The 144,179-nt window shown below is 36.9% G+C and overlaps 5 protein-coding genes and 1 long non-coding RNA gene across 20 annotated transcripts; 4 read left to right on the top strand and 2 right to left on the bottom strand.

The window, feature by feature from the left end:
• The first annotated feature begins 3,167 nt into the window (after positions 1–3,167).
• On the top strand, positions 3,168–9,984 carry LOC114284145 (5-methyltetrahydropteroyltriglutamate--homocysteine methyltransferase). 2 transcript variants are annotated; one of them, XM_028227038.2, is made up of 12 exons: positions 3,168–3,476; positions 5,087–5,440; positions 5,533–5,620; positions 6,470–6,597; positions 6,695–7,086; positions 7,279–7,442; positions 7,548–7,628; positions 8,149–8,315; positions 8,402–8,507; positions 8,637–8,887; positions 8,977–9,178; positions 9,288–9,984. In XM_028227038.2, the coding sequence occupies exons 2-12, from the start codon at positions 5,091–5,093 to the stop codon at positions 9,654–9,656; spliced, it is 2,298 nt and encodes a 765-aa protein (XP_028082839.2). In that variant the 5' UTR covers positions 3,168–3,476; positions 5,087–5,090; the 3' UTR covers positions 9,657–9,984. The 2 variants fall into 2 exon arrangements, with proteins under 2 accessions (XP_028082839.2, XP_082755108.1); XM_082898982.1 differs by having other exon boundaries at positions 3,303–3,728.
• Positions 9,985–45,531: 35,547 nt separating this feature from the next.
• Positions 45,532–55,018, top strand: LOC114284144 (uncharacterized). Of its 4 annotated transcripts, none has more exons than XM_028227036.2 (6): positions 45,532–46,192; positions 47,743–47,865; positions 50,917–51,152; positions 51,261–51,480; positions 53,103–53,321; positions 54,331–55,018. In XM_028227036.2, exons 1-6 carry the CDS (start codon positions 45,862–45,864, stop codon positions 54,732–54,734), a joined length of 1,533 nt encoding a protein of 510 aa, XP_028082837.2. In that variant the 5' UTR covers positions 45,532–45,861; the 3' UTR covers positions 54,735–55,018. The 4 variants fall into 4 exon arrangements, with proteins under 4 accessions (XP_028082837.2, XP_028082836.2, XP_082755110.1 ...); XM_028227035.2 differs by having other exon boundaries at positions 45,580–46,192; positions 47,743–47,874; XM_082898984.1 differs by having other exon boundaries at positions 45,622–46,192; positions 50,917–51,143.
• Positions 55,019–57,391: 2,373 nt separating this feature from the next.
• LOC114284142 (uncharacterized) lies at positions 57,392–69,870 on the bottom strand. Of its 5 annotated transcripts, XM_082898986.1 has the most exons (15): positions 69,731–69,866; positions 67,046–67,184; positions 66,821–66,855; positions 66,620–66,720; positions 65,293–66,484; positions 65,120–65,187; positions 63,281–63,363; positions 61,947–62,046; positions 61,345–61,430; positions 60,030–60,112; positions 59,541–59,668; positions 59,348–59,449; positions 58,352–58,645; positions 58,131–58,253; positions 57,392–57,939 (listed from the first exon to the last, which is right to left on the bottom strand). In XM_082898986.1, the coding sequence occupies exons 3-15, from the start codon at positions 66,822–66,824 to the stop codon at positions 57,556–57,558; spliced, it is 2,748 nt and encodes a 915-aa protein (XP_082755112.1). In that variant the 5' UTR covers positions 66,825–66,855; positions 67,046–67,184; positions 69,731–69,866; the 3' UTR covers positions 57,392–57,555. The 5 variants fall into 5 exon arrangements, with proteins under 5 accessions (XP_082755112.1, XP_082755111.1, XP_082755114.1 ...); XM_082898985.1 differs by lacking the exon at positions 67,046–67,184 and having other exon boundaries at positions 69,731–69,869; XM_082898988.1 differs by lacking the exons at positions 67,046–67,184; positions 69,731–69,866 and adding an exon at positions 69,255–69,375.
• Positions 69,809–85,944, top strand: LOC145804576 (uncharacterized). The gene is made up of 2 exons (XR_014346577.1): positions 69,809–69,947; positions 85,634–85,944. It is a non-coding gene; the product is annotated as an uncharacterized LOC145804576 (long non-coding RNA).
• A 3,356-nt stretch (positions 85,945–89,300) lies between these two features.
• LOC145804577 (uncharacterized) lies at positions 89,301–97,800 on the top strand. 7 transcript variants are annotated; one of them, XM_082898991.1, is made up of 5 exons: positions 89,415–89,669; positions 92,467–92,533; positions 95,238–95,409; positions 97,455–97,523; positions 97,615–97,800. In XM_082898991.1, exons 3-5 carry the CDS (start codon positions 95,247–95,249, stop codon positions 97,698–97,700), a joined length of 318 nt encoding a protein of 105 aa, XP_082755117.1. In that variant the 5' UTR covers positions 89,415–89,669; positions 92,467–92,533; positions 95,238–95,246; the 3' UTR covers positions 97,701–97,800. The 7 variants fall into 7 exon arrangements, 4 of the variants coding, with proteins under 4 accessions (XP_082755117.1, XP_082755118.1, XP_082755116.1 ...); XM_082898992.1 differs by having other exon boundaries at positions 95,247–95,409; XR_014346579.1 differs by lacking the exon at positions 92,467–92,533 and having other exon boundaries at positions 89,301–89,669; positions 97,478–97,523.
• A 2,456-nt stretch (positions 97,801–100,256) lies between these two features.
• LOC114284153 (blue copper protein 1b-like) lies at positions 100,257–100,900 on the bottom strand. Its single transcript, XM_028227042.2, has 2 exons — positions 100,744–100,900; positions 100,257–100,396 (listed from the first exon to the last, which is right to left on the bottom strand). Exons 1-2 carry the CDS (start codon positions 100,898–100,900, stop codon positions 100,257–100,259), a joined length of 297 nt encoding a protein of 98 aa, XP_028082843.2.
• Between the last annotated feature and the right edge of the window lie 43,279 nt (positions 100,901–144,179).

Here is a 144,179-nt window from a genome sequence, read left to right on the forward strand (position 1 = left end):
TCAAATTTAAACTTAATTTGTTTTTATCTATATCTTGTATTTACAGAATCCACTCTTACTCTTAGTTTTCAGTTGAACTTTTTTTTCTTCTAAAATTTATTTAATTAAATATAGTAAGATCACTAAATATATTATTTCAATACCCATCTAAATTAATATCATAACATTTAATTGCTAATTTTTAGCATGTTCAACATTATTTACTATTTTTTGTTAATTACCCGTGCATAGCACGGGTTACCACTAGTTATATACTACAAAAATGTGGTCGAGGCTTACAGCCTTACAGGGTTCCAAAGTCTCATTTTAAACTTTCATGCAAAATTGAAATTCATTCTCTTACATGATATTCTCTGAAGTCTCTCTTCCACCTTCTTCTAATTTTTAATTGATTAATGCTTGAGACTTTCAAAATGGGTGATCCCCATGACCCCCAATTGGTGACAACTCATAATGTATATTTTTTCCCCCTCTCTCTTTCTCTCACGAATATATGAGAGTCATGGGGGTTTGTATCACTTCTGTTTTTAATTATAGAATAATAAATCACAAAACAAAAAACTATAAATAATAAAGATAAATTATACTAACCTCTCCTGAAATTTAGTGAAAATACAAGTCTCATTATTTTGATATAATTACACTAACTTCCCTTTTAGTAAAACTAAATAGACCAAACTAATACTGGAAATGTGAAGACACATGAATAAATAAGAAAAAAATATACATTTCAGTATAAAAGAGATAACAACATAATTTTTCTATTGATTTGAGTAACAAATTAATACTAAAAATGGGACTAAGCATTATATAAATTAAAATCTTAAAGGAGCTCAATATAATTATGTCAAAATAGTGGAGTGTTGTGTTTCTTCAAACCTCAGAAAAAAATTGGTGTAATTTATCTAAAATTAAAAAAAAATAAATTAAATTTATCAAATATATTTTTGTTTATGACTCATTTCATATTATGACTTCCTGTGCATCGCACAAGTCAACGCCAGCTTTTCCATATAATGCGAGGTCTTTGTTAATGACTTCTCACTAATTATTTATTTACCATATAAAAGTAGTAATTATATAAAAAATTATATATGTAATTGATAAGGATTTGAGGCTTAGCCCGAAAGGATTTGCCCAAGTCTGAGCTCAATCTCAAGCTGGACTTTTGCCTGAACTTTTTGCCCAAGTCTAAGCCCGAATGTAAGTTTAATAATTAAGGCTTGCTCAAATTCAAACACAAAAAAATTATCTTTGGTTATCTTAAATTAATGTATTTTACTTTTTGACAATAAAAAGAAAAAATATCTTAAAAAATAAAATCACAAACCATAAAAATGTACATATATGTATATGTAGTTTGAGTTATGTATATTAAATAACAGAATATATTACATTGCAATATGATTTAATCTAAACGGTGATAAAATAATATGCATCTTACAATATTGATGTTTATTATATATAATTTATATATATTAATAATAGAATTCGAGTTATTCGAATTACTCAAGTCATGAAAAATCTTGTCCAAACCTTATCTAATTTAATTTGGACTAGTAAGTAAATTTTAACCCAAGCCCAAACCAAATTTATACCGCCCAAGTCTAAAATAATTTTAAATTAATTTTGGATTGTTCAGATTGAATTTGTTCAAGTTAAACCCCCTAATAACATGATTGAATAGAGACATATAGAAAAGTAAAGAAAAAAATTGACTTTATGACATTTTAACTTTTTAGTAGGTTGCCAAAACAACCCTTAACTTTAAATAGAACTTTTATTATCATATATAATTTTCCCTATATAAAGAATAGTAATACTATATATTTGAAAATTTTACTCAAATTTTTACCATAAAATATTAATATAATTCAAACTCATTTTATACATAATTCCCACAATACACTAATCAAATGTGAACTACACAATTCTATTTTCTTATGATAAGTGAAGTTTTTTAATGGGTAAATTGCAAATACACCTATTGATATTTACTTAAAATACGTATTATTTTTTGTGATTTTAGAAATTACAAGTACTCCTTTGCAATTTTTTTATGTAATAGAATTAATAGAAAAAGAAAACTTCCTAACATCATTAAGAAAAGTTAATCGAGTAGATGATTTATTAATAAAAAAATAGTCATTTTTATACAATTAAAAACTTAAAGTGATGAGATGTAATTTTTAAAATTATAAAAAGTAATCTTTATTTTAAAAAAAAATTCAAATATAATAGTTATAATTTATCAATTTTTAATTAAGAATGACGATTATGGATTACACTTCAACTAGGGTGTAAATTTGGCCCATGAACTCGTGTCCCACTTGAAGCCGCCTGGGAACAGGGTAGGCCTGGCTCAATTAAGCCCGACCAGGCTCGAGCCCAACTTGAGATCCTAGGCCTGGGTCGTGTGTTCTGGAGCCCAACCTAACTTGGTTCGAGACTTGGTGTCATTTTTAGTGGAAAAAAAATAAAATTTTGGTTAAAAAAATAAATAAATGGTCAGGCCCAAGCCCAGGCCCACTAGCTCGCTCGAGACCTGAACGCTCCCTAAGCCTGGTTTTTTGGCATGTGGGTCAGTCCAGTCCGAATTTTAACAAGAGCCCACGCAGCTCAATATGGGCCAGACCAAACTTACATCCTGAACCTCAACCGCCAAGTAACCAAGTAGAACCACATGGATCTCTTTTACTTAATTATTTAGTGATTTGTGGCCTCTTTGATTGGAAAATAATAACATGAGATTAGACTGTTAATTCTATTAAATCTATATTTTGTTTTTTAATAACACCAATTACATTCGATTTAATAATAGGTAAGATTTTTAATCCTACAATATTGCAATATATTTAATACTAAAAGAGGGTAAATATTAACAACCTTACACATAATCATATAAAATTGTTAATCCAATCACTAATACTCTAACTAATCAAAATAGGGCATCAGAGCATTACTCTACTCTATTTTGTTGAGAAATTATTCAATTCTTTAAGTGGTGTTTTAAATGATTAGTTATTAATCTAAATCATAAAATCTACCACTTTCAATTATCAATGCGTAAATGAAATAGAGTATTACCTCCAAAGACATTGAATAATTTTTCCATTTTCTCTCTAAAAATATATATACATATATATATATTTTGATAAATCTCATTATTTCAACCAATAAAAACCAACTTACTTTACCTTAACACTACCAAATAATTTTCCCTCAAAATTGCAGAGATAAACCAAATCACACTTCTACTAAAGGCGCGTAGCTAACAAACATTTTCCGAGAAACCAAACACAATGGGAAAATGAAATTCCAAGATCCACCCCCACCCACTCACCCACCACTTCTCTCCTTTCAGTCTATAAATAACTTCCCAAACTCGTCTCTACCTCCTCGTGTCTCTCTCTCTCTCTCTCACTCACCAAGAACCAGTCGCAGATTTCTCTCTCTTCCGGTTCTACCTCCTAAAGGTGAGCTCTCTCCTTCACGTCTCTCCGCACTCTCCGTCACTCACACCCCACATTTCTCGCTCAATTGTTCTATTAGTATCCCCAACTCTACTTTATTACAATCCAAATTCCCAATTCTTTCTCTTTCAGTCAATCTTCAATACCCATATTGTTTGTAGCTTCTTTTTTTTTTGCATGAATCTTTTCAACCCGGAATTGTATTTTCACTTTTAGATCTACCAGTGTCCTTGCTTGTCTGTTTCATTTCATTTGGTAATAGTTTTTGATCAGTTTTTTGGGCTTTTCAGACCTGTTTTAGTTTTACATATCCATGTATAGATACATATGTGATAGATCAAGTGTGTTATGATGTTGGAACATGTAGATCTGGTTTTGAATCTTGTATTTGTAATAGATCTGATATAAAGTAGCTACTGAGAATTATGGGTTCGGGAAAAAAAACTGTCTGCATTAGGTGCTCTGTGCACTTGCTCTGTTTTTTGTTCTAGATCTGCATTCCTTATTTGTAGATCTAGTCTATAGTTATTTGATTCCATTTGACTTGTGCTTTTAATTCTGTCTCATTATTGTCTATCAATTGCTAAGCCTTGATTAATGTGCTCTAACACTTTTTTTTTTTTTTCTTTTTTTCTTTTTTTTTTTTTTACATTAAGAGCTCGTTTGGGAAGAAAAAACCGCTGACTTTTTGGCTAAAATACCCAAAAAAAAAACAAAATAAATTTTGTTGTCTAATAAGACAAAACATCATATTCAATTCATAGTCATTACATTTTTTTCTCTCACAAAAGTTAAAAAAATAAAAAAAAAACTCATCCCAAACGAGACTTTTTAACCCTAGATTAAAATAGCCAAAAAAAATAAAAAGTCAAACTCACATCTCAAACTAACCCTAAAGTAATCTTTTTTTTACTTCATGTTTGCTCAGGTTTGTTTATGCTTTGGAAACACAATAATATGTCTATTTTTTCTTTGATCTAAAGGCTAGTAAGGTTGATGTTGCAAATTTGCATGATTCATGTGCTAAGGAGTTTTTAAATAAATGAAGCTATAATATTGTTGTACAAGTGAAATTGAATGGAAAAAAAAAGGATCTTGGATCATGACGTATGGCATTGATTTCAATATTTTTTTTCACCTTTTTGTTTCTGTTATTTTGCATATAAATTAGATAATCTATATCATCAAATTGGGTTATGAATCTGGTGGTATTTGGTTATGACCTATAGTTTGTTTATCAACCTTATAGTGTTTGGTTATAAGTTATAACTCATACATTGCTTATGAACCAAATCAACATCTCAGATTCAATTTTTTAGATCCAACGATTACAAGTGTGAGTGCATATGGTATGCACTATTTTGGGAGATATGTACAGTAGTCTTTCCCATGAAATACATAACCTAATTTTTTCTATTTGTCTGTATTTGTTCCTTAGTGGGATCAGTCATTTTTCTTAGTATATTGAGTGTAGACTAATGAATTGGGAGTTCGCGATGGGTGTTGGGAGCCCCACCATTTATGCACGTGTGTTATATGTATACATTAGAATTTGGGTCAATTTGTATGCTGGCAATTAAAATTGTTTGATTTGTTGAATCTTGATGAACCAGAAAAATGGCCTCCCACATCGTTGGATATCCTCGCATGGGCCCCAAGAGAGAGCTCAAGTTTGCATTGGAATCTTTCTGGGATAAGAAGAGCAGTGCTGAGGATTTGAAAAAGGTCGCAGCCGATCTGAGGTCTTCCATCTGGAAGCAGATGGCCAGTGCTGGCATCAAGTATATTCCTAGCAACACATTCTCTTACTATGATCAGGTGCTTGATACAACCGCGATGCTTGGCGCTGTTCCCCCTAGATATGGTTGGACAGGTGGTGAGATTGGGTTTGACACTTACTTCTCCATGGCTAGAGGAAATGCCTCTGTACCTGCTATGGAGATGACCAAGTGGTTCGACACCAACTAGTAAGTAATGAATCAATCTTGATTACCAAAATATGTTGTTTCGGTGATTTTGACTTTTATGCTGATGAATTGTTGTTGATGTGTTGATCCAGCCATTTCATTGTCCCTGAGTTGGGACCTGAGATCAAGTTCTCATATGCTTCCCACAAGGCTGTTGATGAATATAAGGAGGCTAAGGCGGTATGTTTATTGGAATGCTTTCCATCCTATAATTGTCCATTTTTGGTATTATTAATTCAGCATTTGGTAACTTGAATTGGAAATGAGTTGTGAAGAGAAGTGGTATTAGGTTAAAGAGAAGTTTGTAAAAGACATGCATATATTTGACTTAAAGACTTGGCTTTTATTAATTAAGTTTGAAGGGTTTATTCATCCACTCATTTATCCAACTCGATCATCCAACAAAAAAGAAGGAAAAAAAAGAGAAAGAAAAACATAAACTATCATATTCCAATCATTCAAAGGATATTTAGGAAAATTTCGTATCAGTATTTAAACTAATTTTTGTGAGCTTCACATCTATTATTCCATACCCTTTTCTTTTTTTCTTTTTCCTTTTTAAAATTTCTTATTGCATTCCATTGATCTATACCTTACTATCTTTCATGCCTAGACGTACAATCAATGTACTTATCAACAAGAATGTTCCAGAAATCAGATTTTGATTTTGTTTTGCTATCCCTATCCATACATTGCCAAACTATCACCTGAAACTCAACAGAGTGTTTGACAATCTTCTCGCTGAATTGTGAATACTCCTCTCAATTCCAAATAAAATATTTCTTTCATTAGATTTTTTGGTATTTCACATATTCAAATGAGTAATAAACCCGACAGAACTTAAATGCCTCAAAGACGTCCCAACAATTTCAAAATCCATTCATTGTCTTCGTTAATATATTAGCACATTAAATTTTAGCATCTGCTAAATATAACATTTTGTCTTTTTTTCTAATTGGAATCTACATGGGTAATATAACCTTTGAATTGTTACTAATTGTCACATGTTTACTCTCTTGTTTCATGCAGCTTGGAGTAGATACCGTTCCAGTCCTTGTTGGCCCTGTGTCCTATTTGTTGCTCTCAAAACCTGCAAAGGGTGTCGAGAAATCATTTTCTCTTCTCTCCCTCTTAGACAAAATCCTTCCAATCTATAAGTAGGGAATTGAACTACTTTATCAATATCGTTATTCAGTTTTTGCATAATCCTGTGACTCTTCCAATATGCTATTATAATGAGAAAATCTCCTGCAGGGAAGTTGTTGCCGAGCTAAAGGCCGCTGGTGCATCATGGATTCAGTTTGATGAGCCCACCCTTGTGAAGGACCTTGAATCTCACCAATTGCAAGCATTCACTGCTGCCTACTCTGAGCTAGAATCAACTTTGTCAGGCCTGAATGTTATTGTCGAGACTTACTTTGCTGATGTTCCAGCTGAGGCATTTAAAACCCTCACCAGCCTGAAGTGTGTCACTGGTTTTGGTTTTGATCTGGTTCGCGGAGCACAAACTCTTGATTTGATTACAAGTGGATTCCCATCAGGAAAATACCTCTTTGCTGGAGTGGTTGATGGAAGAAACATATGGGCCAATGATCTTGCTGCATCTCTGAGCCTGCTGCAGACTCTTGAGGGCATCGTGGGTAAAGGTATCATTGTCTACCCATTTCATTGCATGGCAATAATGTTGAATGCCTGCAGACAGTCAAGAAAATTATCATGAATTGGTGTATTTGTGCGGTCCATGTAAATAATGAATATGAACCACATTGATGTTTGAGTAAAATTCTGGGTAAATATTATGGGTATGTAGTATTGATAATTATAATTCTTCCATGCAGACAAGCTTGTTGTTTCCACCTCTTGCTCGCTTCTCCACACTGCTGTTGATTTAGTTAATGAGACTAAGTTCGACAAAGAGCTGAAATCATGGTTGGCATTTGCTGCTCAAAAAGTCGTTGAAGTCAATTCATTGGCAAAGGCATTGGCTGGTCACAAGGATGAGGTATAATTATTTTTATTTTTTATTATTTGCTTTAGCATATGTAAAATGAGCTTTTATTCGAGTTTTTATGCTTTCTAATGATATACCATATGGTTTCAATTTCAGGCATTCTTCTCTGAAAATGCTGCTGCTCAGGCTTCAAGAAAGTCCTCCCCACGGGTGACCAATGAGGCTGTTCAGAAAGCCGTAAGTGATGGGACTCAATTTCAATTCTTTATTCTTTTACACTCCGTTTGGATGGAGTGATTTGGTGAGAAATGATAAGAAATGAAGAGAAAGAGAACTCTTTCTCATGTTTGGTTTACAAGTTAGGTGAGAAATGGTGAGAAAGATAACTCTCTTATTTTTTTGGTTTCATATCTCACCAAAAGTGGTGAGATTTGGTGAGAAACAAATGATTGGTTGTGTATTTTTTTTATAATACTGAGATTGTCTATTAAAATGAGAACTTAAGGCTTGGCTTGGCTTGGCTTGGCTTGGTTTGGTTTGGTTTGGTTTGGTTATGTTATTGTCCATTAAAATTCAAAGAAAGAAAAACACAAGAAAGTATTGGTATATCACATACTTTGTTTTACTAATCATCCAAACAAGACAGTGAGAACAGAGTCATTTCTTTTCTCACTCCTCAATCCAAACAGAGTGTTAAATTGTAGCTCTGCAGACACCATTTTGTACTTACGAAGACCGTTTACTTTTTTTCTATCAGGCTGCTGCTTTGAGAGGATCTGATCACCGCCGTGCAACGAATGTTAGTGCCAGACTCGATGCTCAGCAGAAGAAGCTTAACCTCCCCATTCTGCCAACCACCACCATTGGCTCTTTCCCTCAAACAATCGAACTCAGAAGAGTGCGCCGTGAATACAAGGCTAAGAAGTAAGGATTCTGATGATTTGTCATTCGTTCCTCCATGTTCTGCCCGTTTCTCTGCCCTGTATTCTGATAATGTTTTCTTCATCTAGGATCTCCGAGGAAGAGTATGTTAAGGCTATTAAGGAGGAAATTAATAAAGTTGTGAAGCTCCAGGAAGAGCTTGATATTGATGTCTTGGTCCATGGAGAGCCTGAGGTAAAGTTTTGATTTTGACAACCCTTTGCTTCAGAAGATTTGACGAACATGTGTATATTTAGATCCATGTGTTTCTGTAAGTGCAAAAGAGGGATTTCTGACTAGTTATGGATTTGTTTTTCTCTTCAGAGGAATGATATGGTTGAGTACTTTGGAGAGCAGTTGTCTGGTTTTGCCTTCTCTGCCAATGGGTGGGTGCAATCCTATGGATCTCGTTGTGTGAAGCCACCAATCATCTTTGGTGATGTGAGCCGCCCCAAGGCAATGACCGTTTTCTGGTCCTCTATGGCTCAAAGCATGACTGCTCGCCCAATGAAGGGAATGCTTACTGGTCCCGTGACCATCCTCAACTGGTCGTTTGTCCGTAATGACCAGCCCAGGTATTAAAATAATAATAATAATAAAGTTATTTTATTGATTGGTTGACATTAGAAACGTATAATAATGTGATTTGTTTTCGTGTTCCCAGATTTGAAACTTGCTATCAGATTGCTTTGGCCATCAAGGATGAAGTAGAGGATCTTGAGAAAGCCGGCATCAATGTTATCCAAATTGATGAAGCTGCTCTTAGGGAGGGTTTGCCTCTTAGGAAGTCTGAGCAAGCTTTCTACTTGGACTGGGCCGTTCACTCTTTCAGGATCACTAACTGTGGCGTCACTGACACCACCCAGGTTCTGCCATCCCTCCTTTCATTCACAGTTCCCTCTTCTTGAACACTTTCTTGACTTCCTTTGTATTGTGTTTTTTGCTGACAAACTCATCATTTTTTTTTGTCTGTAGATCCACACCCACATGTGCTACTCCAACTTCAACGACATCATTCACTCCATCATCGACATGGATGCTGATGTCATCACCATTGAGAACTCTCGGTCTGACGAGAAGCTCCTCTCGGTCTTCCGCGAGGGAGTGAAGTATGGTGCTGGAATTGGCCCTGGTGTCTACGACATTCACTCTCCTAGAATACCATCAACCGAAGAGATTGCTGATAGAATCAACAAGATGCTTCAAGTGCTCGAGACCAACATCTTGTGGGTTAACCCCGACTGTGGGCTCAAGACTCGCAAATACCACGAAGTTAAGCCGGCCCTCCTAAACATGGTTGCTGCTGCCAAGCAAATCCGCACCCAGCTTGCTAGCGCCAAGTGAGCAGTCCAAGAGAACCAATTGCCAAGGAGCTCAGTTCTATCCTATCCATTATTAAACTGCGAAGGAAAAATCTTCATTGTTGATTTAATAATTGTGGCTTTTGATGTGATGAAATATGTTTAGTGTAGTTTTTGCCCCATGGGGATGTTTTCTTTTCTTGTTTTCTGGCCTTTTGATGATTTGAATATTCTGTATTTTTTATTTTATTTTTGTGTTTTTTTGCCTTCAATTTATTTGAAAGGCATCAAATCGATTAGTTTACCTCCATGAATGGAGTTGAAGAAATTTTATTACTACATATGTGCAATCAATCTGTGTCTTTTGTCAATTGTCATCTGATTGATATTATTTTTGAACATATTGTTTATGTTCTCATTTCTGACTATTTTTTATTTCTGACTAGTTTGGCAAATGGGTTATGGAGGTAATTAATTATTCAATGAAAAATGATCTGTTGCTCGAAATTGTTGGCTCGAGATTGGTCTGAATATTCAAAACGATGTCGTTTTGGATATTTTTTTTCTTTTTCCCCTTTTCTTTGTTTCTCTGTGCGTTCAAATACAGAGAGAAGAAAAAAAGGGGAGAGAGAGAGGAAGAGGGAAGAAAAGGAAGATCGGCGGTGATGGCAGTCGGTGATTGGCAGTGATGGCGGTCGGTGATATTGAGGATGAAAGGGATTTTTTTGTTTTTAGATGAAGATGATGATGTTGATATTGAGGATGAAAGGGATTTTTTTTTTTTTAGATGAAGATGATGATGTTCAAAATCTAAAGATGAAGGGGAAAAAAAAAAAATTTTGATGAAGATGATGATGTTGATCTTGATCTGTAGACCCAGATTTTGTTGATGTTGATGAACAAAAAAAAATTTGTTGATGTTGATCAACAAATTTTTTTTTTTTTTTGTTGATGTTGATGAACCCAGCAGCGCAGCTCCTCCTGCTTCTTCTCCTCTTCTTTTTTTTCTTCTTTATCATCAAAACGCAAAGAAAGAGAGAAAGAAAGAAAAAAAAAATATCAAAAAGACGTTGTTTTAGTGTTGAGCCACACTCTTTCGAGTTACGAATCAGAACTGTTATTCAATTGCTTATCGTGTTTTGTGATTTTTCATTTATAAAGTATTATGGCAATATCACTTAATAGTTTGGGTATTTAATAATTCTTTAAACATCAATTACAGCAGCTGAGATTTGGGCTATATGAGACGAACTGCAATTAGCAACAAATCTGAAATAAATCCACCCACATAGTGGAATAAAAATAAATAAAAGAGACTAAAAAAGAAAAAACAGAAATTAGGTGATTCGATAAAAATGTTTACAATTTATAAAAGACTATAGTTCATATTTTTTCCCACAATTATCAGTCTATGTAAATTTATTTTATACATAGATCCACCAATATCAAATCAATTCTCATCTCACAATCACATCCAGATAAATTTTTGGGACACTTTGTAGTCAAATAAACTACTGCATATATATATATATATATATATATAAACGGTTAGTACACATAGGGCATGTTTGATTGGATGGGTTAAAGCATGAGATTGAGATTATTAATCCGTGGATCCAATTATTGTTTTAACATTTTGGTTTAGGATTATTAATCCAATAGATAATTAATCCAACAAATTTATAGGATTATTAGTAATAGAATAAAGATGAGATTATTAATCTAATGGATAATTTATCCTATTAAATCTAATTGGATAGTGAATACCACACTAATTTGATAGGATTATTAATACCTGTGTTGTGAATCAAACATGGCCATAATATTTGTGCAATTCAAATAAATAAAAACAAAATAAAATATTTATTATATATTGGGTGTCACTCATATGGTAAGAATCTTCTTTTTTAAACTTAAGATTCAAGGTTTGAGTCCTACTCCTCATATTTATCTAATTCTTTTTTTTTTAAAATAAAAAAATGAAAGACACATGGCGTAAGCAGAAATAAAACAATTACAGAAAATCATCTCACAAAACAAGTCAAGCTCGAGCTATTCATAAATAATTTGAATGATTTTGCAGTCTTATGCATTTTAAACATTTTGTTATTCATATTTTAAGACAGTCAAGTATATTTCCTCTCTAAGAAACCCATTCCCTCTCTAAAAAAATCTTGCTGCTCTCTCTTTCTTCGCTCTTTAGCGGGAGTGAGGATGGTGCTTTTAACCTTCCTCTCTCCTCCATTTCTTTTCTTGCGACTTCTATCACCATACAAGCTACTACTACTCATCTCTTATCTCTATTATCAGTTTTCCATCGAGAAAACTTTTAGATCTATACTCAAATCTGATTCATAATCGAGATTTAATATTGTTAAAATGCATTGTTATACGCTACGTGACCAACATAGATCCAGAATGTTTTATTCGTAATGTTGAGGTGAGATTAGGGTACCAAAACTACCGGTTGCAACAATGAATGGATCATGAAAGTGATTGGTTTTGTTTGTTTGATAGTAATAGTTTTGTGTTTGTTTTTGTTTTTGTTTTTATTTTTTTGTGTTACAATAATATTTTTTTATGTAGAGGTTCCCTTCTTTCATATAGGTTTTCTCCTCCCTGTGTGGAGGTTTGTTTTTCTTCCTACGTGGAGACTCATATCCTTCCTGTATGGAATTTATACTCCGATGTATTTTATTGAATAACTTATTGTCGGATGCGCAATATATTCAAACACACTCTATAACACCAAAAATGAAGTTTTACATATTTAAAAAAAAATAAATTAGTGAAATATTTAAAAACAATTCATAATTATTTGTCAAATATGTGAATTATTTATAAAATATTGTTCGACTATACCAGTTACAATTGCTTCTGGAGAAATAAATTTGTTTTAAGTTGAAATTGATCAAGTTTTACAATTCAATTTCATACGTCAGAAAAAAGTGTGAATAAATTAATAATATCAACAATAAAAAATGTTCAAAATTTATTTTAATAATTATGATTTACATCAATCTTAATGACTATGGTTCATATCAACTATAAAGTTATATGAAATTACTCAAGAAATATAATATTATAATTATTGTTAAAAAACAAATTAAAATTGATTCACTTATTGATAAAATAATTTTAAATTGAATTTATCACTTGTGTATTTGGTAACGTTTACGTTTTCAGTTTATATTTACAAAAATTTTATAAACTGATTTTTGTTTATTTTTAGAAAAACATAAACTACAAACGCGTTTGGTAATTGACAAAATGTGTAAAAAAATTTAAAAATATAAAAAAAAAAAGTGAGAAATGACAAGTGGTGGCAATTGGCGGCGAAAGACGATGGTGGAAAGTGGTGATGGTGGGTGGTGGGTAGCTGGTGGTGGGTGGGTGGTGGTGGCGGGTGGGTGGGTGACGGTGGCGGGTGGTAGCGAGTGGGTGGTGGTGGTGGTGGTGACAAGTGGGTGGCAGTGGTGGCAGGGGGGTAGCGGATGGCGGGTGGTGGTGGCGGGTAGGTGACGAGTGGTGGTGGTGGTGGTGGTGGTAGTGGGTGGGTGACGGTGGCGGGTGGTAGGGAGTAGGTGGTGGTGGCGGGTGGTGGGTGGTGGCGGATGACGGGTGGCGGGTGATGGGTGGTGGCGGATGACAGGTGGCGGGTAGGTGGTGATGGTGGGTGGGTGGTGGCGGGTGGGTGGGTCGTGATGGTGGGTAGGTGGGTGACGGTGGCGGGTGGTTGGTGGTAGCGAGTGAGTGGTGGTGGTGGTGGTGGTGGTGGCGGGTGGTGGTGGGTAGGTGGCGAGTGGTGGTGGTGGTGGTGGTGGTGGTGGTGGTGGGTGGGTGGGTGGGTGACGGTGGCAGGTGGTAGGTGGTAGCGAGTTGGTGGTGGTGGTGGGTGGTGGTGGCGGTGGCAAGTAGGTGGCGGGTGGTGGTGGCCGGCGGTGGATGGCAGTGGCTGGGTGGTGGGTGGTGGATGGCAGGTGGGTGGTGGTGGTGGTGGCAGAGGACGGTGGTAGAAAATAGTGGTGGGTGGTAGAAAATAGTGGTGGGTGGTGGCTAGTGTTGGGTGGTAAAAAGAAAAAAACTGAAAACTCAAAATGGAAACACATTTTTTGTGTTTTCATTTTTTAGCCAAATTTATAAACTGAGACCACTGATTTATAAATCAAAAATTTTACCAAACAAGTTTTTATTTGAGTTTTCTAAATTTTTGTAAATATAAACAGAAAACTGAAAACGTAAGTGTTACCAAACAGCACCTTGATATTTTAAATGATTTTCATGGGTGAAAAGTAGTGATTTTAGTATTTATATATACAATAATTTTTGTGTAGGTACAAGTAAAAAAAAAAGTTTTGAAATCACTCTATTTGGTTTCAGTTTTCAAAATTCACTTTTTAAAAAATTTTACTTTTTCGTTTTTTATTTTTTTTTCACTACATTATTTTAATATTTCAAGCAATTTTTTTAAAATTTTTAGACACACCTAACATAAATACACTTAAAAAGTATAATATTTGTGAAAAGAATCGTTTAAAAATTCACTAAATACCAAAAATATATAAAAATATGAAAATTCAGTACATTTTTTTAATATTTTTGTGTATTTATTAATTTTTAAAATATTTTATTATTTAGATATATCTAAATAAGGTGTATGTAAAAAAATTATAAAAAAATTTGTTTAAAATTTAAAAAATATTTACTAAAAATAAAAAAATATGAAAAATAAAAAACTCAATTTTCAAAAAATTAAATTTAGAAAACTAAAATTAAACACATTAATTGTTATTTTACAAATATATAAATATTTTAATGTCAGCCCTGCCCAATATAGAGACTATAAAATTTGTCAGGATGTTAAATAAGTTATTAACCCTTTTACAGCACTAGCTCCTGTGTCTATGAGAACACTAAGACTATATGATTTTTAACTTATAGAATTAAATATTTTCAATACATATGTGTATCTTCTTTTTCTTTGGTTAGGAGAAAAAATAATATCATCATTTTTTATTTAAAATGATACATATATGCAGACTGAATATGTTCAGAATGTCATCTTGTTCTTGGAAAAATAAGAATCTGAACATTTATTGAAGTAATAGATTCTTGATTAGAATTATTACTCGATTCACTAATGCTTAAATTTGAAAATGATTTGTTAGGAAAATCTTTTTCAAATATAGAAATTGATCTTTTAATTTTTGAAACTGTATTTTGAATATATAAATTTTTTCCTGACGTTTGTATTTGCATTTGTGTAGGATTTTTTTGTTTTAGAAGATTCTCCTTGTTTCATTAGGTCATGGATTAACTATTGTCGAGGGACTTCTAAATCACTTCAATTCATTAGACACAGTTGGATTACCATGTCAAATGGTCTAGGTTCAAAGATTTCAACGATTTTATTATCGTTTGATCTTGTTTTTGTTTCAGGAAATTTGGTTAATTCGTGAATTATTTTCCAACGAATAGCCAAATCATGAGAATTCGATTTCATTCCTAATCCTTGTATTTTAATTCTTATTCTGACTGTGTGTTCAAGATTAGGATCATTTATAGAAATAAAGAAATTTGGTCTAATATTAAACCAAACTACTCCATCAACCAAATTAGATTGGATTCCTCTAATAATTGCTTTCATTAGGTCGAAAAATCTTTTGTTAAAGATTGCTGCCAAAATAAGAGTATCTATTCTTTGGCGGTAATAAGGCTGTTATGGTTACCTGTATTAATTCAATATGAATATATTAAATTTTAGGATATTTCTTTTTCCATCTTGTAACATTTTCCTTATCAAAAAAAAGGAATATCAATATTTCCTTCTTCTGATCATTTTGCTTGAGTGTTACTACTGTATTGTTCAAACACTCTTGCTGAAACAAGTTGAATTTTGAAAGTTGGTAAATTTCTAGTACAACAACTTCTTGCATTTTTTCAAATTTTGCTAATTTTTTGTCAATAAAAGTTTTTTCTTCTCTAATTACATCTCCAAGTCAAATTGCTTGTAATTCTTCTTGCGATATACTATTTGCTTCTTGAGATATTTCTTGACTATCTGTGTTAGTCATCATAAAGATTAGTTCGTCGTCTGAACTTTCTTCATCACTAAAAATTTCATACAAGATTTCTTCTTCATCAGAAATTTCTTCACCATATATTATTTCAAAATCTTGTTCTTCAAGAATTTTGATCATTTTCTTTGCGCTTTTTTCCCTTTTTGGGCATTCGGGTGCATAGTGACCCTCTTCGTTACAAATATAACATTTACAAGTTTTATTTTTTGAAACACTTATTGGTTTCTTTTTTCGAATATACTTTTTATTTTTTGAAAAATTTTTGTTCTTTTTCCAAGGTTTCTATTTATATTTTTTGCGTTTTTTAAAAAATCATTTTTGCTTGGAAAATGTATTACAACCAATTTTTCAATTTTCTTTCAAAATTTTATCACAACATTTTTGATCATATTGTGAGTTGGAAATTTGATTTTTTATTTATTTTTTTGCCTTTGCTTCTAAACGCTAATTTGCTATTAGGCTTAGAACATAATTAATGCAAAAATCAAGATTATCATATTATTCTTTCCCCATTTTTTTGAGAAAATCAGGATATATTTTAATACATAATTCATCTCATGGATTAGGGAGTTTATGAAAAAAAATGATCTAACTAGGGTTGATTTGCTGGTGGATCAATAAAATAATAATATTTTTTAAAAGTTTGAACATAGTCTTGAAAAAGACAAATATTACATAATTCTAATTTAGTCAAAATATAATTTGCATATGCTTACAAATTAGTATCTCCTGCAAAGTCATATAAATTTTCTTTTATGATTTTTGCAAATTCAGCTAATATTGTATCAAATGTAAGAAAATTTGCCAACAAAATTGTTTTTTGACTTTTTTCAATTTCAAAATTTTCCCACTATCTTAACCATTGCAACACATATCCCTAAAGAGTTGCTGTAATATAATCAAGGAATTTTTCCTTTGACCAACTATTTTTATAATTGATAATAATGATGGACAATGATTGTGCCCAATCATCAATTACTTGTAGTGGATCCTTAAATAGAACATGAGACAACTCTAAATAAGTACCATTTTAAGCTATTGGATACTTATAGTTATTATATTTTTTTAGATATTATTGGCTTAGGTATAGGATTGGAGGTACTTCCAGTGTTAGTATCATTTTTAACTTCATTTGTTTGAATAAAATCAAAATTTTCTCCATTTCCCCTTGCGCCAAAAAATTTGGGATCAATTGACTCTTCTGTCTTTATTTTCCCTTTATTTATCTCTGGTAAAATATCTTGATCAAATATTTCTTCAGATGAGAATGATTGGCTATCATCATCATTAATTGGCATATTAATATCATAATTAAAGTGTTGTAAAATGGTTAATAACTTAGTTAACATGGCATTCCATTTACATAATTTCTGGTAAAGTTATTAAGTAGCTCATTAAATTTGTCAGGATGTTAAATAAGTCATTAATTATTAAAAATATTATGAATCCACCTTTATAAATGTATAATTTATTTCAAATATATTTATTTGGTGAAAATTAAATTGATGAAATATGTGATTGATTATTAAAATAAATTTAAACTATTGATTTATTTTTTTAAATAAATTTTGAGTTCATATGTCTAGATTTGTAATATTATTATGAAATTATAGCTTATTACTATTTATAAAAAGAAGGGGAAAAGAGTGTGAAAAGGAAAAAAAAGTGAAAGTGACAGATTCAGATGTATTTTATACAATTTATGCGAATCTTACTTTTGTCCAACACACGTCTTAACACATTATTTATCTTAACACATTATTCAACAAGCATCCATTCACCCACTCATGAAAATTGGATCATGTATAACTTTTTTTGCCAGTTAAAAGTTAATAAGAAAAAAAAATGTTAAATTATATGTCTGTTTTTGTCTCTCGATAGTCTACTATTTAAAAATAAAATTATATAAGTTATTTTTGTTTTATAAATTTTGAACAAAAATTATATCAAATATTTTGATACAATTTTTCTTCATAAAGGTGGAGATGGCAGTCAATTGGGAATTTTCAAGTTTTATGCACAAATTTTTAGGACTCGTTTGGGGGCTTAATTATTTTAGATTTTTTTGGCAAGAGGTTAAAAGTTTATTTTTTGGCTTTTATTCTCTTTTGAGTCATATCACCTTTTTATTATTTTTACATATTTTTTTAAAAAAATTCACAAAAAAAATATATTTTTTATTATTTGATGAGATGAAAAAAATTGTGTTTGGGATGATTTGTAGATTTTTTTTTTGTAATTGAATAGATAATTGTGGGAGACAAAAATAATTGATTAATGTGTATTATTTGATATTTTATTTTATTAACTATTTTAATATTTTTTATCTTATTAATTATTTTAACCAAAAAATAAGTGATTAATTTTCAAACTCAACTATTTCAATATTAAAACTTTATATTTTATTTTAACGCTCACAACGTTGGCCTATATACCTATATACTTGACATTACCTTACTTCCAAATTTTTTTAAGAAAAAATTACAAAAAAAAAAATCTTAGAATTTGATCCTTGTATCAAAAGAAATCCTGATTTTTTTAATTTTGTCAATTTAAACTTAAATTTTTTAGTCTGTTTTCAATCTAAGCCAATAGTCTATTTTTATTAAGTAAAACTGTCGAAAAAATATATTTTAGTCATTAAACAAAATAAAACATATATTTTTACATTTTTGGTACACTTACATTGATGTTAATGATTAAAATATAATTTTTCGGTCAATTTTACGTAACAAAAATAAACAAATATTTTAGACTCAAAATGAATGAAAAAATTTAGATTTAAACTAATAAAATTAAAAATTCATTTTATTACAAGACTCTAACCTTGAATATTTATTATTGTTTTTTTTTTTATTACAATCAAATTTGGCTAAATATAATCTTCTCGAGAATTTAGACATCTCTAAATTAAGAAGAGGAAATTACACCACAATAAAATTCAAAAAAAAAAAAAAAAGCATACATACATACATATCTATAAAAAAAAATTAATTTAAAATATTAATTATTTATCATCATCCTAAACTTTTGCTTCGGGAAGTTTCTCTATCCTATTCAGAGAGTTTCGTTTTTCCCTTCTAGAGAAAGGGGTAGCTGTTGTACTCTTGTGTTTTTTGGGGTTTCTCAGGTGGTTTTGTAGTGTGTTGTTTGGGTGATTGTTTTTGTTGTTCATTGTAGGGTAGTTGTGGTGTAAATTGTGCTCCCCTAGTTGTTTTTTTTCGCTTGGGTGTTTTTGGGAGGCTTTTGGTCAGGAACAGTGATTAGGTACGTTTGTGCTGTCGGGTCTTTTGTGGCAAGGCGGGATCTACTCTGGGGTTTCCTTTTTTGGATGGCGGGGATAGAAGAGGGACTAGCAAGAGAAGGTAGCTGGACTAAAAGTAGCGAAACAAGAGTAGGTAGTAAATTTTCAGAAAAGTGCAGAAGGGTTTTTTCTCTTAGTTCTTATATTCCTCAATCTCAACATCATTCACGAAGTGGGGTTCACATGAAGATGTCAGAGGCAATATAGGGAGTGAGAGCGAATGGTTATAAGAATTGCTTGGTTGGTTATGTTCATGACATTCAGGAAATCAATGTATATATCATGCAGTTGTATCTGGATGATCTTTGGTATTTGGATGGGTTTATGCATGTTGTTGGTCGAAGTAAGAATTTATTTATTTTCTTGTTTGAGCACGAACATGATATGCATCGAGTGGTGGCCAATGGTCCTTATGCAGTGGAAGGGACTTTATATTAATTATAGATTATTGGAAGCCTGATTTAGTCCTTGAGAAGTTGGTGATTCAACGAGCTGCTATTTGGGTTCGTTTCTTGGTTTGCCTCTGGAATGTTATACACAGGAGACGGGCCACTGTTTCGGAGCCATTGGAGATGTGATCAAAGTGGATTTGGATGCATTATTTCCTCGGAATATTCGATATTTGCGACTAAAAGTTTGGATTTCCTTAGAGGCACCATTGATCACTGGTTTTTTAAAAGTTTCGCGGTGACAGTCATCATTGGATTGAATGTCAGTATGAAAGGCTCTGTTGTGTGTGTAGAAATTGTGGTCAAATTGGACATACGAATGGCCAATGTGCAGTTACGTTTCAGGAAGGCAAAGTTATGATCAATACTCAACTTGCAGATATGGCGCAAAAATTAGGCACTACTGTTATTCAACAAGAAGGTTACAAGATGTATACATCGCACATTCAGGTTAATGCTTATCGCCCTGAACGCCAATCTACTCGACTTCCTAGTCGGGTTAACCACCATACTATTCTTGAAGTTGGTGATCCGCCGAAGGGTGGTTCGGTACATATGGAAACTCAACGTCATGATGCTTTTGTGCATGAATGGGAACAACAATGGGATCAAGGGTTACAGTAGCTGTTAGAATAATGTATAGAGAGGTAGAATAGATTATATTTATTCATATGGTTAGGGGCTCCTTATATAGGAGACGATTTACAAATTGTAATGATGAAAATCTAAAGCACTAATATTGCACTATACATAAAGTCTAAACCACTAACATAAAGCTAAAGCACTAACATTACACTATACATAAAGTCTAAACCACTAACATAAAGCTAACACACTAACAGCCCTCCTCAAACTCAAGGAGGATAGGAACTAACCAACTTGAGTTTGGAGAGAGTAATAAAACAGGAAAATAAGCGGACAAATAAAATTAAAAATGAGATAGGAGACACTGTATGGTCTAGACACTGTATTGTCGGACCTTTGTAGAAGACAGTTTATGGGGTCATGTCGGACCGGTGTAGAAGACAGTTTATGGGGTCATGTCGGACCGTTGTAGAAGCTGACCGGAATCAATGTCGGGACAGTTTACGGGGTCATGTCGGACCGTTGTAGAAAATTGTGGTGGTGCACCAAGGGGGTGACTTAAGGAGTGCGCCATGGGCAACTTATACATGATACTGTGTATAACCCCCCCCTCAAACTCAAATAGGTGTGAAGATAGAAACCTATTTGAGGTTGAAACAAAGGGATTGATAAAGCTGACCGGTGTAGAAGACACTGTATGAGTGTGTAGATAGGCTGCCCAAAAGATATACATGGATATAGATATCGAGCCCTCAAAAATCGTGCCCTCAAAAGGTGTGCCCAATTTTTCAAAAGGCGCGCCATCAAAAGGCGTGCCCAATCCATAAAAAGGTGTGCCATCAAAACGTGCCCAGTTTGTCGTCGAGCGCCGAGCGGCGCGTGTCTGCCTTGGCTATAAGACGAAGGCTGAGGCGAAGACAAACAACTTGCGAAGAAAAACTTCTGAAAAAAAAAAGTCTGCGTTTGCGGAGAGAGAAACTCTGTAACACTCTGTAACACTCGGTTGCCTAGAACATGGCCTCGTCTTCCCGTTCAACTACCCAGAATATGGCCTCTTCGTCCCGTGGTCTGCTCACTCTCTTTCCCGACCTCAACGAGTCAACAAGAGAGATAACTGGTACGGTGGCCAGTGAAGCTCAACCAAGCGCCTCTGGTTTTGCTCCGTTGAACTTTCCGATGCGGTCGGTGGAGCAAAAAATGGCGGTGCAAACTGATATTGAGGCAAATCAGTATACTTTGAAGTCATGTGTGGAGACCATGACGGCGGTCACAAACCTGTCGCACCGGCTGCAGAGTAGGACAAATGAGGTGCAGCAGTTAAACGCCCAACTGGCTCTGCTCCAGCGCATGTATAAGGATGCGCGAGCAGAGATAAGTGTGCTAAAGGCGGAAAATAAGGAACTGAAGCGGAAGGCCACCGTTATGTTCCGATTTGGAGGTCCACCATATGCTGCAGTGGAGGAGCAGGGAGTAGTGATCATGCCCAGTGGAGTGGGAAACACGGAGGCAACACCGGCAAGGGCCGCCCAGGACGGAGGCAAGAAGAAAAGACCTGCGGCAGAGTAGAGAAGAAAAATCCCACTGTGTGTGTGGTTGTTTTGTTGTTTTTGTTTGTTTGTTTTTTTTTTTTTTTTTTTTTTTTTTTTGATGTAAAATGGTGATCGGGGTGAGCCCCGATATGAATAAAATGAGTTTGGTGTGCAGTCCGTCTGCGGCTAAAAAAAAAAAATGGAGAGTGTTTGGTTTGGAAGGGTAATCAAAATATATTTGTGGGTGTGTGTAAGGGTGGATTAAAAGGGGCAAAGAGCACATGGAGTCTGAGTGTGTGCATAATAAAAATAATAAAAGGAATGAGTGGCGAGAGAGTGTTATGTTTAAAGAAAAGAAGAATGGTGGAATAATAAAATTATTATTATTATTATTATTTTATTTTATTTTATTTTTTTAAATAATAATAATAATAATAATAATAATATATTAATGGAAAGCATGTGCGTTGTCGGTGGGAAAGTGAAAAAATGAGAGAGAGAAAGTAACATCAATCAGAATGATCATGTGGAAGTTCTGAAGAAATCGGTGTGGGATGTGGTGGAGAACCAGCATGTTCTGATGAATTTTCAGTATCCAAGTTATGATTTTTGTTGCTTGCAGATTCAGATTTCCTTACCCAGTCAGGAACCTTAGATGGTTTAGAGGGAGATGTTTCTGTTTGTTGTGCGATTTGATGAGCTTCAAGTTCTCCGAGAAAATCGAGAACCGTAGCTTCATTTCTTCGGGAGTCTCGTAGCTCTTTCCATACCTGTGGGCGAATCAAGCAAAGGAGAGGGCGTGACGACAGTGGCCGATGACTTTGAGAACGGAGGTCTCGAAGTCGCGAAGAAGAGCGTCCGATACGACTGTCCTGATCGGATTCTCGTCGGAAAAAGTGGTCGCCGATGATGCGCCAGCGACGACGGCGATGAGGAGTAGGATGAGGGAGTTGGCCAAGATAGTTAACTTCTGTCAACCACTCCTTGTGGCCTTGAAAACCCGCAGGTTTAAGCTTCTTGACAGCAACAACCATACCAGATCCAGGCTTTGCTGCAGCAAGTGTATGTTCATCGATCCATCCTTTAAAAACATAACCAAAGCCTCCTTCACCTTCAGATCGCGGAGTAGCAAGACTTTCAGTGCTGTTTTCATTGCAAGATGGTACTGTCAGGGTGGAACGAGCTGAAGAATTACTGGTTTTGCTGCTAATTTTTGAGGTCCCATTGATAAGGGAGCGCTGAGAAGCATCAACTTTAGCAGAAGAATCTAAGCAGTTCCCCATCTGGGTGCTCCAACCTCCAAAGATGTGAGAGAGAGAGAGAGATATCAAGCATCTCTTGTGTATATGAGCTGGTTTGTGGTCTGTGTGGAGGATGGGTCTGGAAAAGCTTGGTCTTCGTTGGCAGCCATTGTGAAGGCAGAGAAGAGCTTAATTATGGAAGAAGGTATGTGTAAAAAAAAAAAACAAGCAGACTAGGTTGAGGTCCGGCGGGCGTTGCGCTTTGTGCCTAATTACATGGCTGCAACTGTGTCTGCCAAGGCTCGGATTCGATCGCAGAGTGCGCCGAGGCAGAGAGCATTGACACCAGAGAGAGAGAAACTGAGTTCGGCGAAGAAACGCCTTTCGTTCCCTGTTCCAGGAGAGGCATACACCAATGGAGTTGGGACTAGTGATAGTGATGTTTCATTTGAGTGTAATAACTTGAGGAGTCCAAGTTGGGAGAGCATTTACAGAGAACAGTTTGGGATGGTGCAGAGGCCTAATATGTGCTTTGGTGATGAGGCTTCTTCACCTTCAACTAGTGGTGGTGTTAGGAGGTGGTTGAAATGATGCACTTTTAACTGATTGAATGAATCTTCTATGTGCTTTGGAGGTTTGTATCAGAGTGGCGCAGCATAAGCATGGTTGGGTTCCGGCGGGCGGTGAAGGCAAGGTTGCCGCCCACCGGAAGGTGAAGATCACCAAGAGCTAACCTATAGCTCTGATACCATGTTAGAATAATGTATAGAGAGGTAGAATAGATTATATTTATTCATATGGTTAGGGGCTCCTTATATAGGAGACGATTTACAAATTGTAATGATGAAAATCTAAAGCACTAATATTGCACTATACATAAAGTCTAAACCACTAACATAAAGCTAAAGCACTAACATTACACTATACATAAAGTCTAAACCACTAACATAAAGCTAACACACTAACAGTAGCTTTCTCTAAATGTCGATGATCAAGTTCATGGGCCCGAGATGCAGCATGTTCACTTCAATGTCCTAGCCGAAGATCATCTTCTGGAGGTAGCAGCTTTGCACTTTCAGGCCGAGTCAACTCGGGCTATTGATTCACTACTTGATGAGCCGGTGAACTTAGTAGTTGAGTTGGAATCAATGTGAGTAAATGGGTTGATGGTCTTCAGTTGTTGGGTATAAATGTCGGACGACTATTGATAGACGTCGATTACTCTGAAATGACGAGGCAACCGAGTGAAGGACCTTGGTCTACAGAGATGATAATGGAGCTTATGGACCAAAGATTTCATGATTTTATGGACCTGGATTGGATACTATTATTTAGTCCATCAAATGAAACAGATTGGGACGCAAGCTTAATATTCCTTATGGCGAAAGAGGGTTGGGCCAAAGGGTTTTATCTATTGCTGGGCCCTTAGTGGGGTAGCCTAGTCAACAAGATGACCTTTTTGGGGAGGTTTCTAGATCTAAAGAGTAAGGCTTATTAGACTGTTTCTTTAAGGAAAAGTTGTTTGTGGATCAGTCAGTTGGGCCTCCTCTTAAACGACGGTCGATAAGGTTGAATCAAGAGGCTATTGTTGCATATTACTCTGAAGGTGTGATTGAGCTTGAATGAGGGTTTGGAGGAGAAAGGGCTTCGGTGATTGTTAATTGGTTAGGACGGCGATGAAGACGGATTCAACATCATTTGGTCCTTTCAAACATAGATTTTGTTCTTGGGTTGGAGCAACAGCGGAGAAACGTTCATTTGGGTAATAAATATAACCAGAATATGGAGCAAGTCCAGGTTCGATGAAGGGGTAATCGGCCGAAGAAGATTCGCGACATGCATGAATGCCGCTAAAAGAGGATGTATGCTGAAAGATTTAGGGCCATTACCGAAGTTGGGGAATGCTCCACTCGTCGCCGGAAATGCAAATTTAGACCATTAACAAATAGGACACGCCTCACCATGGGTAGTTTTGAGTCGAGTTATGATTCTGGGCAGAATTCTTCGGTTAGTCCAGGGATGTTCCCAATCCTCCAAATTGGCAAGCTATGCACCGGTTTTTTATGGATATAGAGGCAGCAAGAATGGAGGAATTGGTCTTGTCCTCACCATCTCATGGTTTGCAAACGGTTTGTCAAGAGGTTGTCTCACAACAACCTCCTCAAGGGCTATGAGAATTTTTAGCTGGAACTATAGGGGTTTAGGTCATCCTCTTACAGTTCAAACAACTAGGCAATTGATCCATCAATAGAGGCCAAATCAAGTTTTCTTTAGTGAAACTGAAAAGTCAATCCAACAACTATAGCTCTTGGGTGTCATGGGGTTTCAAAAATGGTTTTGGGGTGGATTGTAATGGTCGAGGTGGTGGATTGTAGGCTGCGTGAGATGATACTCAGGATATTACATGCGTTGCATTCGCAAACAAATACTTGCAACTACGAGTGTTTGATACGATTTTGGGATCTTGGTTGTTATTTCTAGTTTATGGCTAGCCAGTGCTTGCGAAAAGAGAAGTTTTTTGGACGGAACTCAAAAGACAACTTTGGGGTTGTGATTGTCCTTATGTTCTCATTGGGGATTTTAACCTTCCTCTCCCATCCGTTTCTTTTCTTGCTGCTTCTATCACCATGCTAGCCACTACTACTCATTTTATTTCTATTATTAGCTTGCCACCAAGGAAACCTTTAGATCTATACTCAAATATGATTCATGATCGAGATTTGATGTTGTTATACGCTAGGTGACCAACTCAGATTCGGAATGTTTTATTTGAAATGTTGAGGTGGGATCAAGGTACCAAAACTACTGGTTGCGACGATGAACGGATCATGAAAGTGATTGGTTTTGTTTGTTTGGTAGTAATCGTTTTGTTTTTGTTTTTGTTTTTGTTTTTCGGTGTTACAATAATATTTCTCTATGTAGTATGTTGTTTGGGTGATTGTTTTTGTTGTTCATTGTCGCGTGGTTGTGGTGTAAATTGTGTTCCCCTGGTTGTTTTTTTTGTTTGGGTGTTTTTGGGAGGCTTTTGGTCGGGAACAGTGATTAGGTAGGTTTGTGCTGTCGGATCTTTTGTGGCAAGGCGGGATTTACTCTGGGGTTTCCTTTTTTGGATGGCGGGGGTAGAAGAGGGGCTAGCAAGAGAATGTAGCTGGACTAAAAGTAGTGATACAAGAGTAGGTAGTGAATTTTCAGAAGAGCGCAAGGGGCTTTTTTTCTCCTTGTTCTTATCATTCACAAAGTGGGGTTCGCATGGAGATGTTAGAGGCAATATGGGAAGTGGGAGCGAATGGTTATAAGAATTGCTTGCTTGGTTATGTTCATGACATTAGGGAAATCAATGTATATATCATGCAGTCATATTTGGATGATCGTTGGCACTTGGATGGGTTTATGCATGTTGTTGGTCGAAGTAAGAATTTATTTATTTTCTTGTTTGAGCATGAACATGATATGCATTGAGTGGTGGCCAATGGTCCTTATGTAGTGGAAGGGACTTTATTAATTATAGATTATTAGAAGCCTAATTTGGTCCTTAAGAAGTTGGTGATTCAACGAGCTGCTGTTTGGGTTCGTTTTCTTGGTTTGCCTGTGGAATGTTATACACAAGAGGCAAGCCACTGTTTGGGTAAAGCCATTGGAGATGTGATCAAAGTGGATTTGGATGCATTATTTCCTCGGAATATTTGATATTTGCAGCTGAAAGTTTGGATTTCCTTAGAGGCACCATTGATCAGTGGTTTTTTTTTTTTTTGAAGTTTCGTAATGGCAGTCATCATTGGATTGAATGTCAGTATGAAAGGCTATGTCGTGTGTGTCGAAATTGTAGTCAAATTGGACATACAAATGGCCAATGTGCAGTTACGTTTCAGGAAGGCAAAGTTATGATCGATACTCATCTTGCAGATATAGCGCAAAAATTAGGCACTATTGTTCTTCAACAAGAAGGTTACAAGATGTATACATCGTGCATTCGGGTCACTGCCCATTGCCTTGAACGCTGATCTACTCGAATTTCTCGTCGAGTTAACCAGCATGCTATTCTTGAAGTTGGTGATCCGCTGGAGGGTGGTTCGGTACATATGGAAACTCCACGTCATGATGTTTTTGTGCAGGAATGGGAACAACAATGGGATCAAGGGTTACAACAGCTTTCTCTAATGCCGATGATCAAGTTCATAGGTCGGAAATGTAACATGTTCACTTCAGTGTCCTAGCCGAAATTCATTTTTTGGAGGTAGCAGCTTTGCACTCTCTGGTCGAGTCGACTTGGGCTATTGATTCACTACCTGATAAGCCGGTGAACTTAGTAGTTGAGTTGGAATCAATGTGGAGTAAATGGGTTGATAGTCTTCAGTCGTTGAGTATGAATGTCAGATGACTATTGATAGACATCGATCACTCTAAAATGACGAGGCAGCCGCGTGAAGGACCTTGGTCTGCAGAGATGATAATGGAGCTTATGGGCCAAAGATTTCATGATTTTATGGACTTTGATACTATTATTCAGTCCATCAAAAGAAATGGATTGGGACGCAAGCTTAATATTCCTTATGGTGAAAGAGGGTTGGACCAAAGGGTTTTATCTATTGCTGGGCCCTTAGTGGGGCAGCCTAGTTAACAAGATGACCTTTTTGGGGAGGTTTCTAAATCTAAAGAGCAAGGCTTATTAGACTGTTTCTTTAAGGAGAATTTGTTTATGGATCAGTCAGTTGGGTCTCTTCTTAAACGACGGTCGATGGGGTTGAATTGAGAAGCCATTGTTGCTTATTACTCTGAAGTAGGGGTGGGCAACAGTTTATCTGAACCGCTCAAACCGCCCAATTCGCATATAAATGGGCAGTTTTGCAAACATAATGCGGACGGATGCGGTTTGAAATATGACAAATTTGCGGGTTGCAAGCGGGTTGTGGGTTAAACCCGCAACCCGCAAAAATTGCTCGCAATTTAATTATTATTATTATTATTTTTTTATTTACCAACTTTGTAACTTTAACAGGAGCACTATTATATTCTTTATGACACTAGGATCCTTATTTTTAAGTATTTCTCAATTTTCTTAATGCCGTAGAATTATCAAGTCTTAAACTTGGTTTTTTATATGATTTTCATTAGTGACTCATCCACTTTTTCCTAATAAAATTTTCCTTCTGGTGGTCGATAGAGCTTTTAGTTTGATTATTGATTACTGAACTGGTAATTCTAATTGAGTATAACCGTTAATGCGTTGATATACATTTTTTTCATGGCAAAAATGCTGGTGTAGGGTCTCTTTGTTTTGGGTACTTTCATTTAATACATTGATATTCAATGTTTATTTGTAAACTCATCAGAAAATTGTTGTCAAATGATCACAAATATATAAAATGGATCTGATGCCTAAATTCGATGGGAAAAAAAAGCTCAAAAATTAATTTTTAAAGAAAAAAGTGTAAACTGCAAACCGCCCGCAACCGCCCGTACATCTGCAAACCCTATCCGCACAAATCGCAAACCGCACTACGAGCGATTGCCGGTTGACTTTTTCCCAAATCGCATAGATGCGAGCGGGTCAAAATCGAACCGCAAACCGCACAAAACCGATCCACAAGCACCCCTACTTTGAAGGTGTGATTGAGCTTAAAGGAGGGTTTGGAAGAAAAGGGTTTCGGTGATTGTTAATTAGGTAGGACGGCGATGAAGACGGATTCAACATCATCTTGTCTTTTCAACCACAAATTCTGTTCTTGGGTTGAAACAACAACGGAGAAACGTTCATTTGGGTAATGAATATAACCAGAATAGGGAGCAAGTCCAGGTTCGATGGAAGGGTGATCGACCGAAGAAGATCTGCAACATATATGGACGCCGCCAAAAAATGATGTATGTTGAAAGAGTTAGGGCCATTGCTGAAGTTGGGAATGCTCCACTCGTCGCCAGAAATGCAAATTTAGATCATTAACAAAGAGGGCACGCCTCACTATGGGTGGTTCCGAGTCGGGTTACGTTTCCGGGCAGAGTTCTTCGGATAGTCCAAGGATGTTCCCAATCCTCCAAATTGGCAAGCTATGTACCAGTTTTTTATGAATATAAAGGCAGCAAGAATGGAGGAATTGGTCTTGTCTTCACCATCTCATGATTTGCAAAGGGTTTGTCAAAAGGTTGTCCTACAACAACCTCCTCAAGGGCTATGAGAATTTTTAGCTGGAACTATAGAGGTTTGGGTCATCTCCTTACAGTTCAAACAACTAGGCAATTGATCCATCAATAGAGGCCAAATCTAGTTTTCTTTAGTGAAACTAAAAAGTTAGTCCAACAGCTTTAGTTCTTGGGTGTGTCATGGGGTTTCAAAAATGGTTTTGGGGTGGATTGTAATGGTCGAGGTGGTGGATTGTGGGCTGCGTGGGATGATACTCAGGATATTACATGCGTTGCATTCGCGAACAAATACTTGCAACTACGAGTGTCTGATACGATTTTGGGATCTTGGATATTATTTCTGGTTTATGGCCAGCTGATGCTTGCGAAAAGAGAAGTTTTTTGGATAGAACTCGAAAGACAACTTTGGGGTTGTGATTGTCCTTATGTTTTCATTGGGGATTTTAACCTTCCTCTCTCATCTATTTCTTTTCCTACAGCTTCTATCACTGTGCTAGGCACTACTACTCATTTTATCTCTATTATAAGTTTGTCACCGGGGAAACTTTTAGATCTATACTCAAATCTGATTCATGATCAAGCTTTGATGTTGTTAAAACGGGTTGTCATATGCTAGGTGGCCAACTCAGATCCAGAATGTTTTATTTGTAATGTCGAGGTGGGATTAAAGTACCTAAACTACTAGTTGAGACGATGAACAAATCATGAAAGTGATTGGTTTTGTTTGTTTTGGTAGTAATCGTTTTGTTTTTGTTTTTGTTTTTATTTTTCTGTGTTACAATAATATTTCTCTATGTAGAGATTTCCTCATTTCATATAGGTTTTCTGGAGGTTTGTTTTTTCTCCCTACGTGGAGACTTGTATCCTCCCTGTATGAAGCTTCTCTTTATCCCTCTTGGAATTTATTTTATATTCCGATGTGTTTTATTAAATAATTTATTGTCGGATGTGCAATATATTCAAACACACACTATAACACTAAAAATGAAGTTTTACATATTTAAAAAAAATTAAATTGGTGAAATATTTAAAAGTAATTCATAATTATTTGTCAAATGTATGAATTATTTGTAAAATATTGTTTGATTATATCGGCTACAATTACTTATGGACAAATAAATTTGTTTTAAGTTGAAATTGCCCAAGTTTTACAATTCAATTTCATACTTCAAAAAAATGTGTGAAAAAATTAATAATATCAATAATATAAAATGTTCAAAATTTATTTTAATAATTATAATTTTCATCAATCTCAATGCCTACGGTTAATGTCAATTATTAAATTACATGAAATTAATGTCAGTTATTAAATTACATAGAATTACTCAGGAAATATAATATTATAATTATTATAAAAAATAAATTAAAATTGATTCACTTATTAATACAATAATTTAAAATTGAATTTATCACTTGATATTTTAAATGATTTTCATGACTGAAAAAAATGGTAATATTAGTATTTATATATACAATAATTTTTGTGTAGGTACAAGTGAAAAAAAGTTTTTGGGCAAATTACCAACATCGTCTTGAGATTTGACTAAAATATAAATTTCTCATGAGATTTGAAAAATTACAAATTAATCCCTGGAGGTTATATTTGCATAATACATTAGGGAGCAATTTATTTTGCAAATATAAATCTCAAGGGCGGGATGTAATTTCTCAAACCTCAAGAGAGTCTGTATTTTAGTCAAACCTCGAGAAGTGTTAATAATTTGTCCAAAGTTATGAAAATTATTATTATTTATAAATTAGCAATGATTCATAACTCTAAATTTAAAATTTTAACAATAACACTAATAAACAACATACAAAAAAAAAAAAAAAAAAAAAAACATATATTAAATTATCCATGAATGAAGCTGGCTGCCACACATAAGTAGAGTTTCCATTAAAACGCTACTTTCAATGCTCTCAACATTTATGTTTACAAATATATAATTATTTTACAGCGCTGCTTGAGGGCCCTAAATTTCGGGGCTCGAATGCCCCGAAATTCCACTTTTGGTAAAAAAAAAAAAAAAAAAAAAGGAAAAAAGAAAGAAAAAAAGAAAACAGTTTCCAAAAATGGAAATTAGGGGCATTAAGGGCAAATTTTTTAGAGCCACCAATCATTTTCCATTATTTTAAGGTCAACCCTACCGAATACAGAGACTGTAACTCATTAAATTTGTCAGGCTGTTAAATAAGCATTAATTATCAAAAATATTATGAACCCACCTCCATAAATGCATAATTTATTTGGAATATATTTATATGGTTGAGATTAAATTGATAAGATTTATTAGTAAAATGAATTTAAATTATTAATTTATTTTTTAAAATAAATTATGAGTTTATAAGTCTAAATTTATAATAGGGGTATTTTTTTTAAGGTCCATGATATTATGATTTTATAGTATAAAGGACATCAAAATTTTTATGATGTCTAAGGTCTCTCAACATCAATCCAGATAAAATTGGTCCAGAGAAAATTCAAGTCAGAGAAAATTGGTCCAAGAATTTCTCTGGACTTTTTAGATAAATTTTGAAAATTTCTCTGAACTTCCCTAAACTTCTCACTGTAAATTTCTCTGCTCTTTTTTTTTTTTAACATAAGAATTTCCCTACTTCAACTCACTTCCTTGCTATACACTGCACCTGAGATGGTCTACAAGACAGCTAGAGCCATGGGGCTATATTCCAACGTCAATGTGCTTTACAATCTGAGCTGGTTTTTCCCCATTGATTATGGTTTCTTCTACCTTGTTTAGCTGCATTTTTGCGAGGTGAATCGGTAGATGAAAAATGTAAACCAGAGGGTGTTTGACATATTCATCAACAATGAAACAGCCGAAGTTAAAGCTGATGTTATTGCTTGGAGCAACGGATACGCAGTTCCAGTGTACCGAGACTATATTGTTTTGGTTCCAAAAGTAAACAATGGGGAGAAGCAAGACCTGTGGCTAGAGCTACACCCAAACACGAAAACAAAATTTCAGTACTATAACGTCATTTTAAATGGAGCTGAAATCTTCGAATTAAGCAACTATGATGGAAACCTTGCTGGGCCTAATCCCCCAAAAAAGATTGTGGCTAGTTTGCCACCAAAGAAACATAACCCAAAATCATCAAAGAAGATTACCTTAATTATGGTTGGATGTATTCTTGGCGGGCTGCTAGTTTTTCTTATTTTCTCTTTCCTTCTTTATATGAACAGACCAGTTGGTGAATGATCCGAGCAGCTAACATGCCGACGAAGCAATATCACCCTTCTCTCCAGAGAAATTCAAAATTTCTCTGGCTGCATGGTTAGAAAAGAAGGTAAACTTAATCAATATTAAAGTTGCATCACAAGTTAGAACTGAAATTTCTCTGGGTTGGTCCAGAGAAATTCTCTAGTTTTAGCTCAGCATTAACATGATCTGGATCAGCAGTTGGTTGGTCAATTTTACTTATGACTAGGATTATTGTCAGGTTAGATTCAAAAGCAAGATAAAAGTTATCAATAGTTCACTCCATTGAGTGAATAAACAACAATAGCAACATATATATATATATATATATATTAAAAGCTAGCTCTAAGCTCCAATGCAAAACCACACCAAGAGGACTTCGGGGTAGCAACGTAGATGTAACAAACTATCTTGAATCACTACTTAAACATAAAATTCATTGGAACATGAAAACTTGATTTTTTGTGTTCCATAAGAGCATGCATCAAATGAAAAACTTGCATGGCTGCCCAATCAGGATAAACATGAATGTTAGTCTGATCCTTTGAATTTTCTCTAGGTTGAATCTAGAGAAAATTCAAATTTCTCTGGGTTAAATCCAGAGAAATTTGAGAAATTCTTGGGGCATGAGCTCCAAGACAGACCATAGCCTTGTAGCTTCGGTAGAATTGGATCCCAATTTGGATGTTGAAGCTTCGTTGCAGTCTGCCAAGTACTTTCCAGAAACGTTTTCAAGCCTCGGATGCGTCGCAACGTAGCAAGTCGTCTCAGCAGCCTGAACAAAAATTCAAATTCATTAACACACTTGCACCTACTATAAATACTTACAATAAGATATATAAATTAAGTGTATATCATCAAAAATTTCAGTGAGTTGTTAATAAACACTACCTGAGGAATTGTCTTCAAGAACTTGGAAGCCAAGAAGAATACAAAATCTGTATATTTTATCGCTTCAATTTTACAACCTCAAGACTCAACTAGATGCGTTATATATATATATATATATATATGCATGAATCTCAGGTTTAGAGAATAGTAGCGACCTGTTATAAGGCCGGGTCGCGGATCCGGGCGGCGCGGAGGTCTGCGACGGTGGCAGAGCGGAGGGAGGAGTCGGATATTTGGGATGGCAGTCAATCGGGAATTTTCAAGTTTTATGCACAAATTTTCAGGACTTGTTTGGAAACTTGATTATTTTAATTGTTTTTTTTATTATTTTATGAGATGAAAAAAATTTATATTTGGGATGATTTGTAGATTTTTTTTTTATAGTTGAATAGATGATTGTGGGAGAAAAAATAATTGATTGATGTATATTATTTGACATTTTATCTTATTAACTATTATAATATTTTTTTGTCTTTATTAACTATTTTAATCAAAAAGTAAGTGATTAATTTTCAAACTCTACTATTTTGGTATAAAAAATGTTAGAAACCCCAAAAGTTTTACCAAATATTTGACTAAATGTCTCAGATGAATGTGGGTCTCTCACTCGTGTGGGATCCTGTGGAACCCAACCCATGTGAAATATTTAGTTAAATATTTGGTAGAATTTTTAATATCCCTAACATAACTCTTTTAGTATTATAACTTTATATTTTATTTTAACGCTAAACAATGTTGACTTATATACCTATATATTTGACATTACCCTACTTCCAAATTTTTTAAAGAAAAAATTACAAAAAAAGAAAAAATCTTCGAATTTGAGCCTTGTATCAAAATAAATCCTGACATTTTAATTTTATTAATTTAAACTCTAATTTTTTTAGTATGTTTTTAATCTAAGCCATTCGTCTATTTTTATTAAGTAAAACTGTCAAAAAAATATATTTAGTCATTAAACATAATAAAACAACTATTTTTACATTTTTGATATACCTACATTGATGTTAATGACTAAAATATATTTTTCCTGTTAGTTTTACTTAACAAAAATAAACAAATATTTTAGACAAAAAATAAATAAAAAAGTAAGATTTAAATTAATAAAATTAAAATTTTATTTTATTACAAGACTCAAACCTTGAATATTTCTTTAAATTTTTTTTATTACAATAAAATTTGACTAAATACAATTGGGTCCGGAATTTAGACATCTCTAAATTAAAAAGAGGTAATTACACCACAATAAAATTCCAAAAATATATATATATATATATATATATCCATAAAAAAATTATAATTATAACTATTAATTATTTATAAAACTTCTCACTAATTTATAATTATTTTTTCAATAAAAAAGTGATTGTAATTTAAACAAACATTTTTAATGGAACTCTCACATAGATATATTATTATAAGAGTGTTATTTAGGTAGCGTTTGATAACATTGGTTTATGTTTACAAAAATTTTGTAAACTGTTTTTGTTTATTTTTAGAAAAACATAAACTACAAACGCGTTTGGTTTGAACAAAATGTTTGAAAAATTTTTAAAACATAAACTAAAAAATATGTTTGTCCATGCCTAAAATATTTATATTTATTTTTTATTATTTATGATAATGGGATCATACACATTATAATTGAAAAAAAAAATTGATTAAAAAAATGTAATTGGAAAAAAAATTTCAAAAAAAAATTAATTAAAAAAAAATAATTGAAATTTTTTTTGTTATTCTAAAAACCAACGTAACCTCATTTTTTAAGTCTACGTTTTTTTTCTCAAATTTACAAACTGAGATAACCATTTATAAATTAAAAAAATTATCAAACAAGTTTTTATGACTGTTTTAAAAATTTTTGTAAATATAAACTGAAAATAAATAGTTACCAAACAGTCCCAAAATCAAAAGTTAGATTTAATTTTCAAGCTTAATAATGTGACAATTAATTAAGATATTAAGAGATTGTTTGACATGATTTATATTAGCACACTTTTGTATCTTTTTATCTTTTTTTTGTTCACATCACCCTACATATTAATACACTTTCTTATCTTTTTTGGGTTACATCACCCTAACTTCTTTTTTTTTGCACATTTTATTTAAATCATCCCTAACACTCTCATATTTTTCTTATTACCAACCAATTATATCACTTACAAATTATTAGATTTATAAAATAAGTCTAAAATGTGGTCGTTTATATCATCTTCTTTATGAGAAGTTATTGATTGGTCTTGGAGGCTCCAGTTATTGATATCTTTTTTTCTTTTTCTTTTTTTTTTAAAAAAAAATATTTTTATATATACATCTCTTTTTAAGAAATAATGGAACATTTATCTTTCAATAAATAGCATGGAGCAATCCGTCAAGACCAACCAATAACTTCTCCTTCTATGGTATGACATTATCACTTTAGTAATTGGTGTATCAACATATGACATTTTCACTTAAAATTATGATTTCATTCATTATATAAATTACAAATATTTAAAATTTTTAAAATTATGACACATCTGTTAGTACACTAATTGGTATACCAATTGATGCATATAGTTTATTGTAATGAGTAATGTTAGGAACCCCAAATATTTTACTAATATTTTTACTAAACGTCTGTCACGACCCAAACCCGGCCCTAAGGGTTTAGCACCGTAACCGGCCAGTAATCCGAGATTACCGAAGGCCTGCAGAACAGAAGAACAGTAAAACAGAGTACAGGGCCTGACGGAAGCCAAAACAGTAAATAAACAATGTCCAATGAGCTGTGACAGTCTGTATGCAAAAAGACTTTTCATACATATATACATAAACAGTACAGAACAGTATGCACAGTATATACAATTATTCAGACTATGGACTCCATCCCTTACATAGCAGTACAGTAAACGTTCAGTCTATACAATCCATTCGGTTATTACAAAACAGTAAGACAATACAGAAGGGGGAATCCTAAAACACCCCTAAGCCTTAGCATGATAGGCTCGGAACCTCGCAGTGAGGCACATAGGCTGGCTTGACAAAACTGGAGTAACCCTGACGCTCTTAGCCGCGGTCTGGTGCCTGAACACCTACATATATATATGAGCAGTGAGCTAAAGCTCAATGAATAACATAATGCGTAAAGAGGTTAAGAATGAATGTCCTTACAGTAATGAAAACAGTCAATTTAAACAGTATTTCAGTCGTTCAATCAGTACAGTCATATGTGGTACACCCATTAGCATAACAGTAGGTCTTAAAAGACCGAACAGTAATGATGGCCATCAGTCAGTAAACAGTAGTGGTTCCAACAAGGGAACCGACAGAGATCTCTGTAACAGTAACAGTAAACACTAGGTGCTAAGGATGCCACAATACAGTTCAGAATATAGGACATACATTCATTCAGTTAACAGTAATCAGTTCAGAAAACAGTACAGTTCAGCGGTTCAGAAGAGAATCATTTGCGAACATATCTTTACACAAACGTTACTCACAGAGTTCTGGGCTACAGTATGCTAGAGCGTGTCTCCCCAGTCGCCAACCCTACACAGTTAACAGATTGAACACACTAAGCTACACAGCCGGGAAAGATAGTAACTTAACCCCTAATGCCTCGGTGTGTTCTACATCTATATCCTCAGTAAGATGCCTTAAACTAGGCCTAAAAATGCCTAGAATGGGATGAGGATGCAAAGATGTACTCAAAAAGCAGTTTCAGAAGTTTCAGAAAAACAGAGTCCCGCTCGAGCGCAGGTTTACCCGCTCGAGCGGACATGCAACAAAGGTACACGCTCGAGCGTCAACTTTCCCGCTCGAGCGTACTGTAAAAGTACTGGATGGGTGAAATCTCCGCTCGACGGACGCTCGACGCCCGCTCGATCGTGAGACACATGCCTCCGCTTGAGCTCCTAATACTCCGCTGGAGCGGACTGTAAAACAGTGCAGAGAAAATATTGGATGCTCGGATTCCACGCTCGAGCGTCACTAGTCCCCGCTCGAGCGGAAGTGCAAAATCTGGAAAACCCAGATTGCACCTCCAAGCCAAAAACCAAGTTTTAACAACTCAAAACTCGACCTCTTGGGCTGAATTTCCAGAAAACAATTGTAAACACATAGTTAAACATGATTCAAAACTTAACATTGAGAAATCAAAGCCCAAGGGTGTTTAATTCAAACTCAATTTCAAACCATTTTCAAGAACAGGATGAACATGCAAACATGCATGAATTTTAAACAACTCAAAGCTCAATTTGATGCTCTAAGGAGCCGATTGATCCAAAAACAAGATGAAAACATGGACCATTACAAAATCATGGACATGCATGTAACAATTTGCCATGAACTCAACTTAAAATCCAACAATACTAACATGCATGCAAGGATTGAGCTTCAATTCAACAACAATGAACCAAAACATGACTTAGTTCTACAATGAAGCATGAATCATGCAAGAACTAGCTCAATTCATAAACAAGAGGGCAATTACTCTACCTTAGGTCTTGTATTCAAGATTTAGGAGCTCAAATAGCAATCTACACTTCAATTCTTCAAGCAATTCTACCAATGAACTCAAGATCCACTCAATTCTCTCTCACTCTCTATCTCTCTTGGTCGACTATGGCAAGGAGAAAGGCTGAGCAATGTTTTGATCTAAGTGTATAAGTGTATACAAGGCTCAAATGTGTGTGAGATAGTGGCCACTAAGTGTGGCAAAAGTGTAAATAAGCCTAACACTTGCAATTCATTGATATTTAATCTAATTTAATCATACCTAATCAGTTTTCAGATAATACACCATAAAATCACATAAATTACGATGATCATAAAATATCAATCAATTCCCGGTTCGGCCGCCGATAAGGCCTCCAATTAGCAGTTTGAATATAAAACATGAACAGATCAAATAAATAATCAAACAGATAGAATACAAATTAACATACATACTCAGTCAATTCAGTTCTAGTTTTCAATTAGTCAGTTCAGTATTTTAATCAGTTTAATTATCAGTCATAATCAGTTCAGTTTGACGGTAATCAATGTTTTATCGGTAAGCAGTGATGAGGGTTATTACAACGTCTTACATAAGTGTGGGACCTACATGATGTGAGTCCTACACCCATGTGAGACATTTAATAAAAGGAGATTTCTCTCCAGTTCACATGGTGGATTAGAGCATACTATTGGGCCCGTGAGGGTCTATCATAGATCCCGTTTTAATAATTTAAACCGTTTAATAACGCTGTTTGGGAAGCAAAGATCGAGGCTAATATAGTCTCATTTGCAAAATAAGCCAAAAAGCTCCAATATTCAACCTTTTTCATTAAAAAATATATATATATATATAGGTGCAGCTGCCGGCAGTGTAGGCATAGCCTACTCTGTCAGCTAGACAGCTTGTTACATCAATGGGTAAATTACGATTTTACCCTTTACATCAATTTTAAAAAAAATATTTTTAGGGACAAATTTGTCATTTTAACTTCAAACATCATTTCAACACATTTTTCAATACAACAACTCAAATAAAATCCATCTCATCTTCCCAAACACAAAAACTAAAATAGCCTACTAAAATAGCCAAATAACCTACTAGCCATTTCCCAAACGAGGCCAATGTGTAAAGTTCGTCAAATACTTTATGCTTACAAAAAATACATTGATCGAATATTGGTAGCCCTTTGATTAAAATACATTTTTGTTAATGGTAAATATGATTTTAAAAATAAATTATTAATAAAAATATGTTATGATCAAAGGGCTACCGATATCCGATCAACGTGATTTTTTGCAGGCATAAAGTACTCGACGAACTTTACATATTGAATGGTTCGAATTATCGAAACAGGACTTATGATGAACCCTACAAATCCAACAATACACTCTAGTCCACTATATAAACTAGAGAGAAACCTCTCCCTTTAATAAAAATATTGGTAAAACATTTACATCCCTACAATTTTCCTATGAGTAATGCTACAGATTCCAAATGTTTTGTACCAATATTTTTACCAAATATTTCACATGAGTGTAGGATCCACATGTGACTCAATTTTTTTAAATTTTTAGACACACCTAACATATATATACTTAAAAAGTATAATTTTTGTGATTTTTTTAAAATTAATTAAAAATATAAAAAAATATGAAAATTCAATATATATTTTCATATTTTTATATATTTATTAATTTTTAAAATATTTTATTTTTTAAATACATTTAACTATAGTGAATCTAAAAAATAAAAAAAAAATACTTAAAATTTTAAAAATATTTACCGAAAATAAAAAATATAATTTAAAAAAATTAAATTCAAAAAATTGAAACCATAATGTCTGACTAGACTAGACTTGATCATCCCTAATGGATTTTTCTATGATATGTGAAGGTGATTTTCATGTATTATACATAAATAAATCTGGACCATTAGATCTAAAAGTAAAATAAAAATTAAAAAATCTAGGTAGTTTCGTAAAAAAACAAGGTAATCTTCATTGGTTTTGAAACCAAAAAGTGGTTTTCAACTTATCACAATAACCAAGTACACTTACTTTTTGATATGATTATACTTACTATTTTTAATAACTATACTTACCATTCAATTATTAATAAAATACATTTAACCTGCTATTCAGGTAACAGGTAAACTTAAAAAATTAAGTTATAATAAATTTTCAAAACCTCTAAAATAAACATAAAATTTATAAAATAGAATTTAAGAAAAAAAATACAAAATAAATGTGAATTTTATACATTTTATTATAATTTATTACATTTTTATGAAATATGATTCTTGTTTATTTATTTATCTACTTAATGGCAATAAATGAAACCTAGTTTCCTTTTCATTTACCACACTTGAAAATAATAAATGTAATTAATGAAGAAATATAATTAATAAAATATAGGAAAATTTAAAATTTATTTGAGGATTCCATGAATAGAATTTTATGTTTATTTTTAAAAAATTTAAATATTTGAAGATTTGAAGATAAGATTGCTATTGATTTGAAACTCCTTAGGTTAGAATCTATGTCTCGATAGTCTCTTAGGGATGGCAATTTGAACCCGGCTTGACGGGGACCCAACCTCCCGACCCCGATTAGAATGGTTTTTCTCTGAAAAATACCCGTAGGAACGGGAATGGTATTCAAAATTAAATCCTCAATTAATTTTGGACCGGAAACGGTGATAAGTTTCCCTTCCCCGGCCTCGGCCTCGGCCCCGGCCCCGCCCGCCCTGCAATTTCCCCTAAACTTCCCTGTATGTATATATATGTGTCTATATTATATTATATCTATCTATTTTATATTATTATATGTGTTTAGGCTTGCTATTTAGGTTATATTATATTATATTATATTATATATCTATCCGAGCTCTCTTTCTCTCTCTCTCACTCTCGTTCTTGTAACAATTCAGATTTTTAATTATTCTGTAAAATTTATATTTATATTATTTAATCACAGTTCGAAAAATATATAATTTATTATATATTATTATGCGTAATTTTGTAAAATAATATAATTATTAAAAAGTTATGGATCAAAATGTAAATAATAATAATATAGATAATAATATTAATAATAATAATGAGTGTGATTGTAAAATAAATAATTAATTTTACTGTTGGTATATGATAAAGTGTAATTTAATTAAAAATTCAATTATTTATATAATTATATTAAAAATTTGGATCAAAATGTAATTATCTTAAATATTTATATAAGATAAATATTCTCATTTCATAATAAGCAAATCCGGTGAAGATAAGAAGCAGATGCGCGAGATGATTCGGCTAGACATGTGTTGGCCAGAGATTGAGTTTTTCTTCTTATAAATAGGGAGAGTTGATCAACTTGTGAAGGAAGGAAAGAAAGAAGAAAAGAAAAGAAAGAAAGAAAAGAGAGGAAGAAGAAAAAAAATAGTGGAAGTTGAGAGGGTCTTTGATGGTGGAAAGAAAGAGTAAGGTATTAAAGTTAAGGTGAGTTATATTATACCTTGAGTCACTAAAATGTATTTTACTTATGTTTTAACTTATCAAAATCTATTTTATAGAAGTTATGTTTTATTAGTATATTAATAAAAGTTATGTTTTCTAAAGGTTTCAGTTAGGTGGATTATTTTCTAAATCCTATTTGCTTAAAAGGAAATCCATAGATATGTTTGTTTTACTTTTAAAGAATATTTGGTTATGACCTTATATATAATTATGTTTTGTAAGTACCACCACAGGAGTCTCATGCCTTGGGGGACTTAAATAACCATTGGCTTCTGTTTAGTTACTTTGTGGCCCTTTGATTCATTGACCTCTGTTCTGTGCGGAGCTAAGTGCTACACTATTGTGGGAGCCGCCTCTAGAATCCGTACGAGCCACCTCTTGAATCCGTACCTCTGTCCTGTGTGGAACTAAGTGCTACACTATTGTGAGAGCCACCTTTAGAATCCGTACGAGCCACCTCTTGAATCCGTATATCTGTTCTGACTGTCACACCTGTGACCTCTATTCTGTTCTGTTCTGTACCATGGTTATGGTTATTCACTTACATAATTTATGTATTTCAGTTTCTGCTACTTAAATGATCTGTTTATCAAATTACCGTGATAATGGTTATTTATTTACATAATCTCAGTTTTGCTACTTAAAGGATTATTTGTTCCGACTAAGTCATCTTAAATGTTTTGGCTACATAACTATCCATGGTTATTTCATGTCCCTTATACTCTTGATATAATATTTCTCACTCTGCCATGTGCTTATAGTTGTTTACCAATTTTCAGGAAACATGTAATTCAGAAATAGCTTTTGGAAAGTCTTGGACATGGGGCTACGGAATAGACACACACAACACTTTTATGATATTTTTACATGTAAATATCGACCTTTTTTGTCAATATAATTTTGTAGTAAAAATAGAAGCTCCAATGATTATTTTGGTACCCTCATTTAAATTTTTCTTCCGCTCGTGTTTATTAATTTGTTTAAGAATTGGTCGTAGGTAACTTTAATTACTAGCCATCACGATGCTTAACCCTTGGGTACGGGGAGCGGGTCGTGACAGTTCTCCTCTATGTACTTACTCTCTGAAATTGTCTCCCCTCTCTCTCATCTCTTCACTCGCTCATCCTACCGCTCTGAAACTATCTCCTCTCTCTCATCTCGTCGCTGATCGCACCATCCATCTCCACCGTGATGTCTTCGACTTCGTCTTTTCTCTCAGCTGCCGGAGCTGCTCAACCACACACCACCACCACCGGCCGTGAGATCAGATCTGATTTGATCTGATCCATGTGTGCAAGACCCAGATCCATCACCACCACCACCACCACCGCCGCCCTACCTCATCTCTCTCTGATCTGATCCGTGTTTTTTTGTTTTTAAGTTGATGATGATAATGATGAAACATTTAAAAAAAAAAATTTGTTCATTATACACATACTGATTTAATTTTTGTTTATCAAACATAATTTTTTTTAATCTGTTTTTATTATACATATATTTGTTGTTCTACATATTTGATCTATTTCACTATACACCAATTTAATTTGTTTGCATTATACACATCTGTTTTCAAACTTCATATTTAATCTGATTTATGCATATATGATGATGATGATGATGATGAACATATATGATATTGTTGCTGTTGATGAATATATAAGATCTGTTGTTGTTGAATATGGATGTGTTTGTTATTATTATTTTTTTTTGGCCAGGAATTTTCGGGATCGGGGACGGGGGCGGTGATACGCTTCCCGTCGGGGATCAGGGCCGGGGCCGAGGAAATTTCTACCATCAGGGAGGGGGAGTATGATCCCTGGCCCCGCCCCGTTGCCATTCCTAGTCTCTATCTTTTTTTTTTTACTTTAACTTTCCATAATATTTTGAATTTATAAATTTTAATGTTTTGTTGGAACAACATTTCACTTAGATGGTGTTTGGGAAGTGAGTTTTTATGTAGATTTTAGTAGATGTAGGTTTTTATGAGATAAAAAATTTTTGGTGTTTGGGAAGATAGTTGGGTTTTTATGTGGTTGGATGTGATGTTTGTGAGAGAAAAAGTGAAATGATTATGGGGTTGGATGTGATATTTTGTTTGGATGTGTTTTTTTTGGTTTTGTAAAACTTTTGTCTTTTAGTGGAAAAAATGAGAAAAAAATTTGGGAACTTGCTTCCCAAACACCACCTAGTTAAAAGAAAAATTATGAGATTTAAGTAGTAAGAAAAAAAAAAAAATCAACTTTGATGAAATAGTAAGTGTAGTCTTAAGTTTAGTTTAAATGATTGATTAATCAAGTCTACTAAAATAGTAAGTAGAGTCCCATTAAGTAGTAAGTATTGTTTAAGTGATGAGTCAAGTTTGATAAAGTAGCAAGTAGAGTCTAAGTGAGTAATAAGTGTTGTTTAAGTGATAAGTCAAGTTTAATAAAGTAGTAAGTAGAGTCTCATTGAGTAATAAATGTTATTTAAATGAGTGATAAGTCAAGTCTGATAAAGTAATAAGTAGAGTCTCATTGAGTAGTAAGTGTGGTTCAAATGAGTGGTAGTAAGTCTGATAAAGTAGTACGTACGGTTTAAATGAGTGGTTTCCAACTTACTACAACAACTAAACACACTTACTACTTGATATGGTTGCACTTACTATTCCACATAATTACACTTACCATTCAAACATCAAGAAAATGCAACTAACCTCTAAAATAAATATAAAATTTATAAAATAGAATGCAAAAAAAAAAGAAGTACAAAATAAATATGAAATTTATAAATTTTATTATAATTTTTTACATTTTATGGAATATGATTTTTTTATTTACCTACTTAATGGCAATGAATGGCAATAAACGAAATGTAGTATCTTTTTCATCTATCACAATAAATGCAATTAATGAGAAATATGATTAACAAAATATAGGAAAATTTCAAATTCATTTGAGGATTCCATAAACAAAATTTGATGCTCATTTCTAAAACTTTTAAAGGTTTTAAGATAAAATTATTGTTGATTTGAAACTCTTTTTTTTTTTATTCAAAAAAAAAAAAATTCAATAAAAAGAAGAAAAGTACAAAGAGCATCACAGAACACAGTCACAATCCCAATTAGGCTGGCATCCCTATTGTTAGCAGCCGGTGCAAGATTTTGAGTTGGACATTCGACATCAAAATATGTGTTGGGTTTAAATAGACATATTCTAAACATCAAGATGTGGCCATGAGTTGTTCACCATGAAAATAGACAAAGAGACAGAGGGAAGAGGAGAGAGCAGAAGAGAGGGAAGGAAAGAGAAAGGCACTATGGCCCCGTTTGTTTTGGGTTATAGCAAGGGGATTAGAATTACTAGTACCTTGGGATTAGTACATGGGGTGTTTGTTTTGAGAGATAGCCTTGGGACTATTAATACCTTGGGACTAACTAATACCTTGGTATTACTAATACCTTGTTTGTTTTGAGAGATATGGAGGGTATTACTAATACCTTGGTATTACTAATACCCTTGGGGAGGGGATTCATAGTGAGGAGGTAGAGATGATATTAGAAAAATAGTGAGGGGATTAAAAATTTTTTTATTTTTTTTTATTTTTTATATATTGGAAATTTTTTTAAAAATATAATTTTTAATTTTTTATATATTTTATTTGTTTTATTATTTTATATAAAAATAATTTAACAATTCCTCACTACTAATCCCTTCACTATCAAATCCCCTCACTACTAATCCCCTCACTATCAATCCCCTCACTAACAATCCCCTCATTATTAATCCCCTCACTATCAATCCCCTCCATTCTATCTCTGAAAACAAACGACCCTCACTATCAATCCCCTCACTAACAATCCCCTCATTATCCCCTCACTATCAATCCCCTCCATTCTATCTCTGAAAACAAACGACCCTCACTAACAATCCCCTCACTATTAATCCCCTCACTATCAATCCCCTCCATTCCATCTCTGGAAACAAACGGGGCCTATGAGTTTTGTTGTTTATCGGTAAACAAATCTTTTAAGTGGACAGCCGAGATCAAAAAGAAAGATCCAATGGCTCATATTAAGGGGTGATTTGAGATGATTTAAATAAGTGTATTTTTTTACTTTTTATGAAATATGAGTTGGGTTTAAAATGATGTGATAGAAAAGTAATGTGACTTATATAGGATGATATGACTTAAATAAGATCAAAACTCTTTGACTTTTTAATTTTTTTAGAAATGCCAAACAAAACATAACCTAATTTATGTATGGTGCATGAACAAAAACAACAATGATTTAGACCACTAAAAAATATACTACTAATAGCACTAATGTATTGAGAATGATAAAAAAAAGAAAAAAAAAAGAAAATAAGACATAGAAAGTGAACGGAGTCCACTGTCATATCATTAGCACTCCATTTAATATTTCTTTTTTAGTATTCATAAGCATTTTTCTAAAAAAAATACTTTAAAATATTAAAAATGAAGCATTAATGAATTGGCTCCCTCGTGATCTAATGAGTGCCTCTGTTATTTTTTTTTTAATTTATTTTTTAATATTTCCATCTCATGAGAGCTATTAATGCTCTATTATGAGAGCACTCAATCACTTTCCGTACATGAATACCATTTGCGTACTGTAGTTGGACCCATCTCTGACACCTCTCTTTCCCTCTATCTAAATTCATTTGCGTAATAACATTATACAGTCCTCTCCGATCGTACCTTTCCTAACATATCCTATCCGACCTCACTTCCCTTCCTTCTCTCCCCTCAAAAAACCCTAACCCCCATTGCTTTCTCTCTCTCTCTATCTACACATTCACACGCATACCACTCCATTGAAAGCAGCCATGTACAAATCGAAGCTTCAATTCTTGTGTCAACAGAAGTCATGGGATTTACCAGACTACTCCGTCACCAAAGATGGACCCGATCACATCCCTCGTTTCAAGGCCACAGTCATCGTCAATGGCGTCCCTTTTGAGACCGATGATCAGAGCCGAACTGCCAAAGATGCTCAGAACAAAGTCGCTAAACTCGCTCTCGATCAGTTATCTGCTCCGCCTCCGCCACCGCCTCCGTCCCGGTTTTTGAACCCTAATCTGAGCCTTAATCTGAGTCTCAATTCTCCGCAACCCTCTCTCATTGCAGAGGCTCAACTTCCAGCTTCGTCTTCTTCTGGTATAGAAAGCCATCCCATAATGTCTGTTTTTTTTATGCTTATATATATATATATATATATATATTTAATCTTCTTTATGCTTATATTTAATGTTCTTGTAAGTTATTTTGTAAGTTATTGCTTTGATGTGGAGTAGATTTTAATCAAATTTGGTCAAAAGCTCGATATGATATAAATGCGAATGTTGGGGATTAAGGGAAGGATTTGGTTCATCATTGATTTGGTGAAAAATTGACTCTTGCCTGATTTAATGCAGAAATGGTTGCACGTTTTTAGATATTTTTTCGTTGAATTTGAATTTGATGAAGGATTGGAGATGCTCGTATATAAATATTTCATTTTTTTTGTTTTTGCCCTTTTAAAATTCTGTGTTGCTAGTGAAACTGTATCTCTAGAAATAAATACAGAAAAATAAAAATAAAAGTACAGCCAAATAGGCAAACTCTTTTTCTCGAAAGGAAAAATAAAAAAGAAAGACAAGTGACTGAAAAGAAGATGCACTGTTTTTGTTTCAATGTCTAAAATATTTTCGAGGAGTATATTATATATATTTATGAAACTGGTCATGTATCTTGAATTAGATTTGGGAAATGATTCCCATTCTTTTGAATTCATGAGGAAAAGCTCAACATAAGGCTTTGTTTTGTTCTTGGATTTGTCAGAGGAAAGGGAAAAGGAAAACCAAGTGGACAAACTAAATTCTTTTGCTTGTCTGGTTGAGCTAAGAAAATTAATAGAAAACCAAACCAAATCAAGCTAAGCCTTGAGTCCTAACCAAAAAAATCATTTTTTTTGTTTGGTTAACTAAATAAAATGAAATAGTTCAGGTAATTTTGTTTCCTTCCTTAAAAATCTCTAAACAATAGCATCACTGTTTGTTAGTTCTGTGTTATAGCCAATGGTTATTCATGGGTTTTGTGTGTGCAATTTTGATCAGATTTTGAGCTTAGTTTATATTTTATTAATTATTTTTTTCCAGACATTGATTGGCATTAGGATTCAAAGCTTGTTAATCATGTAAGACAAAAGTGGATTCCCTTGGTGTTGCTTATTAGGATGGTAAATTACTTTAGTATTTGTTATTTCGGTGGTCAAAGGCTGTTAAAAGGCTTGAGTAAATCTTATAGACCCTTGAGTCTCTCTTGGATTATGGTATTATTGATGCTCTTTCATTATATTTGCTTATGTATATAACCAATTCACTATGTTCCATATCAAATAATGTGTGGTTTATTAGGTTACTTCACAATTATATTCCATTGATTCTCTCTTGGATTGTGGTATTATTGATGCAAATTTAATTGGAATCATATGGTTCTTTCATTATAGTTGCTTATGTGTACAATTTACTCTATGTTCAATATCAAATAATGTATGGTTTGTTGGGTTATTTGACAATGTTATTCACTATTCTCTGGTTTGTGAATACTGTTCTTCTGGAGAACGCAGACTTCGAGTATGGCATATAATAGTTGCATCATACAAATCCAAGTCACAATGATTAATAAAATTTAATTTGTTTTGAGTCTAGTTTCTCATAATTTTGCAGGTTTTTCATCTCCAACCTCATATTCAGATATTAATCCGTCCATTGGAGGGACAACACAACCAACCATGATAAAGGCTATACAAACTCCGCTGGTGAATGAAGCTTCCTTGAGAGTCAAAGATGGTAAGACAGGTTAGAAAATTTTGATTTTTTGACAACCATTTTCTTCTGATCAAGTAATTTGCATCACAATTTTTACATGGCAAATTGGCAATGCGTCATTGTTCTTAAGTTTGGAGGCCACTTTATATAAGCCTTTGTTGTCTTAGCGTTTCCATTTATAGATTACCCAACAACTGAGAAAAAATATTTGTGGGTGAGTTATTTTCATTTGTGTTACATAAATTCTTTAGAATAAATCATATACCCGTGTTGGACACGTGACAATTGGACAAGGGTGAATGGGATATGTATTGGACACTTTCCATCGAGCACACCATATACGTTTGGGATGTGGGTTGGATTTTTTGCTTTTTTGACTTTTGTGAGAGAAAAAAATGTAATGATTATGGTTTGAATGTGATAACTTTTAACCTTAGGCTAAAAAAACCTATTTTGTCTTTTTGTGATTAAAATAGCCCCAACCTAACCCAAACCCACATGCTAAACGAACACTTATATTTAACCGTATTGTTATATGTATATTATGTTGTATAATTACTATCATTATATGCATTTGTTGTATAATTACTATGAAATGAGTGAATACCTTTTTGATACTATATGTTACACCTTGCATGTAATACCATTTTATCTCTTATAATAGATTAAAAATATAAAAATTAATCTAAAAATATTACACCTTTTTGATGAGTCTGCATACCTTTAAATTTGAGGTTTGATGGGTCCGACCTCTAGATACACATCTGCACCCGACAAAATTTACCTGAGTCTATGTAACATAGGTTGACATAGCTTGTAGGCCACTGCTGGCCACCCCAAATGATAAAATTCTGAATATAGAAATATATGAAGTTGGACTATCTATAAAACTTTTGCATGTTGTGTCAAGAACCGAACAGTACAACATGCATCACAAAGTTCTATTAAGTGTGTGTGTATATATATATATTTATACTATCAAATTTTCAATATATAAACCAACGGCCTGTAATCTCTTATCAAGGCATCACATCTAATTGTCTCTTCAAAATCCAAGTACTAACTACCCTAACTTACATTGTTTGAGATTAACTTCTGCTGTTAGGATTCTTGATGAGTTTAGCTTGGTAGGCCCAGTTGTGAGAAAGAGAGTCTTTAGCTTTGTTGTTATTTCTTCGTTTAGTTTGTATCGTCTTCATGTTTTCCATGTTATGACCACAGTTTAAGAAACTTGAAGTGTGACTATGGAAATGCTTCAAGTGGGACTATCTAAAAGATCGCGCATAATGTGTTAAGGGTAAAATGTTGCGACATACATAGTGAAGTTTTTCCGTTAAGTAATATACTCAAATTGTGGATTCTCTCTCTCTCTCTCTCTCTCTCTCTCCCCTTCCTTCCATCTCATTTTTTACTTATTCTTTTGTTGTCCTTTCATTTTTTACTTGCTCTTTTGTCATACGTTGTCACATTTTTTTTGATGCTCCGTTGATGTAAAAAAAAATAAAAAAATAAAAAAAAATGATCAACTAGGATGGTAGATTATACTGACAGTTTTTTCCCAATCCCTTTGAGCCTTTTGGTGCAATTTTCATATTTTTCTTCAATTTTTTAAAAAATGGGCCATTTTTTTTTTAACATAAAAATCGGGTGATATTTGGAGCTTGGTTGCTTGTGTCGACCTGTGGGTTCCAACTAGTGTTTGAGGGCCTTATGTTGTTTTTTTGATTTTTATGTTTTTTTGTTTTTGTGTGTGTGTGTGTGTGTGGAGATTTTGGTTTCAACTGTGTCACATTTGGTTGCTGTTGTTTTTGCTAGTTCTGATGTGTTTTGGTTAGGTTTTGTAATGGTGAGTGGTTATCTATCCTATAGAATTACAAAGTAATTTGGAGTAGTACTTGTTCAAATTTATGCATTTTTGGGTGCTAGGAAGTTATATTTTCCATTGTTTCAGTCTTTTTCAATGGTTTTCTTTGATATAATTACTGGTGGGTGCATCTGTTGGCACTCTTAATTTGTCTCTCCAAATTAGTTATGTTCTTGTGCTTTGGCAATAGAGAAATGCATTGGTGATATTTTGGTTGCTTGCTTCGATGCAACCTACCATTACCTGTGCTAGATTTGGTTTGCAGTGGCGGCTCATACATACTCTTAGAGAAGTGGGGTGAGATAGGTTAACTAGAGAGAAAAAAAAGGGAGGGGGGGGGGGGGAGAGAGAGAGAGAGAGAGAGAGAGAGAGAAGGGCAGAAAATTATAGAACATAAGGCTGTCATGCGTAATAAAGAAGAAAAATGATGTAATAAGGAAGATGAAGGATGTAGAACAAACAATGCTTTCATGTTTAGATTTTTTAGTTTTAATTGTATAGAAAAGAGTGCTACATGAAGGAATAATGCAAAATTAGTGTGTGCTCAGATTTCCAAAGGCCTCATTGTACTTGAAAAAAAAAAAAAAAAATACTTCCTCCATCCCAAAATTTTAGTCTCTTTTGGGGAATTCAACTTGTTTTTTGGTAGTACAATTATTACACTTTAAAAATATGAACTTTTCAAAACTACCCTTTGACTTTTTTTGGGGAACATCAATTGTCATAATTATATTTTTTGTGTATGAATTTAAAAGAAGAGCAAAATAAGAAATTCATGTTATTTTAGTCCTTGATTTTTGAAAAGGGGCTAATAGTTTGAGGTAATAAAAAATGGAATAAGGGACTAATAGTTTGGGATGGAGAGAGTATTAAAAAGATGATAATGGTAAAAGGCATGTATTAGGAAAAATTCACATAGGGCACCCATAACCCATACTTGATCAAAATTTTCTCGAAACAATCCTTAGCTAGATTAACTACCTCCCAAATTCGTCGTATGAGGGGTAGGATGGGCAAATTAGTGGTAACATTGTCCACACTGGCAACTTGGATAGGAAATGCAAACATTATTTAAGAATCCATAGGTGAGATCCTTATTATTGTAAGAAACTGAAGGGTGGTCAAATCTCATATATATAATACTGAACTGGACAGACATCATTGCTTTTCATGGCTACATGTAATGTTCAATAATTTTCTGCTTTCAGATGCACAACATTTGTACAAAAGTAGGCTGCAAAGTTATGCTCAAAGGAGAAATCTCACTCTGCCTGAGTATTCATCTGAACGTGAGGGCCCTCCTCATGCCAGTCGCTTCAGGTCTAAGGTTACATTTGATGGGAAAATCTATGAGAGTCCTGAATTTTCCCTCACTATTAAAGAAGCTGAACATGCAGCTGCGAAAGTTGCTTGGGAGTCATTGTCGCTCAATGAAGTTGATGAGGCTAGTTTTTTAAACAATCTGTTGTGAATTTTTAGTATTTCTTTATAACTACATCACTAATTATTTTTCTTCTGTTGTGTATATTTGGTTTGTTTAACAAAATGTTAGGATGATTCTACTGTGTACAAGAATCTCTTACAAGAATTGGCTCAGAAAAAAGGTTTCCTCGTTCCGAAGTACGAAAGAACTGTTTCTGGTCCACCTCACATGCCAACTTTTGTCTCAACTGTGGCAATAGGAGGAGAGTCTTTTCAAGGACAAGCAGCAAAGAGCAAGAAGCAGGCAGATATGAATGCTGCAAAAGTTGCTTACAATTGCCTTCAAGAGCGTAAGTAACTTGTTTTTCTTATTCGTTTGTTTCTAGTTTCAATCAAAAGGATGATGCTGGTCTAATTTATTTGGCTGAAGATGCTTCTGTTAGTCACATTAATACTTTTAATTTATTTGCTAATGCTTATGTTATGTTCTTTGGCAATTATGTGGTTTTTTTTGGGAGAAAGGAATAGAATGTTTGAGGGTAGTAAATTTTCAATTTTGAAGTTTAAGAGTACATTTTTTATTATATTGTATAGGTGGTTTTCTGGGTGGTTTACATTTCCTTGAACCAATTTTTTGAACCTTGTAGAGACCCTAAGTAGCACACATGGACACGTGACACGACACTGACATGCTGACACATCAATTTTCAAAAAATTTAAGACATGAAATGCTTGTGACATGTTAAAATTTTATATTTTTACACATCAATTTACAAATTTCAAACATTAAGATATTATTCACATAACAATTACATTCTTATAGAAAGTTGCAATGCACATGATGTATTCATTTTATTAATGTTTCAGAACATATTTGGAGTGCATAAAAGAATTTAGAACATTGTTATTATAAAGGTACTCATGTAATAGGATGTATTCAAAGGGTTCAGAATTCTGTACTAATTCATCTGTGGAATCACATAATGAGCCAGCAGTTGGAACAGGTGGAACAAATACCTTATCTCACTAGAGTATTCGGTTCACTCTCATGCACCAAACATGAAATTTCCCAATGGTGCCACTGTGTTGTCCTTAGTGATGCTGACAAATGGGTGGCTATGAAGATGAATTGAAGCCAGTAATAAGAAGCTTTGAACCTGCCATTTCCTTCTCTTTTGTTTATGCTGCCTAGTTAAAAAATCGTGAACTTCAGATGGTGATTTAGACATTTATAATCGAATGTCTGTCGCTTAAAGCTAGTAGTTTGGATCTTTTTTCTGTTTTTTGTGTGTGAAAGTTCTAGTTAAATTTTATTTATATTTTTTTATTTGATCAGTGACATTATGTAATTTGGACTTCTTCCCTGATATAATCTGTTGTTGATTTTGCTAAAAAATTATTTCATGCATCCACATAGAAAGCTTTCCATTCTGCACCATGTCTCTCAATATTTTCTATTTTATGGACACTTACCAACACCATTGCTAGCTTGTTTCCATATTTTCATATCTGAACATCTGTCTCATAGACAATGAGTGGTAGCTGTACTAAGCATGCGTAGTGTTTGAAATGCTGGTATAATATCCATTCACAAGGGTTTCTTTACTCAATCTAATGATACTGTTGTGCTGGCTGTTTTATTCAGTAATGAATCTAATCTCCTTTGCATTGTATGTTATGTTTTGAGAAATGAAAATTTGGTGAAATGTGTGCCCTTTTTTGATGGATTGCCCAAGTCATGTTCATGGTGTCATGCCAGTCTAGGACTTTTTACGAACATTTAGTTTGAGGAGTTGGACAAAAAGGTTTACAGATCTCCATATAATAAATAAAAAAGAAAATAGTGGTGTTATATTAGCTTTTGGAGTGATGCATTAGGATATGTTATAAATTTGCATTTTGGCAACATATTTGATTGAAGCATATGACAGTTTTAGTGTGCTGACAAGATACTATGCCATCTTTGTTTCAGGTAATAAAGCAAGTGTGGCCCACACAGTTCTTTCTAGTGTGACCCCCACAGTTCTTCCAAGTGTGACCCCCACTGTTCTTTCTTCTGGATGTCAAATAAAGAAAGCTTTGGAGGACTCATCTTCCATCCTGCAGTCGGTCATCGCTGGTGATTTGCAAAAGAGTGTCAGACCGGAAGTCAACTTCGTAAATCATGAAACGAAGGACGAGGAATATATAGGTGACTGATTTTCTATATTATAACTACTATTGTTTGCTTTCCATTTGATCTGAGTTGCTCTGGGACTGCACACCAATTGCTTTTGATTGTTCAGGCTTGTGTAGAAATCTTAGTCTAAGATCACTTTGATTGGACATTCACAACTACCTATTTAAATTCCTGAACGAAGGGAACAATTTAATAGATATGACTATTGGTGTCAATATTTTCCCAACATTTCATCATTCTCCAACTGGATGGCTCTTGACGAACATAGGACTCAGCCTCAAATTCAAAACTTGAATCTGGGTTGGATTTTATAATTCCTTATAAATGAACTTAATTGGAAGCTACTACCTTTAGTTATTCATATTGTGAAAGGAGCATAGGAAATCAAGTCAGTTGCTTTGGACTGTTGGCATTATAAGACCAGCGGTGCTTTATGGGACACAGCGTTTGCATAAAATGAGTGTAGCTAAGATGAATACTTAGATGGATATGTAGTAAGATTAGAAAAGATAGAATTAGAATTGAATATATTTGTGAAATGTTTGAGTAGCATCTATTGAAGATAAACTAAGAGAGAACATGCTACAATGGTTTGGTTATGTACAATGAAAATCTATAGATACAATGGTAAGTAAGCGTGATATAATCATCATAAGCGGAGATACTAGGGGGAGGGGAAGACCCAAGTTGACATGGGATGCGGTGGTGAAAAAATATATGAATTTTTTAAATTTAACTTAGCATATAGCCCTTTATAGAGTTGAATGGTGAAAATGATTCATATAGCCAACCCTACTTGATTGGGACACAAGGCTTAGTTTGGTGGTTTGGTTTGTTGGCACTATAATTTATGTTGCTTGGTTTCTGTTTGAATGTTTATTTTGTATTGAATTTTATTGTGCTTCTCGAACCAGCATCATTGTGATTGGTATATAGAGCTTTCATTGCAAGTTTATTAGAATTGGGTCCATATTCTGAGACTGCAAGTGTGAAATACATTTATCGTATCCTTGTCTATCAGATAAAAATGAAGGACAATGCTCATCCAAATTGACTACTGTAAATGCCAAAGTTAGCACTGGTTGTGTTCCTGCCCCATCTTCAGATGCAAATACCAATGCAAAGAGATGTAGATATTCTCCTTCACCTGACCGCATGTATGCCTCTTTGCGTGATCCATTTCCTTCGACCTCTTCCTCGCCTAGTGATGGTGTGTCTTCACCTTCACATTCAGAAGGCTGTACTAATTCATCTATGGACTCAAACAATGAGACAGCTGTTGAGGCAAGTGCAATGAATACCTTACCTCATGAGAATATTGTGGTTTACCCTAGCACGCAAAACATAAAATCACCTGATGGTGCCACTGTGTTGCCCTTCAGCGATGACAAATGGGCAGGTTATAAGATGAATGCAAGCCAGTAATATGAAGCTTTGAAACTGACATCTCCTCTTTGTTTATGTTGTCTTGTTAAGAACTAGTGAACTTTCGGATGGCGATTTAGACATTTACAACCAAATGCTTGTTGCTTAAAGCTAGTAGTTTGGATCTTATCTTAGTTTGTTGACTAACTTTTATGTGTTGAAAGAGTAGTTTGGATTTTTTCTTAGTTTGTGGACTAACTTCTATGTATTGAAAGTTAGTCAAAAACTATCACCGAATGTGCCCTTTTTTTTTTATCAGTTCAGGTGAGTGAAAATGTGAAAAATGTGCATGTTTTGTGGGTTTGGTGGTTTGATAGGTTTTACAATGGCAATTGAGGGCATGTTTGATTGGAAGGATTAGAGCATGAGATTAGGATTATTAATCCGTAGGCCTAATTATCCCATGTTTGTTTTGACAATTTGTTTTAGGATTATTAATCCAATGGATAATTAATCCAACAAATTTGTAGGATTATTAATAATGGGGTAAGGGTGGGATTGTGAATACCACACTAATTTGATAAGATTATTTATACCTCATTATTAGTCTTGTAGAATCAAACAAGGCCTTTAGGTTCTTGTGGTTGGAGCTTTTGTCTCCATTGGGCTTGGGAAGTTACACGTCTATACTACTGTATAAAGAGAGGACTAATGGTCTTTTACGGTGGCTAATATACAGCCCTCCGTGATCAATAATGCCCTCGACTTGCTTGGCAATGGTCAAAATTAAAAAAAAAAAAAAACTAAAAGATTATTTATTTATTTTCCCTTTTCCCTCTTTTAAATTAAATGATAACAAGAGATGGTAAGGAATTTATCTCAATTGAAAGATGGTGAGAAATTTCATTTTACTCTCAAGCCCCATTTGGCTAGAAGGAATTGTGGTGTCTCTATGGCTTGCCTAACCTCTTTTCTGGAGAAGGGGTAAGCTCTTATCCAAACTCGAATGCTTCAAACCCATCCAAACTCGATTAACAGGTTCTACTCAAAAGTAGGAGAGGAAAATCATGAGACAAGAGGAAATGGAGAAAAATAGAGATAGGTTCTACCAACTATCTTCTCCACCAACCTCCCTCCACTATTCATGCACCATTCCTCCTTTCGTTTCCTCCAACACCAACCCACTCTTATATCTCCACCCAACCACCTCTCTCTCTCTAAATAAAAACATATACACGTGTATTAATTCTGTCTTTCTTTGTCCAACTTTGCTTCACAGGGTGAGACCATGAATGACATATGCAATAATGCTTTGGGAGGAAGGGTACAACCTAGGTGGAGATGGATTTTCATAAATGCCTTTCAAAACTTGATAATCATAAAGGTCTTAGCTAAACCTTTTTTGTGGCTACAATATAAAGAAGCATTTAGATATTTGTTGATGATCCATGACTGAACAATTGATCTATATATTCTGAGAGGTTTATTGGCTTTTGAATTGATTCAGCAACCATGACACTCTTGATTTTCTTGAATTCTGTGACTCAATCTTGGTTGACAATAACAAAATAGAGATTTCATTAATGCTATGATCTTTCCTTCTGCGTTGGAAACCTCTTGCTTGGTCTACAACCTGTTTCCTGACATAAATATACACATATTTAGAGAGAGAGAGAGAGAGAGAGAGAGAGGAGGGGGGTGACTAGAAAGAGAAAAAAAAAAGAGGGTTGGTGGTGGAAAATGAGGGAGGTGGCCGGAAAAAAGATGACCAACTAGATTCATGTATTTCTTCTCAATATCCACCTGAACGTTTGTTCTCCCTTTGTTGCGAGTCATGGATTAATAGAAGATAGATATAGTTTATTTAATCTTATCTATGATTTTTAATTCATCAGTGACCTCATATATGTTGATGTTACTATTGCATTTAATATTTATTCGCCGATTCTAAAAGAATAGATTTAGAAGGTAATTGACATAAAACTTCAAACAAAAGTACAATGAGGTAATAACATGGGGTACTTACATGTAGGCCCTAATAAGTGGACTTATTATTTAATAGGTCTTATAAAAAAAATTTGTCATAAAAAAAGTCACTCTTTGTAAGTTTTAGCGACAATTTATAAAAATCATGACAAAAAAAACCACTAATTGTTAATTTTTAGCAATATATATAAAAAATTATCACAAAAAAGTATTTTTAGCGACAATTTTACCAAAACTTATTTTCAATAAGACTTAATGAAAATTAAGTCTAATTATTAAAACCTATAGGCAGTTTACCCTAATAAACATCTCACCAAATAATAAAGGCCAGTTTTTACCACTAGAGCTTTAATGATTTTTTTTTTCGTGTTTATTTTGTGATTGTATGAAATAACTTTATTTACAAAAAACAATTAGAGCTTTATCATGATTCATCATGCTTTATTTTTAAGAAAATGATTTGGAAGATGTTTCTTGTGGAACATCAATTCCCTAACAACTAGCACACACTACATTAAAAATAATAAATGCTAATTAAATTAATAAATAATTATCTTTTCTCTTTCATCAACCTACCTACTTAGCGAATACATAACACATAATTAGTGCTATGTAAAATGTAATGTCCGATTATACCCAAATATAATACGCAAAAGTGGTCACCCTATCACTAGTGTTTAGTGTTCTGTGAAAGGCTAAAAAGCCTATCAACAAATCCAAAATAAATCAAATTGTTGACAAACTATCACAAAAAACAAATTCATTCAATTACCTCCATAGGTCAGGAACAACCCAAAATTGATTTCATAAAAAAAATTAAAACCTAATTTGAACTACAAAATTTGTTGTCGCCAGCCAAGTACCGCAATAATCAGAATACAATTATGTATCACACTCACATGAGGACTCCTTCAATATTAGTAAATGCTTTCTTTGCAATCTTGAATTTTCTGGCAAGGGATATTTCATTACCAACAACATACTTATTGATGAAGAACTCTACACCATTTCGAAGGGATTCATACTCTGGGCTAGCTGCTATACGAGTGAATACATTCCAAACAAGGCTATCAGGATGTTCAAAGATGGCCTCGAATAGCATCTGAAAATGCTTTATTCTTTTTCGAGTCAGCTGCGTTGTATCACTGAAATCAACGGCCTTCAAGACTGCTAGAGAGAGGGTGAAAGAGGTAACCATTTCTGCAACAAATTTTGATAGATGCATTGATCTCATCAACTGCATCGACTCCAGTTCCTTGAAGTGGTCCCATAGGCAATACTGTGAAGTAATATCAGCAGCAAAAATAAATAAAAAAATAGAAAAAATAAGATGAGCAAGATAATGAAAGGAAAAAGCTTTAGGCTATTACTGTGTCCTTTTCTTAGATTTCTAATTAATTCATGTTCTTTTCGGCACAAAATATGAAATAAACATTTCTGCGAGAATTAATCAAATACTAAAAGTAATACCTGCAAAGTGATCTTGTGGTTTTTATCATGACTACATAACTTGATAGCAAGAATGGAGTAGTACTTGTTAAAGACTTGCTCCTGTAAACAACACTCCACGAGCACTCGCATGATCTCTCTATCCTGTAGACAAACAAAAAATAAGTAATGAAGATGGCAAAACAAGTAAAAATAAACCACAATCCATATAAAGATCAAGAAGACAAACAGACAATGCTTACCTGCTTCCCTTGCAAATCCAACCTTAGAAGTTTCTCAAAAGCATCAACATAGTCCTCCCCACTCATTATTACACAGAAGATTGCTCTTCTAACATCTGTGTTCATTCTCTGTACAGCAGCAAGCTGTAGCAGTTTCTGGGCTTCGAGTGACTCCTTGTCAATTGTGTTTGCAACCTCTTCAAAATTGCTAGTTGTGGACGCCATATCCCCAGACAACCACCATTGGCCTTTCTTGTCAGGATCAACGAGCTTGCTCCATTTGAGCCCTCGAATTAAAATACCTTCTACCCTCAGCTGCAAACACACAATCAAGTTATAAAAAAAAAAAAATAAAAAAAATAAAATAAAGATTTGACGACTCATCAGGTTCTTCAAGACATGATGCACCTACAAAAGGAATTAACACCCTTCATTGGTTAGCATTTGAATGATGGGTTTGATTAATTTAAATGAGAGACCATAATTACAGTTTCGATGCTGTAAAAGCTTAGAGATGGGTAATAAGGGTAAATAGCAAATGACAGTAACCAGTAATTGTAACCTTCTTATAACCTAGTTCGTTCATTCAAAGCAGATAACATTAACTTAACAATTATCATTATTAATGCTATATCCTTTGTGGCAGATGCAAAGAATTGTGTTCCCATGTCTTCTTTCCAAATATCCTAAATGAAGATAACTTCTCTAAGATGAGGGTGTTATGTGTGACGTGTCAAACACAGTCATAGTTACTTTACAAACGCGTCATGCTTCATAGCTGGTAAGCCATGCTGAAGGCTGTAAATTCAGTTTCCTACCAAACATATACCCTGTTGATATGTTGCACCTCTTCAGCACAGAGTGGATTAGTGGTGCAATAGATAAGGTGTGCAAGGCATTACTCTAGCCCAGTGCTAGCTTAGGGTTGCAATGCAATAGGATGGCCTTAAGCTCATGGATCAATCCCATGCAACAAATTAATTACATAAATACTGAAAAAATATCAATTTGTAAGACCTTCTGTAGCCATTTTTTTATCCGTGTATGCTGCGGAGTATCCTCTTTTGCCCTCTTTTTGTTGTTCTTTATATCAAATATGGTTTCAAGCATGAACTCCATCTGCGAGGATTATGGAGTAAGCAAGTTGCAGACAGGAAGAACAAACAAGTGAACAATAGAAAAAATATCTCATATATTCATGCACGCATACCCTTTTGCTACTTGTATTTGCTTGGCCATTTCCAGAAGAGGCCTTCAACTCATTTGCTCTATTCTGCACACTCAGAACAAAATCTTTCATGGCAGCAGGGTCATCACCTCTTAGATTCATCCCACAGCCTGCTCAGGCAAAAGCAATTAAAGTTAAAACATAAATTGCTGCTCTACTATACTAGCAATGGCATGTTTTGACATTACTCAATACTAATCTAATGCTACTATAAGAAGTCAATGTGGTACAGACAGTTCATTCAGTTAAAAAAAGAAAAGAAAAGAAACAAAACAGCCAAGTGCGGGTAATTTGTGGTTGTAAACAAAATTAAAAGGTAAGTATTTAAAGTGCAACCAATTGAAAATTAACATCCAAATACACACAAACTCATGGAGACCACATACTTCTATTTCTTCGTTCTTTTTTTCTTTTTCTTTTTTAATAAAAGAAGTCAGAGAGAAACCAGGACCAATTATTTAAGTGGCTTACACTGTAGAATTGTCAAGATAGTAGAAACATCTATCTCCATCAACCGCTTGCTCAGCATAATCATGAAGTCATATATCAAATCACTGAAAAAGATCAACAATGGAACTGCTTGTTTAGCATAATGGGGTTGCTATAAATATTTAAGACAAAGCTAAATGACACAGTAACTGAAAGTAAGTATCTCAGTGATCATTCTCAGGTAAAGACATATAATGGCAAAGCAACTAAAAATAAATAAAAAGAAGCAAGATCAATCACGAAAATTCAGCTGATACAATTATCATAACTTTGTGACAATCCAGCAGTTGCCATATTGCCTGATCATGCTGTGAAGTGCTGTGGTCATTTTGTTGAAAAAGGGAATAACTCAATTGCTCAAACAACCAATGCTAATCAGAAGCATGAAAATGGATTTCATTTCCAGTATTGTGGTGACACTCACTTTTCTGGCCACAGGGTTTGGTAATTACAGTACTCCTGAACCCGAAATTATGCAAAGTGCTAGAGTGGTATTGAAAGCATAACCCAGGTTCTGCTAGGTTCAGGCTTATTCACATGCATTTGAAAATTTCAATAAGCCGTACTGCAATAACAGGCAACAGACAAAGAGATAGTCACAACGGCAAAACCCACTTTGAAAGGGAGTTCCGGGACATGCTTTTGACCAAAGTTTTTAAAAGCGAATGCGTAATGTGAGGTGTTTTACCCCTCATGAGGTGAGGCATAAGCATTTCAAATTCTGAATTTTTATATTTAATAAATATTTTAAAACAATAAATAAATACATCAAAATTAAATATAAAGGTGTACGTACTTTTATGCTCAAGGTTCACTGCAGAGAAGGAAGCTTTGCTTTATTGAAAGTGAAATCGGTATTCTTAGCTTAAGTGATTGAGCTTCTCACTGAGCATTAACTCTGTTTTTTCTTGATTGGTCATTTACTTAATTTTTCCTATAGAATATAATTGTAAAAGGGGTTCTTTTTTTATTTTTTATGTTTAAACTATCTACTAGAGTAAGTTTAACAAGACCCTAAGACAAACTCTCCATATGTTTACTCACATGCTTACGCGGAAAAGGCATACAAGACGCACCTAATGCGCATGTCTCAGATTGTGTGTGCAAGCCTTTGGGGAGTCAAGCCTAAAAATCAAAGCCTTGAGGCGTTTTTCCTTAGCCTTGCCTCAAGGTGAGCATTGAGGCGAGCCTTTAGCCGTTTAAAACTTTGCTTTTGACAATAGGCAAATTTCATAATTTGCTTGTATACTTTCATTTCTAGCAGAGTCAAGAGGTCACAATGATAGAAGTTACTCACCTTGAGCAAACTCCAAAAATGTATAAATAAGACAGTAGAAGTGTCACATTTCGCAGAGAAAGATTGTCTTCTTCTAGGTACTCATCCTGGGGAAAAAAAAATTAAGAAAAAAAAGAGGTCATTTTCAGTAATTTTCTGAAAGTTCCAGAACAAAAGGCTTGTATTCACGCAATTGTGTGAGCCTTCAAAAATGGCCTACACTATTTTATTATATATATCACGCTCTTCCTTTTGGAAAAAAAAAAAAAAGGATTAGTGAAATCCTATTCATTGCAGCTTTCTCTAGACCTCCAGGAAAAGCATGGAAAAAAAGAAAGGCTTGATCGTATGATCCCTTTGTCACCCAAGAATGAAAGGGGTGACCTCATTGTTCTTGGCATGTGAAGATGCGTTGTTAGTTTTTGGTTTTTTCATTGATGCCAAACCTAAAACTATGCCTGAGAGATAGCTGTCCATACACTAATATAGGGATGCATGGATTCTCAATAAGAGACGAGCCGTGATAGTTCCCCCTGGACTGCCTGAATCTCACAATTGATTGTAGGAAAGGTGAATACTTCATGTAGCAAAATAATAGAAATCCTATTCAAAAAATGAAGCACCTCAAAACATTTAGCTAGGGAAGCCAAAAGCTTTGCACCGAAGTCCATCCCAACCAAAGAAGCCATGCCTGCAACAAAAGCGCCAAAAACAGCAGCATACCTTCACGTAGAAATAAGGACAAAAATATCAATTGAGAATGCAACCATATGAAGAGAATAACAAATAAATCAGAAAGAAAAAGGGCATCGCTTAAAACCAAATTGTACAACACAAATGGCATGGAAATCTATCAGATTTAACAAAAAGAAAGTTATTTGCATCCTAAGGAAGAGATGATAATAAAATGTAGCATGTATTTCAAGCATTTCAAGGGAAAGCCGCATAAAAAAGATACCCTATTTCCCAAGCCACTAGTCACATAGCACTAGGGGAAATTGATATTTCCATTCTTACAATCATACAGAATCTGGTTTGCTTTTTAAAACACATTTACATCAATTCTAAAAAAAATAATTTCAACACAACAACTATGCTTTTTGGGTACTATTGGATTCCAAACCACCTTACCGCAAGAAGACATGCAGTAGAGAAATTATTAGATGCAGCATTATACACAAATCTAAAGAAAAATTGACACAATGATCCAAATACTTAAATCTACATCAGCAGAAAGATCCTGTTTCTTTCAGAGTTGCTGGGTGGCAAGATTTGGTCATTGAGGTTCACATTGAAATTTCTAAGATGGACAAATTCAAAAGTGAAAAGCGTTTTCAAGATCGAACCAAGGATAGAGAAAAAAGATCAACACAAGATCACGGGAATCTCAAGATAGATAACCAAAACAAAAATAATTACGTAAGTTCCTTTGCCAACAGTTTAAAATAAAAACATTATTCCCTTAAATATTTGCAAACTTTAAGAGAAAAATAATATTATTTAAACTAGTTTAAAGGCCTCATACTATCCACTAAAAGTCTTTCTCAAATTTAATGTTTCATTGGCAACAAAGAAAGTAAGCATCACAAATCTGATTTTCACACAAGCAAAATATACCAAGACAAACCACCTCCCCAAATAATTGGAAGTTTTCCAATTATGGCCTTGTAGAGCTAAAACAAATTAGGAAAGAAATTTCCAGCACAAGTTGGATCTGTTATGATGATGCATAGCAAATTTGTTCCCAATGCATATATACTTTAGTATAAGAGAGTTCAAATTGATAATGTAAAGACAATAATGAATACACGGTGATTAATCTATAAATCTTCTTTAACTATCATTTAGAAAGTTCTTCTTAGTCTTCAGTATGAGTTTTACTTAGATGTGAACTTGATCAAGAGAGTGCGAAAAGGGAGTACAACTTAAGGTGTAAAAAATAGAATGAACACTTAACTGTTCATTTCCACGAGGACCTCCAGAACACGATGCCAAAACCTCTTCAGTAATAACCTGAGAACCAACATTGCGAGCAATAGACTGCAAATGGGGAAAATTAAAAGGTTGAAGCTTCAATACAGGATCAGCCAATGCAGATTGATTGGTAGAGAATACTACGTCAGCAATAAACAAGACATATTCAACAAGAACATGTCAAAAATAACACTAAATATTTGACTATGGGGCAACTGGAATTCTGCAAGCATATGCCCACTATACTATGCAAGACCGTAGAGCACTAAGTTTCATCTGGACATGTCTCAGAGTTCACAAGGCAAATGGAATAGATGACGCCAACAATCTTAACTATGTAGGTCTTTTAAATAACCAAATAAACTCAGAAATAAGATGTATCCATGATGACTCCATTTAAAATCTATTATAAAAGTAGTTGCAGTACTGACTCACTAAAAAGTCTAGAAGATGTATCTTGTGATGACTACATCCTGACATTGTTTTTAAAGGTAAGGTAAGGAGAATTGAACTTGAGTCTCTTTGTTAGGGGAATGTGACCTAAAGCCACTGGGATGTCCCCTAGGGCCTAGGGGAAATGACTCCATCCTGACATCCAACATTCACCAGCTCCTTTATTTTTTCTTAATTTTTCATTTACAACTTAGAAAGGGTATTTAGTTATATTAGGACTAAACTTACCAATTTCTATGAAGAGTTAACATATATATAGACTAGGAAGCACGGATACGGATATAGATACAGGATACGGCGATACGCCAAAATCTAAAAAAGTAGGATACGGGTACAGCGGGGATACGTTTGTAAATTTTTTTTTTTTTTTTTTATAATTTTAATAATGTAATATGCATGAAAATAAAACTTAAAGCAAATTAATAAATAGAGGGATTCTTATTAAGCTAAGAGTCTTCAAACATTCATAAAACATCCAAAACTAAAAGCAAAAGCAAAAGCAAAAGTAAAGGTAAAAGTAAAAGCAAATGCAAATGCAAATTAAACAGCATCCTTACATGCCAACACCAAAAAATGAACGAGAGCAGGGAGAAGAAACATGAGAGAGCGAGAGAGACAATAAGTATACATCAATTTGACAAATTCTATTATTTTAAGGGGGACTTACGTGTCAGTCCTAATAGGTAGACTTATTGTCCAATAGGTCCTACGATAATTAAAAGCGTTTTTCATCAAACACTATTAAAAATTATCACTAATTGTTAATTATCAGCAACAGTTTAAAAATTGACACAAAAAATGTCACTAAGTTTTAGAGACAGTTTAGAAAAATCTTCACAAAAAAGTCGCTAATTTTCAACTTTCAATGACAGTTAATGTCACTAATTGTAACTTTTAACAACAATTTATAAAAAGCGTGACCAGAAAAAAGTCATTAATTGTCAATTTTTAGTGACATGCAAAAAATCGTTACAAAAAATTGTTTTTTGCGACAATTTTATTAGGACTTATTTTCAATAGGATTTGATGAGAATTAAGTCCAACAATTAGGACTTACTGGTAGTTTACCCTTACTTTTTAACTCTCACTATATTTCTCTTATCATAGAACTAAACAAAGTATTACAAGTAATATGTAACTTCGAATATCCGATACTTCAAAATTAAATATCCGATACTCCAAAATTAATTAAGAAGTATCCGATACTTTTAAGAAGTATCCGATACATATCTGCGAGTATCCAAGGAGTATCGGGTATCTGATATCGGATACGTCTCCCTTTTTTTTAAAGTATCCGTGCTTCATATAGAAGACCAACATTCAAGAGAAAAATAATAGACAATAGGCTGTGCAAAGGAAATAGGCTTACATGAAAGATAGTGGAGATTTCGCTGGTAACTGATTCTACATTCGATTCAGACATCCTATTCAGAAGTCCTGGTGCATGCTAAATTTTATTAAGAAAATGTATTGCAAATATTGCAAAATCTGATGGTAATAACATGATATGCCAAACTTCAATGCAAAACTCAATCTACATACCTCGTACCCTTCTACGAATTTGCGAAAACTCTTCTGATTCCTTTTCGACACGAGATCTCAGGTGTGGGGCTACATATTTTGTATTTCTATCCAACTGAGGTGCCTTCGCAAGAACTTTTTCGAGTGGCATCTTAGCATGAAAAGCTTCCACTGGCTCAGATACTACAACCTCTATGTCAACTGCCATTTCAGCTTCTGGCTCTTGCTCTGATGTTTTGATCTTTTTACATTTCTTACATGAAGAGCTGTTCTCAAAACTCTTCCTTGAAGCTTTGTCATCTAGACTGTCTTCAGTCTCAAAGGAATCGAGAACAGATGGAATTCCTTCAATTAACAAATTGATGTCATCATCATCACCCCGTAAATTCCCCTCTTTAACCTTGAGTTTCTTAGCAAGTTTTTTTTCCAAATACAAATCTGCCTCGGCAGATGCACCATCTTGTTGGGTTTCCATTTCTAGATATTCTTCAAACTTTGTTTTCTTTTTTTTCACCATCTTCACTGCAACTGAATCAGTATTTTTTGAAGAATCCAGTTTAGTCTTAGATTTTTTAAGTTTGGTAGGCTGCTCTGTGCTTTGATCTGTCTCATAGCAAGTTTCAGCTGGCTTAGATAATCCAACCAGTGTCTCCACTGCCATCTCACTACCAAGCTCTGGTTCTTTCTCTAATGACATACTCTTCTTACGCTTCTTAGATGCAGAACTGTTCTTAGATCTCTTCTTCAAAATTTCTTCAGGTACTGGATTTGGTTCTTCCTCAAAGAAATCAATCACAGATGGAATTCCTTCAAATAACATATTGATGCCATCATCCACTCCCCTTAATTTCCCATCCTTCACCCTGAGTTTCTTTGCAAGTTTCTTTTCCAATTCACAATCCTCCTCAGCAGAAATGACATCCTGTTGAATTTCCATTTCAAGAAACTCTTCAAACTTACTTTTTGAATCTTTCTTTAACCCCTTATTTCTTTCTATGATCTTTTCTGTAGTATGATTAGGAAATGCTGAAAAATCCAATTTAGCTTCAGAGGTTTTCAACATAGCAGGTTCATCTGTGCTAATATCTCTTTCATAGTCAGGTTCTATCTGCAAAACTTCTCTTCCTTTTGGTCTCTCAATAGATGAATTTTGTGATTTCTTCACATTTTTTGGATTTGAATCCCTTGAAATTTTCTTCAATTTGCGATATTCCTATTAACGTAAATAGATTTTTATGTTAAAAAATAATAATAATCCTGCATGTAAATTTGCAATAGCTTTTCTAGATAAGGAAAAAGGAAATAAAAGAAGGATGTAAAAAGAAAATATAAAGTAACAATGTCACACTTGATTTTCAATCCATGAATCAAACTTTTTCTTATTCTTCGTTAATCGAGCTTCTTTACGACGCTCTTTGCGAGATTTCTGTCCCAGTTTGTTATCTACAGCTGAATCAAAAGCAAATTAGAAGAAAATCTTCTTCACTGTTAATGTAAATCAAAGCAAGTTTTGAATAGATAAGTGGGACTCCCAAAAGAAAATTCTTACTCATGCTTCTAACTTAACTTCACAGAAGGAAACAACTGCCAAAAACAAAAATAGGAAACAAGAAAAGAAATGTTAGTTTGCTAGTTTAAAATTGACCAAGTGTATATCAATGTAAATATAGTGAAAGAGTTTATTGTAACTAGTAAAACAAGCACAAGGGAAAAAAAGAACTTATTCAGCTATTATGAACTCTAAAAGAAAATATTTCTATTAAAAGAGAATAACCTTGAAATCCATAATGACATAATGGGAATTAATATTCCTGTAGAAGTTTTTGAACCTTTATAAATGGATAAGCAACCAATAACAATAAAACTCATGATGCTTCGGATATGGTATTCAGTTGATGCACATTTTCAAACACCTAAGAGACAGGGGAATGAATGGCATCATTATTGCTACTGTTTTAGGGCAAAACAAACTTAGAAACTTTGAAAGCAATACTGGCAATAGAGAGCTCTAGCATTAACTTTCCATTTCAATCACAGCCAACCAAACACACCCAAAATACATACAATGGATTGAAGCCAAAGAAACTAAGAAACCCCAACATCCAAATTGTTGGGGAGTGTCGATCCTAATACGCATTGGGCACTGATTTCTATGTATTTATAGTAGTGGGGATGCAGCTATCTTTGTATCTCTACTAACATGTTCTGATCATAGTGAAAACTGCAACAGCAGTGCGCATAGTCTTAATTTTTGGGGTGAACAACAAAAATCTTGTGTTCTTTGTATGTAAGTGTGATTTATCGTTCTTGTGCGCTTGTTCTTCTTTGTGTTTCGTGTCTCACCAATATTGATTAGGTGTTACGGATTCCAAACACAAACTACGCCCAATGAAAATAACTACAAAACACTTATGCTCCGTTTGTTTGGGCATTTTCAAATAGAAAACATTTTTTACGAAAATTTTTTCAAAAAAAGTTTGCTAGAGAAAACATTTTTTTCTATGTTTGGTGGTGGTGAAACGAAGGTGGAGGTGAAGGTGGTGGGGTAGCGGTGGCGGTGACAACAACGGTGATGGTGGTCGTGGCCATGGTGATAGTGGTGTAGTGGTGGAAGTGACATTGGTAAGATTTTAGTTCGAGAAGCGTTTTCCGTCTTTTAAAAGTGGAAAACATTTTCTATTTTTACAAGTTTGTTTTCTGTTGACCATGGAAAATGTTTTCTGTTGACTTTCATTTTCTATTGTACCAAATACTAGAAAATACAAAAAACATTTCCCAGAAAATGTTTTCCACCCAAACATACGAAGCCTTATTAAAATCAAAGAAACTCACAAAGCCCATTTGAATCCTTCAAAATAAATAAATAAATAAATAAATCCACTAAATATCACACAAAATTAAAGCTGAAAGAATAACTCTTGTCAACATAAACACCATAAATTTAAAATAAAAAAAAAGAAAAAGATTAGGCAAGCTATTTTATCATATCACAACCAAACAATATGCACCGCAGCCACAAAACTAACAATATGTATCTGACTAGTTTCCTTCTTCTCCTGATATATATTATCATATCACAACCATCAAAACCCACAACCCCGTTGTAGACTAACCTAAAAGGGCATATTAAAAATATTTCAAAATTTTCAACTTCATGAAAACTCAATATTCATTCTAAAATTTGTCTAAATTCTCTCTTCACAAACAAACAACATATATTTTCAAAAATAAAAAAAAAATACATATTTGTATAAATTTCAAAGAATATATCATAGGCTCCACCTCCAAATCAAATCCACCCCATAGGATATGATTGAAACTGCCCAACAAGGGAAGGCTTATGAACAATATTTCCTTTCAGGGCTCAATCTTAACAGTAGATAAGTTTAGATTTGATTTAAGGAATAAATAAATTTTGACTAAGAGATAAAAGGTTGCTTGTTAAATTAAACTAATTGATCATAGAGAGAATAGAACTTCCAGGTAGAAGAGATAGGGCACAGACATTAGGGCAAAGTTTCTTGCATTAAAATGCAATAAAGAAACAGAGAGAGAGAGAGAAGTCAACCAACACTGAAGAAATAGCCAGACAGACCCTGACTTCTCTCTCTCACGTCGGAGGCCGTTCGCAGCGCTGTGTATGGCGTAGGTAGGGAAGGAAGAAGAATTGATATCAGAAAAGAAATCTGATTTTTGCAACTCAAACCCAGAAGTTCATAATATTTTAAGTTCGGGCTCTTAAGTTTGCAGTCACATGCAGTCACATGCGAAAACAACAACCTCAAGTCCAATGTCGATTCCCCCAAAACCCCCCAAGTGCAAACCCTTTAAGCCAAATCATTTGTGGCTCAAAAACAAAGTCCCCAAGTAACAGCATAATAAAGTACATATAGAGCAATTTCCAAAACAACAAGAAGTTAAAGCTTTAAAAAGCTCCAAATTAAAGCCTACTTCAAAGAAAGCAGAATCACCAACTACTACACCTTAACTTGTGATGGAATAAGCAGAAATCACAGAACACAATAGAGACCCCTGAACCAATCACAGCTCTGTAATTTGGGTTTTTTTTTTTGTACACCTAAGAAGGTCAATTGTTTCTCACAAAATAGCAATGAAATGGAAATGGTGGGTATTCAAAATGTGATAAACAAGTGAAAAGGGTCGAAAAGCGACGGAGAAACGTGAAACAGAGGAGCAAAAAGAGATCAGAGAACACTCGGTTCACGTGAATCAGAGGCAAGCGACCCGTTTCAATCATTAAATCTCAGATCTCTCTCTCTCTCTCTCTCTCTGTCTCTGTGAATTCACTTTCACATGAACTTCACGGTTGGCTTCTTTCTCGAAAACGACTTTCACATGAACTTCATGGTTGGCTTCTTTCTCGAAAACGATAGAAGAAGGTTGTCACAGATATATATATATATATATATATATAGCGAGAGAGAGAGAGAGGAGTAACCTGGTAAGGAGATACAACGATGAAGAGAGCCGAAGATGCAGAGGCAGCAAAACAGGGACGAAGTGAATGGAGATGGTGGTTAGGGTTTCGTTACAATTGGGAGTGTAGAGAGTGGGGCGATACAACGATGAAGAGAGCAACCAATCTGACTATGGGGAGTCGAATGAAGAGAGCAACGATGAAAAGGAATCGATTGAGGAATTCATTCTTGATTTAGGTAATTTTGATACATTATGCCTTTTTTCCTTCTGTTACCGCAATAAGTTAGTCACTAAAAGTTTTGACATCTCCCTGTTTTCGTTTTTCTCTCCCGTTATTACTTTCCGTGACTATATTATATTTTTTGGTCGCAAAAAATTACCTATTAGTCACCAAAAATTGTTGGTCACGAAAACACAATCTATCAGCGACCAAAAAAATGTTAGTCATAGAAAGTGAACTATTTGCAACCAACTCAAAAAAGGTGGCCATCAAAAGTGTTTTTTTCTTGTAGTGGGGTGTCTTGCAAAAGCGGCGGTACTTACACTCAAGCAAGTTAGGATAGGTCCGAAAATCGTGAATTGTATATTTATTAGTTATGCACAGAATAGTAATACATATAGGTTTTTTGTACACAAGTATGATATTTCAGATATCCACAAGAATATCATAATAGAGTCAAGGAATGCGTCCTTTTTTGAAGACGTATTTCCTTGCCGAACCCGATGAGAGGATTAAAGTTCTGAGAAGGAATTTGAAGATGATCAAGATGAGGAAATAGATGAGCCAAGGAGTCAGAAGGCTAGAACTGCCAAATCCTTTGGTTCGGACTTCTTGACTTATATGTTAAAGGGAGAACCTCGAACTTTTCATGAAACCGTGACTTCACCTGAAAATCCCTTATGGAAAGAAGCAATTAAGAGTGAAATAAACTTCATCTTACAGAATCAACTTGGAAGTTGGTTGATTTACCCCCAAGCAGTAAGGCCTTGGGGAACAAGTGGATTTTTAGAACAAATATGAAAGAGGATGGGTCGATTGATAAGTATAAAACTAGGCTAGTTATCAAAGGATACAGGCAGCGAGAAGGCCTAGCTTACTTTGATACGTATTCACCTGTGACAAGGATTACATCCATTCGCAGGTTGATTGCGATAACCGCTTTACGTGGTTTGGAGATACATCAAATAGATGTAAAGACAACTTTCTTAAATGGAGATTTAGATGAAGAAATCTATATGGAACAACCTCGAGGGGTTTTTAGCTCCAGGACAAAATAAGAAAGTCTGTAAGCTTGTTAAGTCATTATATGGTTTGAAGTAAGCTCCTAAGTAATGGCATGAGAAGTTTGACAATACTATGTCGTCAAATGAATTTAGAATCAATGAGTGTGACAAGTGCGTATATGTTAAAGACACTGATAGAGGTTATATCATTTTGTGTCTATACGTAGATGACATACTTATTGTTAATAATAATGATGAAATGATTCAAACTACTAAGAAATTATTAAACTCTAAGTTTGACATGAAAAATATGGGTCTTGTAGATGTCATTCTGGGTATTAAGATTACTAGAACATCTAGTGGTATTATACTTTCTCAGTCTCATTATGTTGAGAAGATAATTGAGAAATTTGGTAAATCAGATACAAGTGTGTTTAGGACACCGGTAGACATGAGTTTTCATTTGACCAAGAATAATGGTGAGAGTGTCTCTTAGCTAGAATATTCTCAGGTTATTGGAAGTTTGACGTATCTGATGAGTTGTACAAGGCCGGATATAGCATACTCTGTTTGTAGGCTTAGTAGATATACGAGTAATCCGAATGCCACTCATTGGAGAGGCATTACATGGGTGTTAGGTTGTCTACACTACACCTGGGATTATGGGCTGCATTATACCAGAAACCCAGCGATACTAGAATGGTATAGTGACGCTAATTGGATATCTAATATAAAGGACTCCAATTCCATTAGTGGTTATGTGTTTACCCTTGGAGGGGCAGTCGTGTCTTGGAAATCATCTAAGCAAACGTGTATATCGAGATCAATGATGAAATTTGAGTTTATTGCTTTGGATAAAGCAACTGAAGAAGCTGAATGGCTTCACCAGGTCGTTGAGGATATTCCACGTTGGCCGAGACGTGTCCTTGCTATTTGTATTCATTGTGATAGCCAATCGGCGATTGGACAGGCACAGAGTCATATTCATAATGAAAATTCTAGACATATCCATCATAGACATAATTCCATACGACAATTACTCTTTAATGAAGTTGTCTCTCTAGACTATGTAAAGTCTAAGGACAACATTGCAGGGTCGCTAACCAAAAGGTTAACTCGAGAGTTAGTAGAAACGTCATCAAGAGGAATGGGGTTAAGGCCTTTAGTAATATTACCAGAACGGAAAACCCAACCTAGTTGACTGGAGATCCCAAGATCTAGGTTCAAAGGGACAACCCAATTTTGTGTAATGGATGAGTCACTAAAGAGGTAAATCCTCTTACCCATTCCTTTGTGCAGTGATACCTTGTGGGAATGGAAGGTTAAGCTAATGCTTTTAATGACCTAAGTGATATGACTAATCAACCATAGTATAATGAGATACCTTATATAGGTCACCTATGTGAGTGGAAGTGGGGCCGCTTCTTTAAGAATTGGTAAGGCTGAATTCTTTAAAAACACTCACTGAACCAGGCTAGTGTTCCAAGGCCATACCGAACACATCGGTGAGAACAAAAACAATGGTTGGACTAACTCCTGTGTGAGGTCTATTGTCTTGATTTACATAAATGGCAAAACAGTCCAAGACATCATGTTCACTGGTCAGCTAATAAATCCAATAGGCTTTCACTACGAAAGGTTCAAGGCCAACAGTTACCTTTTTTGATGCAAGGTTAGTCTGTGTGCTCTCTCTGCAAGTGTTTGTTGTAAACGTTGTCCATTTTTCTTTATTCGGTCAATTTTTATTCATGTGGGGGATTGTTGGAAAAAATGGTTTTATAGTGACTTTAATGTGAAATTAAAGTAAGTCCCAACAATAGATTGAGGTGAGATTAAATGAGTTTAGATTCTTTGTAACAAGGTTTTTACACCACAAAAAGAATGACAAAAAATTATTAAGATTTGAATGAGAAATTGTCTCATAAAGATGGCCTCATGAATAAGGTATTGAGAATTGTGTATAACTACCAATCCCACATTGATTGTAGAGGAAAACTTTGATAGGTATTTAAACCTCAAGATTTTGATAAGGGCATGAGCTCTTTGGGGTATCCAAATTTTCCAAAGGAAGGGAGTTATAGATGTTTCAAGTATGGGCCTGGGCTAAGACTATATTCCAAGTTGGTTATGCAAAAATTTCCACAAGCGCATGCTCCACCCGCCTGGGCCGGGCCGGGTTCTGGTCCGTGGATCGTGGATCTTAGACTTGGGCTTAGGCTTGAGGCTTGTTGGAATGGGTTAGGTTTGGGTTGGGCCGGTTTAGCGGTCCACCAACCTAATCTTTTTGGGCTAGGCTGCTGTAGATATGTATATACACACATGTGTATAGTGTGTGTAACTCACATATTGAATGTGATGACCGGTACGTAATTCGCCTCATTCCACTTTAAGTTAGGCCGGGAATGTGTTGTTGAAAACTCCTTAAAATCTTCGTATTGTATTTAGTTTGATTTCGAGTATTTCACTTATTCTGTAGGGTGTGAGGTCGGGTTTGGAGTGTCGGGAGCGGAGCTGAAAATTTTCTGGGCTGGAGGACCAGGGCCACACGTGTGGGGGTCTGGGTCACACGTGCGGAGAGAGGCCATACGTGCGGGAGGTGAGGCCGCATGTGCAGAAAACAGGGGAGTGACCTGGGTGCATACTGAAATGAAAGCACGTGAAGCAGCAAGTGTGAGAGAGGGAAGGCCGCACGTGCGGGGATGAAGGCCGCACCTGCGGGAGGCACGCTCTGCACGTGCGGGCATGGGTGCCGCACGTGCGGTGGTAGGTGAGTCTGAAATTTTTGCTTTTTGTTCTCTTTGGGCTGATTGTATCTCACTTTTGTTGTAGCTCTCTCTCTAAAAGCTCTTTTCTCTCCCTTCTCTCTACATCTCCTACACCAAGCAAGATCAAATCCTTGATCTCTTTAAACCCATTAGAAATTTGCCCTTAGTTTCTTCATCAAAGTTGAAGAACTCCTCGAGGGTTACATTGTGTGAAGTGTAGATTGGGTTTTGGCACCGTTGATTTTAAGGGTTTCATCTCATTTTCTTCTTCAAAACTTGAGGTAGGAATTTTTCTTAGAGTTATATATATATTTTTGCAAGTTTTGGTTAATTTCGAGATTTCCTCTTTAATTGTTTTGAAAATTGGTTTTTGGCTCTAGAAGTTGGTGGTTTTGTAAGAGGGGTTTATCTTTTATTTCTTTTTAAAGGTTTTCTTGAATAGTTGAATCAATTGAATTAAGAATGATGTTTTTGGTGAGGTTTTACTAAGAAATGAAGAAATGTCTAGTTTTGGTAAAAAAACCTAGAGATTGGGGGTTTTTTTGGAAAATGTTGAGAATTTATGGATTTTCTTGAGTAAAATGAATGAGTGAGTGGAAATTTCATATTGTTGTTTGCAAATATGGTAACTTCTTGATACATGAGGATTTAGAGACCTTATTTGAATTTATTGTTAAATGCATAAACATATGTAGTTATGAAATGGCAAATTGTTAAGTTCCATGAAATATGAGAATTGTAATTTTGGAAGTTGATGTTCAAAACATTGCATATAGTCTTGAAATGACTAAATTCTTGAGAATTGTACAAGATGAGGAAATGTTGCTACGTGTTTGTGGGAGCCGGATTATTGGAATAATCAGAAGCGTACTCTAGAAGACAGACTTTACACGGCTCTACCCTGCACGATAAGGATGCCGAATATAATAGATAGGCCGAATAGATACGAGCTATGGAGCCGAGTAAAAAAGAGGATAATGAGTGACAAGTGGGCCTGGCCACGAGTCACATGAAACAAGTATAAATAAAGGAACAACAGACTAAGAAGAAGAGGTGAGAATTATTGTGCTTAACTTAGAATACAAGCATTCTTGAGTGTGGATTCTGACTTGTCCGTCGGAGTGCTAATTCCGGCACCCCCGACCGGAGTGTTTAATCCTTTTCAGGTGACCAGAAGAGGATAACGAGCGTTCTCCAGGATCAGAAGAGTATTTCCAAACCACTTCTCCACAATTGGCGCCGTCTGTGGGAATACTCAAGCACATCTATGGCAAGCGTGACGGAAGATCCTCCGACAGTCACTGTCGACCCTATATCGCAAGATGAAACCACTCCAACAAACTTGCTTGGAATAGAGACTATCGCCGCAAGACGTGCCTTAAATTTCGCCTCACCCTCGACTCCGGAGCACGAGACAATGCAGGTGATCATGGAACAAGCAAAGCAAAATGAACAGAGGTTGGAGAACATGATCGCTGAAAACGAACGACTTCGTGAAGATTTGGCCTTGGAAATGGCGAAGTCTAAGCAAGTTGCGCGCCTAAATCTGGAACGATCTCTGAAGGCAGGTGGGCGACAACCTCGAGCACGACAAGACACTGATAGCGACTTCGACTCATTATCCTCGGAGCCCAGGAAGAAGGGACGACATGAAACCACCAGTTCTTCCGAAGAAAGTCCCCATACAATGCACAAGCGAAGAAGGAATAGTTCAGACGAAGTTCAGACGAAGACCAACACGATCCCTTCGTACAACGGATTGCAAAGGCTGCGCTACCCAAGAAATTCAAAGCACCGTCGTTCACCTTGTACGACGGCAAATCAGACCCCACCGACCACATCCGCCACTACAAGCAGGCCATGACATTGCATGCAGACGACGAGGCCCTCATGTGCCAAATATTTCCAAGCAGTTTGGGACCATTGGAGGTCAGGTGGTATTATAAACTGAAGCCAGCTTCGATTAAAACCTTCCACCAACTACAGAGATCCTTTAGGGCCAGATTCATTACCAACGAAGTCCAGCCAAAGCAAGCCGACTCTCTCTGGGCAATGCAAATCTTGCCACGAGAAACATTAAGAGCATATTCGGCGCGATATAGGGAATGCTTTAATCTTGTTGATGATGCTTGCAACGACTCCATGGCCATCACCGCCTTTAAAATGGGATTACACCCAGATAGTGCCCTCCGCAGTTCCTTGACTAGAAGACCCTCCAAAACAGTTTGGGAGTTGATGAAAAAAGTAGAGGAATACTGCAAAGTGGAAGATAACGCCTTGCAGGTTAAAGTCAGACACGTGGCCAACAAAACGGCCCCTCTCGAAATCGCTCAGCCAATAAGTTCCACACCACCTCAGAGCCCTGAACCACGACAGCGGGCTAAACGAGACAAGAGACGGGATTCTTGCCGATCCAGCGATCAATGCTCACACCAAGCAAATGAGCAACTGTAGGTCGATAACAGGTGCACAAAGCGCGCCAACAAGAAATATATAGAGCTGTCAAAGCCAATCAGCTTGATTATGTCCAAAATCCAACATCTTCCGTTCTTCAAATGGCTGTCCAAGATGGTGGGACCTCCTAACATAAGAAGGTGGGACAGGCGTTGTGAATATCACAACGATTACGGTCATGACACGGACAGTTGCTATGCCTTGAAAGACCACCTTGAGGAATTGGTGCAAGATGGTCGGCTCCAGCACCACGTCCAGAAGAGCACAATCAAAACTGTCGCCCTTCAGCAGGAGTCACCTCTCCTCGGCGTTATTCAAATGATATACAGCCTTCCAACGCCACGAACCATACACGCAATTCATTCAGCCCCCTAGACGCAACGCACACAAACGAAACAGCCCCACGAAGCTCCGAGCATTACCTTTGACGATTCCGATCTTATCGGCATAACGCTCCCCCATATTGATCCATTGGTCATTGAACTACACGTGAACCGATTTACCGTTGAACGCATCCTCATAGACCAGGGGAGCACTTCGGAGGTCATGTATTACGAGACCTTCATCAAACTCAGCCTCAACGAATCAGACCTATCTCCGGTTCCTCATCCATTATTCGGCTTCAACGCAAATTCGGAGTACCTGTTGGGAAAAATCACGTTACCCGTTCGGGCGAGCTCCCAAATGGTGGATGTGGAATTCTTGGTCGTCAAGCTCCCTTCGCCGTATAACCTCATCATGGGGTGAACTTGGTTGCACACTATTCAGGCCGTGCCAAGCACCTATCATCAGCTGCTACGCTTCCCAACCGAACATGGCGTTGAGCAAATTCGTGGTTCCCTGCAATCCGGACAAGCATGCTGTCTCCTTTTTGGAAAGACACCAACGGAGACGCAGGCCAACTCCACTGAAGTGTCGAATCGTGACAGTCTCGACGATGTCGGACGGCTCCCTGACGAAAAGCCATGGAAGCTCTAGGCGATACCAGTAGCAGCTTCCCAAGACGAATGCTTAACGCGTCCAGCTGCGCCGCTACACGCCGGGAAAGTTGCTCCTGAAGGTATTTCCGGATGATAGGAGGCCGGTTGATGGAAAATTAGGCACACGGCCCTGCTTCTAACGCACTTGCGCAAATTCTATCATTAAACCTGACCTGTGGGGAATGATATTGGTTCTGAATGGCTCACCATGTACACTTTCCACTTCTGTAATGCAAAGATTCCTGTTTACTCACTGCGCAATCCCGTTCAAAAGTGTTCTAAATAAAGCCTCCAGATTCAGAGCGCCCTTCGTGGATGTCACGATTGGCCAAATAAAGTCTCTGGATTCGGAGCCCCATCGGGGCATGACGTCTTTGGGCCGATAAAGCCTCCGAATTTGGAGCGCCCTTCGTGGATGTCACGATTGGCCAAATAAAGCCTCCGGATTCGGAGCCCCATCGGCGCATGACGTCCTTAGGCCGATAAAGCCTCCGGATTCGGAGCGCCCTTCGTGGATATCACGATTGGCCAAATAAAGTCTCCGGATTCGGAGCCCCATCGGCGCATGACGTCTTTGGACCGATAAAGCCTCCGGATTCGGAGCGCCCATCGTGGATGTCACGATTGGCCAAATAAAGTCTCCGGATTCGGAGCCCCATCAGCGCATGACGTCCTTGGGCCGATAAAGCCTCCGGATTCGGAGCGCCCTTCGTGGATGTCACGATTGGCCAAATAAAGTCTCCAGATTCGGAGCCCCATCGGCGCATGACGTCTTTAGGCTGATAAAGCCTCCGGATTCGGAGCGCCCTTCGTAGATGTCACGATTGGCCAAATAAAGTCTTTGGATTCAGAGCCTCATCGACACATGACGTCTTTGGGCTGATAAAGCCTCCGGAGTCGGAGCGCCCTTCGTGGATGTCACGATTGGCCAAATAAAGCCTCTGAATTCAGAGCCCCATCGACGCATGACGTCTTTGGGCCAATAAAACCTCCGGATTCGGAGCGCCCTTCATAGATGTCACGATTGGTCAAATAAAGTCTTCGGATTCGGAGCCCCATCGGCGCATAACGTCTTTGGGCCGATAAAGCCTCCGGATTCGGAGCGCCCTTCGTGGATGTCACGATTGGCCAAATAAAGCCTCTGCATTTGGAGCCCCATTGGCGCATGACGTCCTTGGGCCGATAAAGCCTTCGGATTCGGAGCGCCCTTCGTGGATGTCACGATTGGCCAAATAAAGTCTCCGGATTCGAAACCCCATCGGCGCATGACGTCTTTGGGCTAATAAAGCCTCCGGATTTGGAGCACCCTTCGTGGATGTCACGATTGGCCAAATAAAGTCTCCGGATTCGGAGCCCCATCGGCGCATGACGTCTTTGGGCCGATAAAGCCTCCGGATTCGGAGCGCCCTTCGTGGATGTCACGGTTGGCCAAATAAAGCCTCCGCATTCGGAGCCCTATCGGCGCATGACGTCCTCGGGTCGATAAAGCCTCCAGATTCGGAGCGCCCTTCGTGGATGTCACGATTGGCCAAATAGTCTCTGGATTTGGAGCCCCATCGGCGCATGACGTCTTTGGACCGATAAAGCCTCCAAATTCGGCTGACCAAATAGTGCCACCGAGCGACGCTCAAGGGCCGAGCAATATTCCGAATTTGGAGCGCCCTCCAGAATGAAAACATTTACACGTCGAAGCAGGGATATGTAGGTTGAACCAGTACAACCACATGAGCAAGACAAAATGTTCCAGCATTCAAAATAAGATGCTTAATTCAGCATACAAAAATTCAGAATGAGACAAACTTTTAGAATGAAACATTTTATTCGATCAAACAGTAATTACAAAAGAACGCAATCTGCGTTCAAAGCATTACAATGTCTACTCTCATACGGCGTCGTATTGATACAAGCGGCAGCCCTGAATCAATGCCCGCTATCAGAGAACACCTGCAACTTGAAATGCTTTAATCTGACCGCGCTTGAATCCACGATTCACAACGACGCTATAATCACTCTTGAGGCGGGGACCTTTGGCACCATAGACAACGTTAAGGCCAAGATCCAAGACAAGAAAGGAATTCCCCACAAAAGCAGCAATGCTTAATGGTCGCGGCGCTATGTCGCCCTTATTTCTCGATCGCGATTACGGAGAACTTTGCCATTGCTGTTTCTCCCGTAGAGGTGATCCGCTTTGACGACTTAGAGGCTGACGTTTTTCCCTTTTTTTGAACGCCCTACCTCCCGCGCGAATGGGTTCTCTGCTGCGATCCTTTGCAATGTCAAGCTCAGCCAGAGTCTGAGCTTCTCCTCTGCTGCTGAAGAAAAACTCCGTTCAACATTCACACTTATCTAATCCCATGTAACAAAATCGTTTTAAATCGAGTCTAAGCACAGTAAGCAAAGTCACTGGAGCGAAAAGTCCGAGGCGATTTATTTCTAAAATCCTTGCAGTGGCCCCGAGGCGATTTCATTAACATTGAACTCCAAAAGACGGACGTCGAGCGATGTTGGCCATAGCCACTCCATGTACCAATTAAAATGGCCTAATTATATAAACAACAATTATATATGGGCTGACTGTCTTCGGATTTGGAGCCCCTGGTGCATGACACCTTTGGGCCGGTTAAGCCTCCGAATTCGGAACCTCATCGCCGCAATTGACCTTGCGTGACACGTCAAAAATATATTTAGTGAAGAATGCTCATGACAAGCCGGCATATAACCATTCAGAATTAAAATGCGTAGTTGATTCGAGCCGGTCAATGTTTATACAATGAAATGCATGTAAACACGTGTGTGCCGGATGAAATTTACAAAGAAATATTTAAAATAGAACATTTTATTCAATCAGGCAATAATTACATAGTTATGAACGCGATCTGCGTTCGAATGTTACATTGAATATTTTTATACGGCGTCGTCCTCATCCTCACTCTGCTCGACTTCAAAGGCGGAAAATGGAAAATGGTTACGTTGGTATAGTGGCAATGCCGAATCGACCCCCGCTGCTCGAAGAGCTCCCTCGACCTGAAGCGCCTTAATCCAACCATGCTTAAATCCACGATTTTTGCATCGACAAACTTCATCGACGAGCTTTTTCTTGGTCTTTTGTATCCCTACTTTTCGGCCATCGTGGAAGCCTTTTTCATAGGCCCTCCCCTTCGCGGATTCCATCGCGAACATGCTCGCCGTATCGCGATCGGCAAGCGCGGTACTGATAAGCCGCTGGGTGACCCTTTCTTCCACGATTGGGTTAGCCTGTCCGACGGGTTATGCCTGAACGGCCTTGACCTTCCCTAGCTCACGCTCAGCCGATTCTAGGCGAGCCTCCAAGCTTCAGATACATTCATCTCTCTTCTCTATTTCTCGGCGGGAAGCATGGAAACGCATGCCGATTTTGTAGGCGGTATAGAGCCCCTTGACCGCACCGTGAATGCCTTCACGAAACACTTCGAAGTCTTGTCGACCTACCATCGACTGCTGGACCTCGGAAGGAAAAATCTGTCGAACAAATTCGACTGCCACACTCGAATCTCGAACGATCGAGTCCGCATCTGTCATGGGCCTATTGCCCACGAAAACTGCAAAACTCAATGGGCGTGGGTTCTCACCGGGCTCCCTTTCAGAACGGGGTTGCGGGGATTTGCCCTGTGGCTCCTTGTCCCTCTTGGGCGACCTACTTCGATGACGAGGAGATTGACGTCTCTCCCGATTCCTCGAAATCCTACCTCCCGAGCGCAAAGGTTCGCCACTTCGATTCATGTCTCCTTCCAGCTCAGCTAGCGTCCTCGCTTCCCCTTAAAGAAGAGTTTATTTGACATTCGCGCTTGTTTATTCTTCGTCAAAGACCTGGACTGAGTTGCTCACTGAGCACTTAAATAGGACCTTCATTCATAGATTCCATACGAGGGCAGCGCCTCCAAGGCAATCTAATTAATATCGAAATCTCAACAGCCCGAAGGCGACCGAGTCGTGCCCCCCATCAAATACTGATTCAGGCAGTCTTAACTTCCGCAAGGGTAAATTCATGAACCAGCTGGGGCAAGGGCAGATTCATCAATCTATTCGGGTTGAGTGCCTCAGCCGCTTCACGAATACACTCGTCAATATTGTACTATTCGGCATCTCAAATTCATGGAGCAGCTGGGGCAAGGGCAGATTCATCAATCTATTCGGCTTCAGTGCCGCAGCCGCTTCACGAATACACTCGTCAATATTATACTATTCGGCGTCTCAAATTCATGAAACAGTTGGGGCAAGGGTAGATTCATCAATCTATTTGGCTTCAATGCCGCAGCTGCTCCACGAATACACTCGTCAATATTGTACTATTTGGCGTCTCAAATTCATGATGTAGCTGGGGCAAGGGCAGATTCATCAATCTATTCGGCTTCAGTGCCGCAACTGCTTCACGAATACACTCGTCAATATTGTACTATTCGGCATCTCAAATTCATGAAGCAGCTGGGGCAAAGGCAGATTCATCAATCTATTCGGCTTCAGTGCCGCATCCGCTTCACGAATACACTCGTCAATATTGTACTATTCGACGTCTCAAATTCATGAAGCAGCTGGGGCAAGGGCAGATTCATCAATCTATTCAGTTTGAGTGCCGTAGCCGCTTCATGAATCGATTTACTAGTCCTATTCGGCATAAAGAGTCGATTTACTTCTTCGGATAAATTGAGATTAAACTAATATAATGGCCAAGATTACACTGCTATCCAAAGTAGTGGAAGGCAAAACCTTTCATTAATATCAAAAACTGCGTACAAGTAACAGTCAAACGGGAAGAAAATTTCATTAATAAATTAAGCTCAGATAGTAACTAATTTATACATGAAAATTACCTTGAGTCCACTAAACAAAAACGTACATTGAAATTAAAGATACTTGATAAAACTAGAATGTCTCCCAGATCAATCCTTGGGATCAGACTCAAGTGGCTCAACGTTCACTTGCTCGTATGGAATTGGCAAGGCCAATGTAACTCCAGCGGCAGCAAGGGCTTTGAGCCACCCATGTTTGAATCCCCGATTCTCGAATTTGGGGACCTCATCTACGTATTTCTTCAAGGCGGCGCTCTTCCCAGCTTCTAGCGCTGTAGAAGCTACAGATTCGGCTTTTTCCTTGGCCGCCTTCAATTCTTCTAACTCGGCCTCTGCCTTGGAAAGCGCCTCCTGGGCTAACTTGAGCGACTCCTCGCTCGCGTTCGCCCTATCCTCGGCTTCGGATTTGAGCTGGTCAGCAGTCCGAGCCCTCTCATTTTCAGCTTCGGCTTGAGCACTTTCCATTGCGGCCCTCATCGCCTCGAACTCGGCCCTGCTTCTTTCACCTTCAGCTTCAAACTTTAAGCGACCAATTCTCTCAATGGCATCATGCTGCCAGTGGCCTAGTTCGGCTATCCTTCCAACTGTCTGCAAAACAAGTTTGGATCACCACATCAAGCAACATCATATGCAAACCAAACCAAATGGGCAAAAAAGAAAGTATCGTATACATACCAGAAGGGCCGATTGGGCAGCAAACGCTATAACTACCAAATTCGGCTCTTCTCGAAAGGTGGCCTTGTCAACCAGTAGCGAAACCAAGGCGGCCAAGCACAACGCCACGGCTGGATCCTTCATGGCAGATGCGTCAGAGGAGATTGGCGTGTCTTTGATCTTCGGTTGAACAACGAAGGAGACAACCACGTCGGATTCCTCTAAGCGAGGCCGTTTGTCAGCAAGGCTATCCTTTGAGCCAGCCTCTCCCTCGGCGGAATGTTTTTCACCCCGCTCTTTTGAAACTAGCCATTCTTCTGTAACCTGCTATTCAGCCCCCTCCGTCTCGGCCACAACAACTTGCGTCGTTTCTTCTCTAGTAACCAGTTATAAGGACTCAACTGGGGCAGGCTCAGAACGAGCGGCCTCGGCTTTCTTTTGAGCGACCATTCACTCGGCATTTCTCTTTCTCGCCATCTGTGTGAGATTCTCCCCAGCCATGCCTTCTGAAAATGTGTCGGGAAGGCCTCCCAAGTTTGTAAAAATATCTCCGAAAAAAATTTCCGTCCGACCCGAAGTGGACGGTGAGTTAGGCTGGTTAAGACCGGCTGCCTCAAACGTTGATTTCAGAGCTTCGTCGACCTCTTCGGCCTCGGCAGCGAACTCGCTCGATAATTCGGCATCTACCTCGACAACCGGCTCTAAGCTTTGCTTCGAATCAGAAGCTTTGAGACCAATTTGCCTAAGGATCTTGAAACTGGGGAAGACAAGAGCCGTAAGGTGTTGTTCGCCGGTTGGGATCGGGATGTCGTCTGCGGCCAAGAACGTAGTGTAGGTAGGCTCGTACCACAGGAGAACATGAGCAGCCCTCCCTTGCTTCTGTACGTTTGGACGGCCAAAGTACTTTAGTGCAGTTTTAATTTCCACAAGGATTGCGTCGTCAGCCGAAGTTAAAATCCTCTTCAACTTATTGCCTGCAAGAACAAAGGGTAAGGTTTGGAGAAAGAGCCGCATAAAAGAAAGATCAACAAACAAGGAGTTACACGGCAACCTGGTTAACCCCCCGTCTGGGAATAGGGTCTAGGCGATCTTCGCCTTCGTCGAACTCCCAGTTGCCTCGGACATTGACCATTACATCGTTAACTCGTTTGCCAGAGCTGGCAAGCATCGTTACCAAATGATGGTCAGTGTCCTTGGCCCTGAGAAAGTAGCGCCCGAGCCGACCGGAGGATTTGGCTAAAGCATAACCGTGCCGAATCGCCGGAATGCCAAGGTTAATCCTGAGACGCCAATTCAACTCTACGATTTCCATTATGATTCGAAAAAAATTCACATTATGTTGCGAAGGAATCAGATTCCAATAACGGAGGACGGCCTTGAGAAATGGGTGTAGGGGAAAGCGAACTCTGCCCTCCGTAATAGACAGGAGAGAGAAGACGATTATATTTTGGTCGTCCCTCTCCATATCAAGGGTATTGTCCGTTACCAAAGAAAGATGGACATCCTCAGGGATAGAAAAATGTCTTTGGAACATAGAAATTCGACCCTCGGAAAGGAGGTCTTTCAAATGCTTAGCCATTCTAATAAGGACTCAATGATATTCAAAATAAAAAATAAAAGCGGAAAATAGGACTGCAAGGAGAAGAGAAGAAAACTTATGAAAGGCAAATGAGACAAGGAGAGAACGGATAGGAGTTGCAGAAAACGCGTCGAAGAAGAGATACCAACTAGCAGTTCAGGAGGTTCAAATATTCGAAAAAGCATATTTTCAAAGGGACTTGAGTTTCAAATCGTAATAAATGCGAGAGAAGCACGAATGGGGCGGGAAAGCGTTATAGTGACCAAAAAACACGTACGCATTCTGACACGTATCGAGAAGAGGATTAACCGCCGAATTCTTGACTTCTAGCCAAACACGCCGACTAACTGATGCTAGCGAGGTGTTTGGGGGGCAATTGTGGTAGCCGGATTATCGGAATAATCAGAAGCGTACTCTAGAAGACAGATTTTATACGGCTCTACCCTGCACGATAAGGATGCCGAATATAATAGATAGGCTGAATAGATACTAAGCTATGGAGCCGAGTAAAAAAGAGGATAATGAGTGACAAGTGGGCTTGGCCACGAGGCCCAGGAAACAAGTATAAATAAAGGAACAACAGACTAAGAAGAAGAGGTGAGAATTATTGTGCTTAACTTAGAATACAAGCATTCTTGAGTGTGGATTCTGACTTGTCCGTCGGAGTGCTAATTCCGGCACCCCCGACCGGAGTGTTTATTCCTTTTCAGGTGACTAGAAGAGGATCATGAGCGTTCTCCAGGATCAGAAGAGTATTTCCAAACCACTTCTCCACAGTGTTGATAGACTTAATTGAACATATGGTTATTTTGTGAAATAACATTGAAGGGAGGAAAATGGGAAATGTGGTTATTATGGTATTACTGTTGAGATACTTAAAAATGGAGAAATGTTATGAGGCATTGATAATTATCGCATTACATACTCATTCAATTAATTATCATACATTTTGAATTGAGTTTGGAAACGTTTACATTGAGAAAATAATATTTTGAAATAGGAATTATTGAAATGTTTTGGGGTAAATACATTGGTAAGTCCGGATAGGAGGTGTAAATGAAATTGATTAAGTTGGCCTGAGTATCCGGGGTGAAAGACCAAAAACACGCGTGGAGGAGGTACCACTTCCCTTATGGTTAGCAACCGGTAAAGTGGAGTTTTGGTAGTGCTAGTTAGGTCTACTTGCAGACACCAACCTAGGGATTACCTGAGTCGTATTTACTGCCCCTCTGAATTAAATTGTAAATTTCTAAATTGTTGAGATTTCAAATTATCATTGGGCATGGTGGCTTTTTTTTTTTAAAGATGTAAATGAAATCCTCTTTTAATTGGCATAGCATGACATGTGCATTTCATATTGGAAATCTTGCATAAATGTATATACTTTGTTAAGAATTCTCTACTAGGTTTTATGCTCACCCCTATGGGAGTTTGGTGCAGGAAAGGACGTGGTGAATCCGCCAATCTAGGGCATGGATATATGTATATAGAGCACAAGGCTCTGTTTTGTTGTGATTGTATTTTGTAAGCCTAGGGCTATAACTGTTTGAGTTCGAAAGACTATTTTTGTGTAACCGGGTTTAAGCCTTGGAATTTGTAAGCCCTTGGGGGCATTTTATTTACTTTTGAATTTGACGTTCTACATGCTATAGATTCATGTATGTAATATCATTAAATGTATAATTTGTATGTGGAACTATTTTGTACAAACTTCTATGATCAATGTTATGATGATTGGGTAATTGCTATTATTCACTACTACAAAAATAGTTAAAGATCACACTTTGACAAGAAAAAAGATCTCACTTTTATTGGAAGTGTGATAAAAAAAATTAGATTGATATTTTAATCACACTTAATTTGATTGAGTGTGATAATATTTATTTTTTATGTCACTTTTCAATTAAGTGTGATTATATATATATATTTTTAATCACACCTTCTAATTAAAGTGTGATTATATATACACTACTACTTTTTAATCACACTTTTTAAACAAGTGTGATTATATATATATTTTTTAATCACACATTCTAATTAAAGTGTGATTATTTATATATTTTTTAATCACACTTTCTAATTAAAGTGTGATTATATATACACTACTACTTTTTAATCACACTTTTTAAACAAGTGTGATTATATATATATTTTTTAATCACACATTCTAATTAAAGTGTGATTATTTATATATTTTTTAATCACACCTTCTAATTAAAGTGTGATTATATAAACGCTACTACTTTTTAATCACACTTTTTAAACAAGTGTGATTATATATATATTTTTTAATCACACATTCTAATTAAAGTGTGATTATTTATATATTTTTTAATCACACCTTCTAATTAAAGTGTGATTATATATACACTACTACTTTTTAATCACACTTTTTAAACAAGTGTGATTATATATATATTTTTTAATCACACATTCTAATTAAAGTGTGATTGTTTATATATTTTTTAATCACACCTTATAATTAAAGTATGATTATATATACACTACTACTTTTTAATCACACTTTTTAAATAGGTGTGATTATATAGATATTTTTTAACCACACATTCTAATTAAAGTGTGATTATTTATATATTTTTTAATCACACCTTCTAATTAAAGTGTGATTATATATACACTACTACTTTTTAATCACACTTTTTAAATAGGTGTGATTATATAGATATTTTTTAACCACACATTCTAATTAAAGTGTGATTATTTATATATTTTTTAATCACACCTTCTAATTAAAGTGTGATTATATATACACTACTACTTTTTAATCACACTTTTTAAATAAGTGTGATTTTATATATATATTGTAATCACACATTTTAATTAAAGTGTGATTATATATACATTACTACTTTTTAATCACACTCCCTAAATAGGTGTGATTGTATAAAATATTTTAATTTGATTTTTATATAAAATATACAATTCCCAAATTCGCGCCTCTATTCTACCCATGAATGATAGAGATGACTCACTACTAGAAAATGAGGCTTTAGACACAGAACTTTTTCACCCATTTTTTCATCTTTCTATCTCTCTGTCTCTGTCTCTCTTCTCTCTCTCTCTCTCTTACTCTCACTCATCACTCTTCTCTGTCTGTCTGTCTCTCTCTCTATCTCTCTCATCTCTCTCATCTCTCTCTGTCTCTCTTCTCTATCTCTCTTCTCGTTATCTCTCTCGCTCATCTCTCTTTATCTCTCTCTCGTTTATTTCTTATCGCTCTTTTTTTCTCTCCCTCTCTCTTTGTCTATATCTTTTCGCCTATTTTTTCATCTTCCTCTCTCTCTTCTCTTTCTCTCTCTCACTCATCACTCTTTTCTTTCTGTCTATCTGTCTCTCTCTCTCTCTTTGTGTCTCTCACTCATCTATCTCTTCTCTCATCTCTTTTCTCTCTCTGTCTCTTTCGTTCATCTCTCTTCTCTGTATCTCTCTCATATTTCTCTGTCTCTCTCGCTCATCTCTCTTCTCTCTCTCTCTCGTTCATCTCTCTTCTCTCTATCTCTCTCTCGTTCATCTCTCTTCTCTCTATCTTTTTTCTGTCTCTCACTCTCTATCTTTTTGTCCCTCTCTCTCTCTTCTCTTTCTCTCTCTCTTTCTCTCCCACTATGTTCGCGTTGCTCACTCTCTCCTTTCTGTCTTCTCTATTTACTGAGCTCCCTCTCGATTTATCTATCCACTACAAGAAAATGCACTTTTAGCGACCACTTTGTCTCTCTCTTGCTCATCACTCTGTCTTTGTCTCTCTCTCTCTCTTTCTCTCCTCTATCTGTCTCTCACTCATTTTTCTCTCTCTCACCACCCATCTCCTTTACCACCTTCACCACTACTGCAAACGCCATTCCACTACCACCATTACTACCACTGTCGCCATTTCACCTCTACGACTACTATTGCTACTACCATTGCCACCACTACCACTACTGCCACTATTACTACCATTACCTCTCATTCACCCTTGCCACTTCATCTACTCTACCACTACCACAACTTCACCACTAATCTCCTTCGCCACCACTACCACCACCATCATCTCTTATCCACCACCTTCACCACTACTGCCACTACTACTACCATTACCTCTCATTCACCCTTGCCACTTCTTCTACTCTACCACTACCACAACTTCACCATTAATCTCCTTCGCCGCTACCACCACCACCACCATCATCTCTTATCCACCACCTTCACCACTACTGCCACTTTCTATCCTCTACAAAAAAAAAAAAAATCATTAATTACAAAAAAATATATATTTTAACAAAAAATATTTTTTTTTGACGACGGCAACTCCCGTCGAAAAAAAAAAAGAAAAAGAAAGTTAAACGACATTATTTTGTTATTTAAATTTCATTTCTGACAAAAAAAAATATTTTTTATTTCCACCTATTTTTGTTTTCCATTCCCGCTCTATTCTCTTTCTCTATCTCTTCTATCCGTTTCTCACTCATCTCTCTCTCTCACCACCCATCTCCTCTACCACCTTCACCACTACTACAAACGTCATTCCACCACCACCACTACTTCCACTGTCGCCACTTCACCTCTACGACTACCATTACTACTACCATCGCCACCACTCCACTACTGCCGCTACTACTACCATTACCTCTCCTTCACCCCTTCCACTCCATCTACACTACCACTACCACAACTTCACCACTAATATTTTTCGCCATCACCACCACCACCACCACCACCATCATCTCTTATCCACCACCTCCACCACTAATGTCGCTACCTTTCCTCTACCACAAAAAATTAGTTCATGATTTTTACTAAAAAAAAATAGGTCGTAGAAAAATTAACTTTTATTTTAGTGACTACAGAAAATTAACTTTTATTTTAGTGAAAAATATTTTTCATTAAAATATATATTACCCCTACTTCTACCAAATAAAAAATAATAATATTTTTTTCCATTAAAATAAAAATGAAACAAATAAATTTTCAATCTTAGTGACTAAAAAAAAAAAATTTATTTTTTCGTTAACTACAAAAAAAATATATATTTTAACAAAAAATAAATTTATTTTTTTATTTTTTATTTTTATTTTTATTTTTATTTTTATTTTTCATTCCCGCCCTTTATTTTTTTTCCATTCCCGCTCCCCCTTTTATTTTTTCCCCATTCCCGCTTCCACACCGCCCCCCTCCCCAAAAAAAATATCCCCAATCTCAAACCTAAAAATTCCCTTATCTCTTCTACCCCCTCTTTTCTCTCTCGATCGAGGGCGAGCGGCGACGGATGATAAGATTTCGTGTACTGTGATGGCAAAAAACAAACAGGCCGTCGTTTGCTCTCCTTCTCATATCCCCAATCGCTCTCCCTCTTATCAACTGACCATTGCCCATCGCTCATCGTCCCTCTCATCGACAGTGATCACCGTTCCTCACTGTGTCTCACCGTCTCATCGCCACGGTCGGTACACCGTCCAGCCTCCAATCGATTTTGATTCAGGTCTCTCTCTCTCTTTCTCTCTCTCTCCCTATTTCACTCTAGCTCCAGGTTTTTTATTTTGTTCTCTCTCTCTCTCTATTTCCCTATTTCACTCTAGCTCTAGGGTTTTTATTTTGTTTTTTGATGCTGTAGAATGTTGATTTCTATGAAATGAGTAAATGTGTTTTGATTTTTGTCCTAGATTTAGGGGTTTTATTCTATGTAGAGGCTTGATCTCTTATGCTAAGGAATAAATGTATTGATGGAGATTTGAAGTATTTTTTCTGATTGATTACAGCAAACCTGAATGTTTCAAGTGGATTACAGAAATGCGAGTCATCACACCATTTGAGTTTCGAGTGGAATCACTAGCTTGCATATGCATTTCACCATTTTCCTTCCTTGTTTACTTGATTTATTTTAATCCATGCTCATATTTGTATTGATTGGGGATTGGCGTCAGTGTTGTAGTATGGTGTTTGGTTGGGTTTTTATTAATATTTATTGGTGTCATACAAGTTGTGTTGGTGGAATTTGATAACATGATACATAGGGGGTATAGGTGTTCTCATTGATAGTTCTAATGGGTGCTTCACTGTAGAAAGTGTAATAGTGGATGTTAACTGGCTGTTCATAAGTGAGTGTAATAGTGGATGTTAACTGGCTGTTCTCTTTGACAAATTTCAGATGGGTTTTTTCTGAATTCTTGTAATGATTACTAAATTCACACCGTTAGTAATATTTCTTGATGATAACGATAGAATATTGAATAATTTATTATTTTATAATTTAGTGATAATGACAAATTTGTAGTTTTATAAAAGAATTGGAGATGATTTTGGGCTAATTTTTATTAGTAGTTTCTCTTACACTATCTTTGGATTGAAAGTTTTTGAGAAACGAAGGATAGGTGGGGAAAATGGTCGATATTTATTATTCACTATGTTTGGATTGTTTTTAAGGAGGGAAGAGAAACTGCATAGAGAGGAGGGAAATGGAGGTTTTGATTAAGATAATTTTTTACTCTAAAGTATACCCCTTAGTTTGTGAGTTGTTAAAACTTATTTCTGTTTTTCATTCAGTTCATGCACATACCTTTCTTTTATAATTATTGTCTAACCAAACAAGAAGGAAACGACACCCTCCCATAGGATATCCCAATGACTTGGGTCGTATTCCCTTAATAAAAATACTCAAGTTCAAGCCAATGAGAAGGTTGGAGACAAGCACATGTCAACATTTTAGCTCACAGACTGCACTCTTAGCTCACAGTTATTGAATTCAAATTCAAAAGTTATTGAATTCATATATTATGTTTCGGGTTCCTTTCCTTTCCTCTCTTAACTGCCGAATTGGGTCTCTTATATGCACAGTTATCCAATTCTTATATGCATCGTTATATGCACAGTTATTGGATGCTTCATATGAGTATTCTCTCATTTTTATATGCACAGTTATATACTCATTTTTGATGGATGAGTATTGTTCCTTTATGATGGATGCTAGGTCCGAATTGGGTCTCTCATTTTTATATGCTTCATATGGATGCTGGGTTCCTTATATGCACAGTTATATGCTTCATATGGGTCTCTCATGGGTCTCTTATATGCACAGTTATGCACAGCTCCGAATTGGGTCTCTCATTTTTATATACTCATTTTCATAGAGTATTCTCTCATTTTTATTCTCTCACACAATCACAGCACCTTCGATCTTCCTTACCATTGCCAGACTTGGCTTGGAGAATGAGATTCAATTATTATGGTGTTACCCTCCCTCCGAAATTTCGACAAATTTTTTTTTTTTTTTTAAACAGGAAATTTCAACATTAAACAGGAAATTCTATGTTTACATGTTAGAAATTCAAAGCAAAAAAAAAAACAGCTTTGAATAATCAGAGCATATAATCACGTACTTATTATTATATTGTTACAATCACATACTTATTATTATATTGCTACTTACTGATCTTTTTGTTTTGTCAATTGGTAATTATACTTGAACAATTGGACAAGTCAATGTTGTGAGTCTTGGGTCAATTGTTGAACTTACCATGAAGAGATACTTTTGTTGACAGATAATAGGAAGGAAAAATCTTTGGGACTTCTTACACAGAATTTTGTCAAGCTCTTCTTTTGCTCTAATGTATGTAAAAGTTTTAGATTATTGCACTCTATTGTCTATCCTGTTATGCATAAGTATCTATTAGCTTTGGTCTGATTGTTTAAAACCACTTTAAAAAATGTGGAATGTAACTTTAGTAACAATAGAAATAGAGTTAATTGAGATGTGAATATTGAAAACCATAATAGGAAAAAATTGACGCAAGTGCTGAATTATTAAATTACATTTAAATAATAGTTTATCGACACAAAACTGATGCAAGTGTTATCAAAATAACACAAAACGCATATTTTAGAGACAAAAAAATGTAATTATCCCCATCAATTAGCGAGGCTCATATCTTTCCATGCATCTTGGGACAAAAATGAACTCATGACATGTGTATTCTTGGGTTATGACTTATAGATAATTAGGATAACATTGTGCTATCATAGCTCTGTTCATTGGTTACATACTTGGTTGTTATGTAAATGATTCAGCTGTACTGAAGTCTCATATTATGAATGAGGATGACATTATCCTTGAATGGATAAAATTATAAACAATTTACTTTAGTGAGTGGTGATGCCATGATAATCTAGGCATTTGATGCTTGATTATCTAATGGTTTAGCTGTACTAGAGTTTCATATTACCATTCTGTGGATCACTCTGACCACTCTCACCATTGTTCACTCTGGCTCCATGTGAAACAGGAACTTGAAACAGAGGTGGAAATGATTAACTCGGCTGCTCGGTAATCTCAGCCGGGAACTTTGCTCGGTAATGTGAAACTGATTTTTAAACTGATTATATTTATACTTAATGACTCAATAACATGCTGGTTTTGAAGCCAGTTCAGTTCGGTGATTTTGGTGATTTTGAAATAACTCAAGGTCACATGATTCTTGGTGATTTCTTTTTATTACTGTAAATACTACTGTAAATGTTTTGGTGATTTTGGTGATTTCTTCTTATTTCCATGTGGTGTAGATTGTTCTGGTTTATGTGACTCAACTACCTAAGTATACTATGTTAGACTTACATGATGAGTCTGGATGATATATGAGTCTAGATGATAATGACTTTAAGTATACTATGTTATTGCATGTTAAAAAAATGATGCGTTATTGTTGAGTCTAGATGATATATGAGTCATTAAATATATAAAATTTATACTTAGCTATACTTAAATTTATACTCAGTAAAATATATTAAATTCACTCTGGATGATATTTATACAACGATTTTTTTTTTGATCCCTGTAATCAGTCATGTTTCATCGAATGCTCTTTGTAATTTGTTAACTCACTGCCCTCATTTCTATTTTTTGTGAAGAATCCATATCTATGTCTATATCTATATCTCTATCATTTGATTTTCATACATAGACATTCTGATTTTTATTTTTTTTAATCTCTATCATTTGATTTTTATACATAGACTTTCTGATTGATTTATAAACTGTATCAACAGATAGGCTTTGTCTCAAGCCAAATGAACTATATTCTTTTAGTTCTAATAGTTGCGAGTCCCATGATAATTACAAATTCACTCTTATGGATCATTTTAGTTTACAAATATTTTAGTCTTCATGACTTTTTTGGGTCCCTAACATCAATTAAATACTCAAAAATGAATAAAAGCTCAAAATAGAGCACTGTTAGATGAAAATATGTTCTTGCCTAGTGAGCAACCACCTTCAAGAGACCACATAGTGATTCAAGGATTGGCAAGTAGAATATAACTTAAGGTTAGCCCTAGTTTTATGCACACTCATGAAATGATGATTTATTTGCTTGGATTGGCTTGTTGCACTTGGAACCAATTTTGGGAGTTTCTTCAAGTTGTTTGGAAATTGTGCTCTTCTTATAGCAGAATCTGAGTTTCAAGTGGCTCTTGGCATCTTTAAGCTGAAAAAACATATATATATATATATATATATATATATATCTGTTTAGGAGAGTCTATTTGACAAGCCACTACCTTTAAAGATCAAATCCTTTCAACAGTTTTGCTTTTCTTCCTCCTCATAGACTTCATGAACTTGCCCAATCTTCTGTCCCAACTGCCACAAATATAGTAATAGCACCAGTAATGGAAACATTATCTTCTCAGATAACGAGTCAGGAATTCTAAATTTGTTACAGCCATCTCATCATGTTACTGCAGGAAAATTTCAGATAATTGTAATTTAGGCCCTTTTTTTTTTCGGAAAGACCATGGCTGAAATGGATGAAAAAAGAAGGAACATCATACAAGTGAACAACCTTCACATTGATAATAAGATACTATTTGAAAAACATTGTCGATGGTCACCTCTTGGTGGTGATTGCCTTGTTGAAGAAATATTATAGAATATTGTGGTAAAGTCAAACCCTAATATGTTGGTAAATGTTGCATTATGGGAATAGGATGTATTATTTGGATTTCAAACTATTTCATAGTTAAATATGGAGCTTGAGCATAAATGGGATAGACTCACTGTATTGGCAAATGTTTGATACATTTTTAATCAGATTTTCTTTGGATAAAAATCTTTTGATGACAGAATTCGACTAAAGAATGTGTTGTAAAATTACAGTTGTGGTGAGCTGTGGCGTGTGGTGTAGTCGTATGATTATATCTTCTCGATGATTTTTCTTTGTCTTTATCTTATACCTGCTGCTATAGTCCTATGCTATGATCATTCCCAAAGATAGAAATGTAAGTGGCCTGTAAGTGGCCTTGCAGCTTCATGTGCATATGAACTATGGTGTTTGGCTCTGATAAGCTTTTGTTATACACAACTTATGCTGGATGCCATGCATCTCCAAAACAGCATGAATGTCTAGAAGTAACTTCAAAGTATTATGTAGTAGTTAAGGCTTATATCAAGGATTTAAAAGGAAAAAATTGATTGCGTTTATCCCAATAATAACAATTTCTTAGCAATTTATCTTAATCCAGTAAGTTTCCACAAAGAACAATCAAGGTTTTTAAAAGAGGGTACTAGTAAAGCAGACTTCCTTTATGATGCCTTGAAATTGAAATTATATGAACTTTTAAGGCTCTAATGTTCAGCAAGCAACCATCCATACAAAATTGCCCCATCGCAATAGTCATGTACAATAGTAGCTCTTTGTGGCAGCTGCAGCTGTGGCTGCTTTGTGCATTGTAACAGCTCTTTGTCCTGCTCTTTGTTGCATCATTGGGGCAGCAACAGCTTGTATTTGGTTCTTTGTGCATTGTGGCAACAACTTGCTGTAGCAGCAGCTTCATGTTGCAACAGCAACTTGTTGGTTCTTAATATTTTTCTCTTCTTTTCTCTTCTTTTCTGCAACAGCAGCTTCTTTTCTTGTTGGTTCTTAATGTTTTTGTTGATAATTTCATGACTTGTAATGTGGTTCTAATATTAGACTATTAGGTTATCTTATAATTTCACGAATTGTCATGCATTTTAAATTTTTGGTTCTAGTTGCTTACAATTCATTTGTTACATACAAAGACTACACAGATGCCACCTGGGCAAGCCAATAAGAGGAGGTCGACGACTTCACTGTCAGAGGCAAACCCGATTGAGGTCCCAGCTCACATGTCAACAGCTCCATTTCCTATGGATGCATCTGCAGGTTTATCTCCAGTGAATGCATCTCCATCTTTGCAAACAGCTGATATTGGTAAGTGTTTCATCCTTTGTATAGAACAATTTGATTTTTGCTCTTGAAACTGTAATCAATGTTGAGTAGTTACTTCATGCTTTCTCTTTTTGGAGTGATTATGATCAAAAATTTGTTAGTATTGAAGTATGACTCTGTGTATATAGTAGCAGCAACCTATATATTTAATATTTTCTTTTGGTTTTCAAGTATATGAGTGTGTAGTGAAATATATATATATATATATATATATATTGTGGTGCAAAATGTGTATTCTAATTGAATGTCCGTAGAGCCTTAGTTGGCAATAATAAGTAGGAGACTTAAGGTATCCTCTGGGTATTATTGTGAAGGAACTTTTTTACCTTACAATTATTCTCCTTCTGATTAAAGGCAAAATACTAAAAGGATCAAAAAAAGGAAAAAAGAAGAAAAAAAAAAAAGAGAGGATAGAAGACAGTCACTTTAAAAAGAGGATATTATAAACTGACAGTCCCTTTAATTGCTTGACACCTCGAAGTTCAAAGAGCTGTAACACAGACTATAGGTTAAAAGCTATATTCTTCCCATCTAGCTTATGTATTCTTTCCATTGTTTATCAACTTGTACTATATTCTTTCCATCTAGCTTATGTATTTGTAATTTAAAAAACAAAGTATAGGTTAAAAGCTCATTTTCTTTTTTCAACTCAGTAGGGTACAAACAAAAATTGAATTCAAGGTTGGCTTCTTTAAAAGGATAGAAGAAATCATATTATCCTAGACATAGTAATCTTATAATCATGAACATGAAATAATTGCAAGCTTGAATAAAGGCATATACATTTCATGATGCATTGAAGTTGAGAGTTCTTAAAATCTGCAGCAACCTATATACATTCTATGATACATAGTCAAACCCGATTGATTTCATTCGGATTTAGATACATAGTTGGATGGTTGGGGGACATAGGTTAAGGTGCCTTATTTTCAGTACATGACTTGGTATCAAATTAATCAAAAATCAGATTTGTGGGAAGTTTCGGTAGGTAGTTCCAGGTTGATGATCTGGGGCTCTGTTTTATGAATGACTGCTGATAGGTAGTTGGTCTGTGCTATGAGGAGATTGGTATTTTTGGATGGATAATAGTGAAGGTATACTTGGTTAGACTATGCTATGATTTGTCAAACGTGTAAATAATATTTCAGAATAACTCCATTATTGGTTTCTGGTTAGGCAACTTTAGTCCCACCTGCCCCTTTTCTTTTGTGCCTAAAGTTAGCTCTTTTTTCTTTGGATTAGATTTGCCTTTGGCATCCCCTAATTTATTTCCACTTTTCCACACCCACACTTCTCCTCACAATGATCATGATCATCCTCCTACTTTTGTTTTTTGTGTTTTCGTTTTTTTATGTTTCATCTCAAGTTATAATTAGAATTGGTTGGTGCCATTTGTCTTCATTAGTTTATGAGTAAAATGCTATTTAATAGGAGATAGCTTCTCTCTAGTTAGTGATTTGATTGGAAAAAGATTATTAAGTTTTGGTAGATTTATTTTGGAGCTTATCTTGGTGATTCAAATCATTTATTTTGTGTGAGCTCATCTCAAGATTTATAAATGGCATTACTGTACTTTTATATATTATCGTTACATTTTTTATTTGATATTTTTTTATCTATTATCATTACATGACCTTTGTCTGTGGTTAAGTGACTATCACTATATGATTTCAATGTAACAAACTCATCTCTTGTTGCAGGGACCAATTGTTTTATGTGGTTTAAGAAATGGAGCAATTTGTTTTCTTCAAGTTCATGTCTTGGAATAATTATTTATTTTTAAATGCAGATGACAACACTCTTCTGGCTATTAATTTGTTTTCTGCATGTTCATGTCTGATGATGAGTTAACTGCTGAAATCTTTTAACACATAGAGTTTTCCCATATTTAAGGGCACGAATAAAATGTTTGCACAACCCTGTTCCTTCTCCAAAGCATTGTTGCCCTGTAGTCATAGTTCATATTCAGCTATCTTAAGATATTTGGTCCATTTTTTCCATGAGAATTGATTATTCAATCAAAGTAGTTATTCTTTTTCTATTGAAGCAGGAGATGAAGAGTTGGTATGATGAGAAAAAGTCCGACGGTATCTTTGGTAAGACTAGAATAGTCTCTATAAATATAAATATTTAGTTTATTCATATGCTACTGCAGTTTCTGAATTAATTTGTGTTTTCATTTTTCAGGTCAGAAATTTCTTGGAGAGATGCAAAATATGGTCAAAGAATTCAAGAACTTACTTTTTTCAAGTTTTTTATTTTTTATTTTTTAATGTATGTAATCACAGTTAATTTTTTTTTTATTAATTTCTTTGTATATACTTTTAAACATTTAACTTTCATTTATGAAATATATGATATTATTTCATTCAATATATGGTTGTGATTCAAAATATAGTATATAGTGTGTATTACATTATTCAAATGCGCGTGCAAAAATAATATTGATTATTCTTTAAATATGTCAATTTTTTTTATTTTTTTTTTATCACAGGTTTTATTAGTTATTAATCACACTTAAAAGGTGTGATCTAAAGTTTTTAATCACACTTAAAAGGTGTGATCTAAATGTTTTTAATCACACTTAAAATGTGTGATCTAAAGTTTTTAATCACACTTAAAAGGTGTGAACTAAAGTTTTTAATCACACTTAAAAGGTGTGATCTAAATGTTTTTAATCACACTTAAAAGGTGTGAACTAAAGTTTTTAATCACACTTAAAAGGTGTGATCTAAATGTTTTTAATCACACTTAAAATGTGTGATCTAAAGTTTTTAATCACACTTAAAAGGTGTAATCTAAATGTTTTTAACCACACATAAAAGGTGTGATCTAAATATTTTTAACCACACTTAAAAGGTGTGATCTAAATATTTTTAATCACACTTAAAAGGTGTGATCTAAATGTTTTTAACCACACTTAAAAGGTGTGATCTAAATGTTTTTAATCACACTTAAAAGGTGTGATCTAAATATTATTAGTCACACTTAAAAGATGTGATGAAAGCATTTTTTAATGACACTTAAAAAGTGTGATTAAAAATGACCATTTTTAATCACACTCCTAAAGACCACACTTTAATAAAACTTAAAAGGTGTGATTAAAAAACATACATCACACCAAAAAAGTGTGATCTTTATCTATATTTGTAGTAGTGATTCTTTAATGAATGTCGGTTGATGTACCAAGATTACGTTGGGTAAATTTTGGGGCGTTACATTGAATCCCCATCATTGATCCCCATTATGTACCAATACAACTTGTGTGCATTACTCTAGCAGTTTTGCAGGAATAATGGACATTGGTTGCTAGCCTTCATGGTTGGAGGCTCCTCTTTTCTCCCGTATGGTGTATAAATAGAGACTAACCTCTTTGGTTGTAGATACATATTTTTTGCTTCAAGAATATATACAGTCAGTTTGCTTCTGCCTATAATTTTTCTTCTTGTGTGAAAGAGTGTTGCTATTGTCGGTTCGCCAAAGCTATCAGAAGGTGCTTCTACATTAGTCGGTTTAAACTGTCGTATCTTGGGAGACAGAAGCCGATGTACCTACACCACCCACGGTGAGGCGACTAATCTGTTTTAAGGAGACTGTGACATCACACAGGATTTGATTTATGCTTTCTTTACCATTTTATTGTATCATGTATTTCTGTGCAATGTCATTGTAAATTCCAGCATATTTTCTTAGTATGTAATTTAATTTGATTAATCATGAATCTATTTATTTTAGTTCATTACATTAATTTGTACAAAAATAGCAAAAAAAATTGAGAACCATTTAAATTCTTAACACACTAAATAATTTCTCTTGTTTCTACATATAAACAGTGAGACTTTTAGGATTATTATTTATTTATATTTAAACAGAACCATTGACTTTTAATATTCTTTTCTTATATTTAATTATATTATATTATATATATATATACATATATATTATTTATTTATATATTTTATTAGTTATATCGGATAGGGGGAGACGATATCCACCCCGCCCCACCCCACCCCACCCCACCCTCGTTACGGGTGACCAAAATATAATTTGCTACCGCCTCACATAAGTGTCAGGTCGGATAAAATCCACCCCATTCGGGCGGATATAAGCGGGCCTTACTGATCGGATTAAAATGGCCATCCTAGTGCTGAGATACCAATTAAAGATATTCAATTTTGAGCCATGTCATTGCTTACTACATAAATAACTGACACCCCATGTATAATGAACAAATCCCTGAAAACTTAATCCCATTTTTCTTTTTATTTACTGTGGATTTAATGCATAATTTATAAAAATGCTGAAATCATATTGACTATCACATTCAAGTAATAGTCTCAACTAGTGCACCCTAAAATTATAAATAAAGCACTGAATAATCAATCAATGATGGTCCAAATTAAGTTTTATGTGTGATTAGAACCACAACTCCATTTGTAATAGTAACATACAGGCTGGAAAATTTTCTTAAACAGAAAGTCTATAAACCCAGAAAATAAACTAGAAAATTGATTCAGAAATTCAAATCTATGGTATATATTCAAAATTGTGGGCCACATCTTGCATGAATCTTAGCCTTTGATTATCAATTTGGACAATTTTCTAATTTGATTTTTCTGATTTGCTAGAACTGCTCTATCTTGAAGCAATCAAAATTAAGACACCAATATCAACATAATTGTGACTCCCACTGCCGCGGCTGATCGGAATACAGTCACAACAATCCCATATGCTGAATTTGTAATTGGAACAACTGATTTAGCAGTGTTGACATTGATAAACAACTTTTGGTCACCATTAGCACAATGCTTGGCAACACCGCAGATGTACTATTTATGCCCCGGGGTTGAAAGCACAACTGTGTCCTTTCCTGAAGTTAGAGCTTCTTTCAATGGCGGCGCATTGCAATTCTGAAACCCAGTTCCATTAACTTTGAAGACATCGTGAGCTTCTTCTGGATACAGAAAAACTGCATATTTTTTGTCAGAAAACTACAAGTTGAAATTTCTCGCATTTCATATATATCCAAAGTTCCAAACTATTAGAGGGATGACGCATGGAGAGAAACTCATCCCAAATTGTTTTAATTTACTCACCCAATTCAGTCTTAAGAAAGTTAGATTAAGGAATTAAATTGAATCACCTTTTATATATTGGAGACTAAATTGACATAATTTATATATTGAGAGACTAAATTGAAGCACTTTTTATATATTAGGGACTAAATTGTTACAATTTAAGTATTGAGAACCAAAATGACACAAAACTCATATTTTAAAAATCAAAAATATAATTAACCCAAAAATATATACATACCAAGTTTGTCGCCAACCCGAAAATCCTTGCCTCGCACCCATGCTTGATAATCAAAATTTACTGTCCACCCTTTCTCATCTCCAACTATGAAGTCCGTCGCGGAGACAATAATAGGAAAAATAACAACAACAATGATGAACACATGCTTGACAGCCATTATAACAAATTTAATTTAACTTAATTTAATTTTTGGTGAAATTACTAAAGATAGAACTCTGTTAAGCTCAAAATTAATGTTGTTAGAACAATAAATGAAGAACACATTGGTGTCATATTTTATTTATATATAAGAGTGGATTTGAAATGAGATTCTTCTTAACTGACCAGCTTTGTTTAATTTTTTATGTACGGCACTGAGGTACAGGGAAGGTCTTGAAAACTACAAATGAGTAAACAACTTTGGTGTCTTTAGAGCTCGATTGCACACCCTATATAATTTTGGAATAGCTCGAATTGGAAGGGCTCGAATGGGTCTAATGAGTGTTGGCCAGACGTTCGCCCGGATGACTGGGTGAAATATTGTCTACCGTGATTGTCACTTTTGTTGACTGTGGCTATTAGCCTCCACGCCGGACAACCGGCCGGACGTCTGCCCAGACGACCAGTAAAGTGAATTTCGAGTCATTCGAGCCAATCTCATATTCGGGTTACCAAGCATTGCGCTATAATTTTACAAAAAATTATGTAAATTGAACATAAATTTGCGTAAATTTATAAACTTACATGATTACTTGAATTTTCGTTGAACTTATGTATTTTTATAAGATTACTTATGTAATTTTGTGTAGGGTTCCCTATGGAATGCACACCAAAGAATTTTCCAATTTATATACTATTGGAAGACACTTCCAAAATTTTTAATGGGGGTAATAATACTATATATGGTACTCTTAAAAGAGTGTGCATCATATGCAAATTATAATATTTGTGGAGTTTATCATCACAAATGTCATACTTAAATCATTTATAAGTCATAATAAAAAAGAGAGAGTTATAATCAAATATCACATAAGGTATAACTAAATACCTTTTGAATTATAACCAAATTAATGTCAAAATTAACATCACAATGAGTCATAACTATCACTACAATATATATAACCAAAATAAAATTAGACTTTAGACGACTAAAACTTTAGTAGCTAAAAAATAAAATAAAATTTTAGCGACTAAACATTTAGTAGCCCAAAAAAAAAAAAAAAGACTTTAGGCGACTAAAATATTTAGTAGCTAAAAAATTAAGACGGAAAAAAAATAAAAATTGACGACTAAATATTTAGTCGTCCTACATAATTTAAGTTTTTGGCGACAAAAATCTTTAGTTGCTAAAAATGCACTAATTAATTTTATTTAAAAGCTTTTGGCGACTAAAAAATTAGTCGCCAATTGAGAACTTTCGGCGACTAAACCTTTTTTAGTCGCCAATTATCTTTCCTGAAAATCTTTCAATGACTAATCTGGCGACCAAAGCTTTTTGTCAGCAAAAATAATCTGCGACTAAAAAAGGACTTTTGACAACTAAAAATTTAGTCGCCCTAAAAATGGACTTTTGACAACTTAAAATTTAGTCGCCAAAAGTGTCATTTGTTATAGTGAAATTGAGAAACTTTTGAAAATTTAAAAATCAAACATTTAAATTGAAAACTATGAAATCACAACATAAAACTAAGAAAATTCAACCCGAAACTAAGAAATTTCATCCCAAAAATGACAATTGTATTACCAAAATTGAGAAACTGGAATAAATTCCAAAATTTCAACACAAAATTTTCAGTTTCACAACACAAAGATATTTTTATTTTGTGAAAATGAGAAATTTACACCCAATAATCTAAAATTAAATAAAAAATAGAGAAATTTCTTCACAAAATTGAAAAATTTCACAAATTAAGACTTTTAGTGATTTTGATATTCAGTTTTAAGAAATCTCTTATTTTCTCAGTCTAAAAAAAAACATAGAAATTTATCTATTTTAAGAAATTTAGAAAAAATTAATTTTACAATCTCATAATCAATTGAAAATTAAAACAAATAAAATCTCTCTCTCTCTCTCTCTCTCTCACACACACACACACACACACACACACACACACACAGAAATTTTACAATTTTGGAGGAGTTTCGTAATTTGAAGACTCTGTAATTTTAGAAAATTTTGTCCTTTCCTTATCAATTTCAAAAAATAGATAGTGAAACTCATGTCCATGGAATAACCTTCTTAGGTTTGATATGTACACAAAACTTGGTCACAATAATCAAAGGTTTAAAACCATTATTGTCTTGTAGCCAAAATATATTTGAAAATAATCTAAGACCACAATTCGCTAAAAATATTGAGACAACTCACATTTCTAAATTTATGCATGTTGCATGTGATTCTAGTTGATCTAATGTTTTGTACATACTTTATTTTTTGGTCATCCTTAAACAACTCATACATCCTATTTTTTCGCTTATTCTCCAAACCTTCCACTAAAAAACTCTACAAATAACTCCTTTTCTAATTTCCTCATCCACTCCTCAATAAATTGAAAACTTGTAAAACCAAAACCAAAACCAAAACCAAAAGTATCACATCTATTATCTTACATTAGATTACGACAATAACCCAATGGCTAGACAATTTCTATTCGCTTTTTTCATCATTGTCATTTCTCTTCCCGCAGTCACCTTTGCTAGAGAGTTTATAGTTGGTGATGCAGCTGGATGGACAACAACGTACGATTATGAAGGTTGGGCCAAAGGAAAAGAATTTCGGGTTGGAGATAAACTTGGTAATTAATATAACTACTTAATGAGTCTTCTTGGTAAGATTAAGATGTTTGGTTTGACAAAAAAAGAAAAAAAAAAAAAGGAAAAAAAGAAAAAAAAAGATTACTCCTTATTCACACACATATATAAATATTCATATTTTCAACATTTTTATCAAATATACAATGATAACCTAATTACATTTTATTTGAATATTTTTTTAGTTTTCAAGTATACTATTGGGCTTCACAACTTGTATCAAGTGAACGAAGATGCCTACAAGAATTGCATTATTCCACAGGATGGAGAATTAGCTTCAGGAGAGGATACAATTGCTCTTGAAAGCGTAGGGCCAAAATATTTCGTTTGTGGTGTAGGGTTGCACTGCGAGAAAGGTGGCCAAAAGCTCTCAATAAATGTGAAACAAAGACACACACAAGGGCCAATCCAAGGTGCAAAAACACCTTCTAAATCCCCAGTTGTAGCACCTTCTCAATCTCCAGCTACAAATGCCTTACCAAATGCACCACCTTCTCAATCCTCCGATACAAATGGCCCACCATATGCACAACCATCTCAATTACCGACTACCAATGACTCATCGAATGGGGTGCCTTCTCAATCTTCAGCCTTTAGTGATTATTCAGATGTTGCGTCTTCTCCAAAGGCTTCTAGTAAATCATCAAACGGATTCAGCAAGACTAGATATCACTTACCAATAGTTATAGCAGGTGTACTTGTGGCTCTAATTGTATGTTAATTCAAATTGCAATGTTCTTTATCCTTCTTTTAAGTAATGGGATTTTATAATTGGAAAACTTTGTGACAATGTCTTGGTATTTTTTTTTACGTGACAGTGAATCAAATATTTTGAAACAGAATCTAACAGAATGGTAAAGACATTTGAATTGTAAATTTAATTTCTTGAAACAACATTCTATGGAACTATAGGTGAATTAGAATAATTTTTTTAAAACATATGTTTGGAAATTGGAAAGAATTGTTTAAAGCGTTGAAATTTTTGTTAACGTTTATTTCCTCATTTACACTAGTAATTTTCCCATACTTGGATATTTTGATATGTCATGAAGATAATTTTATTTTTCAAATGCACTGAAGCATTTGCTTCAACATTAGTTATAGAAAACACACACACAAATAAAATTCATTTTATGATCTCATAGTTTGTAACAATCAATTGAAAATTAAAACAAATAAAATATCTCTCTCTCTCTCTTTCTCTCTCACACACACAAACACGCGCGCGCGTGCGCGCGCGTACGCACACTAAGAAATTTTACAATTTTGAAGGAGTTCTGTAATTTGAAGGTTGTGAAATTTTAGAAATTTTGGCTCTTTCCTTATCAATTTTAAAAAAAAGATAGTGTAAAACACGTGCACCTAATAGCCTTCTTAGGTTCGACATGTACACAAAACTTGGTCACAACAATCAATGGTTCAAAACCATTATTGTTTTGTACAACCTAAATATATTTGAAAATAATCTAAGACCGCAATTCGCTAAAAATATTGAGACAACTCACATTTCTAAATTTTTATGCATGTTGCAAGTGACTATAGTTGACGTAATGTTTTATACACGTTTCTCTTTTGGTCATCCGTAGACAACTTGTACATCTTATTTTTTGCTTATTCTCCAAACGGATAAGAAACAGTTTTAGTCCTTAAAGTATGCATTCTTTGTCATTTTAGCCCCTTAACTTTCAATTTTGTCATTTTGATTTTCAAATTGTCAATTTGAGTCAATTTAGTCCTATCTCTAATGTCCATTTACATAGATAATGGGAAAGTATTTTATTCTTGGATAAAAGACATTTGCAGCCCCTAAACTATGCATTTCTTGTCATTTAGTCCCTTAAGTTTTAAATTTTGTCATTTTAGTCATCAAAATTGTCAATTTGAGATAGGACCAAATTGACTAAAATTAATAATTTAGCATGATAGATGCTCTCTAGCTATATTAACTAACTTTGATTCCCACAAACGATGTTAAAAAATACATTTCCATGAACGATGTTAGGGATCATCTGTCATGCTATATTAACTAACTTTGATTCATCCATCATGCTATATTATCACAATTTATTTATTTATTTTTATTTTTTTTAATTTTAGTTTTTAACAAATTGTTAATGCATGGTACAATGCTTAAAGACTTTTAGGATAAAGCCATTACTAAAATTGCTTGATTGTTGTATGCATATAAGTTATTTGATGAAATACTTATATTTTTTTGATCAGCCAAAAACTTTATTGATGAAAAAAGGCCAAGCAAATTACATCAATAAAGGGAAGGATACAAAAAAGGCATCAAAGCTAAATAAAGAGTTGGTGAGGCACCAACTCAAAAACAAAGAGATCCAGGTAAAGAAGCACAAAAAATGTAAAGACCCTAACCTGTGATTAGCCTATAATCCTTAATTAAGAATGCTTAATGAGTAATTAAGGAGAAATCATGTGTTAATTGTGCATTAAATGTGTGAATTGTGTTTATATCTGTTTAAGGTAGGAATATCTATCTGTATTTCTATTTCGATACGCGAATTGAAGGCCTTATCGGCATTCGATTATGAATTTTCCTAGGTTAATGTGTTATTTAGATTTTTTTAGAAATTTATGGTAGGTTTAATTGAAATTTGATTTGGAATCAAATAATTAGAATATTGCTTATCCTAACTCACGTTGATTAAGCCCACTAACTAAGCCTATATAAGGCTTAGACACATATTAGAACTCTTTTTGGTTCATCATCTTTCTTCAGGAGAAAAACGTGAGAGAGGGAGAGCTAGAGTGAGAAGAGTGAATTCAAGAAAGAAATGAGGAATTGCTAGAGAATTAAAGGGGAAATTGGAAAAATTGAGCAAGATCTCACTAGAATTCATGGAATTAAGAGCCTTAGGTAAGAAATCCAATCTTTAAGCTTTGTGTTTGACTCGTTCATGCATAAATTCAAGAGAAGTAAGTAGATTAACATGAGAATTAAGTTAAGGTTGGAGAATTATAACTCAATTCCTACATGCATGCACATTTCATAGCATTTTGGGTTGTTTTCAAAAGAATTTCCACATGTGTGATCTTATCTCGGTTTTGTTATAAGAATTCAACTTGTTTTTGAGCTAAATATCTCATTTGATCATGTTTTGGAAGGTTTGAGTTCATAACAAGTCATGCATGTTATGCTTTCAAAATTTCAAGTTTGACTTTGAACAATTCACTTGCTTCTGGGGCCATGATTTTGTGAAATGATCTTTAATTCATAATGTTTTACAAGTTTACAAGTGTTTTCTTAAGTTTTGACCCAAAAGAATGTTTTTTGATGCTTTGAAATTAAAGTTTGGAGCTTAGAGAGCAATCTAAAAATTCTAGAATTCGCTCGAGCGGTGGAGTCTGTGCTCAAGCGAAGAATGCGAGCTCCTAGTACTTTTGTAGAGTTTGGGAGTTGGCTTGAGCGGCAGAATCTGTGCTCGAGCGACCACCCTTATTTTTGATCCTTAGCTCCAGCGTAGGAAGTTGTGCTCAAGTGTAAAATGAGAGCTCCCAGAAGTTTTATAAAGTTTTGTAGACCGTTCGAGCGTAGGAAGTTGTGCTCGAGCGAAAACCTGTTTACTCAGTCTTTGGCTCGAGCGACTGTCGAGCGTTAAAATCATGCAACTAGTACTTTTACAGACCTTGCAGATCACTCGAGCGACCGAAGTTGCGCTCAAGCGGACTGTCTTGTTTTTGAAAATTTGACTAAGTGTTTCAACTTATATTTTGGCATTCTTATTGCATCTTAGGCATTCCTAAGCCTTAATTAAGACACAATAATAAGGATAAGGATTAGAAACACACCAAGATAGAAAAGAAATGTATTAAGTATTTTCTAAGCGTGTGTTTCAGTGTGTATCCCTTATTTGTTTGTGTAGGTCACACACCATAGATTGTTGATCCGACTGTTCTGACTTTTCTGCTATTAGAGCTATCTGTGAGTAACAACTCTGTAAAGTTATGTTTGATTATAAGTATTTTTTTGACTGAAATGACATGATCTGTTTTCTAAAATGCTATTTTATGAATCATGAATGAATGTCCATTTTCTTGAAATGTATTTGTGGCATCCTTAGTTCATTTGTCCCTCGTCCGGGGGGGGGGGGGTAACAATACCTTGGCTTATGTTCATGTGGCCCTTGCCCGGGGGTAACAATACAGTGGCCTATGTTCACTTGACTCTCGTCTAGGGGTAACAATACCATGGCTTTTGTGCACAAAAATGTTGACCTTTATGGTCGTCGGTGCCGACTATGCATGTGGTGCTTATGACCAATTTGATCGAATAGTTAATGGATGTATCACATATAACTACTTATGAATTTTGTATAAATATGTGAATCTGAATTTGTTTCTGATATGAACTCTGATTTCTGAATTTGTTTCGGACATCATTCATAACCCTTTAGCCTGTTACTATTCACTGGGCTCTGTAGCTCGACTTTTTGTGCCTTCTTTCGGAAGACAAATAAGCCCTACAGTATTAGACTCCCACGGTTTTGACTCTGATTCCACAAGTGCAATGTGAAATGGATAAACACTAAAGAGTCCAAATCCGACAAATCTTTTGGAAAATCGATTTTGAATCAAATTACAAAAAATGGACTGCTTTGCCAGATACAGAGTCGCCACCTAAATATTTTTGGGAAATTTAAGAAACCCATGACTCGTGCCAAAGGCCATGTGTCCGTCATCACCAAGATTGTCTCGGCTCGGGAACTTAGGTACGAGGAGGAAATGTCATGAATTGAGCACCTCCACTCGCCCGATCAAAGATTGACTTCTACTAATCATGATATGAATCTTATCTACATTATATGTTCTTGTTCTGATTTGTTAGGCTAGCATTACTATGTGATGCGCACACACATAAATATAGACTAATTTGCAAGAATTGGAACATTTGGCTCATGTTTGTTTTTGAAAAGAGTTTGCAAACGTGCTACTTGAAAAAGTGATCGCATATGAACATTACTCAAATTATTCCAATTCAAGCAACTAGGCTTCATCTACAAACATTTAAGCAGTTTATCAATTAAGCATTTAGCCTCATGGTGAACATGCTAGACATGACAACAATCAAACTCATGCAATTATGATAAAGCAAATAAAAACTCACCTAGTACTCCAAGGCAAACCAAAAGAAAAGAGTTAGAAAAATGTATGCTCTAACCAGTGCAATATGACTAATGCAACACATGCGATATGCAATTACTAGGCTCGGTTACTAATATGGCATATGAATCAATTTGATAGCATGTGGTCTAAGCATGTTTTTAACGAAGTATGTAAACTACAATGCTTTGTTAGAATGATGAACCGAGCCTCAGTGCATGCAAAACAAGTGGATGCAAATCATGGAGTATGCTAAAAAAAACATGATGCCCTAAACTACCCATCATAAGCAAGTAAATAAAAAAGAGAAAGACGTGGGGTTGGAAGACATACACATTATTACAACATTTGTGCCCTCACGCAGGAGGGTTCGAATGAATAAACTAGCTAAGCTAATTATCTAATTAACTAACTATTACAAACCCAAATGAACAAATTGACTAAGCTACTTAACTAGTTATCACAACAAATTAATTAACTATTCTACCTAACTAATTATTTACAACACTTTACAAAATTAACTAGCTACAACTAACTAATTACAACAAATATCTAAACTAAAGTAATTAGACTAAACAGCCCCGGGAAACGAGGAGTGCTCATGCATGCATGCGGATTTCCACCTGAAAAAGTCACTATTTTGCTGCCATGAAGCCCCTGTTGCACAGTAGAACACTTGTACTGCTTTTCTTCCTAAAAAACAACTCTTGTTTCATTTCAAAAACCTACTGTTGGATTTTGCAAAGGTGGCCGGCAGGCTAGAAGTGATGGCCTGTCGTCCCCAAATGGTGGCCTACCGGCCATTGATGGCTGGTTCTTCTTGCTGCAATAGAGAACAAACAGAGCAAGCACAGGGTATTCTCAAGGGTTGTTTGCACAACTTACCCCTCCTTATCATCAACCAGCTCCAAGGAGTGGAAAAATTTGATTCACAAACCATCAATGGATGTAATTTCATTGCATTATAGCCTATGAACCAAAGGGTGCAAGTTTAATAAATGCAATAAATAAGACTCTCAAACCCCCTCCCTATCATGAATTGATTAAGGGAAGTGGTTAACAATGACTCTTGAACCGTTTACATCACTAATAAGTATGAAACGATTCAAGACTCAAGGGTTCAATTAACGTCCGATTGAACTGAACCAAGTTATTATCTTGCATCATTTTTAGTCCTCATTTTATAACTTCATTTTAATTATCAACCATTCCTTAGCAAATTAAGTTCAAAGGTGAGCTTTAAGTCCTCTAATGGAAAGAAGGATCAAACCAAGAGTTGTTTTAGGCATGTGAGAAGTGTTATGCCGTTGGTAATGAATCCCTAAAGGGATTAAATCATTAAGCACAAGACCTCAATCTCATGCTTTAAACAAGCAACTAGTTTGAACCAACTTTCAAAGCAAAACAAAAGCCAAGAAAGGAGGAAGGTTGCAGAGGTGATTAAAGGTGAAAACAAGTATGGAAAGCCATAAATAAATGCTATCAACTCATATAAGATGGTGGCTAAGGCCTAGATCACCAAACCTATGAGGACAGTTACATTACAAGCATGCAATACAAGGCTCAAACGCAATGAACACTTAAAAACAGTCCTAAAATAGTGCTAAATAAGTCCTAAAACATGCTGGAATTAAGACAAAAATAGCTAGAACAATAAGCTAAAACATAGAGCATGCTAGGCTAGTAAGTAAGACACAAGGAGGGGAGGCTAACCCCTCCACTTTTGGACTTCAAAACAATATTTTAGCCACTGAAATAGCTCTGGAAAACAATGTTTAAAAGCTAAAAAAAAAATAGTGTAAAGGTGGGAAATACAAGGGTAAAGGCTAGAGAAACAAGATGGAAAAAGAGGTGAAACACCCCTCTACCCTTTAAGGTCTTAAACCACAAGTTTCAGCCCAAAATTACAGAGCTTAAATAGCCCAAAAACAATAGAAAAACAGTAGGAAAACCAGTAGAAAAATAGCAAACAAATCAAGCCTTATACCTCTTAAAGAGGAGAACACTTCCAAGCAACAATTCAACACAAACACACCCTCAAGAGCTTAAAGAAGGCTCAAAAGTACCTCAGCTCTAAGATGGTAAGGTTTGGTTTAGAGTGTATAGGCAAAAGGTCAAGAAATTTACAAGAGAGAGAAAATAATTTGCTCCATAATTTTCTAACCTTAAAAGCAAGAGGGGAGGTCCTCTATATATAGAAAAATATCACACTCCCTCACAACTATCAATACATACACGTGTAAGAAAGTGCATGCATCTGTGCTAACAATTGGTACAAAAATATCTGCAAAACACACTTGTGGCCGGCAGGCCACTAATGTTGGCCGGCAGCCAAAAGCTATGGCCGGTAGCTAATTTCGGTGGCCGGCAGGCCACAAGAGGTTGCAGGCTTGAAAATCTATGGCTTTGGTCCAAAACAAGGCAAGAGATGTGTAGGGTTTGAAAGGCTCGAAGCTGTGGCATTCTGCTGAGGACTTTGAGCACTTGACAAGCATATACATTCATCATTGGGTGTGCAAGTGGTACGTCCAAGTCATGAGGTGGTCAAAATGGGGTGTCTACAGTTGCCCCTCTTTGACAGAACTCGAAGTTATGAAATGACGTGAGTGAATGTCAAAGCTCGAAGAGGACTCATTTTGACAAGGCCGTAAGACTTAGACAAACAATCGGAACAATATAAATGGTTGCGCCCGCAAGCTACCTACGTATCCCTTTGCAAGGAATCAAACCAGCGTAGTTCTGGGGCAAGATGCAAATGATATGCACAAAGAAAACTTTGAAAGATGGACTCACACGCTTCGCGCAACCAGCTATTTTAAAAACCCATGATCATGCAAGATGATGCAATAAGCAATAACAAGTGCGATAAGCAATAACAAGCTAATAACATATGAATGAGCAACTTGAAGCTTAAAACCAACACAGGTGCCATGCAAAAAGATATGAAACACACTTTGACCACGCCAAAACACGAGACGAGGAAAGAAAATACTGCTCAGGATCGCGTTTCACACATCCTAAGAAACTGAGAAACGAAAACCACTTGCGGTCGCATTTCATGCGTCCCGAGATAGGAGAAAAATTGCTCGGGGTCACGTTTCTCGCGTCTTGAGATAAAACCTGCCCAGGACTGCGCTTCATACGTCCTGAGATATAAGAGAAACCTCTCAGGCTCGCACTTCACGCGTCTCGAGATAAAACATACCCAAGGCCATGCTTCACGCATCCTGAGATACACAACAAAAGATACAAAGAGGAATGAACGTGTGCGATAGATGCACAAAGTGAGTACGTGCGATAGATGCATAAAGTGAACAAGTATGATAGATGCACAAAGTGAATAAGTGCGATAGATGCACAAAATGAACAAGTGCGATAGATACACAAAGTGAACAAGTGCGATAGATGCACAAAGTGAACAAGTCAATATAGTGGGGGTGTTTGGTGGGACTTTTTTGAGACAACTTATGGCTTCTGGCTTTTAAAAAGTTATTTTGGACTATTTGGTTAAACTTATTTCAAATAGCTTCTGATTCTAACAACTTATTTTAAGTCAAAAAAGCTGATCTGAGAAGCTGCTCATCCCTTGCTTCTGATTATCAGCTTCTACTGTGGACATGTTAATTCACCGTTATTCTCTTAGATTTTTTTATTTTTTATTTTTTTAAAAATAGAAAAAGACCCAAATGGACTATAAAATATTATTATTATTATTTTTTGAGAAATGTAGACAAATAGTGAATAATAAAAAATAAAAGTTAATTGAAAAAGCTACATCACAACTTATTTAACAAACACTACTCAACAACTTAAATCTATAATCCAACAGTTATACCAAACAGATTACAGCTTCTGATTAAAGTCATAATCTATAATCTGTTAAACTATAATCTATAATCTGTAATCTGTTTTAACAGCTACACCAAACAGGACCAGTGACAACGCATATTCTATGCAAGATAGACAACTGATGTATGATGTTAATTGAAGGCATGTTCTATGCAAGAAACAAAAACATATTCTATGCATGAAATAAGAGCATATTCTATGCAAAATTGACAGCATGTTCTATGCACGAATCTTGAATGATGCAAGACATGCATGTAGCATACGTATATGTGAAATGCACATTCTATGCAATGGAAAAGGACAAAGACGTAATTTGAAAAAATGAATAAAACGATATTCGGTGACAACCTTCGATTTACCTCTCGGAGGCATTGCAACATGCTCAAAAAGGATACACCTCATTTACATTGGCAAGTGGAAAACGTTTGCATGCCAAAACACAGTTTCGAGATCCCTTAGAATTAATCTGGATCCAACAGTGAACCTCCCAAACTTTTCTCGGGAAACAAAAGCACAAAACAGCATCAGGACAGAAGTGAGGACAACCGGCCACCTGCCGGCCACAAAGGGAAGCCGCCGGCCACTGTCTAAGCTTGTCATCCACAAATGTGGCCTGCCGGTCACCCGTGACAGTTTCGAGGTAGTATGGTCTTTTCACACGTGGGTCTTTAAGTAGACAACCCCATACTTCATTTCCACACACCCAAACCTCCAAAAATCCTCTCCCTCTCTCTTTAGGTGTATCTTCTCTCTAGATTTGCATTTTACACGCATTTTCCAATGGCCCACGCAAACTTTTTTCGTAAAGCCCTCTTGATTCTCTACACTTTGAATTGATCAAATTTTGATTTCGTCGTTTTTTCTATATTTTCTCCACATTAGGCTTGTTCCCCTTGAGTTTCTCTCGAGTTTCGTGAACTTTCTCGGGTTTTGACTTTTTCTCCCATTTTCTCTCTCCTAAGGTTGACTTTTTCCAAGTTTTCCCTCTTTTCTCCAATTTTTTTCATTTTTCACCTACTTTTCACCCATTTTCCAGATGGCGGATGATATGCCTCATGACAGAGCTCCTCCCGAGGTTCCACTTGTATTTCCACCTATAGCCGAGGTAGATGAGCCACCAGTTATCGAGGTCGGCAGAGCGGTAGAGGATATTGAGGTTGATCTTGAGGCAGAGTACGCCTCAGAGCTCGAGCCAAAGCCATTACCATTGAGGGTGCGCCCCTTTGATCCGATGACGTACCATCCTCGCATGCATATACTACCGCCTGGAGGCATCAGGTATTTTAGTGACTTTGCTCGTGGCATACCTGAGGACCTCCTACTGAGGGAGTCAGACTCCCATCTTTCTTCCAGCGCTACCGAGGTATGAACTCTATTTTCATGCATTCCTGCCTTTCTTTTAATTGCATTTCTTGCACTATCCTTTATCTGAATACTCTTTTATTACTGCCTTTCATTTGATTTTTCTTTTCTTCACCACAGGGAGACTCTTGTGCTTATGGGAGGTACGGAGCGACGACGGCGAGAGATTAGTATGATGAGCTTCCCGCCGGGGTTCGCGATATTGTTAACAAGGTTGGCTTCGGCTTTTTCTGCTCCAAATTGTTACACCTCGTAGCGTGCCGGGTTCTTCTCAGAGCATTGGTGGAGAGGTGGTGGGACACCACCGATTCTTTCTATCTCTCTACTGTTTGGGAGATGACGATGACTCCCTACGACTTTGCCATGATCACAGGCTTAGGAGTAGGGGGTGATCCGATCCCCTTCGATACGGATATGGGTGAGTGAGAGGCCACTTGGATCCATTTACTGGGAGTACGCCCACCCTTATACCGGCTGACCATGGTGAGATATAGTTGGTTTGCCGAGTAGTTCTGCGGAAGTGAGCCTGAGATACCGAAAAAGGTGGAGCAGTACGCCTAGGGTTTCTTGATGTTTCTCCTCGGTACCACCTTGTTTTCGAATAGGTGGAACATTATAGGTTTATACCTGCAAAGCACCCTAGTGATATTACTCCGGGTTCGGTTCTATAACTGGGACGGAGCTGGCCTCTCCACCTTTTATGGTTACATGAGCTCCACTTCCTGCATAAGGGGAGAGCGGGTCGGAGGTTACTGGCGAGCCTAGGAGGTATGCACTTCACTTGCCTCTGTGCACTTATACTTTCTACTTCACATTTTCTGCTTTATATCTGTTCAACACCTTATGGCTCGACTTTTTTACGCCCCCTTTCGGAAGTTCAAAAATAAGCCTTACAGTTTAGACTCCCGTGGTTTTGAATCTAATCTCATAAGTGCAATGTGAAATTGATAAACACCAAAGAGTCTAAATCTGGCAAACCTTTGGAAAATCAATTTTAGAATAAAAAAATGCCAAAATTGGATTGCTTAGCTAGATACAGAGTCGCCACCTAAATATTTATTTTGGAGAAATTTTGAAAACCCATGAATCGTGCCAAAGGCCACATGTCCGTTATCACCAAAGTTGCATCGGTTCGGGAACTTAGGTACGAAGGGGAAAAGTCATGAATTGAGCACCTCCTCTCGCTCAATCGCCTCTACTAATCATGATATGATTTTTATCAACATTATATGCATCTTGTTCTGGTTTATTAGGCTAGCATTACTACGTGATGCGCACATACAAGTATAGACTAATTTGCTCAAATTGGAATAATTCAATTTCATGTTTGTTTTGCGAAAAAGGTTAGATTTTGCCACCTCAAGTGGCCTTAAAGTTTGCGAATTTTCCACTAGACATAGTGGGCTTAAACGTATATTCATTGAATCGTTCCAATTCAAGCAACAAGCCTTCATCCACAGACATTCAAGCAGTTTATCAAGTAAGCACTTGGCCTTATGGCAAGCATGCTAGACATGGCAATCACTCTCACTCATGCAAGTATGCTAAAGCGTTTAAAACTCACCTAGTACTCCAAACTAAGATAAACAAAAGAGTTAGAAAAAATGCATGATTCCTAACTATGCCAAATGTCTAATGCAACACATATGATAATGCAATTACTAGGCTCGGCTACTAATATGGCATATGAATTAATTCAAGACATGCGGTCTAAGAATGTATTCAATGAAGTATTGCAATGACAATACAGTTTGAATGATGCGCCGAGCCTCAGTGCATGCAATACAAGATGAATGGATGCAAGCATAAGGTATGCTAATTGAAACATGTCCCTAATCTAACCATCAAAAGCGGGAAAATAAAAGTGAGAAAGACGTGGGGTTGGAAGACATATACATTATTACATCACGCTCTCACAAAGGAGAGTCCGAATGAATAAACTAGCTAAGCTAAGCTACTTAAGCTAATTATTACAACACTTGAATGGATAATTAACTAACTATCTAAGCTAATTAAATAAGAATTTAACTAGGCTAAGCTAATTAAATATTACAACACAAACTAATTAGCTACAACTAATTAAGCTAATTAAATATTACAACACAAACTAATTAGCTACAACTAATTGATTTACAACAAATAAATAATTAATTGCTAATTAAACTAATTAACTATCGGACTAGTCCCGGGAAGTGAGGGAGGCCCATGCATGCTCGGTTTTCACCCGAAGAACATCTGTTGTCTGCCCTCGAAAGCCTTTGTTGCACAACCCTTGAATTGTTTTCCTTCTCTAGATCAACTCTGACATGCTTTACAAGCACACTACCCAAAATTCACTGGTGGCCGGCAGGCCACCATTGAGGGGTTGCCATCTAACACTGGTGGCCGGCCGGCCACTGATGACACATAATTTCTTTTGCTGCAATAGAGAGCAAACAGGGTAAAGAGATGGTATTCTCACAGGTTGTTTGTACTGTATATCCCTCTTTATCATCAAAACAGCTCAAATGAGTGATACACTTGGTCCTTAAACCATCAATCAAGCAATTTCATTGCATAATGGCTAAGGAACCAAGATGTACAAGTTAATAAATGCACAAATATGACTAAAAAGACCATCACCCTGTCATGCATGATCAAGGGCAATAGAGACCTTGGAAACTTGGCACATTTCATCACTTTGAGTATGAAATGTCCCAATTTTCCTTGTATTCAATTAATGTCCGATTAAACACATCAAAACACAACCAATTTCTTATCTTGTACACTTTCATTTTCAAATTTTTAGTTACTCATTTTAACTTAGTAACCCATTCTTTAACCAATTAAGTCCATTGGTGAGAAGTCCTCTAAAGGGAATCAACTGTCAAACAAGGGGTAGTTTAAGGCAAGAGTGAGGTGTCATGCCGTTGATGATGCACCCCCAAAAGAAGATTAAACCATTAAGCAATGAATCTCAATCTCAAGCTTAAACTACCCCAAGGTTGAAACAACCCTCAAAACAAATAAAGAGTGAAGAAATGAGGGAGATTGCATAGATTATAAGTGCTGAAAATGAAGTGAGAAAAGCACTAAAACATGCAATCAACTCAAACAAGTGGTGCTTAAAGGCCTAAAACACCAAGTTTGTGAGGACTATTACACTAGAGGCATGCAAAACAAGACTCAAATGCAACAACCAGCCAAAAACAGAGTTAAAACAGTCTAAAATGGAGCCTAAAACATGCTAGAATTAAGCTACAAAAGGCTAGAAGAATAAGCTAACACATAAAGTTAACTAGGCTAGCAAACAAGACATAAGGAGGGGAGGCTAACCCCTCCACTTTTGGACCTCAAAGCATGATTTTTACTACTAAAAATACTATGAAATTCAGTACTTAAAAGCGTAAAAAGAGATGGTTTGAAAGTGGGAAACAAAGGTGGAAAAGCTTTACAAGTAAGGAATAAAGAAGGGTGAGATACCCCCCTAACCTTAAATGGCCTAAAACATCAATTTTAGCCCACAAAAACAAAGTTTTTTATGGCCCAAAAACAGCCCCGAAACAGTAGGAAGAGATAGAAAAACAAGTATGCAAAACAAGTGTAAAAGACAAGTATTATACCTCTTGAAATAAAGAACAATTCTAGGCACTAATTCAAGCCAAAACCACCTTCAAGAGCTCCAAGAAGGCTTCAAGGAACCTCAGCTCAAAGATGATTAACTTTGGTTAAGGAAGTGTATGCAAAAGAGTAGTGTAAGTACGCAAGTATGCACAAATTTGCAAGAGAGAGAGAGAGAGAGAGATTTTTGTTCCAAAAGTTCTAACCTTCAAAAATGGGGGAGGAGACCCCATATATATAGAAAAACATGCATTTGGCTGAGAGAAATTCCTCCTTACACGTGTAGGGAGATAAAGCCCATTGTGCCAACAGCTGGAATAGCTGTCAACAAAATATCTACAAAAAGGACACTGGTGGCCGGTAGGCTCAATTGGTGGCCGGTAGCCACCAGGGGTTGCAGGCTCGAAGGTTTTGGTCCAAAACAGGGCACAGAATGGATGGGGTTTGAAGGCACAAAGACAGGGCATTCTGCCGAGGACTTCAGGTACTAAAACGAGCACAAATAGTCACAATTATCGAGTGCACAAGCGATGACGTCCAACTCTTGAGAACGATAAAAAATGGGGTGTCTACATACCTATGCTTTCTGCTTTGCACTTTTTGTATCTATTCATGCTCTGTGTTTTCTGCTTTGCACTTTTTATATCTGTTGATGCTCTGTGCTTTCTACTTTGCACTTTCTATATCTATTGATGCTCTGTTGATAACATCATTGCCCTTTCTTTGTAGTTATGGGTTTACGCATATTTTTTAGCCCTCGCTCTAGAGCCTATGGAGGAGATCCCCCTATTGTCCCTTATTCGCGACGGTACGATGGCCGGTGCCAGTGCTGGCATCGGAGTCGTGAGACCTTCGCCTTCTTCTGCCGTTACATCGATACAGTGGTCGTCGATGAGGTAACTTGAAACTCACAGTCATTTTTGCTTTAATACTGCTCTGATTCATACTTTGGCAACTAACAACAACTAACAATCTATACATTCTTTGTTTGTAGATTACGTGGCAGCCTTGGACGACGATGTCGACCAGGGTGAGAGACCAGTATACAGGAGCTTGGGGTACATCTCGTTTCTAGATTTTGCTGGAGGGCCTAGTCTGCTGAGTTTGGTTTATGAGCGAGCAATTCATATACCAGACTGTGGGCTTGCCTGATCTAGTCGTTTTGATGCCACCTCTAGCGTTTATGAGGAAAGTGGATAGCCTACCAGTTGATGTGATCATACAATTCATGGTAGGCCTAGAAGCCAACTTCTTTAGAGGAAAGGGTGACTACATGACATTAATTCAGACTCACCTTATGCCTCCTTTGATGGGCGTTCACACAGGCGAGGGAGCAAGAGCTCCTGTGGCGGGTGAGGGACTCGGGCGACTAGCGCTCATACTAGAAGGTCTCCTCCTGTTAGGCAGACTACCCGTTGGCCGAAGCTTCCCATTACGCTCACGTGTTGGCAGTCGATTGGGATTGCTTACCAGATTCTGATTAAGCCGGCAGAGGTTGGACATGAGTATGTCGAAGTTCGAGGCACATCTCTGGTATGGACCACACTTTACAATTTGCATCCCACGTTTTCATTTCAGATATGTTTATTCCAGACATTGATCATCCAAATGCACTTGCAAGCACCTATAGAGTATACAGAGAGCCTCCTCGAGCTGGCCGCTTCTCTAATGGGCATAATGCAGAGGGGGGAGATGCTACTTGGTCTCCATGGTATCCAGGTAATTTCCTTTAGTTCAGCATGCATTTCAGTACTAACCTTGTTGTGCATCATGCTATCATATTTCCATTGATACATCGGCATTTCAACTGTAGTCTTTCCCAAACTGCACTGATACACTGCATTAGCACACTGTAGTCATACTGTATCTGATTTCTGCATGACACTTATTCTGCATACTATACCTGTATCTGATACACACATTATAACTGATATGTTGACAACTATTTTTTCTAAATTCCATCCGTGCTGAGGACAGTAGCAGCGACACCAGCACTAGTACCGGCAGTACCTCCTCCAGTAGCAGGGAGGAGAGAGAGACAGGCCTTAGCACATGGTCGAGATGTACACCGCGGTCGAGCTAGGGATAGAGGCACCCGAGGCCAGAGCAGTCCCTTAGAGCCCATTTTGAGCGACAATGATACTGAGACTAGTGACTCTGAGGAGGCAGTGAGTCGACATTCTGAGTCATTGGAGAGTGGAGATCATGATGTTGGCTCGGGGTCTGAGAGCGGAGGTGACGCCGAGACGGGCTCTGAGGCAGGGAGTGGAGATGATACCGGATCTAGTTCAGGGCCTAATTCTGACAGTGGTGCTAATAGAGATAGTGCCCCTGAGTCCCCTTTGAGGAAGAGGACGAAGAGGGCCTCTCGAGCCTGAGGCAATTGGCGCCGATTTTTTTTTTTTCTACTTTTTGCTTAGTTTCTTTTTGTTTGGTAGCATTAGCACATGTATTGCTTCAGATAGGCTTTATTTTTTTGCTTTTGAAACTTTTACTCTTTTGTAAAAACCATAATCGAAATAAAAACCTCGCAATTTTTATGAAGTGTTGTTATTTTTTTTTGCACCATGAGCACCATATTTGCATGAAATGGACATGGAATTGAATTTGCCAAGAGAGCGCTTGATTGAAATAATGTTCTTAATCAGGTAATGAGCTGACCAACAACCAGAATACAAAATATAAAATACAACTTGATAAACAAAACAAAAACAACTCAAATACAAATATAAACACTTGCTAAAACCAAAAGACTCAAAACAAGACCTTAAAACACAAAGATCGTGACAAAACACATGCTGCCAACACTGCCCAGCACACAAGTGGACAGCAGACTAGAAAGAAGAGCTGCCGGCCATAAAGGGAAGTTGCCGGCCAGAGGAGGTGACCAGCAATGGCCTGCAGGCCACAAGTGTGAGGAACCTCCAGATTGTTGATAGTTGGCTTCCACTCATAGTCTTATCTTTTACAAAAGGTTCTCTTTCGTGATTTCTTCTCTAGAACCTCATTTCAGCTGTTATTTCTTCCACAAATGGAGATATTCCTTGCCGAGAAGCTCACGGATTGGATAGTTACTTTAGACGGCATAGAAAAGGTAAATTTTTGGGGTTTCAGCATAAATGCACTTTTCTCGTTGAGCCACACTTCGCTTTGCTTTCCATTCCTCCATGCCGCGGCCCGATGCTGGGACCCAATTACGCATGTATTTCGCTTTGGAACATAAGAAATATGCCCGACTCTTGAAGAATTTCGAGCATTGATGGAAACCCGGCACGATGAGGGAATCATGCCTCAGCCTCGTTTTGGCCACGTCCAAGCTTTGGGATGGATGTGTGGGCTCACTTTGCATGAGGCTCGATCTTTGGCCCATAACGGAGAGCTAGATATACCTAGCTTGATTCATCGATTTTTTGACATCGATGACAAAGGTGACCTTCTCTGGCAAGGTTTTCGATAGCATGCCCTCAGTTTATGCATGCTGGCACATTTCCTTTTTTCCCCTAGTTTTGGTGGATCCAGCATTCGGTTGATCAAAGTGGCCTAAGGTCTGAAAAAAGGTAAGAATTGCATTAGTTTGGCACTGGCCGAGACCCTGATGGGTTTAGATGCTTTTCATCGGCGAGAGACTACCAGATTCGCGGGGAGTCCACTAATTCTTCACGTATTGTTTCCCACCCTTTCTCATATGTGTTTCTCACATCACTCGACATACATCTTTCTATTCTTTAATCTCTATTATTTTCTCTCAAAGCCTTTTTCTTATTTTTCTCTCAACATACATCTTTCTATTCTTTAATCTCTATTATTTTCATCCATTCCCAGGTATGGCTCATGGATAAGCTAAAGGTGGTGGACTCTTGCCCCAAGTACTCAGCTCGAGCTTATTTTTTTTTGCCAATGACTAGTGGAATTGCCCAATGAGGGATAGTGGTGCAACTGGATGTGCAGTAGGTCTGCAACTGACATAGCTTGGTGTTGCCCCTGGATTAATCTGACTGAGATGAGTTACAGCATGGCTCGACAGCTTGACATACAGTTGATTGGCCTCATGCATTGTGTGTTCTACTTCCCTTTCCAGTTCAGACGCCAGTTCGAGGATGATCAGACCTACCCAGAGAAGGGGGTAGAATACCCGACTTCATTCCCGTTTCGTGCCTCACACTTGGCCAGGTACCTCGTTGCTTGGAGGATAAGAGAGTTTGTAGCCCCTGCCCTTAGTTTCAGTTATGCCCTTTCTAGCGAGTGCTTGGCTTGGCTCGAGGACGAGGCATAAGTCGGGTCCACTTTGGCTTCAGAAGCATCCGCAAGCACGAGTAGAGGACGCAGGAGCACCTGACTCACCTATGCCCTTAGTTTATTGCTTTGACCTTTCTTTTCAAGTTTTATGATGTAAAAGAAACTTTGATTTGTATCAGAGAGTTGGAGAACTTTATGATGAAATCAATGGAATTAAAGTTGTGAGCGCTAAAAATATTCCTTTTGGTTCAAAAATGGTCTACGTTGTAAAAGGTAAAATTTTGAACAAAATCAACTTTTATTAAAACTTTCTAAAACCATTTTCGAAAATGATCACCACTTGACATGTACTCATCAATCCTCAAGATGTACAACCCTGAATCAAAAGATCATAACTGCCCCTGATTGAATACATCACTCTGTATTGCAACCAGCTCTTCTTCCCAGAACAAAGATCACAACTGAACTCTCAAATAAAGAACAAACAAAGATGACTTGATCAGATACATGGACAGGACAGTTGAGTTGGGGGTGATTACGATCGTGTAGCTCTCTTTTCGTGTTCCTGTTGGAAGATGAATAGCCCCACAGTTCGAACTCCCGTGGTTCTGAATCTGATTTCACAAGTGCAATGTGAAATAGTGGAAACACAAAAGAGTCCAAATCCAGCAATTCTTTTAGAAAATCGATTTGAATAAAAAATGCCAAAAATGGACTGCTTTGCCAGATTACAGAGTTGCCACCTAAATATTTTTAGAAAATTTAGGAAACCCAAGACTCATGCCAAAGGCCATTAGTCCGTCACCACCAAAGTGTCTTGGCTCGGGAACTTAGGTACGAGAGTGGAAGGTCATGAATTGAGCACCTCACTGGCCCGATCAAATATCGCTCTCTACTAATCATGATGTGAATCTTATCTACATTAGATGCTCTCATTCTGATTATTAGGCTAACATTACTATGTGATGTGCACACAATTATAGACTAATTTGCAAAAATTGGAACATTTGATTTCATGTTTGTTTGAAAATTGTTTTGAATATGTACCACTTAAAAAAGTGATCTCATATGCACATTTACTCAAATTATTGTAATTCAAGCAATTAGCCTTCATCCATAGGCATTCAAGCAGATATATCAATTTAGCACTTAGCCTCATGGTATTCATGCTTATTATGGCAACAATCACATGCATGCGATATGCTAAAGCACAAAAATGATCACCTCGTACGCCAAGGCAAGCCAAAAAAAACAAAAGAGTTAGAAAACATGCATGCCCTTAATTAATGCAACATGACTAGTGAAACACATGCAATGATGCAATTTAATAGGCCCAGTTACTAATTATGACATATGAATCAATTTGAAAGCATGCGGTTTAAACACGTATTCAACGAAGTATTAACAAACAATGCAAGTTAGAATGATAAGTGGGTGCAAACATGAGAGATGCTAAATGAAACATGATGTCCTAAACTAACCATCATAAGCAGGTAAATAAAAGGGAGAAAGACGTGGGGTTGGAAGACATACACGTTATTACATGTTTGCCCTCATGCAAGAGGGTGCGAATCAATGTCCGAGTATCCAAATAAACTAATTATTACAAAACTGAGTGAATGAGTAAGCAAAGAATTAATTAGCTAATTACTCTATTACAACAAGGATAATCTTGCGAATTAAACTAACTATCTAAGTTTATTAGCTATAACAATTACAAATAAACAATAATAATAATTACAACACTAATAATTAACAATTAATCACCAAACAAGGATGCACAAGGATGCACAACGCTCGCATGCGCAGCGTCCAGAAACTGCTCTGTTTGCCTAGACCATTCTATTTCACCTTCAGCCACTGCCCTCTGCTTCTGCAAAACACACTGCCTTACCAAACATTGATGGTCGGATGGTCCCCAATGAAGCTCGGCTTGGTCCAAATAAGGCCGGCCGTGCCTTAATTTTATGCAAAGCCTTGTTTTTGTACTCTGAGGTGAAAACAGTGCAAACAGTGTTTTCTGAGCTCTGTTTGTCCCTCTTACACTCCTTTTTCATGGGAAGCCTCAAGAGAAGAATGAAGTCATTTCCAAAACCATCAATGAGAAAATTGATTGCTTGATGAGTTAGGGCATGATTTTGGACAAAAATTAATGAACGTAATGAATCAATAACCACCCTCTCTCCTAACATGGAGTAAGCTCAAAGAGGGAAGTAGATATGCTCCAAGATCTGTCAAAACATCATGAATTGACATGTGACGACTCTTTTCACGATGGACTCGGCATAACGTTGGACCGAACCTAATTATTCTAGTTCCTTTTCTTTATGTCAGTTTCATTGATTTTAGGCCAATTTTATTAGTCCTTACCATTCTTTAATCAATTTTTTCAAAGTGATGATTAAGTCCACTAAATGAGAGGACAAGTCAAACGAGAAGTGCTTCTAAGCATGAAAGAGAGACCATGCCGTTGACGATGAATCTTCGTAGAGATTAAGCCATTGAGCATAGTTCTCTTTCTCATGCTGTGAATAACTATCAATCGGTTGAAATAACTCTCAAACAAAACAAAAGAAGAAAAGAGGGAGGTTTCAAAAATGATTACGCGAGATCGATTATTTAAAATGAAACTCCTCGCATGAAAACTAAGTAAATAAAGCTATTAACTCAAATGACTTGGTGTCTAAGGCCTAAACAACCGAAGCTATGAGGACTTACAACATAACAAGTATGATATTCAAAGCATAAACTATTTAAATGAATTAAATAGCCCCTATAGTGTAAAAAATAGTAGCTAAAACCATGTCAAAAGAGCACAAAAAGATAGGCAAAAACAAAGAGATGCAAAGCTAGTAAGCAAGACTAAGGAGGGGTGGCTAACCCTCCACTTTTGGGACTTCTAAACCATATTTTAGCCTCTGAAAATGGTCCAAAAACATTCCAAAAACATCCCAAAAATAGTGGCTAAAACCAGAAAAATAAGTGGGAAACACAAGGATATAAGCTTGGAATAAGGTTCAAGGGAGGATGGTTAACCCCTCCACCTTTGGTAGCTCTTAAATCACAAGTTTCAGCCCATAAAAATAGTCCAAAAACAATGTATAAAGAAAGGAAAAGAGAGGAAAGAGTAAAAGAGGAATAAGGAAGAAGATGCAAAAGTTATACCTCTTGAAATAGAGGATGCTTGTAGTTAAACAAACTTGATTGCAACACCCTCAAGTTTTACAAAATATGGTTTGAAACTTTAACAAAAGCTTCAAGAACAAGCTCTGATGGTGTATGTATTGTGTATGTATAGCTAAAGAAGGTTTAAAGGTCAAGAAAGCTTTTTTAAGGAAGTTATGTCTAAGCTTCTACAAATATCTCCTAGAACAATTCTCTAACCTCTAGATTCTAAAAATATGCCTTGAATTCTCTACAAGAAAGCTTAAAATCCAAGCTTTAATGGTGTATGGAGGGTGAAAGTTGATTTGAAGAACAAAAGAAGCTTGAGGGTTCATGAGCTCTCATAAATGTCTAAGCCTTTTGGAAAGTTTTTCTAACCTTAAAATCTAAAGTGGGAGGTCCTGTTTATAGAGTTTGGACCAAAAAGATCATAAATAACTTTAAACAAAGATATTTGTTCAATTCCCGCCAGCTGTCTGTCTGGTGCCATTGAGAGTCGGCCAGGCCTCAAAACCCATGGCCGGGCCTAAAAACACACAGCCGGGCCTAAAGAGCAACCCAAGAAAAGTTTTCATTGAGGCCCGGCTGGGCCTAAATGAAGCACAACAGATTCTAAATGGACTCGATCGGGCCTTAAAAATTTGTATTCAGGCCCAACTTCAAATGGGCATATCTTCTTCATCCGAACTCGGTTTTAGATGATTCTTGAGTCTAAATTGAAGCTCTAGAAGTCTATTTTTCAATGGTAGTGGCCTAGCATCTAAATTATAATTGTGCAGATAGATATGCCTATTTTAGTAAAGGTTGCTCATTTCAATCTTAATCGGATTGATGCCTAACTTCTCCTTAACTAGTTTTCTTCTCTCCCTTCAGTTCTATCTAAATCGGATTGATGCCTATCTTAAGATGTTTTTAAATTTTTTTTAAAGAGTTCACCTCCTTTCCATGTATCTCTACTTTGTCCTTACTCGGTTTACCGAAAGTGCAATGTTTTAAATGAAATGCGAGCCTCGGAACATCGTAGAAACATTCAGAAAAAAATATTTTGAAAGGAGGGTTTTAAGGTCTAAAATAGTTTTGCCAAAATGAGGTGCAAGGTTTGAGATTAGAGCTTGAATCCAAATTTCTTCGCTGAGAATTCAAAAGATTACAAAGTGTAACTTTCATTATCGGGTGTTCGGAATAAAGCGCCCAAGTTTTAAGGCGGTAAAAAATGGGGTGTTTATAGGCTGAACATCAGGATGAAGTTGCCTATGTATCCCGAAGATGGGAATTAGGCCTTACGTAGTTCGATTCAGGTTCACTCAAGTATTAACGCTCTCCTTTTGCACTCTAACTTTTGCTAAAGTCGTCCCTTAGGGTTTTCAACCTTACGAGCTCAATTTTTCTTTATTTTTAATTTTTTATGCTCTAACTTTTACCTAGGTCTCTTGTTCGAGTTTTCGGCCTAGCGAGCCTCTCAGGGATAGTATTTCTTCAACTTGTCCATGTTGATTGGTTGTGAAAATTCCAGGCCATCTAAGTCCATGAGAATAATCGCTCCACCCGACCAGATAGCTTTGATGATGTAAGGACTAGTCCAATTGGGTCTAAACTTGCCCCTAGGGTCATGGATGGGAGCTCGGTTGTCTTTTAGCACCGTGTCTCTTTCTTTGAGATTCCGGGACTTAACTTTCTTGTTAAAGGCCCCTGCAATTTTGCGCTGGTAGCCCTGAACGTGATACAATGCTTTCAACCTTCTCTCATCAAATAACATTACCTCCTTAAATTTGCTTTGTTACCAGTCTGCCTCTACTGTCTGACACTCAACCATAACTCGCAACGATGAGACTTTAATTGGCAAAACGGCTTCCATCCTGTAGACGAGAAAATAAGGAGTTGCCCCTATAGACATCTGGATCGAAGTTCTATAGCCCAAGAGTGCGAATGACAATTTATTTGGCCAGTCCCTGTAGGTCTCAACCATCTTCTACAAGATGTTTTTGATGTTCTTGATGGCGGCTTTAACAGCTCCATTAGTTTGTGGCCTGTATGTAGATGACTTATGGAAAGCCACATTGTATTTCTCCAACAAGTCTATCACCTCTTTCTTGAAGTGGAAGCGATTATCTGATATGATCTTGTTTGGGACTCCGTACCAGCAAATGATATTGTTTCTGATGAACTTAGCCACATGCGATGCCTTCAAGACTGCATGGGATTGAGCTTCCACCCACTTTGTAAAATAATAAATCGCCACCAAGATATATTCATGCCCATTCGACCCTTTTGGCTTGACTACACCGATAATGTCGATTCCTCAGACTGAGAAAGGCCATGGCAAAGTCATGTTGCATAGTTTTGACGGTGGAATATTCATGCGATTGGCATGAATTTGGCATTTGTGGCATCGTTGAACAAAACCAATTCAATCCTCCTCCATGGTAGACTAATGGTAACCTTGTTTGAGAATCTTCCGGGCTAGCATCACACCGCTCATATGCGTTATGCATTCCCCGCCGTGGATAGCCTCCATAAGGAACTTCGATTCCTCTTCGTCCACTCACAACTTATGCATTCCCAGATGACCTCTCTTATACAGTTTACCTCTGTAGATGATAAATTGGACGGCTATTCGCCGTATTCCCTATTTGTCCTTGGCATTTTTCCCTGGTGGATAAATCTTCTTTCCAAGAAGTTTCAAATATCGTAGTACCAGGGGTTTTTGTCTTGCACTTCATCTATCGTGGTTATAGTTTCATAAGCTGGCGTGCATTTCTACTCAATGATAATCGGATGCATCCGAACTCCAAGTGGGATGTCTACCATAGAAGATAGAGTTGCTAAAGCATCAGCGAATCTATTGTTCTCTCTTAGTAGATGCGCGTAAGTCGACTTTTCAAACCTAGGAATTAGAACATCCAAGGTCTGATGGTAAACCTTCATCTTTTCTTCTTTGACTTTCCAGTCTCCATTCGCTTGAGAAATAACTAAGTTCGAGTCCCTGATAACATCCAATCTTATTGCCCCTAGTTCCAGGGCGGCTTCTAAACCAGTAATACATGTTTCATATTTTGCTTCATTAGTGGACACCTTGAACTGGAGTTTGAAGGTTAAAAGTATATGGGAGGCATCGGGTGCTATCAGCAACACACCTATCCCATAACCATACTGATTGGAATGCTCCGTCAAAGTATATTGTCCAAGTTTCCTCATCAACTGGCAGAATGGCTTTATCTGGGAACAAGTATTCCACAGCCTCATCTCCTTCTACCTGGTGGTCTGCCAGGAACTCCGCTATAGCTCTTCCCTTAACCGACTTGCGGGTGACATATTTGAGATTAAATTCGGAGAGAAGAAGCAACCAACGAGCTAGCTTACCCGTAAGCGCTGGTTTCTCAAAAAGATATTTGATGGGGTCTAATCTCGTAACCAGGATTACAGAGTGAGCTAACAAGTAGTGTCTCAACTTCTTGGTAGCCCATACCAAGGCCAGGCAAGCGATCTCTAATGAAGTATAGCGCGGGTCTTATAATCTAGCATTTTCTTACTTAAGTAGTAGATGGCTTTTTCCAACCTATCTTCAGATTCTTAAGCTAGCATGCATCCCATGGTTGTGTCTGTTACTGACAGGTACATAATCAAAGGCTTCCCTGACTCTGGTGGTGACAACACAGGCGGATTCTGGAGGTACTGCTTAACTTGTTCAAAGGCAAATTGACAGCGATCATCCCATCGGAATTTCTTCCCTTTCTTCAGAAGACCAAATAATGGTTCACAAGTTAAGGTTAATTTGGAAATAAACCGTCTTATGAATTGCACTTTACGCAGAAAGCTTCGCACCTCCTTTTAAGTCGTCGGTGGTGGCATTGCTAGAATGGCCTTGATTTTGGAAGGATCTACTTCAATGCCTCTCTGTGTGATAAAAAAGCCCAGCATTTTCTCTGCTGTTACGCTGAAGGTGCATTTCTGCAGGATTAACCTCAATCTGTATTCCCTAATCCTTTAAAAGAATTTCTTCAAGGTGGTATAGTGGCCATCTCGTTCTTTGGACTTGACAATCATGTCGTCCACGTACACCTCGACCTCTTTGTGGATCACATCATGCAGAATAGTGGTCCCAGCCCTCTGATAGATAGCTCTGGCATTTTTCAAACCAAACGGCATAACCAGGTAGTAGTAGGTACCCCACGGCGTAGTGAATACAGTTTTCTCTCTGTCCTCGAGTGCCATCAGAATCTGGTTGTACCTAGAAAACCCATCCATAAAGGATAGCAATGCATGGTCCGTAGTGAAGTCCACTAACTCATCAATGTGCGACAGAGGAAAGTCATCATTCGGACTGGCTCTGTTCAAATCCCAAACGTCTTCACACACCTAGATTCTGCCATCCTTTTTCGGCACTGGGACAATGTTGGCCAACCAAGTCGGATACTCAGATACTAATAGGAAACCTGCCTTGATCTACTTGGTGACCTCTTCCTTGTTTTTTAGCACCTAATTCGGATGGATTTTATGCTACTTCTACTTGATCAGTCGGGCCTTAGGGTCAAGAGGGATCCGATGCTGTACACTCTCAAGATTGATTCTAGGCATATCTTCGTAGGACCACGCGAAAACATCTTTGAAATCTTTAACAAAATGACTAAGCGCTCGAGCTCCTCTGAAGACAACGTAGACCCCATCTGGACCAGACGCAGATCCTTCTCAGTACCCACATTAATGGGAATGATTTCGTCAGCATAGGGTTTAGCAAACCTCTCCTCCTCTCGATTAATCAAGTTTTTCAAAACAAGAGGAATTCCTTTATCTTCCTTTTCATTAAAATTTTGAAAATCTTGGTTAATACAATAAACCAACAGCACAGAGAAGTACATAGAATTCGCAGAGTTCTCATTCAAAAGGTCTAGATCTTTGGTTACAGACTCAAAAGAAAAGTTGAATGAAGACCTAGACAGAACTTTGGTATTTGGGTTACTGCCCTTAGAAATACCAGACTCAAACTCAGAAGAACTGGAATCTGATCCCGACCCTCCAGACTCAGGGAAATCAGATTCTAGCTCATCACCCAACTCAGAACCAGATAGATAGCCTTTCTCCAGCTGCCAGATAAGAGATGGTGCCTCTGATGCATCCAAAATGCTGCTGGTTGGGCTCACACCTGGTTTTTCCCCAATCATAGAGATAATAAGGTTATCCCCAAAGTCCTCTGAGTCAATGCAAGATCTATCAAGAGACTAGCCAGTGCAGTCCCTACTCCAAGTTCGCTGTTGTCTAAGTCACTTTCCATGCTTTGTTCAGTTTTAGTGCTTGGTTCAGCCCTTTCCTCAGTATCACTGTCTTTCAACTGCAGATCAAAGAAGATCTCGAACCCGGGGACATGCTGTTTCATGGAATTCACCCAAGGCTCGGGAAATCTGTAAAAGGGGAAATCTTCTCCCTCTCGAACATAGTGGCCATTCAGTGTCCCTTGGATTGGCCTATGATTAAGCTCATAACATTTCCCGGCTTGGTTAGCCTTGGCTCTACCTTTCATCTCTTCCATCTTCTTGATCCAGTCCTCTTTGGTGAGCACATAGCCTAGTCCAAAGGCATGTGGGTTGTGTGGCACATCTGTCAGTGCTGCCACGTCTTTTCGGTCACTTTTTCCAAGTCTCATTCCTAGAACATGCTGCAGTTTGTTCATGAAATAGATAGACTGGGCGCTAATGTACATGCCTTCGTCTGTGGCCAGAATGGTCTGCACTACCCGGGCTTCAGCCAGAGTGAACCCTGAGAGGAATATATCCTCCTTGCCATGAGTGATCTCTAGCACTGGTGTAGTTACCTTTGGTGGTGGATGGATAGATAAATTCCCAAAAACAATCAGCACTCCTCTCCCATGAAGGTACTTCAACATCTGATGGAATGTGGAGGAGACAACTTTCACATGATGCAACCAGGGCCTCCCTAACAATAAATTGAAGGTAGTCGGCATACCCAAGACATGGAACTTGACATCTTGCTCAGCTGGGCCCACTTGGACTCTGATTTGCACTGTGCCCATGACCTCCCTGCTCATATTATCATATGCTCGAATTACTTGGGCTGTGGGAATGAAATCCGCTAGTTTGAGGCCAATTGCATAAGCAGTGCAAGAAGGACAAACATTGATAGCCGAACCAGTATCTATCAATACCACCGACACCTATTTCTCCCTACATTCCATAGATATGTAAGGTTTGTTGTGGGTCGAGCCTTCTGGCAGCAATTTTTTGTCAGAGAAGTCAGAGTTGGTCTAGCACCATTTGGAAAAAGCAAACCTACTAGCTGCTCGGGCGTAGTGTCAATGGACAATTTAGCCTTGTTCATTGCCGACAACACTGCCTGTCGGTGCACCCGGGAGGCCATGAGGAGACCCTAGATGGAGATGTCAGCTTGGATTTTCTTAAGCTGTTTCAACACTGCCTCTTCTTCCAATTGTTTCTCTTTCTGTTTCTTGACCTCTCTATCTTTTCCAGACGCCTCAGTTTGATCCAGGTGTGGCAGCTTAAAATACCGTCCACTTCTTGTTAGATGGTCTATTTCTTCTGCATACCACGTGTTGTCTGGAAAGCAGTCACCCTAGTCTTCGTCGGTATGGGCCAGATGCAGATCGTCATCGTCCCATCATATACCTTCAGCGGTTGACAAACAGTTGTATGGCTCCGTTTGTATTACCTTTACATCACAGGTATCCCCCACAGGGTGTTGGGCCATTACTGCTTTCTAGTTGTCTTCAACCCTCTCTCGTTCAAACTGCTTTAGTGCAGCTTCCTGTTCCGTGTCTGCAATGCTCACAGTGCTCAGTTTCTGAGTTGAATTTTCTATGCCAACGCTCTCCGATAGCTTTCCCTTCTCATCGGCCCTTTTGACCATTACAGCAATCCCTACTTCTTTTCCCTTCGGTTTCATTTTAGTTCTTTCATCCTTATCAAGCTCATCACTCAGCTATCTAGAGTTGTCAGTTGATCTGTTCTAGTCGAACTAGCCAATCTACACATCTCCCTGATCGTGCTCGTTAAAGAACTGCAGGTTGTCCAGATCCTCCTCGAGTTCTGCTAGATCATTCAACCCCTCACTTGGGCCATCTTTTCTAACCACATTGATGTCTACTAAGGCTGGCAATGCCAATTCAGGCTTGATTTGACCATTTGGCATAATATAGCAGCTCGGGTCATACATCCCATTCGTTAAGTCCTCAGAACACTCCGGCAACGGACTAGTATCTTCCTCCAAGGTAGACTTCCTTTCCACCATAAGCATCACCACCTGATTGGGTTGGGGGTTGGATGTGTCTATCATGCACAGATTCGCACCTTCTAGAATGAACAACGTCGGTTTTGGTAGATGAGAGGGGGTAATATATACGCCGGGGTCATAAGGGGTGGCCAGTGTATGAATCAGGTTGAGATTTCGAGGCGAGGGGACTTGATTAAGGGCCAGGAGTGGATTTGTGGTCACATTGGGTTTTTGAGATGGAGCGATCACCTTGTTGTCAATGAGATCCTGAATTTCATGAAGTAATCGAAAGCACTAGTCGGTATCATGAACACGCTATCATAGTATTTTGCGGGGTTGTGTTTGGGTGGAAAGAATCAGGCAATGGACGGGGTTCTAATGGTTTGAGGTGCCTTTTTTTGACTAGCATCTTCATGGCTTGAGATAGGGTCATGTACAGTTGATTGAAGGTCCTTTGGGATCAGTTAGGATTGGAGGGTGTTTGTGAGCTTGTGTTAGCAAAGGGGTCGGCAGTCTTGGTTGTGGTGACATCGCTTACATCTGACGGCCTCATAGTTGTGCTACCTCTGGGTAGGATTGGAACTGCGTACAAATGGCCTTTTTGCCAGCTCTTTCTCATCTGTAATCAGTCCCTGTTTCATGGCATCTTTGATTTGCACCCCCCATCTCATGGATTTTTGTAAATGCGAATAGAGGTAGGACGATCATCTTTTGTAACAGTTTGCCATGTAGATTCCGGACAACTATCCTGATCTGATCTTTCTCAGAAGGCCTTGTGGTCATCATCAAGGCCTTAGCTCTTCACCTCGTCACAAATTCCAAGAAGCCCTCCTTTGGCTCTTGGCGTGTTGCCTTGAGATCATGAGTTGTGACTTCGATTTATGTATTGTACAAATACTGTGCGATGAAGGCTTCAGCCATCTCCTCTCAATTCTACTTGACAGAATCTTCCAACTTTGCATACCATACGGCCGCTATACTCGACATGGTCCGGCCAAAGAGAGACAACTTTTGTAGTCTAGTCAGGCCCATCGACCGTAAGATGTCCGAAAACAGCTGAAGGTGAACCATTGGATCTCCGGAGCCGTCAAATCGATTGATGTGTGACATTTTGAACTGATCTGGCAATGTTACTGTAGAATCAATATACCCGTCCTCTATGCCCATGATAGAGTTAACACCTTGTGATCTCTTGAACAGCTTCTCCAGTTTGTTGACCTTGAGTACAGTTGGGTCAATTTCAAACTCAAATGAAGCTTGAGTTTGATACATAGGTGCTTTGGAGGCTTGTACTGGGATTAGCTCTGCTGGATTGCCCTGATTCTCTTGGACATTGGCAGTATGGGCAGTGGCCCTGTGTGTTAGAATACCTGTGGGAGGTGCATGGGATGCAGAGGCTATTGTCGGCTGTGGTTGCTATTGTTGTAGCCTGTTTACTACCTCGGCTTGGCGGACAACATCTTGCTGTAAGGTTTCAACTGTTTGCTGTAGATGATGTATCAATTCCTCCATATTGACTGGGGGATACTGTGTCATCGAAACAGGCGCGTGATCTCGTGCTGGACTAGAAGTAGAAGATTGTCCCTGAACTTGACTGGATATAGGTGAATTGAGGGGTGACTGCTGTAAAAACTAGACCGGTGAACTCTATTTGACTCTCCTCCGTCTTGTAACCGGTGGGAGTGAAGCAAACACGGGCTATTCTCGAACAAGATCCCCGGTTTTACAAAGCCTTCTGACTCGGGTCCAGAGTACTTGGGGGATATCCAAACTTTCTGAAGCTATACCTAGCAAACAAAAAGAAAGTAGTAATCAGAAACTGCAGAGCACCTTAGCTAATGATGTTATCAACACAGACGTGACCAAAGCTGTAGGACTGTACTCCACACTGAATTCTGCCCCCAAAACAGATACCCAACTTGCTGTGCACATTCCTGTACAGTTTCACTATAAAGCACATACCAGTTAAGTGAGAGCCAAAACACCCCTATGAGGGGGTAAGGTTACCCTATCCTAGTTTCGTTAGGAACTAGGGTTCATTATTCCAACAAATTGGTTTTCACACAATCTTGCATTTCAGGTGAGCATCCTGTCCTAGTTTGGAACATTCTCTATGGCCTTTTGATATGCAACTAGGCCGAATGGTCAAAAGGGTACCTCAACAAAACTACCTAATATTCCTCTTACACTTAACATCGAAAAGTGAAAGGAGGATCAAATGGTATAGTGGTAGTCCAGATCCAAGGGTTGTGTTCCCATTATGGTAGAGCCCACGATCGGTCAACCTTTTAGCAAGCTTTTGGGCAAGCCTCCGGCAAACCGTCCAGGAATAACAGATGGCAAACGCAGTGACTTAAGCGTACCAATGCAAAGAAACATGTAAGTGTAGATAACATTTCATATCATGAACTTCAAGTCAAGTTCTCTTTCTTTCCCCAGCAGAGTCGTTAGAAACTGTAGTTTGACTTTTCGTGCCTCCTTTTGGACGACGAATAAGCACTACAATATCGGACTCCCACGGTTTGGAATCTGATTCCACAAGTGTAATGTGAAATAGATAAACACCAAAGAGTCCAAATCTGGCAAATCTTTTGAAAAATTGATTTTAAATCAAATTGCCAAAAATAGACTGCTTTGCCAGATACAGAGTCGCCACCTAAATATTTTTGGAAAATTTAGGAAACCCATGTGTAGACCTGACTTTCTTCGCGCCCTCTTTTCAGAGAGCTTGAATTGGTCTCCTACAGTTCGGATTCCTGTCACGGTTCTGAATCTAATCTCATAAAGTGCAATGTGAAACTGATAAACACCAAAGAGTCTAATCTGGCAAATCATTTTGAAAAATTGATTTTAGATCAAATAATGCCAAAATTGGACTGCTTACCAGATTATAGAGTCGCCACCTAAATATTTTATTTTTGGGAAATTTATGAAACCCTGAATCGTGCCAAAGGCCACGTGTCCGTCATCACCAAAGTTGCCTCAGCTCGGAAACTTGGGTACGAGAGGGGAAGGTCCTGAAATGAGCACCCCCGCTCGCCCGATCAAAGATTGGCCTCTACTATCATGATATGTTGTTTTATAAACATGTGTGTTCTTGTTTTGATTATTAGCTAACTTTACTATGTGACGCACACACAAGTATAAACTAAATCACAAGAATCATAACGAATTCAACTCATGTTTGTTTTTGAAAATGGTTTGAAAATGCCACCCTTAAGTGGGATTAAAACATGATGATTTGCCACTTCGCAAAGTGGGCTTAAAACTCACATTCGTCGAATTGTTCCAATTCAAGCAATAAAGCCTTCACCCACAGGCATTCATGCAGTTAATCACTTAAGCACATAGCCTCATGGAAAGCATGCTATCATGGCAACATACACATCTCATGCAGTATGCTAAAGCGTAAAACTTACAGTGTACTCCGAGCCAAAACAAAAGCTAGTTAGAAATCATACATGATCCTAACTATACGAGATGCCTAATGCAACACATGCAATAATGCATTTAATAGGCTCGGCTATCGAAGATGGCATATGAATGCAACAATTTGATAACATGCTGTTAAACACGTATTCAAAGCAGTGTATTGAAATACGATGCAGTTTGAATGATGCGCTGAGCCTCGGTGCATGCAAGACAAATGAATGGATGCACGCATGCGAGCATAAGGTATGCTAATTGAAAATGTCTCTAAACTAACCATCAAAAGTGGTTAAATAAAAGGGAAAAAGACGTGGGGTTAGAAGACATGCACACACGCACGCACACTTATTACAACATTGAGTCCTTTCGCAGGAAGATCGGAATAAGCTAAGCTAATCTAAGCTAACTAATCTAATAAAACTAGTTAGACTAATTATTACAAACCAATCGAATAACTAGTAAACTACTTACTAATTATTACAACACTTAAATAATTAGCACACTAATTAATTAAATTACAAAACCAATGAATACTAACTAAACATGCAAAAAATGTTAAAACTACATTGCTTCGGCTCTGCCTCGGGAAGCGGAGAATGCATTCATTCAGTTTTTTGCCTCGAAAAGCCCACGGGTTTTCTCTTGAGAGGCTCTGTTTGCAGGGTTACTCCAAGAACTTTCTGCTCCACCTTACTAACTCACTGCTGAGGGATGCACCAATGGCCTGCTGGCCATCTGCCGGCCAAAGAGAGGCACTGTTGGCGAAAGATGAAGCAATGCCGGCCATCAGTAAGCCACTGTTGGCCACTGGTGTACTGAATAACCAAACTGCAACAGAGCACAAACAGAGGAAAATGGAGGGTTTTCCAAGGACATGTTTGTACTGTGCCTCTCCTTATCATCTCAAAACATCAAAGGAGTGGCACTCTTGGATCCAAAACTACCAATCAAGCATTGTCAATGCATGATGGCCAAAGATCCAAGTTGTACACTTTCAATGAATGCACAAATATGGCACAAAGGTCCACCACCCTATCATGCATGATCAAGGGTGATGGAGACAAAGGATATTGGCTCATTTCATCACTTTGAGTATGAAATGGATCAATCTACCTTGTGTTCAATATAACGTCCGATTGAATACATGCAATGCAAACACAACAAGCTTATCTTGGTCATGTTTTACTTGATTCGATTTTGTTTACTCATTTTAGCATTACCAAGTCATTCTTTAATTGGTTGAGTCCAAGATAAGTGTCCTCTAATGAGAGAGGAGTCAACCAAAGGATGGTTTAAGACATGAGAGAGATCATGCCTTTGGCTAGGAGGAACCCTCAAAAGAGAGTTAAAGCCATTAAACACAAGCTCTGTCTCAAGCTTAAACATAATCATAAGGTTAAACAACCCTCAAAGCAAATAGAAAAATGAAGAAATGAGGGAGGTTGTAGACTTTTTAGTGTTGAAATGGCATGAAAAATGACTCTAAAACATGCAAGCAACACATGCACAACATGTTCAAAAGCCAAAAGCATTAAACTAGTGAAGAACACTACACTAGAGGCTTGCAATATCAAGCTTACATGACTAAACTAGCTCAAAACAGAGCTTATACATGCCAAAACAATGGCCAAAACATGCTAAAATTGAAGCACAAAAGACTAGAAAAACATGCACACATGTTAGCCCACGAATAAGGCGCAACGCACAACTCCCAAAAGCAATGAAAGAGTGAAATATGTGAGAGTGTGACAGAGCTATATGCACTGAAATCATGTGTAAAATGATGCTACGACATGCAATCACCTCATGCACAACATGTTAGAGACCTTAAAACTCAAAGCTAGTAAAGGCCTTTGCACTACAACCATGCAAGATGAAGCTCATATGACCAAGACAGCTCAAAATAAAGCTAAAGCATGCTAAATCAATAGGAAAAACATACTGAGATCAAGTCCCAAAAAGGTAGAAAAACATGCTCACATGTTAGGTCATCTACACATGCAAACAAGATACATGGAGGGGAGGCCACCCCCTCTTATTTTGGACCTCAAAACAAACTTTTTGCCACTAAAATTTCCATGGAATTCAGTGGTTAAAAGGCCAAGAAAAGTTGTTTCAAAAGCTTTGAAAAAACGCACAAAAGGCTTCACAAGCCAAAGAGCTAAGGGGAGGAGACCGCCCCCTAACTAATAAAAGACTTAAACCACCATTTAAAGCCTTAAAAGCAGAGTTTTTTGGAGGTTAAAACCAGCCTCAAAGCAGCATGCAAAGGTGGCCAAACAATGAATTAAAACAAGGCTTAAAAGAGGTAAGTTTTTTACCTTTGAAGCACAACACTAAAACAACCAAAAGTCTGAGCCAAAACCAAGCTTAAGACCTCAAAAAAGACCTCCAATAACCTCAACTCCAAGGTGAAGGTGTTTGGTCAAGGGTCTCTTTGCAAGAGTGTAGGGAATTCTCACTTTCAAGCACAAAATAAAGAGAGAGAGGATTCTAGAGAGAGAGAGAGAGAGAAATTTTGCTCACAAAATTTTGTAGCCCCCCACATGCAAGAGGATGACTTCTATATATAGAAGATACAAAATCCTCTTGAAAAGATCCAAGCATCCACGTGCATGCAGATGCTCCAATCTGTGCAACAGCTGGCACAAAAAATCAGAAAATATCTACTGATGCATTGGTGGCCGAACGACCGGCCATCAGTGATGACCGGTAGGGGCTCATTGATGGCCAGCAGGGCTCATCAATGGCAGACAGGCAACAGTCCATGGCCGGCAGTGCCCAAAAGTGGCCGACAGTGCACCAAAAAAAGCATGCTAAAAGGACCAACACATGGTCCAAAAATGAGACAAAATTGATGCAGGGTTTGGAAAGCTCAAACTTGTGGCGTTCCACCGCAGAACTTGAGTGCTCGACGAGCAATCAAACTTGTCACTGGATGTACCTGCAAGAACATCCAAGTCTTGAGGACAATAAAAAATGGAGTGTCTACAGTTGCCCCTCTTTGACAGAACTCGAAAGTCATGAAATGACGGGAGTAAATTTCAAAGCCCAGAGATGACCCATTTTTGACAAGGCCGAAGACTTAGACAGACATTCAAGATAACAATATAGATGCGCCCATAGGTTGGGGCAAAATGCAAATGATATGCACGATGCAAGTACATAACTTATGATCATGCAATGAGGCTGTAATGATGTATCTAGATGCAAGTGCTATGCAAAGAAATGCTATAGCAAACTCGTACATAAGCTAGTAAACATGAACCAAACCACATTTCATGCAGAAAGGATGTAAGAAAATTATGCCATCTTCATTGTGCCTAACACAGAAAAGGCAAAGAACATCAACCGTCGAGCATACTCGAGGTGGCAAACAAGATCCCAATGCATGGCACACGCGAGGAAAGAAGTGGTATGAACCTATGGACACATCCTAAGGTTCCGAGCCACGGAGAACAGTGATAACAATTGAAACACATCCAAATATTATGCAACCAAAACAAACAGCGATATAAGCATCGCGATCCGTCCAAATGCATTTAACCAAAGCGTCCTAACGCGCCACAAGCGAGAGGGAAAAGGAAGCGGTACAAACATCGGAGCACGTTCCAATGTTTCTAACCAAAAGAAGTGTCGATGTAAACACCGGGCGTGCCCGAGTGTTTCTAACCAACGCAAGGTATAAACGTCGGGCATACGACCCAAACACTTTTAACCGAAGGAGTGGTATAAACACCGGGCGTACTCGAGTGTATAAGCATCAGACACACGTCCCAAATGCTTCTAACCAAGGAAGTGATATAAGCATTAGGCACACAACCAAATGCTTCTAACTAACAAGGTGTCGGTGTAAACACCGGGCATACCCAAATGTTTCTAACCAACGCAAGGTATAAACGTCGGCACATGACCCAAACATTTCTAATCGGAGGAAGTGGTATAAACATCAGGCACACAACCCAATGCTTCAAACCAACAAGGTGTCGGTGTAAACACCATGCATACCCGAATGTTTCTAACCAACGGAGGGGTGGTGTAAGCACCGGGCGTACCCGAATGCTTCTAACCAAAACAAGGGGTGTTCAAAGGATAAGAATGACCTCACTTAGAGTTCTTCTGAATGAACTGTACATACAATATTGGGCCTGCACGAAAAGAAAACTTAACAAGTACAATGCAATACAAAGGCATGTTCCATGCGAGACGAATAACTGTAACACAATATTAGAGGCATGCTTCATGCACAACATGCAAGAGACGAAGCATGTTCTAAATAATCAACAATGCATATTTAATGCAACATGCATATTCTATGCAATCATGGTGACACATGTTCCGTGAAATAATTCACAATGCATATTCTATGCAACATATTTCATGCGACTACAAACATGTTGATAAAGACGACTTAAAAGCAACTTCCGATTTACCTCTCGGAAGAGTTGCAGTATGTTAAAAAATAAGGATACACCTTGTTCAAGGTGACGAATGATGACCATTGCGCACTGGAAACACAATTTTAAGCCTCCGTGAAGACATCTTGAACCAAAATTTGCACACCTCTTGCATTTCTTGGAATCCAATGACATAGATCAAAGAAAAAGAGGCAGAGGAAGCTTGTGGGACCCTGCCGGCCATTAGGGGAGGCTGTCGGCCCCCTGTTGGCCATTGATGGCAGCTGTCGGCTACCAATACAACAGTGCCGGCCATCGATGTGCCACTGTCGGCCATCAATGGCAGATTGGGGCAAATTTGTCCTTTCACCCTTAGGTCTTTAAAAACAAGTGATGGCACACCATTTCCTCACAAACCCTTGCACGAAATCCTTCTCCCTTGCTCTCTAGGTGCTTTTTCTCTCTAGATCCACGCATTCTACGCGTTTTCTAACACCTTAAAAACATTTTCTTCGCTAAAACCCTCTAGTTCTCTTCACTTTGAATCGATCAGAATTTGGTTTCGACCCTTCTTTCTTCATTTTCACCGTTCTAGGCTCATTCTCCTTGAGTTTCTCTCAAGGTTAGTACACTTTCTCGGGTTTCGACTTTCTTGGACTTTTTCCTCACTCCTAGGGTTGACTTTTTCAAGGTTTCGCCATTTTTCTTCATTTTTCCTCATTTTTGCTTCTCTTGCACCTATTTTAGATGACAGATGATGTCCCTCATGACGAGGCCCTCCCCACGCTTCCTCCAGTAGAGTTTGCGGTAGACTTTGAGGCCGAGCCGAAGCCATTACCACCGAGCATACGCCCTTTTGACCCAGCAAGGTACCACCCTGAAACACACATAGTACCCATCACAGGATACATCAAAGCCTTCACCGACTTCGCTGAGGATGTAGAAGATGACCTTTTACTAAGAGAGCCAGCATCTCATTTATCAGCCATCACCGTAGAGGTATGAACACTGTTTTTCTGCAGTATTACCCTTAACTGTTTGTATTTCTTGCACTATTTTGATCTGATTGCATAAACTGCCTTGATCTGACTGTATCTCATACATGACTACTTTATATTCAACTATACTTTCATTGCTTGATCTGAATGCATCTCATGCATTACTGCAGGACAGGTCTCGCTCCTTCAGGGGCTATGGTACAACGACCACTCGGGACTGGTACAGTGAGCTCCCAGTTAAAGTCCGCAACATTATCGACGAGACAAGCTTCAGTTTGTTCTGCTCTAGCCTGGCGCAGGTTGTAGCGAGCCGTCCTCTCTTAGGGGCTTTAGTAGAGAGGTGGTGGGACACCACCAACTCCTTCCATTTCTCCACCATGAGGGAGATGACGACGACTCCCTACGACTTTGCCATGATCACTGGCTTAGGCGTAGGAGGCGATCCGATCCCTTTCAACCCTAATATGGGAGAGTGGGAGGTAGCGTGGGTCGCACTACTTGGGGCACACCCATCGACACTCCTGGAAGGCATGGTCTGGTATAGCTGGTTCGAGGAGCAGTACAGGGGGTCTGAGCCCGAGGCGATAGAGAAGTATGCTAGGGGCTTCCTCATGTTCCTTTCGGTACCAGTTTGTTCTCGAACAGGTGGAATACTGTGGGCTTATATTTGCTGAGCGCCTTGGTAGTACCCCAGTGAGTTCAGTTCTATGACTGGGGCAGAGCTAGTCTCACAACCTTGTATGGATACATGAGCTCGACTTCTTGCATGAGTGAGAGCTTGATTGGCGGCTACTGGCGGGCTTGGGAGGTACACAACTTAGTTTCCCCTTTTACTTTACATTTTTTGCTTAGCATTTCTTGCTCTACATTTGCACATATGTTTTCTGCTCTATATTCTCTGTATCTGCTCATACACTGCATGTTTTCTGCCTTGCATTTTCTGTGTCTGCTCATACACTATATTGATCACACTTTCCTTGCAATTGTGGGTGTACGCATACTTCCCGGCTCTTGCTCCAGAGCCCATAGAGGAGACTCCGGCGACAGTCCCATTTTCTCAGGTATACGACGGCCAGCTCCGCCGTAGGACCCGAGAAAACTTTATGTTTTTCTGCGAGTACTTTGACGTGGTTACAGGGCATGAGGTAACCCAAAATAATGTTTATTCTGCCTCTCAATCAACTTGATACACTCATTAATCAATTGACAGTGATTAATCATCTCTTCATTCTTTTATCTTCAGATCACATGGCAACCGTGGGACGCGATACCATCAGGGCTTCGAGCCCAATATGACACAGCTAGGGTCATTACTCGCTGTCATATCCTTCTTAAGGGCCTGATTTGTAGCGATTGGTTCTTGGACGAGCGCTTCGCACGCCAGACTTTAGGATTGCCTGCCCCATTCGTTCCGATGGCGCCATCAGTGTCTATGAGAGAGACATACAGACTATCTGTCGACCAAGTGATCCAGTTCATAGTAGGGCTAGAGGCAGACTTCTTCCGGCTAGAGGGTGATTACATGACCTTCATTCAGACATCTCTGATGTCGCCTCTGACCGGCGTTTGTGGAGGTGAGGAAGCGAGAGCTCCAGCTGCGAGAGAGAGAGGCAAAGGGGCCAGAGTGACCAGGACTTGCGGCAGGAAGGATTCTAGGGAGAGACAGAGGGCGGGATGGCCAGAGTTGCCTACTTCACTGACTTGCTGGGGATGTTCGGGGGAGACTTATCAGCTTCCTATTGAGCCTGCACCAGCCGGTCACGAGTTTGTCGGAGTTCGAGGCCCGTTCCCTGTATGTACCATACTTCACATCTTGCATATTCAATTCATTTCAATCATGCTTTATAGACCACTGATCATCTCAAAACATTTACAGGCATCCATAGAGTATACCGAATAGGCTCTCGAGCTAGCGGCTTCTCTGATGGGGATGGTTCAAATGAGCATTAACCTGCTCAACCTTTACAGGATTTTCGATAATTTCCTTCAACTTGCACTTCATGCCATGAAATTCTCTAGTGACGCATTAGTTTTTTAACTATAATATGCCCTAAGCTACACTGATCTGATTCATCGCATCAAAACACTGCATAGACACTCTACTCCCATACATTGGATACATATACTGTATCTATACACTGTATCTGATATACATTGCAACTAATGCATTCTGATGAACTGTCCTTTTTCAGATCCCTTTTCAAACCCCAATTCCACCAGATGCCCCAGCAAGAGCCACAGTAGGACCTTCAGTACCTCCTCCAGCAGTAGGGAGGAGAGGGAGACAGGCTCTAACACGCAGCCGAGGTAGAGCCAAGGGCATCCGCAACAAGAGTGGCCCCTCAGAGCCTATCTTAGGCGATGATGATGATGAGATGAGCGAGGGTGAGGAGGTTGCGAGTCCACAGTTAGAGTCATTCGAGGATGGAGACGGCGATGCAAGCTCAGATTCTGCTAATGGTGAGGCTGGAGAGATTGAGGAGGGCTCCGATTCAGACTCTGATTCAGATTCAGATAGTGGTGCTGATGGTGACAATGCCCCAAAGTCTGCTCCGCCGAGGAAGAGGACAAAGACGGCCTCTCGAGCTTGAGACAGCCAGCACCGATTTAGACGTTTTTGCTTTGTTTTCTTTTTACTAGTAGTGTTAGCACACTGTACAGTCTCAGGTAGTTTTATTTCTTAAAAACTTGTACTCTTTTGCAAAAGAAACCATGATTGGAATGGAAATTCAACTTTTGGTTTAAAAAATGTTGCATTTTGAATTCTAAGCATCGCATAACATCGCACAGCATGAAAATGAGATTAATCTTTGTTGTAAATTGCACATCCAAATTGCATTGTCTTAATAAGGTAGTGAACCAACTAACAATTGAAAGAACAAACAACTCGATAAACAACACAAAGTCTTTATAAGCTAATCAAAGTAAATACAACTCGATAAGCAAATTGCAACAACTCGATAAACAACATGAATACAACTCAATAAACAGAGCTAGACACTTAAAACTTAGACAAACATGCTCAAGCCCCAAAAGGACCAAAACAAGACCTTAAAAGGTGCCAATAACAGAATACAACTGCTGAAAACAACTGAATCTTCACAAAGAGGGTTAGTGAGCATGAAAGGGAAGATGTCGGCCATGGGAAATGGCCTGCCAGCCATCAATGTGCCCTTGCCGGCCATTGATGAGCCTCTGTCGGCCATCAATAAACCCTTGTCAGCTATTAATGAACAGAACCTCCGAA

The sequence above is a fragment of the Camellia sinensis genome, chromosome 12, assembly GCF_055761805.1.
Source record: "Camellia sinensis isolate YWXY chromosome 12, ASM5576180v1, whole genome shotgun sequence".
Taxonomy (NCBI): Eukaryota; Viridiplantae; Streptophyta; class Magnoliopsida; order Ericales; family Theaceae; genus Camellia; species Camellia sinensis.

What these genes read in the sequence shown, in the direction of transcription:
- LOC114284145 (XM_028227038.2), top strand. Translation starts at nt 5,091, where the DNA reads ATGGCCTCCCACATCGTTGGATATCCTCGCATGGGCCCCAAGAGAGAG. An exon ending in TGAGGGCATCGTGGGTAAAG is followed by an intron (nt 7,087 to 7,278) that starts GTATCATTGTCT and finishes TCTTCCATGCAG; the next exon opens with ACAAGCTTGTTGTTTCCACC. An exon ending in TGGTCCATGGAGAGCCTGAG is followed by an intron (nt 8,508 to 8,636) that starts GTAAAGTTTTGA and finishes TTTTCTCTTCAG; the next exon opens with AGGAATGATATGGTTGAGTA.
- LOC114284144 (XM_028227035.2), top strand. Translation starts at nt 45,862, where the DNA reads ATGTACAAATCGAAGCTTCAATTCTTGTGTCAACAGAAGTCATGGGAT. An exon ending in TTACAATTGCCTTCAAGAGC is followed by an intron (nt 51,481 to 53,102) that starts GTAAGTAACTTG and finishes TCTTTGTTTCAG; the next exon opens with GTAATAAAGCAAGTGTGGCC. An exon ending in GAAGGACGAGGAATATATAG is followed by an intron (nt 53,322 to 54,330) that starts GTGACTGATTTT and finishes CTTGTCTATCAG; the next exon opens with ATAAAAATGAAGGACAATGC.
- LOC114284142 (XM_082898985.1), bottom strand. An exon ending in GGTCCTCGTGGAAATGAACA is followed by an intron (nt 62,047 to 63,280) that starts GTTAAGTGTTCA and finishes TTCTACGTGAAG; the next exon opens with GTATGCTGCTGTTTTTGGCG. An exon ending in ATTTTTGGAGTTTGCTCAAG is followed by an intron (nt 60,113 to 61,344) that starts GTGAGTAACTTC and finishes GATCTTTTTCAG; the next exon opens with TGATTTGATATATGACTTCA.
- LOC145804577 (XM_082898991.1), top strand. Translation starts at nt 95,247, where the DNA reads ATGCCACCTGGGCAAGCCAATAAGAGGAGGTCGACGACTTCACTGTCA. An exon ending in TTTGCAAACAGCTGATATTG is followed by an intron (nt 95,410 to 97,454) that starts GTAAGTGTTTCA and finishes CAATCAAAGTAG; the next exon opens with TTATTCTTTTTCTATTGAAG. An exon ending in AAAGTCCGACGGTATCTTTG is followed by an intron (nt 97,524 to 97,614) that starts GTAAGACTAGAA and finishes TTCATTTTTCAG; the next exon opens with GTCAGAAATTTCTTGGAGAG.
- LOC114284153 (XM_028227042.2), bottom strand. Translation starts at nt 100,900, where the DNA reads ATGGCTGTCAAGCATGTGTTCATCATTGTTGTTGTTATTTTTCCTATT. An exon ending in TCGGGTTGGCGACAAACTTG is followed by an intron (nt 100,397 to 100,743) that starts GTATGTATATAT and finishes AAAAATATGCAG; the next exon opens with TTTTTCTGTATCCAGAAGAA.